At 37.9% G+C, this 141,350-nt stretch overlaps 13 protein-coding genes and 1 long non-coding RNA gene across 33 annotated transcripts in view; 6 read left to right on the forward strand and 8 right to left on the reverse strand.

The window, feature by feature from the left end:
• Window positions 1–5,318: 5,318 nt before the first annotated feature.
• LOC113663869 (galectin-7-like) lies at window positions 5,319–7,202 on the reverse strand. The gene is made up of 6 exons (XM_027179313.2): window positions 7,097–7,202; window positions 6,880–6,981; window positions 6,667–6,755; window positions 6,358–6,547; window positions 6,156–6,269; window positions 5,319–5,894 (listed from the first exon to the last, which is right to left on the reverse strand). Exons 1-6 carry the CDS (start codon window positions 7,166–7,168, stop codon window positions 5,850–5,852), a joined length of 612 nt encoding a protein of 203 aa, XP_027035114.2. The 5' UTR covers window positions 7,169–7,202; the 3' UTR covers window positions 5,319–5,849.
• A 74-nt stretch (window positions 7,203–7,276) lies between these two features.
• On the reverse strand, window positions 7,277–11,679 carry LOC113663861 (cytolytic toxin-alpha-like). The gene is made up of 6 exons (XM_027179306.2): window positions 11,613–11,679; window positions 11,358–11,450; window positions 8,523–10,282; window positions 8,016–8,135; window positions 7,609–7,697; window positions 7,277–7,496 (listed from the first exon to the last, which is right to left on the reverse strand). The coding sequence occupies exons 2-6, from the start codon at window positions 11,446–11,448 to the stop codon at window positions 7,277–7,279; spliced, it is 2,280 nt and encodes a 759-aa protein (XP_027035107.2). The 5' UTR covers window positions 11,449–11,450; window positions 11,613–11,679.
• Window positions 11,680–13,110: 1,431 nt separating this feature from the next.
• Window positions 13,111–14,789, forward strand: LOC125139489. The gene is made up of 3 exons (XR_007138526.1): window positions 13,111–13,256; window positions 13,607–13,629; window positions 14,693–14,789. It is a non-coding gene; the product is annotated as an uncharacterized LOC125139489 (long non-coding RNA).
• A 5,549-nt stretch (window positions 14,790–20,338) lies between these two features.
• Window positions 20,339–23,996, forward strand: LOC113663862 (cytolytic toxin-alpha-like). The gene is made up of 5 exons (XM_027179307.2): window positions 20,339–20,429; window positions 21,489–23,248; window positions 23,490–23,609; window positions 23,814–23,902; window positions 23,978–23,996. Exons 1-5 carry the CDS (start codon window positions 20,339–20,341, stop codon window positions 23,994–23,996), a joined length of 2,079 nt encoding a protein of 692 aa, XP_027035108.2.
• A 458-nt stretch (window positions 23,997–24,454) lies between these two features.
• Window positions 24,455–25,522, forward strand: LOC113663832 (galectin-4-like). The gene is made up of 6 exons (XM_047803677.1): window positions 24,455–24,466; window positions 24,536–24,637; window positions 24,733–24,821; window positions 24,943–25,126; window positions 25,208–25,321; window positions 25,478–25,522. The coding sequence occupies exons 1-6, from the start codon at window positions 24,455–24,457 to the stop codon at window positions 25,520–25,522; spliced, it is 546 nt and encodes a 181-aa protein (XP_047659633.1).
• A 23,073-nt stretch (window positions 25,523–48,595) lies between these two features.
• Window positions 48,596–51,099, reverse strand: inab (internexin neuronal intermediate filament protein, alpha b). The gene is made up of 3 exons (XM_027179250.2): window positions 49,805–51,099; window positions 49,057–49,181; window positions 48,596–48,903 (listed from the first exon to the last, which is right to left on the reverse strand). Exons 1-3 carry the CDS (start codon window positions 50,852–50,854, stop codon window positions 48,663–48,665), a joined length of 1,416 nt encoding a protein of 471 aa, XP_027035051.1. The 5' UTR covers window positions 50,855–51,099; the 3' UTR covers window positions 48,596–48,662.
• Window positions 51,100–53,651: 2,552 nt separating this feature from the next.
• Window positions 53,652–76,078, forward strand: nt5c2b (5'-nucleotidase, cytosolic IIb). 10 transcript variants are annotated; one of them, XR_003445553.2, is made up of 21 exons: window positions 53,652–53,833; window positions 55,317–55,409; window positions 56,283–56,412; window positions 60,533–60,634; window positions 60,742–60,815; window positions 65,018–65,135; window positions 65,284–65,379; window positions 65,522–65,613; window positions 66,517–66,574; window positions 67,174–67,267; window positions 67,433–67,486; window positions 67,584–67,667; window positions 68,158–68,199; window positions 68,432–68,539; window positions 68,795–68,861; window positions 69,605–69,775; window positions 69,857–69,908; window positions 70,275–70,335; window positions 71,369–71,545; window positions 71,697–71,793; window positions 72,519–72,654. XR_003445553.2 is itself a non-coding variant. In XM_027179261.2 (20 exons), exons 3-20 carry the CDS (start codon window positions 56,300–56,302, stop codon window positions 72,744–72,746), a joined length of 1,791 nt encoding a protein of 596 aa, XP_027035062.1. In that variant the 5' UTR covers window positions 53,657–53,837; window positions 55,317–55,409; window positions 56,283–56,299; the 3' UTR covers window positions 72,747–76,078. The 10 variants fall into 10 exon arrangements, 9 of the variants coding, with proteins under 9 accessions (XP_027035062.1, XP_027035060.1, XP_027035064.1 ...); XM_027179261.2 differs by lacking the exon at window positions 71,697–71,793 and having other exon boundaries at window positions 53,657–53,837; window positions 72,519–76,078; XM_027179259.2 differs by lacking the exon at window positions 71,697–71,793 and having other exon boundaries at window positions 53,657–53,833; window positions 72,519–76,078.
• Window positions 76,079–77,214: 1,136 nt separating this feature from the next.
• cnnm2b (cyclin and CBS domain divalent metal cation transport mediator 2b) lies at window positions 77,215–105,418 on the reverse strand. Of its 2 annotated transcripts, XM_047802943.1 has the most exons (8): window positions 103,775–105,418; window positions 89,064–89,207; window positions 88,634–88,771; window positions 86,949–87,118; window positions 84,313–84,406; window positions 82,642–82,698; window positions 81,261–81,439; window positions 77,215–79,375 (listed from the first exon to the last, which is right to left on the reverse strand). In XM_047802943.1, the coding sequence occupies exons 1-8, from the start codon at window positions 105,237–105,239 to the stop codon at window positions 79,163–79,165; spliced, it is 2,460 nt and encodes an 819-aa protein (XP_047658899.1). In that variant the 5' UTR covers window positions 105,240–105,418; the 3' UTR covers window positions 77,215–79,162. The 2 variants fall into 2 exon arrangements, with proteins under 2 accessions (XP_047658899.1, XP_027035041.2); XM_027179240.2 differs by lacking the exon at window positions 82,642–82,698.
• A 1,090-nt stretch (window positions 105,419–106,508) lies between these two features.
• as3mt (arsenite methyltransferase) lies at window positions 106,509–114,764 on the reverse strand. Its single transcript, XM_027179239.2, has 11 exons — window positions 114,547–114,764; window positions 113,659–113,695; window positions 112,493–112,620; window positions 111,693–111,843; window positions 111,303–111,439; window positions 110,709–110,778; window positions 110,473–110,554; window positions 109,165–109,296; window positions 108,743–108,885; window positions 108,465–108,596; window positions 106,509–106,845 (listed from the first exon to the last, which is right to left on the reverse strand). The coding sequence occupies exons 1-11, from the start codon at window positions 114,561–114,563 to the stop codon at window positions 106,741–106,743; spliced, it is 1,134 nt and encodes a 377-aa protein (XP_027035040.1). The 5' UTR covers window positions 114,564–114,764; the 3' UTR covers window positions 106,509–106,740.
• Window positions 114,765–117,245: 2,481 nt separating this feature from the next.
• LOC113663864 (5-hydroxytryptamine receptor 3A-like) lies at window positions 117,246–121,344 on the forward strand. Its single transcript, XM_047803678.1, has 9 exons — window positions 117,246–117,336; window positions 118,149–118,333; window positions 118,840–118,884; window positions 118,967–119,073; window positions 119,249–119,418; window positions 119,584–119,735; window positions 119,855–120,065; window positions 120,194–120,403; window positions 121,060–121,344. The coding sequence occupies exons 1-9, from the start codon at window positions 117,270–117,272 to the stop codon at window positions 121,323–121,325; spliced, it is 1,413 nt and encodes a 470-aa protein (XP_047659634.1). The 5' UTR covers window positions 117,246–117,269; the 3' UTR covers window positions 121,326–121,344.
• Window positions 121,345–121,359: 15 nt separating this feature from the next.
• Window positions 121,360–128,056, reverse strand: wbp1lb (WW domain binding protein 1-like b). 6 transcript variants are annotated; one of them, XM_047803149.1, is made up of 5 exons: window positions 127,814–128,056; window positions 127,626–127,654; window positions 124,660–124,757; window positions 124,139–124,300; window positions 121,360–123,585 (listed from the first exon to the last, which is right to left on the reverse strand). In XM_047803149.1, the coding sequence occupies exons 1-5, from the start codon at window positions 127,871–127,873 to the stop codon at window positions 122,969–122,971; spliced, it is 966 nt and encodes a 321-aa protein (XP_047659105.1). In that variant the 5' UTR covers window positions 127,874–128,056; the 3' UTR covers window positions 121,360–122,968. The 6 variants fall into 6 exon arrangements, with proteins under 6 accessions (XP_047659105.1, XP_047659104.1, XP_047659107.1 ...); XM_047803148.1 differs by having other exon boundaries at window positions 124,660–124,760; XM_047803151.1 differs by lacking the exon at window positions 127,626–127,654 and having other exon boundaries at window positions 124,658–124,757; window positions 127,814–128,051.
• Window positions 128,057–128,326: 270 nt separating this feature from the next.
• poll (polymerase (DNA directed), lambda) lies at window positions 128,327–134,917 on the reverse strand. 4 transcript variants are annotated; one of them, XM_027179269.2, is made up of 9 exons: window positions 134,780–134,917; window positions 134,534–134,668; window positions 133,709–134,006; window positions 133,274–133,388; window positions 132,447–132,755; window positions 131,709–131,882; window positions 130,984–131,112; window positions 129,922–130,090; window positions 128,327–129,085 (listed from the first exon to the last, which is right to left on the reverse strand). In XM_027179269.2, exons 2-9 carry the CDS (start codon window positions 134,640–134,642, stop codon window positions 128,724–128,726), a joined length of 1,665 nt encoding a protein of 554 aa, XP_027035070.1. In that variant the 5' UTR covers window positions 134,643–134,668; window positions 134,780–134,917; the 3' UTR covers window positions 128,327–128,723. The 4 variants fall into 4 exon arrangements, with proteins under 4 accessions (XP_027035070.1, XP_027035071.1, XP_027035073.1 ...); XM_027179270.2 differs by having other exon boundaries at window positions 133,718–134,006; window positions 134,534–134,888; XM_027179272.2 differs by having other exon boundaries at window positions 132,621–132,755; window positions 134,534–134,888.
• A 131-nt stretch (window positions 134,918–135,048) lies between these two features.
• dpcd (deleted in primary ciliary dyskinesia homolog (mouse)) lies at window positions 135,049–138,025 on the forward strand. Of its 2 annotated transcripts, none has more exons than XM_027179273.2 (6): window positions 135,049–135,203; window positions 136,014–136,094; window positions 136,163–136,278; window positions 136,366–136,499; window positions 137,072–137,174; window positions 137,520–138,025. In XM_027179273.2, the coding sequence occupies exons 1-6, from the start codon at window positions 135,140–135,142 to the stop codon at window positions 137,622–137,624; spliced, it is 603 nt and encodes a 200-aa protein (XP_027035074.2). In that variant the 5' UTR covers window positions 135,049–135,139; the 3' UTR covers window positions 137,625–138,025. The 2 variants fall into 2 exon arrangements, with proteins under 2 accessions (XP_027035074.2, XP_047659110.1); XM_047803154.1 differs by lacking the exon at window positions 137,520–138,025 and adding an exon at window positions 137,314–137,501.
• A 2,429-nt stretch (window positions 138,026–140,454) lies between these two features.
• The window catches only part of fgf8b (fibroblast growth factor 8b), a 6,243-nt gene continuing 5,347 nt past the window's right edge, over window positions 140,455–141,350 (reverse strand). Inside the window, exon 5 of the mRNA XM_027179312.2 lies at window positions 140,455–141,319. Coding sequence (XP_027035113.1) covers window positions 141,044–141,319 — 276 coding nt within the window. The 3' untranslated portion in view covers window positions 140,455–141,043. The remainder of the gene's footprint in view (window positions 141,320–141,350) is intronic.

Raw genomic sequence — 141,350 nt, forward strand, 5'->3', positions numbered from 1 at the left:
CATTTGCCTTTCTCTATGCAACCCAGCACTTCACTGGATCACTGATCACTGGATCCTCTTCTTGGGCTTCTCTCAATGTCGTCCAGCTGAATAGTTACTGGACATATCCACGGAGTGTGTTCTTTTGGATACTAAGGGCCTTGGTTACACAGCTTATGTCATCTGGACTCACTTCTTCGGAACACCTCTGCATATATTCCTCCATTTCCAGTGGCATACGAGACAAACCATCTGCATCTGAGTTGGCTTTTCCTAGACGATAGTTAATAACAAAATTAAAATCAGCCAGCTCGGCGACCCAGCGATGTGTGGTAGCATTTAGTTTGGCTGTTGTGAGCACGTTGGTTAATGGATTGTTGTCGGTGTAGACAACAAATGAAGGGGTATAGTATAGGTAGTCCCTGAATCGCTCACATATTGCACACTTCATGGCCAAGAATTCAAGCTTCCCAGAATGACGACGGTCATTTTTCTCTGGAGTTGTTAAATGTCCTTGATCCATAAGCAATGACCCGTAACTTGCCCTCCTGGCTTTGATACAACACCGCCCGAGGCCTTCTTGGGACGCATCACAGTGAAGACTGAATGGTTCTTCAAAATTGGAATAACCCAGAATAGGTGGTTGTGAAAGAAGACCGATCAACTGGGACAGAACCTTCTGATGCTAAGCGCGTACAGATAACAGAATGTTTTGAGGGGAGCTGTCCCTGGCTCTTACTTTACTTTTAGGTTTTGGCTGGCATGGACCCTTTTCCTGGCTCAGAAGGTCATAGAGTGGTGTAGCTGTCCTGGAGAAGTTTGGTATATATGAGCAGAAATATGATACAAATCCTAACAATTTTCTAACATCTCCCACTGTTGTTGGTGTCCTCTCTCGTAACGCCTGTACTGTTGCTACATCGGCAGGGTGCATGGTATATCCATCTTTGGACACCAGTCTTCCCAGGAACCTCACTTAACTCTTAAAGACCTCACATTTCCTTGCTGTCAGCTTGATCCCATGCTGTTGATAGTGACGCAAGATTTTTCTTAGGTCATTGAGATGGTCCTCAGAGGTTTTGCTGTGCACTAGGTTGCCATCAAAGTAGGGTTGACATATTTCATCTCTCAGCCCTACTAAGCACTCCTCCATGCAACGTTGGAATTCTGTGGGTGCCGAAGACAGATCAAATGGAATTCAGATCCATTCGTACAGGCCCCAGGGTGTAATGAATGCAGTCATTGGACGGCTGCTCTCCTCCAAAAACCCTTGGTGGTAGGCTTTTCCTTGGTTTAAGATGGAAAACCAAGCATTTTCACTGAGACTATCAAGCATGTCTTGAATGCGAGGAATTGGATGACAGTCTGGTATGCTTTTCTGATTCAATTCCCGATAATCGCAACACAGTCGCAGACTTCCATCTTTCTTTCTCAGATACACAGACAATCGGCGAAGAATATTCAGATCTTGATTTTTGTGATCCAGCCGCGGTTTAAGAGATCTTCCAGATACTCTTTAACTTCCTTGTGAAGTGGTTTTGGCACAGACATATATGTTTGCCTGACTGGTGTTGTGTCTTTAAGTCTGATTTTCAACTCCAGGGATGGAATACAACCTACATCTTGATCATCTTTGGAGAAAGCAGCACATTCCTCCCTCAGCAGTTTCTTCACTTTTCCTGCTGTTGAGGTGACAAGTGGTTAACTGGAACAGGTGGGTCCCACAGATCTCCATTACACTGGGTCATCGATCCTGAGTTTAATTCTTTGGTTGTTATGGGGTTTTCTACTGCTGGTGATTTCATGCGGTGGTTCACTGAGTCTTCTATCTCCACAGGTTTTGCCGCAGCAGGGTAGACCGCTTTTACACTCTGTACATGGCCTAACATGGTGCGTGGTGGAAGTGTAATGTCATGGCATGTATCATTACATAATGGGATGAGGGCCTTTGGCCAGGAGCCTCTCTGGAGCCTGACTACATTCTCAGTGACTGTTAATCCTTCAGGCCACTCAGGACTCTCAACTGGAACAAACAACATCTTCTGGTTACATGTCAGAGGAACAGTCCACACAGAACACTTTACCATTTTTGGCTCACCAGGTGGTATTTTTGTTCTTTGTCGGCTTCCTCTAACTGTTCCCTCACAAGTGCTGGAATATCCCTGTTTGACCAATCGTATGAGCCTCTCGGCCCTTTTACAATCCACTGAAAAGTTTGATCAACTGCAATTACTTGGTCCACATTAACTGTATGTCTCTGTGCCCTACAACCCTTTGACAAATGTCCCTGCTGACCACATTTAAAACAATGATTACACTGCTCAATGTTCCCACTGTCTTGACATTGGGAACGTGGCTCAGTTTACATATCTTTCTAGAGAATGGACAGCCATAATGGAAGGATGGTTGTGATTCGAACAACTCAGCTTCTCGTTTGGAGGATTATCTGTTGCTTCTACCTGTCTATCCAATCTTTGTAGTGCTTGTACGTCAGCCTGGAGCTCATTTACTTTTGTCACTTTTGCACATGCATTTTTCTTTTGTTTCTGTTGACTCTCTGTTTCAATACCTGCAGCATTATTCATCCTCTCAATGAGCTCTTCATCTGTAATACTTTGGTTTTCCAAGTCAACTTTCAACTGAAATTTTATGTGGTCACTTATGAGACCAATACTGACAGACCGTAAGAACTTCTTTTGGACGAGCTCAACACTATACTGCTCCTCGGCCTCACCGTCTCTGGAGGCAATCAGAAGTCTCTCTTTCAGTTCTATGGCCCTGAACAAGAAGTTCTGAGGTGATTTTACATTTACAGCATTTGGCAGACGCCCTTATCCAGAGCGACGTACATAAGTGTAATCCTGGTAATCCTGTAATCCTGTGTAATCCTGATTCCTGGTAATCCTGTGTGATGTTTACCAATTTGTGGTACAAATCGGTGGGCCCATCTTCTTTGAAATGGCCCTTTAGGATCATTTTTAATTGGGGAAGCGTCAAAATGCTTTTAATTTCATGCATATCTCAAAGGCTTAGGCCGGGAGTGATAGATCTTACAACAGCGTCCACAATTTCTGTCTCAGCATGTCCTTTTTGAACTCCACTGTCTATCTGATGCATCAAATTTGTGTATGATAGTCTATCCTTTTGACCTCTCTCACCTATTTGTCCACAAATTTTAAAATCACGTCTGATGGTTACTTCTGGCACTCTTGATGGCTGAGGCTCGGCATCCCTAAGTATAGCTGAGGCTAACCTGCTCTCTTTTTTCTTTACTTGATCACTAAGCCTTGTAATTTTGCTCTCCAAAGATTTTGTGGAACTCTGAAACATCAGCTGGAGGTCTGCATATTGTTTTTTTAACTTTGCCAGCTCATCTTCGTCCTCGCTTAAACTCTTTTCTGCCTCCCGAGCATTTTCATTTTTCATTCGTTTAATTAATTCCAAAACAACGCCAATAAACTGACGTGCTGCATCCTTATCTTCCTTCTCAATAACTAAATCAATCTCTTCATTTATTAGATGAACGATAACTCCTGGCTGGCTTGCCAGTTTTGTTACACACGAGGTCCACAAGTGTGTTGATATGAAGATAAATGGTTCATTTTATTTCAAAAAACATTAAGCACAATGTGGCTCAGTAAAATAAAAACAAAACAAACAAGAAAATTAAGAACTAGTTTAAGAGTTTCAGGAAGAGGTAGGTCTTCACCTGTCATTCGAATTTAATCAGTAACTCAGCTGTTCAAACATCTAGGGGAAGTTATTTTGTACCCAAAGTCCAAGTCAGTGAGATCAAACTTTTTCCCATTCTGATAAATATACACTGATCTAATACCTTGACCTTTATTCATCTGAACCTCAAGCAACATACCTGCATGTGTCCATGTCTTCAGTAACCTCTGGTTGTTTTGACACCTTTGTGAACTGCTGGTCGTTTCATGCATAGAGCAGAATCTGAAATGATCTGGGATCATGATCTGGAATTACCACCAGATGGCACTGAATTGAGTAGCCTTTAGAACTTAGCATTAGATTTTACATTTTCTAGCATTTACTAGGAAATGCCTTAAAGGAGCAATAACTAATCATTTGGGTCTCATTTCTACAACACAGCACCATTAAATTTCTCAATTCTGATTGGTCAGAATGTATTAAATTACTATTACTGTAGCTCTCTGGATCTATTATCACGTCTCTAGTAACAAGCTCATTAAACCAGGACTTGCTGGAATAGCAGTCTACATAATCTGATGAAACATGTTCGTATGGTGACACATTATATGAGGAGATTTGCAAAAATTCAGTCCGGTGTCTGCAGCTGTATAGTATAAACATGTCTATACAGTATCTAATGAACTAGAGAGTGAAGGAGCGATTACAGAAAATAAAATCTTAAAGGCTCTGAACAATCAGCTAGTCAGAGCGCATATGAGGAAAGGTCTCAAAGAAGGGGGGTTGTTTTCCTGGGCTGAATTAATGAGCCTCACCTGAATAAAACTAAGATTGTTACGGCTATCAGGCATTTTTATTGCTAAAGCTACCACAGCCTTGTTGGATTGCTTTGCATTTGCAGATTAAAAAAGAGCTCTGATATTGTATCTCTAGCTGTCATGAAAACACATTTGGGGACCTAAAGGCATTTCCATATATTAACATCTCACCATCTACAGTGAAGTCTGGAAAAAACCTAGTGATTTATATATGTACATAGGAGACATGTAGTTTGGTGTGTGTGTGTGTGTGTGTGTGTGTGTTAAAACTCTCCTCTCTCTCTCTCTCTCTCTCTCTCTCTCTCTCTCACACACACACACACACACACACACACACACACACACACACACACACACACACACACACACACACACACACACATAGAGACAGTTTAAAATTGAACTGTATTGAGTATTGAGATTGGAAAGCCTCTAGCCTTGAATGCTGATTTTCCAAAAAACCTTTTTTTTTTTTTTAGAAATCATTCGGAAACACGAGCATTCATATGACACATTTTGCTTTTGGTGCACAGCAAAGTTTCAGCTTAGCATCGGTGCACCATTGAAAATAGCATAGCAGTAACAACGACGAGATCCAGGACATATTTTTTTGCAAAATTATCCTCAGTTCATTTGCTCTCTCTCTCTCTCTCTCTCTCTCTCTCTCTCTCTCTCTCTCTCTCTCTCTCTCTCTCTCTCTCTCTCTCTCTCTCTCTCTATTATGATACCTTACAGAAGTCATACACACATTATACCTTCCTTTTATTCAAAGAAATAAAGCACAGATGACAAAAACCATTGTTTTATGAATGTTTATTCAATGATTATGACCAGTACGATGTTGCAATGCTTTATGCAAGAAGTTGCTATTTTTCTAATTCATTACAGCTAAGAAACTGAATCATATAATCACATCATAATACATTTGTCTAATTAAGTAATGTTTAATATTTCACTCACAGCATTTTTTTTAGAAGTGAGCACTTTCTAGAGGTCCAAAATAGCATTTCACCCCTAATTAAGGTGGACATGAAACAGAAAAGATGCTAAATATGTATGAAGAAAGCAAATAAGTTCAACCTCATGTTCTTGTTTGAGGTATGAAGGAACAAGTAAACGTATAAGTGTGGAGTTTTGTTCATTTCAAAGCCAGAATCACACATTGACTTTTGTGATTTTCTTTTCCTAAATGATGGTCAAAAGTAGTCAAAATCATACCTCTATTACACTTAATCTTTATGTAAAACCTTTTTAACATTTAAATCTTATTTAAAGATGACTTGTACCATTTCTTCTGCCAAGTTGTCTGTGTATTTATAGACTAATGCAAACAGTAAAGAATTTCTCATTTTACTGTTCTTCACTGGTGATTTGGAATCCTCAAATATTGGCAGGAACCAGGGCTTTCATGTTAACATTGCCAACCTAGAAGAAAAAACAAAACAAAAATCTCGTTACTTTCCTGTTAGGCATGAGAGTAAAGTCTTTAAACAAAAAAGCTTACTGTATACGGCTTAGTAAGGAACTCAGTATTAGACATTCTGACTCGTTATACACAAGACCAACAATTTTTAGTGGACAATGAATGCTTATATCATACAGAGCATGATCCATGCATAAATATATATATATATATTTTTTTTAAAAATAATGCTTGTTTGCCAACATTATATGAAAATGACTTACTTCAAAAGTTGCAAATGTGTTCATAAAAACATCTCCATTGACCTGAACAGAATTAATCTTTTCTATTGGCATGCGGTAAGTGAACGTGCAGCATGGCATGCCGTTTACAATCACCTGAAAAAAACAAAATGTAAACTTAATGAATCCATTTTTTCTTGAAAAATAAGTTCTGAATTTCTTTCTTTTTTCCATATTATCTCACCTCAAAGCCTTTTGTAGAAGCAAGCAGGAAGAAATCAAAGGCTCCTCCTTTGACAAATGGACTTGCTTTAATTTCAATTTGCTCTTCCCATAAACCACTCCTGCAGGTGTTAAACACCACCAGGTTTGGCATGAGTTTAAAGTGGAGACCAATGTCATTCGTCTGGGAGGACAGCAAATTTACTGCAAAGCTGAAAGAAAATTAAAGGTGTAAATGGCAGCACCAGATTCGAGTCAGACCTTTTAATCATATCTATTCCATATTGTTTTTTATTGAAAGTGTCATGAAGTGAAATGAGATTACACATACCAATCGAAATCTGAAGGAACAACCCCTTTGAAGAACAAAGCCACACCAGGCCTCATTTCTGCTGGGATATTGCCAGCGTAGTTTTTTTTCTGTTGTGATCATAAACATTGTTGGTTTATTCTGTGATGAATCTCCATTATTGCACTTGTATTAGGTGAAATTTCTAGACATTTTAATATCACATGAAATATTCTTTAATTCTCAGTTACTCACAGGGTTGCTGACTGGGTTTGGCACATCAGTCTGGATGTTAGAAGTCTTTGTGCGTGAAGTTCCAGAGGCTAGTTCCTTACCAAATGTAGAATTGCTCCAGTTCTGAAGAGAGCAAACACGTTATACATGCTTCTAAAAATTCTGCTTATGAATGCTTTTAAAAGCACATACACACAAAAGCATACAGTGAAGAGCTTGAGAAGAGTGTATAACTTACTGGAATAGTACCCATGATGTTAATGACAGTGTCTCCATAAATGTGAAGTGTAGTCACTTTCTCCACTGGCATGCGATGCTTGAACAGATAAACTTTCTGCCCATTTAAATATACCTGGAAGTACAGATGTGTGGTTCTTATACACAGATTTGAATTGTTCTTTATATTGTGTGGATCCCCTTATGATTTTAATCTGCATACCTCCCAGCCTTCTTGTTTGACCACAAAAAATACGTCAAAGGCTGATCCTTTGGCAACAGTATACGATGTTATGCGTTCTTGGCTCTCCCAAGTCTGACCCCTTCGGGTGTTGAAGGACAGTGAATCATCAATATTAAAACCCATGTAAAGAGTAACATCGCCAGTTTCCTTTGCCCCGGCTATAAAATCTATTTCAAAGCTGTGTGTATAATAGAAAAAACAAACAATTAATTATCTACAAAAATCCATACAAAATACATAACACAAGATTATGGAAAAAGTCAATGTGAACCCTTAAAATGAAAACATACGATTTTCCTGTTGCAAGAGCACTGCCTTGGAAATACATGGCCATTCCGGTTTTCAGACCTCCAGTAATTGGTCCAGTGTAAGCAATAGTCTGTGGATAGTCGAAGCACAAAACATACATCAATTGGTGATATAATTTTTTTTTTTTTTTTACATTTTTTTTATCTAAACTAGACAACACTGATTTAACTGAAGTAACAACATTTCTACAACTTCTGCTTTCCAAATTTAATAATATAAATTTGTAGCATTTACTGGTCCAGCTTTGGCATACAGTGCACATGAAATCTGAATTATTTATTGATTTTATTGAAAGAAAGAAAGAAAGAAAGAAAGAAAGAAAGAAAGAAAGAAAGAAAGAAAGAAAGAAAGAAAAAAAAGTGAACTTTGATTGAAATTCACTACTTACAGGACTGTTGACAGCATTTTGAATTTCTGATTTGATAATAGAGTTTGACCAGCGTGACATGCCTGTATTGGTCATAATTTTGTTCCTTATTTTATCAATGAGGACTGGCATGGAGGTGCTCTGTGGGAAAAGAAATGATGTGCAACATATGAAAGTATATGTACATATTAATGTACATATTACTGATAAAGGTAACTTTTAATCATTTGACTGATTCTTATTTATACATTTACAGCAATTAGCAGATGACTTCTCTTTTTATCTAATTTTTTTATACAACTGAGCAATTGAGGTTTGAGGGTCCTTGATCAGCAGTGGCAGCCTGGTGGACATGGGATTCAAACTCACAACCTTCTGACTGCTAGTCCAACACCATAACCACTAGGCTACAACATCCCCAAATTTTCACATATATCTTAATTTACCACTGGTTACATTTTTAAAAAATCTGAATGAAAACAAATGTAAGCATGAACAGGAATAATTAGAAGTATAATCTTTACTGACCCATTGACTTATTGCGTAATCGATCTTCCCTGCTATTACGAAGGGGACATAATCGCTGGCTTCACTCACTCCCACTTTACCAATAGCTGAGTATCGGACCCATTGTTGCTCGTCTTGCTTTATTCCAGTCAAGTTAAAGGTGGTCTTTGCATCTGGAGTTGTGATTACTTTCCATGCGGTAGCATCACTTGCAGAATCGGTTGGCTGGGTATTTCTGTACTCAATTTTGAACTGTAGAGTATCTCCGGTTGTGGATTTTGAAAGGTTCAGGGTGACTTTCCCATCACTAGTGTCCACCACAGGTGCAGCAGGCTTGGATACAGGCTGGAAGTTAGCATTAGTCAAAGTGCCGTTCTGATAAAGTCGGATAGAGGATCCTGGATTGCTGGGGTCAGATATGGAGGCAACAATGAATTTGACTTTCTTCACATTTTTATTGGCCTTGTAAAAACTTGTAAAGAGAGAAAGATTCTGCCTCATTTTTGCTGAAATATCAGAAGACATGAACCAAGGCTTTATTGCTTGGAATGTGAAAGCATTTGCACTGTTTTGGTCCAAGTTACTAAACCCTTCAGAGTTCACAAAGTCTTCGATAGCAGTTATGAAGGAGTCTTCATTCATTAAAGATGTAAATGTAAACGAAACCAACACATCAACATCAGCATCAAAGAGGATGGAATTAAATGACCCTGAGGATGTTACAACTGGCATGTCTTTCAGCCCACTGGTATAGGACGTCAGTATATTTAATTCACCTAAGCTGTCATCTAACCACTTGTTCATGTTGGCAGCTGTAAATGGTGACTTGTAATGGTTCTCCAGGATAAGACCCAGTGCACTGTCATCCACGGCCCCACTCCGAATATTTGGCAAAACACTGACCAGTGCCTTCTGGAATGCTACTTTATAATAACCGAGTAGTTCCTGAAAGCTTTTCAATCTTTCCTTTATTTCAGGGAAATCATTTGTAACTGGCATTTTGATCATATCATTGCATCTTCTCTGTACTTCATCAAGCTCCTCCAACAATTTTTCTGTTTTAGCCACCAGGCTCAAACCTATTTCTCTTAGCAGCTTAGCAGCTCTAGCATCCAAAAGTGTGAGAGGATACAGCCACACAGTCAATGGAACACCTTTACTGCTTTTTTTCCTCAGCAGACTGGGCAACGTACTGCAAGCCTTGAGAGCCTCAGCATATGTGGTGGGGTTTTCATCGAGCTCATAGTCACCATAAAAGGTTACATTCAAATTCTCAGATAATTTCTTCTCTTGTTGATTCATAGTTAGGGATGCTTGCCCCTCAATTGAAATAGTAGGGATCTTCTTGACCACAGCTTGAAGGTTTCCTTCAATTTCCTGCTTGTTCTCACTTTCTGAACTTGTATAATCAAACACCATGAAAGCAGTAGCTCCATACAGTACAGCTGTTACTACATGAGTGGCTGATTTCTGGTCAAATACTTGTGGGTAGGTGATATTACCGAGCTCCTTCATAGTGAGCTGTTCAAATTTTGTTGTCTGGCTGTACTGCATAGTAACTCTGGACTGACGTGCTGAGGATTTGGAATCCTGTAGGTACTTGGCAGATCCTCCAACCTCCACCAATCCACAAAAGAAACTAGCTTTTAGGGAAGCGCTCACATCTAGGAGGTTGGCCTTTGAACTGAGGCTGTCAGAGGCAGCAAGCTTGACAAATGTTCTAGTCTGGTCATGAACATCAATATCATTACGCAATGCTTTCTTGTCCCATAAAGTAACACCTGAAACACAAGTGAGGAGATATGACAGCTGTATCACATGTGACCTATCTGACCTATCTGACCATGTTTGTACAACACGATTATATCTGCTTTAGAACTGCTCTCCTCTGTCAGCATTTACCTAGTATATAAGCCATGAAACCAACATTTGACTTATCATGAAATTCAAGTAAAGTTTGTTCCGTGAGACCCTCTTTACGGATGACACAACTATTATTAGTAGTTAATAAACTGTTAATAACTGTTTTAGTAGATACTGTTATGCTCTGAGAAAACCAGTTCTCTGGTGAGATATCTGTACAACAACATCTGGAACAATCTTGTCCAGGTGAAACTTAAGCAAAAGCCATATAGAAACAATGTGGTGTACATGTTAATGTATTAGTATAATGCTGATGCAAAGTATGACCGAAAGAGCTACCAAATTAGACAAAAAATCGCAACATCCAAAAGACACCAAGAATTTGCCATAAATGTTGTTTATGACTGTTATTTTTTTTAAACAGCATTAGCCAATACAACAAAAAGGAACTACTACACTTTATTTGTTGAAACTTTCAAAGTTGCAACTTATATTTAAAAAAAAAATTCTCTTTGGATCAACTTGACCTGATTGATTAACATTTATATAGGAATGAGCACAATTATTGAAGGTGCAACTTAATAAAATGGATTTGTTTCCAATAAGATAAGCCTTCTCCAATGTTCAATGGCTAAAGGTAAATGCAGTCACCAAATCTTTCATACAGCTATGATTATGCCACTCATAGGCACAAAGCTTTTATTGGAATTATGTAGCCACTCAAATGACAAGCTCTCAAGTCAGCATCCTTATTCTTATGCATTTCGTTTTTAAACCAACAACGAAAGCAACCAGAATAAAATCTTTTCTATTTTCTCTTGATCTTTTTATCTAAAGTACACATACCTACTTATAATTCGAACATAGAGTGCTCTCATCATCAACCTGTACACTTTCATAGAAAAGGCATGAATGCAAGTAAAATCGGTCTTGCATTAGCATGGACAATAAACATTACAATCTACAAAATTATACTATAAATGAAAGCTTTACCTGGAATAAAAGAGTCACTGCGGCAGTCGTACAACATGCCAGGATACAGGGCCCTTCCCAGGGCTGCCATCTGAATGATTTTAGGCTCCATGGCTTTCAAGAAAATCACAATATTGTTAATAAGTATTTCTAAATAATCTATGGTTGTTGTTCTCAAGATAAAAGGAATACATCTTTCTCAAAATTTCCAGGCACATAAACCATATACTGTACATATATAATTATAAAGATTAATAGACAGATAGCACTACTTACTTAAATATATGTGGGTATATGAGACCTGTTATTCCCAGTTGTGTTCTTCTCTGCTTCTAATCTGAACCAGGTTCCTCTGAAATTTACCTTGGTTTCAGAGATATTTATAGTCCTAGTTTAAAGTCCTACATTAATTTGAGGCAAATAATCTGGGCACGTGATCAAAAAGATATCTTTCTTTGGCAGCCACCATGTGTTTGGGCTGGTGTGGCTTCTCAGGAAGCTTCAGGGCAAAATTAAGATCACACAGTATGCATAAGTATTGCCAAACATGGAATGCAAATGAACCTAAATGGTGTTTGCTGACATGCTATTTTCATATAATCATATAGACTCCACATACTCGTATATCCTCGAACCTGCTTCATATACAGACACCATGTACATCACATAATATTCTGTTCTTTGTTTTCAGTTTAAGCCAGATATTTTTGTATGCAAGCTCAATTCTGTGTGAGCAACTGTGTCGTTTACATTCATTTAAAATAAGTACTACAGGCAATGATCTGGAATGCTTTAGATCATACCATTCTAAAAAGAACTTGTTGCTAGAAGGATATTGTGCATTGTGTGCCCCAAGGCTAAGTTCTGGGGCATATACACATTACTTAATAACCAAATTATGCTAAAAGTCGTGGGGCACGGTGGCTTAGTGGTTAGCACGTTTGCCTCACACCTCCAGGGTTGGGGGTTTGATTCCCGCCTCCGCCTTATGTGTGTGTGGAGTTTGCATGTTTTCCATGTGCCTCGGGGGTTTCCTCAAGGTACTCCGGTTTCCTCCCTCGGTCCAAAGACATGCATGATATGTTGATTGGCATCGTCAATTGTCCATAGTGTGTGATTGTGTGAGTGACTGAGAGTGTGTGTGTGCTCTGCAATGGGTTAGCACTCTGTCCAGAGTGTATCCTGCCTCGATGCCCGATAATGCCTGTGACCCGTGGTAGACCTTGAATAATGGCCCTAAAACTGTTCATTTAAGTCTTATGTAATATAAATAACTCAGAATGACCAGTCTGCTACCACCACTACCACTACATTACAAAATAAAAAAGACCAAGACCAAGACTCTTAGTGTATCATTTCATTCCAGTCAAGAGATTCTTGAATTGATCTGTACCATTTGTTAACTCAAGAGCCACTAGAAATATTGATTCTAGGACCCAGTCTTTGGCTTTTAATAACATCTTGCCACCTCTCTGATAACTGGGTTTAGAAAATGTGGATGACCAACGTATAATTTACAAGTTGACATGTTGACTTGCCAGAGTCCTTGTTAGTCTAACGTTGAGTTATGTACACTGTAAACCCTAATTCTGTCATTACATAAACAATCAAGTAATCTTGAGTTAACACTTGAAATTTTGTATTTTCTAACCATAACTCAAAAATACAAGTTAGATTAACTTGCTTAGCCGCAAAGTTAAAATTTAAAATTTAGACTGTTACGAACTCAAACTCCTGATTCATAAAAATAGTCACTCTGGTCTCCCTCGATGGTGATTGTTTATTTAAGGAGTTCTGCCTGGCAAAAAGAGACCTAATGCAGTGATTGGTAGAATAATCCTATAGGCGGTCCTTAATGCATGTTGCTGATGCCGGAAAGTTCTGGAATTAATCTTCTCGTCGTTAGCCATTTTAAACTCGGTAAATTATTATGCAGAAATTAACTTGAAAATATTTTATATTTTATAAAATATATATTTTAATTGTCAAATATGTTTGTTTAAAGCCTAATTTTCCATTTATATAACAAAGAACTGCCCAGTCATCATTACAAATCTTTCAGACACGTTGTGTTTCCCGTTCAGACCATCTTCACATTTATCATCAATAATTAATTGTCTAGCTAACCTATTCGTATTTGCTGGTTTAGGCTGGTTTTATTAATAACATAATTTTTTTATATTATTAAGTATAATAAAATATAATTTTCTTTATGATGTTTTGTCAATAACTGTCAATTTTTTATATTTTCAATTGTTTTTATATTGCAGGTGAAACAAGAACATGTGGAAATGTAAGTATTGCATTTTTAACTCTGAAAAAAGAGGAGGACTTCTCAGACATTACCGTTTGAAACCTGGTGGTCATACAAAAACTGTACCCTTTCCATGCCTACACCACAATTGTCTTTGTACGTTCATCTTCATTAGTAGCTTGAAAGTTTGCTTTGTGCTTACTTGTGTGTGGCTAATGTGGTAGTATGTGGCTAATAACAATGTCAATATGTTGAAATGAATTTTCTTTATGGTAATTAATTTTTGTGCTTATTTCATTTTCTTTCCACATTTCTCTTTCTATGTTGAAATGAATGTGCCCCCCCCCCCCCACACACACACACACACACACACTCTGGTCATGCTGACCTGTGATAAGTGTGTACTTGTTTTCTTGTTTTTGTACCCTGTGTTTCTGCAAACATAAGCAGGATGGTAAGGCTTGCTGATAACGTAACCATAATCTTAAGGGAATAGAAAACGAGGATTCTCTGTCATGTAAAATTGTATTTCTGTGTTATATGTTATATGTCATCTTCACCTCTTCTGATTTAATGTTCTTGATTTGAATCTATCCTGTTCCTTTAGTGCTCTTGACCGGATGAAAAGATAAGATAGGTTGACCTGCTTGAGAGATTACTCGCAGGACACTCAGTTTCTCTTTGCTCATGTACAGGCTTTCTGACATTCAATGCTTGGATGAGAGTTGTGAGGAAGCAGCATTCTAGCACACCCCTATCTATGTTGACAAAACTTGGCCTCCGCCTTATCTCATACACCATAGCTTACTGTATTTCATTGCGTATATATTCTGTTCTGTAGCTCAGTTCTTTGAGCAGCTGTTTGGAATAAACCAGATTTGATTTCACTTGTGTGGTTTGTTCTCTCAGTGCTCCGGAGCGCTCCCATTGTTTTGCAGAGGTAAAGAGACGCGGACAAGTGTGAGGAGGAATCTTTCTTACACAATATAAGTGATGTGTTTAGTGATGTGCATATATTTAGTGTGAATTCTGCTAAATATGCATTGATGTTCTACAATAAATGCATGATCACAATATAGATTTATTCTTGTGTCTTCACTAGGTGTCTGATCATCACAATTGGATCCTTGATGTGCCAGTGGGGATCTTATTCAAGCACACCAATCTTCAGCCCCCCAACTCCTTGCATTTGAATTCCTCGGTTGGCATAATACTTGAATGCCAGACCTCACACAAGCAATGTGTCTTCTCTTTGGTCTCATTTATGCATTACCCCAAATCACTTGCAAATAGATTTGATTTCATACAGCGTGTACTGATGTCAATGGGATAGAATGCCCTCAAGCCCAAAGTACTGTCTTTGGCAAACCAGCTTTTTTGTTAATAAAAAATGTTTAGTTGTTTAAGTGCACAAAGTTCTAGCAGTGATGTGCAGCACTTAATGTGGGATATTGTTACCACCTGTACAATGTTGTAAACTGTGGCTGTGACCTAGATGTTTTCTGATACAGTATGTTTTTGAAATTTAAACTGAAATGTAATTTATATAATTTATCTGTACGTTTTTGTACAGTGTGGCTGTGACCAGTTCTGTTTCATTTATTGAAATTTAAATGTTTTATGTTTAAACAATTTTGCACAATAAATACATTCAATATGATGTTCAATGTGTTTTTTGGACTGAATAAAGCTTTAACAGTCAAAAGAACAATGATATTAAAAATTCATTGCCAAATAGGATGCCAAATCACCATTGAAGCATTTTCAACAGTTTTATTTTGGTCTGGTAATTTTCTTGTTGTCAGTTAAATTTTCCTTACACTTATTGCCTCTTGGGGAATTACATGTGCTGTGAAAGTTCCAGGGGATCCTCACAACTTGTATGAGGCTTTGTATTATGATAAAATTCATTGGCAACCTTAGTTTTCCCATGTAAAATATAAATTTTTTTGAAAAAGCAAAAGATTGTTTGTTATATCTTGGTGAATTGATCAGTCAGACATTTTAAAAGTTTTAGATTCTATTCTACCTAAACCACCACATCTAGGTAAGTTTTAAGTAAATATCACAATCTTGGTTTTGGCTAATATGCATATCCCCAAACCTTTTGGGCTAAGGACTCCAAATGGAATGATTTGACCAGACAGCATTTTTGATACATATTAGGGCTGTTGTAACATTTGAACACAGCCAGCAATTGATTTGCTATTGTGTTATCTCAAGCAGAGGTACTGAATCACTTTAAGGCAGGGACCCTTCTAGAATATAAGAACTTAAAATGACCCCCTTTTGAGCACAACATAAATTTAATTTTACGAACAATATGTTATTATCAGGGCTCTCCACAAGCCACTTCAGTCCCTCAGCTCAATTTTTTACTGCCTTGGCAAACCATGTCTTCACTGACCATACATTGTAGATTCCTCAGAAAATGGATTTGATCCATTCAGCTGAAACACATGGAGGAATATTTTCTGGTAGTATAAAAGCATCATTTGAAGAATAGCATGGTCAGGCTTGGGGAGCATGGTCAGTCCCAAAGTAGGTGAAACAGTGGCCAGTGGGGCTGACTCACTATTATCTTAAGTTTGTGCCTGACTACATTGATGTCTCCAGTCTGCTCACTGATATCAGTCTGCTGGTCTATGACCTAGTTTAGCAGCATCAATATATTTATTAATAGAGACCTGACTTCTGTCTTTTTTTGACTAACTGTTACTTGATGAAGATAAAGGACTAGCTGAGGAGTGGTGTAACGATCAATGAAGAGCATGAGAGGAGAGCAATGAGCACCATCTACGGATTTAGGGTTGTTACAGTATATAAGGCTCAAAACAGAGAGTCAGCATAGCATAAAAGATAATTTGTTTATTAGGTAATACAGGTGCATCTCAATAAATTAGAATGTTGTGGAAAAGTTCATTTACTTCAGTAATTCAACTCAAATAGTGAAACTCATGTATTATATAAATTCAGTACAGACTGTAGTTTAAGTCTTTGGTACTTTTAATTGTGATGATTTTGGCCAATGACTCACTATTCACTAAAAAATTAGAATATGGTGACATTCCAATCAGCTAATCAAGTCCAAATACCCACAAAGGTTTCCTGAACCATCACAATGGTCTCTCAATTTGATTCACTAGGCTACACAATCATGGGGAAGACTGTGATCTGACAGTTGTCCAGAAGACAATCATTGACAAAGCATTGACACCCTTCACAAGGAGGGTAGGCCACAAACATTCATTACCAAAGATGCTGGCTGTTCACAGAGTGCTGTATCCGAGCATTTTAACAGAAAGTTGAGTGGAAGGAAAAAGTGTGGAAGAAAAAGATGCACAACCAACCGTGAGAACCAAATTCACAAGGAATGGACTGAGGCTGGGGTCAAGACATCAAGAGCCACCACACACAGACGTGTCAAGGAATTCAACTACAGTTGTCGTATTCCTCTTGTTAAGCCACTCCGGAACCACAATGTCAGAGGTGTCTTAGCTGTGCGAAGTAGAACTAGACTGTTTCCCAGTGGTCCAAAGTCATTTTTTCAAATGAGTAAACTCATTTCAAAACTCCTTTCAAGTTTTGTATTTCATTAGGAAACCAAGGTCCTAGAGTCTGGAGGAAGAATGGAGAAGCTTATAGCCCAAGTTCCTTGAAGTCCAGTGTTAAGTTTCCACAGTCCGTGATGATTTGGGTCATCTGCTGGTGTTGGTCCAGTGTGTTTTTTGAAAACCAAACTCACTGCACCTGTTTACCAAGAAATTTGATAGCACTTCATGCTTCCTTCTGCTGACCAGCTTTTTAAAGATGCTGATTTCATTTTCCAGTAGGATTTGGCACCTGCCCACACTGCCAAAAGCACCAAAAGTTGGTTAAATGACCATGGTGTTGGTGTGCTTGACTGACCAGCAAACCTACCAGACCTGAACCCCACAGAGAATCTGGTATTGTCGAGAGGAAAATGAGAAAGAAGAGACCAAAAAAGGCAGATGAGCTGAAGGCCACAATTCACTAAAAATGTTTTTTTATTGGTCTTATAAATTATTCAAATTTTTTTGAAATAGTGAATTGGTCATTTTTTGTTAAATGTGAGCCAAAATCATCACAATTAAAAGAACCAAAGACTTAAATGTCTTCAGTCTGTGTGTACTGAAATTATATAATATACAAGTTTCACAATTTGAGTTGAATTACTGAAATAAATGAACTTTTCCATGAAATTCTAATTTATTGAGATGCACCTGTATGTGCACTGATCACACATAACATTATGACCACCTTCCTAAAATTGTGTTGGTCCCCCTTTTGCTGCCCCCCTTTTTAGACCACTGAAGGTGTACTGTGTTATCTGGCACCAAGATGTTAGCAGCAGATCCTGTAAGTCCTGTAAGTTGCAAGGTGAGGCCTCCATGGACCAGACTTGTTTCTTCAGCACATGATATCTGGGGAATTTGGAGTACAATATCAACAGAAGTCAACACCTCAAACACATTTTTGTGCTCCTCAAACCATTCCTGAACCATTTTTGCCTTGTGGCAGGGTGCATTATCCTGCTGAAAGAGGCCACAGCCATCAGGGTGTACACGGATTGCAACAATGCATAGGTAGGTGGTCAAATTAACATCCTCATGGATGACAGTACCCAAGGTTTCCCAGCAGAACATTGCCCAAAGAATCATACTGCCTCTTCCCATAGTGCATCCTGGTGCCATGTAATCCCCAGGTGAGCGATGCACAAGCACCCAGCCATCCATGTTATGTGAAAGAAAATGATGTTCACCAGAACAGAACTGAGCCTTTGGGCACACCTTGAGTGACAGGCACAAATTTTATGATCTAAAATTTAAATTTAAATTTAAATTTAAAATTTAGATCATACCATTCCAACAGAACTTGTTGCCAGAGGGTTACTTTTAGATTCTAAATCATTCCATGTCACTGCTGCAGTACAGTTTTTGACTATAGTCAATATATAATTAAATTGAAGCATTTGGTTCAATTTGTTAAGCTACTGTAATTTAAATTCATTAAAAATGACACACGTTAATTTTAAAGTAGTTTCCACAATGTTGATTTTGCATAAAGGACCTGGCTTACATTGAGTTTCTACAAAAAACAGAAGATAATGTGATGTTCCCAGCACATACAGCATGTACCTGGGGTCTGCAGTTAAAGCTATATGGGTATGTGGACAGCAGCACAGGTTCACAAACACCAATTAAGTTCCGTTACATTACATGTTCTGCAATACTTCTGTGTACTGTGCAGTGTTGGGCAGTAACGAGTTACTGTAACGCAGTTACTTTTGACAGTAACTAATTCTCTAACGCATTACTTTTTAAATAAAGTAACTCTGTTACCGTTACCATATGGTGCGATTGTCCGTTAACTATTTTAAATTAATTAATTTTGGCTGAAGTGTTGCCTAAAGCCTAACCTGTTTACAGCAGCGACGCATTGTAGGATTGGTGGATGCCAACCACTGTAAACACGAAGACGCCGCACTGTGGGCCTGTTTCCGTTTATTCATGTATGTGCGGCAGTAATGGCGAGTCAAGGCGAGAGCAAGACGAGTTTCTCAAAGTGGAAATATGCTCTTTTTTTTTTTAAAGGTACTTTTAACAGTAACACATTACTTTTTGTTGTAAGTAATCACTTTTTGTTGTAAGTAATTGAGTTACTTTTTGAATGAAGTAACTAGTAACTGTAACTAGTTACTATTTCTTAGTAACTAGCACAACAATGGTACTGTGTGAACTTTATTTTACTCTAAAGCTTCCTGACAAGAAATATCAGCCCATTTGCAAACATGAGGTGGATCATACAAAGTTTCTCAGATAAAGATATTATCAGATATTATCGTTTGATTGTCCAAAACTGAGTCTTGGGGCACCTTGAGTGACAGGCACAGTGCAAAGTATTCCTCAAGCAACAAGTTATTTTTGAATGGTATTATCTAAAGAGTTATATGTCATTGCCTCCAGTTTTTGACTAAACAGGATAGATAATTAAATTGTAGCATTAGGTTAAATGTTTTAAACTAAAAATGCTCCAAACGTTTTCATTTTGTATAAAATATCTGGTTTAAACTGAATTTAACAAAGAACAGAAAATAATTTTATGTTTCCAGCACATATGTTCCTGGTGTCTGTGTATGAAGCAGGCTTGAGGCTATATGGAAATAGCATTTAAACGAACATCATATACAGTAGGTTCTTTTGCATTCCATGTTCGGCAATACTTATGTATATTGTGTGAACTTAATTTTGCCCTGTAGCTTCCTGACCAGCAACACCAGCCCACTTGCAAATGGTGGATCACACAAAAGCTGCCAAAAGAGATATATTTTTGATCGCATGCCCAGATTATTTGCCTCAACCTGATCTAGGACTTTAAACTAGGACTATAAGTATCTCTGAAACCAAGATAAATTTCAGAGGAACCTGGTTCAGATTAGAAGCAGAGAAGAACACAACTGGGAACAACAGGTCTCATTTACCCACATATATACAATACAAGTAAGTAGTGCTATCTATCTATTAACCTTTATATATATATATATATATATATATATATATATATATATATATATATATATATATATATATATATATATATATATATAATGTTTTATGTATATAAATTGTGAGAAATGATACAGTATGTATATAAATATATCTGGATGGCAATCATCATATATTATTCAGAAATATTTATTAATAATGCTGTGTCTATTTTGACAGCCATGGATACCAAAATCATTGAGATGGCAGCCCTGGGAAGGGCCCTGTATCCTGGCATGCTGTACGACTGCCGCAATGACTCTTTTATTCCAGGTAAAGCTTTCATTTATATTATAATTTATAACCTATTGTAATGTTCATTGTCCATACTAATGCAAGACCGATTTTACTCCCATTCGCGCCTTTTCTATAAACGTGTAGGGGTTTATGATGAAAGTGCTCTATGTACAAATTAGAAGTAGATACACATAGATAAAAGGCTTAAGAGAGAAGCTTCTTACGTTTCATGATATTATAAGATTTCTGTATTAGTGCAATAAAGTAGTTGTATAATATTTTCAGTGAGTACAGAACATTAATTTAGCCATTGGACATTGGAGATGTTTTTGCGTCTGTCATATTGACAATAGATCCGTTATATTAGTTTGCACCTTGAATAATTTTGTTCCTAGATTAATGTCAACCAATCAGGTAAAATTGAAAGTGAATTCTTGTTAGATTTTCACGCAATATCTTTTTCAAGTGTATTTATTACATATTGTTGATAGAAGTTGGCTATGTGAATTAAGTTAAAACAACAAAAATGTATAGTTGTCATTATTGGTTGTCATTATTGGTAAATTAAATCCTTCATCATTATCAACATTTTAGGGAAGTATGAACTAAGATAGAATTTCCTGTTTAAATATCCTACTTTTGTGTAGATGCAGAGAATGAGATCGAGAAGATATTTGAGAACTGTGCTACTGTTAGCATACATGTGAATTGCATTGGCTCGCCGTTAAGACCTCAGACATAAATATAAATATACATAAACAATACTTATTGATCTATTTGACATTTGAAGTATGATGCATAGTGACATTATATGATAACATGACATCTAACACTATTAGATTACCCTATTAGTTATTTTACAGGGCTTTGAAGTAATGTTGATATATTTAATCCATAAAAGACATACTTGTTCACTGTCTCTGAGGTAACATTTGAAATTTGCCAGAAGGGTCACTGATGGGACAAGAGGCATAAACCTACCAATAATTAGTCTTTATTTCATACAGTATATAGTTTGGTAAATGGTATTTTTGACAAATGAATTATAATATTATTTGTGACTCTACTGTCATTTTTCATTGCTCTTTTGTTCAGGTATCACTTTATGGGACAAGAATGCATTGCGTGATGATATTGACGTGCTTGATCAGACTAAAACATTTGTCAAGCTTGCTGCTTCTGACAGTGTCAGCGATAAGGCCAACCTTTTAAATGTGAGCGCTTCCCTAAAAGCTAGTTTCTTAGGTGGATTGGTGGAGGTTGGAGGATCTGCCAAGTACCTGCAAGATACCAAATCCTCAGCACGTCAGTGCAGAGTTACTATGCAGTACAGCCAGACAACAAAATTTGAACAACTCACTATGAAGGAGCTTGGTAATATCACCTATCCAAAAGTATTTGAGCAGAAAACAGCCACTCATGTAGTTACAGCTGTACTGTATGGTGCTTCTGCTTTCATGCTGTTTGATTATTCAAGTTCAGAAAGTGAGAACAAACAGGCTGTTGAAGGAAGCCTTCAAGCAGTGGTCAAGAAGATCCCTACTATTTCAATTGAGGGGCAAGCATCCCTGAAGTTGTCCTCCGAAGAAAAAAAACTAGCTGAAAATATAAATGTCACATTTTATGGTGACTATGAGCTTGATGAAAACCCCACCACCTACACAGAGGCTCTGAGAGCATGCAAGAAGTTGCCTGGTCTGTTGAAGGAAAGAAACAGTAAAGGTGTGCCAGTGACTGTGTGGCTGTATCCTCTCACACTTTTGGATTCTAGGGCTGCTAAGCTGGTGAGAGAAATCAGTTTGAGCCTGGTGTCTAAAACAGAAAGTGTGTTGGAGGATCTCGCTGAAGCAGAAAGAAAATGCAATGATTTACTCAGAAACCCAATTACAGCCAGTTTCCCTGAGCTAAACAAAAGCTTGGAACAGTTTAGGGAATTACACAGTTTTTATAAGATTGCATTACAAAAGTCACTGGTCAGCATTTTGCCAAATATTCGTAGTGGAGCAATGGAGAACAAGGCACTGGGAGATATCCTGACCAACCATGGCATGACACCCTTCACTGCTACCAATATGAGCAAATGGTTAGATGACATTACAACTCAAATAAATGTGCTGACTTCGTATACCAGTGCACTGAAGGATGTCACATTTGTGTCGTCTGAAAGATTATTTAATTCCATTCTCTATGATCCTAATGTTGATTCAGTGGTTAGCTTGACATTTACATCTCTAAAGAGTGAGGACCCCTACCTTGTGGGTGTACGAAGCTTTGTATATTCTGATGCACTGTCCAATTTTGGAAAACCAATTACTAAAGCTTTCTCATACCCAACAACACAGCCTTGGTTCACATCTCTTGATATTTCATCAAGGATGAGGCAGAATCTTACTCTCTTTACAAGTTTTTTCAAGACCAATATAAATAATAGCAGAATCAAGTTCATCGTTGCTTCCATATCTGACCCCAGCAATCCAGGAACCTCCATCCGACTTTATCAGAGCAGCACTCTGATAGATCCTAAGTTCCAGCCTGTATCCAAGCCTGCTGCACCTGTGGTGGGGACCAGTGATGGGAAACCCCTTGTAACGCTTTCAAAATCTCCAACCGGAGAGACTCGACAGTTCATAATTGAGTACAGGGATACTCAGCCAACTGATTCAGCAAGTGATCTCGCCATGTGGAAAGTCATCACGACTCCAGATGCAAATACCAGCTTTGCATTTAGTGATCTTAACCCAGTACAACAATACTGGGTCCGATACAGAGCTGTTGGCACTTTGGGAGTGAGTGAACCCAGTGACTATCTTCAATTCAGTTTTTCTGGGATGGTCGATTTCACAATGAGCCAATGGGTCAGTAAAGATTATAATATATTTCTAATTATTACTGTACATTGAATTTGGTGAAAAAGTAGCCTGTACTGGTAAATTAATAGAATGTTTAAATAAAATTTAATAAGAATAATAATTAAATAAGAATCAATCAAATGTTCTAGAATGATGCATGTCAGCAATATCAAAATCTATATTGTCCATTTAATTTTCATTTATTTTAAATATACATGAAAAAGTACATGATTATTTTTCCACACAGAACCTCTCCATGCCTTCTCTGATTAATCATATAAGGACTAAAATAATGACCAATATGGGCTTGTCTCGATGGTCTTCCTCTACTATCAAGTCAGAGGTTTCAAATATTATCAGCAATCCTGTGAGTAGCAACATTTCAAACTTAAATCTCAAAATCTCCCTAAACATACTGAATAAAAAAGTTATCAGAAAATAATTTCATATGTAATACAATGCTAAAAGTGGACCAGGTGGACTGTGAATTTTAAATGTGAATTTTTATTTGAACAGAAACATTACTGTATATCAAAATTTGATGTATTTTATGTGCTTATACTAACCACAGACTATTGCTTACACTGGTCCGATTACTGGAGGACTGAAAACCGGAATGGCCATGTATTTCCAAGGCACTGCTCTTAAAACAGGAAAATCGTATGTTTTCATTTTAAGGGTTCACATTGACATTTGCCATAATTTTGCCATTATGTTGTTATGTATTTTGTATAGGATTTTTGTAGATAATTAATTGTTTTTTCTATTCTACACACAGCTTTGAAATAGATATTATATCCGGGACATGGGAAACTGGCGATTATCCTTTTCACATGTTTTTTACTTTTGATGAGTCACTGGGCTTCAACACCCGAAGGGGTCAGAACTGGGAGAGCCTAGAACGTATAACATCGTATACTGTTGCCAAAGGATCAGCCTTTGATTTATTTTTTGTGGTCAAACAAGAAGGCTGGGAGGTATGCAGATTAAAATCATAAGTGGATCCACACACTATAAAGAACAATTCAATTCTGTGTATAAGAACCACACATCTGTACTCCCAGGTATATTTAAATGGGCAGAAAGTTTATCTGTTCAAGCATCGCCTGCCAGTGGAGAAAGTGACTACACTTCACATTTATGGAGACACCGTCATTAACATCATGGGTACTATTCCAGTAAGTTATACACTCTTCTCAATCTCTTCACTGTATGCTTTTGTGTGTATGTGATTTTAAAAGAATTCATAAGCAGAATTTTTAGAAGCATTTATAACGTGTTTGCTCATTTCAGAACTGGAACAATTCTACTTTTGGTAAGGAGCTAGCTCCTGGCATTTCACGCACAGTGCTTTCTAACGTCCAGTCTGATGTGCCATATCCAGTCAGCAACCCTGTGAGTAATGTTTCATGTGAAATATGAAGTGACTGAATACATATGTAATAACAGAGATTTGTCATGGAATAAACCAATGTTTATTATCCCAACAGCAAAAAAACTATAATGGCAAACTCCAGGTATCTGTGAAGCCTGGTCTGGTTTTCTTCTTCCAAGGGGTTGTTCCTTCAGATTTCAATTGGTATGTGAATCTATTTCCACTCCATGACACTTTGAATGAAAACCAATATGGAATAGATAAGTTTAAAATGTCTCAGTCATATCTGGTGCAGTCATTTCCTTGTTTAAACAATTTCTTTCAGCTTTGCAATAAATTTCGTGGTGGGGAGCGACATTGCTTTTCACTTCCTAGCACAACCGTCCAGAATGACCTATAACAGCTGCAGGAGTGGGAATTGGGAAAACGCAATACAAATTCAAGGAAGCCCATTTGTCAAAGGATCAGCCTTTGATATCTTGTTCATCATTAATTCAGCAGGATATGAGGTGAGATATTATGTGGAAAAAATAACTAAACTTAAGACTTTATAGAAATAGATTAATAAAGTTTACATGTTGTTTCTTTAGATAATTGTCAATGGCTTGCCATTCTCTACATTCGCCCACCGTATGCCAGTAGAGAAAGTGAATTCCATTCAGATCACTGTAGATGTCTTCATAAACAACTTTTCCATCATTGACGTAAGTCATTTTTATATGATGATAAAATTCTATATTAAGAACATGTCAGACTGTCTAATGTTGAGATTTGTTTTACACTTATATTGTACATTTTTTTGCCAAACAGTTTTCTTGCATAACAGAAAAGTAACAGAGATGTTTTCTTATTCCTTTCAGGTGGACAAGGTTAACATAAAAGCAAAGATTCCTGCAAATGTTTGAGGATTGTGATTGTCCAAGAAGCACTGAGTACATTTTACGAGATTGGTTTTGCTCTGTGCTCAATATATCAGAATTCATTTATCGTTCATTAACACAATTTACCTTTCAGCATTCTTGTGACGGCTTTGTTGCTTTTTATTGTTAGAAATGAACAAGCGACACATTCTTTGCAACAGTTTTACAATTCTATCGTACTGTACCTCTTATTTAAATAATATAGATGGTTTCCATTAGTCTATATATACACAGACACTTAATGCTAAAACATGATGGCAGTAGCTTTTAGATTAATTCGTTTAAACCAAGATTTTCTTAGATTTTAAATAAATATCTGTTGTAATAGAGGTCTGTTAAACATGCATCTTTTACTGTTTATATTCCATCTGAAATGCTGTAATACAATTTCGGACCTGTAGAGGGCACTCAAAGCTCGTCCATTAAAAAGAAATGCTCTATATGGAATATCATAAAACATTATTGGCCATGTGTTTTAGGGTACGAATAGTTTTTGTTTTTGTTATCATGAGTTAGAAAAAAGTTAACTTCTTGATTAAAAGATTGTAACAGGATGCTGGTTATGATCATTAAATAAATAATCATAAAACTAAAGTTTGACACATTGTCTGGGCTTCATTTCTTTATTTAAAAAATAAAGTGGGATATTAAACCTGATGCCTGTAGAGAGAGAGAGAGAGAGAGAGAGAGAGAGAGAGAGAGAGAGAGAGAGAGAGAGTAAATGATAAATTCAAAATTCCCAAAGGAAAAAAAAAATTCCTTTCCAAAGATGTTGGTGCCATCTTCTGGAATTTAGTCGTATTACAAGGTTTATTGTAGGTGTTTAAACAGTTTTAGCATTAATGTAAGACTATACTAATACAGTATGATATACATAACCATACTCACAATTACAACTCATACAGCGTAATCTTTTCCACAAAGGATCCCAAACAAATTATTTGACATTCGAAATTATTTGACATTCGAAGCTTTGAAGTTTCAAGAGAATAACATCTAGGGCATGGGCTAGTACAGAAATCCCCAAACTTTAGAATTTAAAGATTTATAAATGAGGACTGTTGTAACATTTATACACTTTATCATAAATCGGAAATTTAGAGAAATTACCTTTCCACAGAATATAAAGACCTGCTATACAATAATGGGAAAGGAACACATACAGGGTCCCTCGTAAGTGTTCAGGCAAATGTATACTTTTCAATTCAGTTTAATTCAATTCAATTTATTTGTATGGCCCTAACGATACACAATATCTCGAAGCAGCTTTACATAAGTATAGAAACAGGATCAAAATGTAATATCATGCAATAACTTGTCTTGCTTGTCCAAACTAGATCCTGCATACTGTATGCATATTAATGTCCCTGATCGTCATTACATTCTATTTTGATATTATTTTAAAAGGCAAAATTCTTGCGTCCCCAACTTCAATCACTACCTTGTTCACTTAATGCTATGTAACCTTCTTATTTCAATTAAACTAAATTTACATTTATTTTATTCCAGGACAGTACATTTAATTGTCAGGCATGAAAAAGGAAAAGATTTCTTTGGATCATGTGGTATTATGGATATCTACACTAGATGTCGCCTTGCATAGGGCAGTACATTGGAACGAATGCGTCAATAGAGCCGCCATCTTGGTACAGGGGACCCCCTCCTCTTAATGCATCGGCGTCAATGTAAGCAAAGAAATAAAATCACCATAAATCGTCATGAATGCGTTTTTCTATTTTTTTTTTGGCTCGTTCCAAAGGTCAGACATGTATTTATTATTGAGTCCAGAGAAAATTTAAGGTTTTGATATGAAGATAATCTACTTTTTCACAATGTAATGCATAGTGCTAGTAGGTGTAAGTTTATTAGTTACATTCTTCCACTTGAGTAAACTTTAAATGAACAATCACTACTTACTTTATAGCCTACTGCATGCAACACTGCTACAATGGTGTGACTGTGCATGTTCATTTAAACATTTAATATGTATTGGTTTATTAAATATGATACACAAAGCAATTTGCAGGTGGAAGCAAATCACAAATTTGAGAGGAACATAATGATGCCACATTAAATAAGTATGTACTAAAGTCACATAAACCCAAAAAAACAAAGTTTGACTTTGAGGCTGAACTTGCTGAACTTACTGAGACTTTTGCACTGCAGTTGCAGAGTATGAACCATTGCGACATGGTGTTATGGTTGTCTATGCCATCTTGAGTCTCAACAATGTGATCACGAAGACCAAATATGTCATATTATAAAAAAAAATGTTTAATTAATATACGATAAAAAAAATCTAAAACCTTTTCAGCCATAATCTGATTAAATATGTCCTTAAGTGAAGTAACTTGATAAAAGAGCATTCTGCTTGTGTTAAGTCCAGGACAATCTAATAAAATATGTTTGACAGATAAGGAAATCTTTCAAAACATACACAAAGTTGGGTCTTCACCTTTAAGCAAAAAAGCATGGGTCAATTTTTAATGTCCATATTAAGAGTTTCGGAATCTACACACATTGTCGGTTTTCCCAACTGTCAAAAACTAATGAGTAACTAGCATGGATTAGCTGTGGTCCTTAACCAAGGACTGAAACAAAAACCAACGTAACCAGAAATATAATTTCCTAACATGCAATATCATAAAACACATTCTCACCTGTGAAATGTAATCCCTTGCTCTCTGGTTTTTGGATTTCGTTCGTTTGAACAACCAAACGCAACACAAAAGTCTGGCATTGTCCATGAATTTGAAGTCCAAGACATATGTACAAAGATGCCGGTGGTTTTGACGCATTTTTGGGACCCCAAGGCGACATCTAGTATAGATATCTATGATGTGGCATGATCATGTAGCTTCTGAAACAACGATAGCATACAGTGGAGATAATAAGGCCAATCAAGTCACTTTGTGTGTTAATGTAAGAGTAAATTTCCTCGTAGTTCTGTAATTACAGTAACTGAAGTAGACTGAAAATGTGAGAGAAATTTAAAGCGAAAACTTGAAGCCAGTCCACAAGGCAGTCATTGTGAGACGTTTTACACCCTTGGGGTATCTTTATGAGTGTTTAACACTACTGCAGTGTGTTGATGCAAGGTGAATGTTGGCTCCTTTGTACAGCTGTGAGCTGCTTTATTCTCCTCTCTTCTCTTCTTATCCCCTTTTTCTTGGGTGTGGCGTGTTATTTTCAGCAGAGCCTTATTAATTCACACAGCTTCGTCTTCACCACAAGCACAGGCTGCGAATGAATTTGAGTCGTTACTGCTCTCCATTTCTGTACCAAACCTTTGACATCATTATGCTTTTAATACAGCTTGCTGACAAGTATATACTATCTTTTTATATTATATGATGTAATGCATAATTGCCATAGTTATTCCTCTTTCAAGTAGTTATTACATAGCTTATCTTCAGTGATATATATAGCATGTTTTATAAGGCATAATGTACATCCATGGTGCCTGCACAGTTCATACTGTAACAATAACTCATACAGCTGCTGATATTATATTAATGTACTATAGAACATGTACTATAGAATACACAGTATGTACACTGGTTGGTGCTGCTTTCGCTTATTGTCTTTTCTGTAATGTCGTGTTTGTGTGCAATGTCTTTTGTCTTGCACAGGTGCACTTTATGTGGCTAGAACTAACTTAAGTCCTGAGCTCTGTCAATGTTCCATGTAGCTCTCTCTTTGTTCTATGTAGAACCATGGTCCTGGGGAATCTATGCACTGCTTCATCTATACAGTATATGATGAAAATGACAATAAAAGCTTCTTGACTTGTCTTTACTTACAGTAATTACCACAAAGTGGATCAAATGAAATCTCTCATTTGTGACTAAATTGTAAAGGTGGAAGGGATTAACAGAGTGTTGGCAGTTGATAAAGAAAGATAGACCTATACTTCAGAGGATGAATAGAGTGAACTCTTTGACAGGAGAAGAAGCTCTTCTGTTCTGTATCCCATCTATCTCAGGGTTGGATCTGTCTCAACAGGTTGTGCATTCTATGATGCTTTTCTGCTCACCACAGTTGTAAAGAGTGTTTGAGCTACCGTCATCTTCCTGTCAGCCGGAACCAGTCTGATCATTTTTCTTTTTCCTCTCTCATTGACAAGAAATGACACACTGCATGATTGTTGTTTTGGTTGAGGCTTGAGGCTCTGATTCTAAAACTCACCTGAGCAATCAATTCATCTATCTATTAAAGTCCATCTATCAAAATAAAGGGATGCGTTGACAGACATTAAATAATAAAGAAGGGCAAAATGCAGCTTGGTCCAAAATCTGTATCTGTCTTTACTCTCAGGAACAGTTACTGCTTAATTATAAAGAACTAGTCCAATACTATGACAGCTCTAAACTCAATTACTTACATTCTGCTGCCATCATTTTGCTATTGATCTCCTGTCACTATTGCTACTGGTTACATTTACATAAATACTCTTGAAACATCATTCAAGACCCAATTTTTGTCTCCTATCTGTTCGCATATACATAAAACCTTCCACAGATCATATAATCATTCCGGTATCAACTTGCTCAAACTTTCCTAGTAACAATAGTAGCTTTATAAAATTTTACAATTGTGTTCTTTAGCCTCTTTGCATTTTGGCTCAAGGTATAAAGCAATACTGTCTGTGAAAGAGCAGGCCATGCAGAAGAATGAGGCATATGTTAAGGCATCCCTATTTCCAAGCCGATGATGGATCTTCCCACTTCACAATATGGCAGTGTGGCTATGGGCGGAGAGACTGCATTCCGCGTGGGGGCTGGGGTATTTGGTACAATGCTAATAGTGCTGTGGATAGGGATGATATGTGGTAACCATGGCAGGAGCTGGGTGGTCAGGAGAGTGCCATTCTAGCACCATATCAAATCATTACATGCAAATATCGCCAATACACGAAGGATGCTGAAAGGTTAATTAAGGCATTTCTCACATATGGCTAAAAAATCATTAAGCAACAGAATGTCTTATTGACATGTTAGAAAAGAATAAAGCAAACATACAGACATGAAAATCACAACAATATTGTTCACATTATGCTCAATGTTTTCCCAAAGTCTGAATTATGACAAATATAGACAGCCTGGCATTAATGAGTTCACATGGATCACTATAGGTGCCATTACATAACAATCTGGTCTAATCTCAGATTTATAGCCACAGTCATGACTAAGCTGAGAACTGATCATTTGGGAAACATTCAGTTGGAAGTTAAACACATTGCATTCAATGTTAGTCACATTCACTGAAAATATCTAAGGTCTGGAATAGTAAGGTTTAAAGTGTAGAGGAAACATTTTCTATGTGAAGATGCAATAAACCTTAAAATGGTCAGAGACAGAAATGTATTCTAAATATATATAAAAACAAACAGAGAAATGATTGGCTTTGCTTTCATATAACATTGGCAAGTTGGCAATATTTGATTTGATTACTCTGCTAGCAAAGAATATTAAAGTGTGACAGCTATAGACTAAAGATCCCTCTCAACATCTGTTTCTATATCTATTATCAAAGCATAATGTTACCATCTAAACATATTTATCCCATTCAAGTGGTGCTAATTACATTACTTTTCTTCAGACTGTTTAAATGTATTAAATAACTTCACAGAGCTAATGAGATATTGTGCTTTTTCAAACCTGAGTGAAGTTTGTCTTCAAACATCCTTGTCTTGTTTTTTTTATAACCGATAAAGCTAAGCTCTAAATAATATGTTTGTTTGGCAGTAAAGTGTTTAGTGTTTGTTACTCCTCAGTCCACAGATCTGTTCTCGCCCGTGACAAATGAGAATTCCTTTAATTGTATGTCAGCCCTATGTACAGCCACTATGAGTATCTGGACTTGTATCAATGCTTTGCTATGCTATGTGATTCGGGAAATTTCTTTTTTTCTTTTTTTTTTTTTTTCTTTTGTTCATAGGCTGTTGCCACAATGCAGCTTTTTTTTTAAAGGTTGCTGTATTCCCTATACAGATTGATGAGATTATTTTGTATGGTTCCCAATGACGTCAGATGATGAATTTTTTTTCAGCCTTTCGTCCCATATTAAAGATGATAACATGACAATAAATCAGATAGATAGATAGATAGATAGATAGATAGATAGATAGATAGATAGATAGATAGATAGATAGATAGATAGATAAATAGATAGATAGATAGATAGATAGATAGATAGATAGATAGATAGATAGATAGATAGATAGATAGATAGATAGATAGATACCACTACGCATCTAAAGATTGGGCTTTTTGACAGGATGTAACAAGATCTTGTGGTATCTTAATATTTGTATTCTTGAGCCTCTCTTTCTCTGTATCTCTCTCTCAGAGAAAGGAAATGGAGGGTGGATATGAAGACTGGGGTAAATTGAGGTTCTTTTAGCTCAGTGAAGTGTGATAATGGCATGCTGAAGCTTGCTTGAATGCAGACCTGGTTCTTGTGATCCCAGAGAAGGTGTTAGTGTGAATTATTCAAAAGCTTCTTACCAGATGTGTGATGTAATGCAGAGGACCAATCAATGTCTTCACCTAAAGGAGGTTTCTGGGGGAATAAAAAGCTTACACAAAACTATAACAAATATAAATGTAGAACTGTTACTTTTTAAAAAATCTTAATGGATTTCTGAAAAAGAACAGGTGTGAAGGGGAGGCGTGTGTTTATGGGGACTTACCTGCCTCTTAAGTTGAGGGTTATGATATAATACAGTAGGATTCTAATCCATTTAGCCATGTTTTATCTAAATTGGATAAAACCGGAGAGCTATAAGGAAACCAACATGGACACATGGTGAACATGTTGAACTTAAACCACAGTAAACTGGGTTCAGGATCAAAAGTCACAATGATATACAACGATAGCATCAAGCAGTCCATCCAACTTCTATCCATATTTCAAAACAAATGAGAAATCTTTGTACCGTGTTTCATTTGTATGTTAAATAATAATAATAATAACTAATGGACTAATAGACTCCAAGGTGGTATAATTAGGGTTATTGTTTTTAGTCCTGAAGGCATCCTTGCCATAGTATGCCACTACTGAGTTGAAGGTAGAACTTATAGAAGCTGAGAATATCATAACATATCCAGTAATTTTCCTTTTTATTTGGAATTTTAAAGCTTAGCTGAGTATGCTTTTACACAAGTCCATTACTGCAGTGTTTGTGTTACATAACAGCCTTGGGGAATCTCCCTGCCAATAGCAGCTTTTTGTTTTTATTCTAAAATTGCTCCACTGCTGCAAATACCCTGTGATATCTTAGTAGCTATTGCATGGGGCATCACAGTGATGTTATTGGCTATCGATCAAGTCAGCCTCCTGTCCCAGAGGAACCCTTCTGCTGTAATTGCTTTACTTCAGCATACGCTGTTTAAGACATTCTGACTCAATCAGCCTGGGACTGAGGTTTGTATTGAATGTCCAATAGATTAATTCAGATTTCATTCATACTGCATCAGCATATCTGTCATTATGGCATTTTATTTTGTTTCAATTCTTCCCTTCTTGATTGTCTCAAGCTGCTCTTAAGTTGTTAAATGTCATTGTTTTATTATAGAAAACATAAATTGGTTCTATTTAGGAATAAAATACATGCTGTGAATAAGGACATGATGGTATTGGGGGGAAAAAATCAGTGACTGAGTGGTGTGATGTGGCAAAATGTAACACTCTCTGTACTCTATATAACACAAATGTAGATGTTTTTAAGCACCTCATAAATTGTTTAGTCCACCAATAATAAGCAATTTTACAAACAAACAAACAAACAAACAAACAAACAAATAAATAAATAAAAACAACAACTATTTGTTTGTTTGTTTGTTTGTTTGTTTGTTTGTTTTTAAAACATTGTGGAACATCCATAAATCATGTTAATTTATTTTTACTTAGAACTGCTACTAACAGTCATTCCCTCACCAGCCTCTCTCACTTCAAGTTTATCATGTAACATGGTTCTAAGGAAGTACTCGGCCTGAAGAAACTAAAAATTATTGCTTTCCATCTGATTGTGGGGAATCCTTCCATACATGTTTATTAAACATCATCTCATTGGAAACTTATGTTTTCAGATTTATGTCAAGCATCTAGCATACAAGTCACAGACATTGTTACTGTAGACTGATAACATACAGTATTACATAGAACTATTGCTGTTGATAACCATAGGAGAGAATCAAGGCATTTGGACCAATCAGAATGAAGCATTAAACACCAAAGTGGTATAAATAAATAACATGATAATGTCAAGGGAAGTAATATAACAAGGATGAAGTATATGAACTATGACAGTGAGACATTTTATCAGGTGTATTTTCCTGAATTATTTACCAGCCCGGAATCAGCTCTCAAAAGAGATGCTGCCTTTAATTCAAAGGCAGCGAGATGAAATGCGCATACACTCACATCTACACACACTATTTATTACACTATTGATTTTTCACTCCACTGCTGCCACAGAATTGCTGACTGGGTGCTCAGCTTGGGATATTGGGGATGTTGTGTGTGTGTGTGTGTGTGTGTGTGTGTGTGTGTGTGTGTGTGTGTGTGTGTGTGTGTGTGTGTGTGTGTGTGTGTGTGTGTGTGTGTGTGTGTGATGGCGCTGAGAGCTTTATCGCTTTCCAGACCTTGACACGTTCTTGCTAAAGGTGATTGCAGATTGTCTTGATACAAGGCCATCTTTGTGTTTCCAGGCCTTCAGATTGACAATAATATATGCACACACACACACACACACACACACACACACACACACACACACACACACACACACACACACACACACACACACAGTGATGACCATCTAACCTTCACACACAGCAGGGTTGTCCTCTGACGGTAGCAGCCATCAGCACAAGACAAAGACTAAGCCACATAGAAAATCCACCAGCAGCAAGCTTCAGGCAAAATACATTTATCCATCAAATGCTCTTAAACTGTTTTTAGCACTTTTAACAATTGATATTTTACCAAAGCAGCTTTATAGATACATAGAAACAGATATATAAAACATTTAAAGTTTAAAATTAAGTTACTAGTTATCTCTAATATTTTTCCCAATGAGCAAGACTGGGGTGATGGTGGTGAGGGAAAACTGCCTGAGATGATATGAGGAGGAAACCTTGAGAGGAACCAGACTCAGAAATGAACCTCATCCTCCTTTGGGTGACACTGGACAGGACATACTAAACAGTAAATTAGTAAATTAGTGGAGAGTAAGATTTAAAGATTTAATTAGATTTAATTAGATTTAATTAGATTTAATTAGATGCACTTATGTTTATGTCTAATGTCTAACCCAGAACACATTTATGTTTACATTTCTTGTTGTGGAATAAAACATACGTGTATTTATTGCACCTGCAATACAGGGAAACATTTACAGCATTAAATACAAGGTTCTCAAGTGAACAAAGATCCTATTATAAATGTATTACCATGTATAGTATGTCTGCGTGAAACAGGGAATGTGTTAAATAAAGATCAAATCCTGGAACCATGAACTCATGAGAAGCATTACCACAAAGATAAATATGCATGCTTTTGGATGTGCCGTTACAGACTCATTAACATATTATTTGCATAAATCAATGGAGCTGGACAACACTATGCTATGGATAATCAGGAAATTGCTAATGACTCTGTGCACATATCTGAGGGGACTTATATTATTTCTGGCTTTTCTGGTAACTGCTATAACATTTAATATTCAGAGAAGTCTGGCATCTTAACATGGTGGCTCAAGTGGTAAAGGCTCTGGGTTGTTGACCGAAGGTTAGGGTTTCTGCCAAGCTTAACCCTCCCTGCTCCAGGGGCACTGTATCATAGCTGCCCCTGCACTCCTACCCCAACCTCCTCAGTTGGGATATGCGAAGAAAATAATTCCACTTTGTTGTAATGGAAACGTGGCTATAATAAAGTCTTCTATGCCCCATTTTCATTAATTGGCTTCTTCCATATACATAATATAGATAAAGAGTTTTGTCAGATTCAGGGAATGCCTCGACAAGACAGAGGTGATTAAACTTGTTGGCTGTCTTATTAAGCAATACAAGTACATGATAAAACAATACCGTGTGTTCCGGATGTATTCACACCGTTTAAACAGTGTTCATCACCTGGACAAGACTATCATAAGAGTGAAGCATGGTGATGGTAGCATCATGTTCAGAGTTGCTACAGTACTCTTACAAATGCTCACCTTTTTTTGTGGACAGGCTCCTCTGAGCAGAACTGTAGTTTTTGAATATTATTTATATAACATTTTTCCTTGCCTTGTTTGTTAGTTTCTCCAAGGCCTCCTGGAGACAGGTATATTAACAGTTAGATCATGATCATGTGACACTGTTTGCTTACTAAAGTGGACACTTCACACTCCATTCTAAGTATGTGACTTTTCCTGGCAACAGATTTCTCCAAAACTAATTTATAGCTTTCACATTATATAAGTAGATGAATAATTACATAATCTCACTTTGAATATTTTTAGTTCAATGTTTCAGGATTTGACTGATTTGAAACTGTGCTATGTTGGTGTGGTGTTTATGGGATAAGAGTCTTGTATAACTCTACCTGTTACATGAGTTGACTATTTTTATTCCTGGCTTTCTGTTCATCAGCTTTTGCTTGATTAATCCCTAATGGTTGGTCGACAAATATTCTGTTTGGTGAAATCCCATTGTGAAGGTGGACAGATTTACAGTGGCTGGATGCAACCAGCTTGCTTCTTTGCCCTGTTTCACCTCACTTAAATACTAGTGAAATAAAATCTACAACAACAACAACACAAAAAAAAAAAAACATTACCTGGATGTTTTACAATCTCCAATGATTCATGAGTCCACTGTAGCCTAGGATTCCTGTTCTTGACTGACAGGAGCAGAAGTTGATGTGGTTTTCTGCTCTTGTCCATTCACCTCAAGCTTTGACACAATGAGCTACTTTTCTGCTTAACATGGTTGTAAACAGTGTTTATTTGTGTTACAATACATTTACATGTTCATTCACAGCATTCGGCAGAAGCCTTTATCCGCCGCGATGTACAGAGATGTTTTAAAGACTCCATCAATTAATACATTGATACATAAAAACAAACATGAAAACTAAGCACTAGTTTAAGAGTTTTAGGAAGAGGTAGGTCTTCAACTGTCATTGAAAAACAGTCAGTAACTCATCTAGATGCCAAAACAAAAAAGAGTCGTGATGTATACCTCCCTCTTACCCTGAGAGATGGTTTGACCGTAGCCTTCATTTCAACTCAAAACTGCCTGAGTATTCTCCTATACTTTGTTCAACAGCAATGCATTTCTAATTATGCACTATCTGGCACCAAAACTCCAAGTCAATGAGATCGAACGTTTTCCCATTGTGATAACAATACACTGATCTATTGCCTTGACCTTTATTCAACTGAACCTCAAGCAACATACCTGCATGTGTCCTTGTCTTCAGTAACCTCTGGTTGTTTTGTGTGTCTGGTTGTTTTGTTTGAAAAGTGTCCTATTGGAAAGGCTTTTATTTGGCAAGTGGTTATCCCATTGGCTTAAACACCTTTGACACCTTGTGTACTGCTGGTCATTTCATACATCATGTGCAGACACATCCTGACCGTAAAATGTAAGAAGATTTAACTATGAAATTTGGTGTTAACTCATATACAGTACCCAATGCAGTGTGTGAGTGTCAATTCTAACATGATGAAAGTGATAATACAAAAATGCATTAATATTTTAACCAGATTAGATATTTTTTTAACTTTTTAGACTGGGTTAGAAGTGATCAGTAGTATCATTGTGACTAGAAATTGTATTTATCCATGGTTGGGGTGTGTTTGTGCGTGTGTCCACATCAGACTTTTACTGCTGGGACTCATGGTCACACTGTAATCAAGTGCACACTGCCAAAATACCACAGACATGAACACTGATCAACAGCTGAGTGCAAACAAAATTATTAACCAACATGGAAGAATGATGTGTTATTTCATACTACATGTAGAACTGTATACTACATGTATTGTATGTATACTACATAATACATATACAGCATTAATGTATTCAATGTTAGAGATTTAAGCACTTATGTACGTCGCTCTGGATAAGGGCCATTTCCAAATGCTGTAAATGTAAATGTAAATGTAAATATACTTTCAACTGTATTTGACATTTCAGCTGATTTGCCATGGAGGCATTTAAAATTTGCCTTTTCTAAAAAAATAAAATAATAATAAATAAAATTAAAACAATTACAGATTTTTCACCTTTAATGACATTCTGTATATCATCGTGTTTTACCCTTAACCTGAAAAACAGCTTCTCTCAGACGGTTTTTGGTTTCTATTTATTTAGCTGTTTTGTCATCCATTTTGAGTAACAGGGCTGCTGATTCATTTGACTGTGCACCAAGTGACAATTCACAGGGTGCCATCAGAGTATAAAAGGAAGCAGACATGATTATTATTCATTACATTTCCAAGGCACTGAATATTACACAGAGAATAGTTGCACACCATAATGCAATAATCAGGCTTTGGAGAATCCAACATTATTGTGTTCTGTGCAGCAACAGAAACCAAAAGAGAAAAAAATCCACTTGAATGTAATGTCACTGGTGTTGTTATGTTATGTTAACAAATGCATTAGATTAGTGGTTCAAAACCTGAAACCTGTATTGCAGCAAATGGTGTGTGAATTGGGTGAGAATGTGTGTGTGTGTGTGTGTGTGTGTGTGTGTGTGTGTGTGTGTGTGTGTGTGTGTGTGTGTGTGTGTGTGTGTGTGTGTGTGTGTGTGTGTGTGTGTGTGTGTGTGTTGGGGGAGTGCGCATGCGTATCTGTGCACCTAGAGGATATGATACAGGAGTGATAAAGAGCAGTGCAGTACTGCCCCACCCATCCTCTCTGCAGTGAAGTGGTGTGTGTGTGTGTGTGTGTGTGTGTGTGTGTGTGTGTGTGTGTGTGTGTGTGTGTGTGTGTGTGTGTGTGTGTGTGTGTGAGAGAGAGAGTGAGAGAGAGAGAGAGAGAGAGAGAGAGAGACCTGTGACTCAGAGCGCAGGCGCGCCATGAGGTGTGACGCTTTCACACTTTTATCTCTGGCAGAGATTTATTTACTCTTGTTTTATTTCCACTTGAGTCTTCATATGACATGCACTGTTCCTTTTATAACTTATAATAAATCTTTATAGATCTTTTTAAACAATTTGCAGGAATGGCAGTGTACATAATTTGATTAAATTTGGTGAAACATTCAACAAGAAGATTTTTTTTTTATATTTATATATTTTATGTTTATGGAAAGAAGTCTTTAGAGACTGTGTTTTCCATTTGCAAAAATTCAGACTGGTGTCTTCAACTCTATATAAATATACCTATACAGTATCTAATGAACTAGAGAGTGAAGGAGCGATTACAGAAAATAAAATCTTAAAGGCTCTGAGCAATCAGCTAGTCAGAGTGCATATGAGGGAAGGTCTCAAAGGAGGGGGATTGTTTTCCTGGGCTGAATTAATGAGTCTCACCTGAATAGAAATAAGATTGTTACGGCTATCAGGCATTGCTAAAGCTGGTTTGCTTTGTATCTGCAGATTAAAAAGAGCTCTGATATTGTATCTCTATCTGTCATGAAAACACATTTGGGGACCTAAAGGCATTTCCATATATTAACATCTCAACATCTACAGTGAAGTCTGGAAAGAAACCTGGTGGGGTGATTTATACAGGTATATGTACGCAGGAGACATGTTGTTTGGGGGGTGTGTGTGTGTGTGTGTGTGTGTGTGTGTGTGTGTGTGTGTGTGTGTGTGTGTGTGTGTGTGTGTGTGTGTGTGTGTGTGTGTGTGTGTTTCTGTATTGTTCTCCTCTGGTGGATCTTCAACCCAGTGTTCACTTATTTGTTGCATATTGCATCATTTGCGGATCTCCATGCTGTATTGTGTAGATAGCTATACTTCAAATATTGTCATTAACTGGAGCTAAATTGACATTAAAAAATTAGCATAAGCATAAAAAAACACATGTTAAACATAACTTAACAAATCTTTGTTTAATTTAGTATACTAAAATATAATTCTGCTTCAACTGAATTAACCAAATCAATACAATATATCTTAGATAAACATTTTACAGTGGATAACAATTATGTTTCTTCTGTTGGATGGGGTAGCGTTAATACTCTCTCTCTCACACACACACACACACACACATACACACACGCACACACACACACACACACACACACACACACACACACACACACACACACACACACACACACACAGAGAAACAATTACATTTACATTTACAGCATTTGGCAGATGCCCTTATCCAGAGCGACGTACATAAGTGCTTAAATCTCTAACATTGAATACATGCTGGTTCACTAGGTTACATACTTAAGATACCATGAGTTTAAAACATTTGTTCAAAGTTACAATGAAAAAGTGTCAAATGTTTTTTTTTTTAATGCAAAAGAAACAAATAGACTCATTACCTGCATTGTTACCACCAAACCCATAACCATTAGCTTACCTGCTATTACAGGTGCTAAACAAACAAACACGAACAGCTAAGCGCTAACTGTAATTTCTGTTGGATCGATTTAAACAATGTTGTTTTTAACTTTGTTTTTGAGAACCATAATTGTTCTTCCATTCATTTTAATTTTGTAGTTAATGTAAACATTTTAAAAAGAAAAAAGGTTATCTCTGTTTTAGACACTATACACTATGAGAAAAAAAATCTTGAGGTAAAAACTTATCGTGTTGCATGAATGGTACAATCAAGGCATTTTTTGTACCTGCTAGAAATTTGTATATAGTGGAGAATTACAAAAATATTAAGTCTACATAAAATGACATAGTTTTTTAGGATTTAGCTTTAAATGCTATACTAAAGATACAAACAATGTACATAAGAATTTAAAATAATTTCAAGTGTGAAGAAAATTTTTTTTAATTTTAACATATAATTAAAGGGTTGATTTTAGGTCATGTGTTTGTTTGGTCCGTCACAATACTGTAAAGAAACAGGGTTGCTAAAATATTTAGTATTTCTGGAGGTAAAGATGAATGTTGTTAACATGCTAACTAGCCTTTTTATTTACACTGCCAGTTTGCTAGCATGTTTGCTAACAAAAAACAACCACACTGTACAGTGTAGCCCTGTTTTTTTTTTTCTTTTTGCCATTTCTCTTTGAAGTAATGTGTCAACAGATGCTAGATAAAACTTTATTCTTGACTGATAACAAGTCATCTTATTTGCATGTTTGCTAGTTAGCAAGCCAATATTGCTACATAAATTGGCTCTGTGCCTTGTCTGCAAATTATGTTTCTGTTTAAAAAAAGAAAAGAAAAAAAAACACTCCCTGCTTGTGTTTACAACTCACTTAAGGGGAGTTAAAAAGGTATGTTAAAGTGGTTTTATATAGCAGTACAGCTCTTTTACTTCTAATTTAACAGTACACTAGCGAGAGAGAGGTTAATCCAGATTATATCTATGTAGCTAATCACAACTTTATACAAACAGCACTCAGTAAAAGAGCAAAAGTATGATGTTCTTTTTATACAACAATTCTATATACAAGAAATTCATATGGAGTAACTGATATTTTAGAGATAATATAGACAAATGTTCTGTTTATTTTGGCTAGCGGAAATAGATCCCGATGAAGCCACGATCAGTTTATAGCATGTCAGCTTGCTGGCTAGCTCATGTCAGTTTCTATGTTCCTGTTAAAGGGTATTAGTTCTTCAATGCACTTGACATTCCTGTCAATGCATTTCTTCTTCATATTCCTCCTCATGTTTCCTATATTTTAGGTCAGTAATTAGATTTATGACTAGTACTGTAATTTGCTGTGTCCACCAATCAGATTAATGGACCCGAGGTCACTGTTGACATTGGTCAATATTCATCTGAGGTGCCCATGATGGATTCAGTAATAATAAAAGTATATAGAAGATTTAATAATGGATGCTTCTTTTTCTCAGTCATCTTTTCTTCAACGCTATTTAGCTTATGGATCTCTACTGAAGAACACCTTAAAAGTAAATCAATTATTTTTATTATTAATATATATATATATATATATATAATATATAAGAAATACCTTACAGCAAACGTTATACAAATTTGTGTGTGTGTGTGTGTGTGTGTGTGTGTGTGTGTGTGTGTGTGTGTGTGTGTGTGTGTGTGTGTGTGTGTGTGTTCCCTCACGACTAACAGGGCACTAAAATGGGCTTGGCAACAGTATCCTTGGTAACAGTGCCTCGAACTCAGTGAACTTTGCTGGCTGCTTGAGAGAAATTCTTCTAAGAGCCGACATCTTTTCTGAGACCTCTTTGTCGTACCTCCCTGCTCAAGGCCTCATAGAATCTAAGACAAATTTGGATCACTAGAAGTTTTTTAAAGATTAGATCATCAGGTGAGGAAGTAAACTCACAATATTACTTATTTTTAATTTTATTTAATTAATTTTTACATCATTTAGCCCAAATGTTATCTGTATCTTGTTCTGGCTAAAAGAATTCATATAATATTTTTACCTTTGAACAAACATGTGAAATGTGTGGTTGACCTTCATCATGGTGGTGGGTGGTGAGGGTGTTGGGTGATTGGTTGGGAGAACAAATCTAAGAATGTGAAGATCTTCTGTAAGTGTATTTAACATTATTAGATATTACAAGTTGTGGTTCTTGTATTGTGTCACTAGACTTCACTTCTAGGAGTATAATATTGCTATGTCACAGCTCCAGAGTTCCTGGTTTGTTCTAAAGCTTGGGTTACCATTTTTTCATGCCATGTTTGCATGGGTTTTACTCGGGGTCTTTGGTTTCCTCCCATCTCACAAAAACATGCTGTCACATCCACCGCCATATAAATTTAAACTCCAAACATACCTCAGCTTCCAAACATGATGACCGTGAACTACAGTACACTACAAACACACACAAACAAACAAGTACAATCACTCTCTCACTCACCCACTCACTCAAAATTTCTGCTCAATAGTTTGCTTACTCTGAAATAAATTGTTAAACATTGACTTTTTTTGGAAAATATGACTGATAATGCAAAATAATTCTCTCTTATTTAAGGATAGTTGTCATGACGTGAGAATAAAACGGACCCAAACGCAGGATGGTAAAAATAACAGGGTTTAATTACGAAAAACATAAAACATGAAACATAACACAGACTAGACCAGACAAAGACAACAGTTGATTCCGCGCTGCACGAGGCAACGCAGCACAGTTAAATACAAAAGACAATGAGACACGATTAGTAACAGGTGTGGAGACAGGGAGGGGCAGATGAAGGCGGGGCAAACACGTGACAAGGAACGTAAACAAAGGCACATGGCCAAAAGTCTGGGCTGACTTTTTCCAATTAATTATCACATAATTGTTTGACTCCTTTTTAAATCTAATGATAACTGAAATCACCTAAACAACCCTGTTCAAAAGATTACATATCCTTGAATGTTTGGCCACATTATAAACACACAGGCTGATGTTAAGATGTTCTGTTGATACTAAGACACAGTCAGGTAGAAGAAAGATTTCACCCACTACTTCAAGAAGAATTGTTCGGGACACAAAGAAAAACCCACAAAGGCCCACCTTTAGTATGCCAGACAGCACCTAGACAAGACTCACAGCTTCTGGAGAAGAGTCATTTAGAGTGATGAGACCAAAACTGAACTTTATAGTCACAACCATAAATTCTATGTTTGGAGAGTAGTTAACAAGGATTACAATGGAAAGTACACCATCATCACTGTTATGTTTTGGGGCTGTGTGTGCTCCAGTGGCACAGAGAAGTTAGTAAAAACTAATGGGAAGATGAATGCAGCATGGTATCAGAAAATACTTGCAGACAATTTGCATTCTACAGCATGAAAACCAACATAGGATGCTTTCAGATGTTCCAGCATGATAATGATCCAAAGCACAAGGCAAGTTTATATTCAATTGGGTCCTATATGACATAAAATAAATTTGTTTTTCAAAAATGTTTTCTTTAAAAAACGGTACACACCTTACAAATTCTTCACCCAAGCTATGCAATCTGTACATATATATATATATATATATATATATATATGGAGACAGTCACCATTGATGAAATGTCTGTGTTGCACGTTCATCTGCATATTCTTGTAGCACATGCCAGTACATTTACTGACTACTCTAAATTGCTGTAAAGGTGTGAATGGGAGCTGGGAGATGCACAGGAATCTTTTGCAAGGTGTAGAGTCTACTGTCATATCATCATACCTATTGATCCTGGAACAGGTTTGAGATTCATCATGACCCTGACTTAGACAAAGCGTTTACTGAAGATGAAGAAACAAACACAATTTTGCTTGCTTATATTTTTGCTTGTAGAAAGGAGTTAATCACTGAATAAAAACAGTTTTGTTCTGTTGAGAGATGAGATGCAGCTTTGTTAATCTCCCATAGGGGAAATTCAAGATATTGACATTTAAAGTGTTTTTCTCATAGCACTGCTGATATGTGTTTCCTGCAGTGTGTTGGTAAAAATACATACAACTACATATGAATAAAACACTAGCATGTACAAACCATGTACCATTTTGCCTAACTATCATCTCCAAACCAATATATTTTGTCCAGTGCCTGTCTGTTAGTTTTGTTCTGTATGAAGAATGAATCACTAGATTGTGTCTAGATTGTGAATTCACAGGACGTTTTCCACATTACCCATCAGTTTGAAAAGATTTTTCAAATCTGTTAGATGATATCAGGTAGGAGGAAAGCACACACACACACACACACACACACACACACACACACACACACACACACACACACACACACACACACACACACACACATCAAAGAGGAAAAACATTTCATTGCCATGCTAAGCAGCTCAGTGTGTGTGTGTGTGTGTGTGTGTGTGTGTGTGTGTGTGTGTGTGTGTGTGTGTGTGTGTGTTTTGTGTGTACATGGAACACGCCCTGCTGCCTAGGAGCACTGCAGGGGTATAAATCTTTGACAAACTGCGGCATGCGCCACAACCCCAGCACTCCCACTGGACGACGTGTGTGTGTGGTGTGTGTGATACGTGTTCAAGCCAGTACGTGCCATCATTGGTATAGACTACAAGGGCGCGGTTGAGGGTGTGTGTGTGTGTGTGTGTGTGTGTGTGTGTGTGTGTGTGTGTGTGTGTGTGTGTGTGTGTGTGTGTGTGTGTGTGTGTGTGTCAGAAGGTTTTTAAAGCTAAGAGAGAAAAGGAGGTCAGCATATACATTGCACTGTGTATCTTTTTATTAATATAGGCATTATTCTCCAGCCGAGAAGTGTCAGAGAATCAAGTCAAAAGCAAATGTTTACTGTCTATTATCTATTTCATTTTATCTGTCGATCTAAGATGATATTACAGATGGATGACATGTTTAAAGCCTGATGGCTTTGCTGTGCTCTAGGTATTTTGCTTTTGTTCATGTTCACTTGTCCTTTAGAGGAAAGAATCACTGAAAATCAATATAAATTTTCCCTGACTGATAAACTTTATTCTGTGTTGAAATGTTTCTTTCAGGATGAACCCATCTGACCCTATCAGCAGGGTACGAGGGCTTGCCGAATGGTTTGATAAGGATGAAAATTATTACCATTTTCAATGGATTAATGGATTCACATTTCTATTTTTAAAACCATTTTCCACTGGAATCATCACCCAACATTTGGTTGATGTTCTGCTCTCATAAAAAGTTTTATTTAAAATGTTCTGTCCCTAAACAATGTTGTTACAGACGAATTTCCCCAAAGTGGATTAAATGTTTACTTAAAATGACATATAATTTCGATTTATTTTGAAATGGTGTTCGTTCTTTTAAAACGGCTTCAAGACTAACTAAATAAATAATTTTGATTGGTTTCATTTCTGGTGAGATGATGCAGGTTTATGCAGATTTAATTGGATTAATATATGTTATACACAGCTCTGATGCAAAAGTATTTCTTAAAGAATATTAGCTGAAAAAGCCATTATTTTATGTATTATTTTATTAAAAACTTACTATGTAAATGATAAGCTAAATACAGCTAAATACAGATTTGATTTAATTTAATAGCCAAGTTTTATATATGCATGTATCTTTGTATGTAACACAATTATACCATTTGGTATAATTTTTGGTGGAATTGAAAATGATGCGTAATAAACACTTTGTGAAGGAAACAATGCAGAGAAACAGTAGCATGGACTTCATAATGCTGAGTCTTTATTGGTCATTGGTGATACAGCAGTAGGATAAAGGATAAAGACTAGAGTGCATAATCTACATTCATTTCCTACAGACATCATTTTATAGGTTATTCATTGTAGCATTGTAGTATCTAGAGAGACAACGATCAACAGAGCACATTCTTAGCAGAAACAACACACAAACCCACACACTGATAGCTTCAGCAATCTGCTGGTGATTTAAGGCAATTTGATAATCTAAAGCGTAAAATAATGTTGGCTTGTGCCTTTTGTATTTGTTAACAGTTGCTCATTGGATTTTTGTTGGCTGTGTTTTTCATCTGAAGCGTCTTGCAAAGCTTTCGAAATAGCAACATTTCATCTTCCAGCATAGCATTTTATTATTTGCTTAGACACCCCAAAGGTGAAAAGTGTTTCTAGAAAGTTTTCAGAACCCAATATTTCTATTATGCAGGTTTGGGGACCCACAAATAATACATTTGTGTTTTTCCCTTGTGCTAGCTTACTTGTTCTAACTTGTCAGCTCATTGTCAGATGCTTAATTAGTTGAAGATAGCACAGGAAACACTTAAAACATTAGATGACAATGGGTCCCCAAACATTAATATTTGCTAGAACTTTCCTTAAAATCTTTTTACCTGTTTAATTGGGAACCGTTTGAATGATTTTGAATACACAATCTACTGGATTTACCGTCACGGTTTTCTCTACAGGCTATCCAGCATAAACCTCTATAACATGCTGCAGTACAGTTGATTGATCACAGTGAAGAGTGCAGTAAGTCAGGCCTATAGTGCCTTTAGGCAAGTGGTGTCAAGACCTGGCAGTGATCAAGTAGAATTAGAAAATTCACGCTAGCACTGATTATTAGTTAATTAATGCAAAATGATATTTAAGGGAAGCTTTGCTTTGTGCATCAATGATAATTTCTTTTCTTGTGCATTTTTGCTCTGGGTCGAGATTATGGATGACAGTATGTTTGTGCATACGTGTAGCATTCTTCATTAATTAAAGTCTTTCGGTTTGTTAGACCATGCTACATTTGTGCTAATATTTGTCATTAAACTGAAAAGCAAGACCCTTATATTCACAATTACTACTCATATTTTCTCCCAAGTCGGTCACCTGCCAGTTCTCACCCACCTACCAGCTTTCTAGTCAGGGAGTATAAAGGCTACCACATACTTCCACTGAGACATGTGAAGTCAACCAACTATGTCTCTATCCAAACTGCTGAGTCACAGGGCAGTGTAACACACTCAGAACAAAGTGCTATCTGCCCTCTTCCTCATACATGAGCTCAAAGATGCCTATGACTATCACTGTGATTGACAGAAGGTGGGGGAATGCCGTTCCTCCTAGCAAGGGAGCACAGCCTTAATAAAATCCCCACTGACAGAAGGTGGTGTGTCGTTAAACTTCTAACAAATTTTTGTCTTTATTTCCCAAACCTAGTTTTACATAGCATCCTACAACATTCATATCTTGAACAATCATGAGTAAAATGTTTTACTATCACACATACCAAGCAGCATTGTGCACTTTTTAGCTGACACAGTCTACTGTGATGTGATTCAATGCATGAGTGACATAGCAGGATGAATGACTGGGGAAAAGAAATGCATGGCAATAATGGAGTGGTGTATAACCCACATACCCTTGACATGCAAACAGGGAATAAATATCATGCATTAATTTCAGCTGCTGCTTGCACTCAAACAGGGGAGAGTCAGATTGGCACCATGATTAGTCTTGGAGAGGAATTTCGTGTTTTGGCAATATGTTTGGAGAAAATGAGCTGGAATGTGATGTTACCATGCCCAAATGTGTGAACGCAGATCAAGAATCAAATACAGATAATGATAGGACTCGTAGTAAAACTAAATTTTTGGATGAAACCAACTACACAAGACTAGAGAGAGAGTTAGCAACTAACATTATTGCCATACTGTACAGCAGAGGTTGTCAACTTGGACCAAGTTGGATCAGCATAGCTTCTGAATGAAATCCTTTGTTTCAACTCGCCCAGTCACACACACTCATATTAATTGTTTAGCTGAAGCTTATTGACCAAAGGAAGGCTTTTGACAAACTGGACAGAGAAGATGTGTGTTTAGAACTGAAGCATCTTATCTGTCTTGTCTGTGCCTCTTGTTAAAAGTGATAACGTGAAGCACCATTGGGAACCAAAACATTTTTGTGTTTCATTTATACTCATGAAGAAATCATAAATGGTTAATCATTAAAAGATTTTAGTAACCAATTATGTTCGTGACTTTAATTAGACCTTTATAAGCAAGGAATTTTCACAAATATAAGTTGAATACCAATGAAATAAATAAATAAAATAGATAGATAGATAGATAGATAGATAGATAGATAGATAGATAGATAGATAGATAGATAGATAGATAGATAGATAAATAAATAAATAAATAAATAAATAAATAAATAAGTAGTGTGCTGTTTTTTTTTTCTTAAATAAATATTGAGGATTTGTGAACTGATTAAGATTTTATCCTGAACACACTGTGCATGTGCACACAAACACACACATACACGCATATAAGCTTTCTGGAATGTGATGAGTGTAGCCTGTGTTAGTGCACTTAAGGTTTTTTAAGACAACACCTATGCAGAACAATGAAGACCTGATCAGCTAACAAGTAAGAGTAGCAGAGAGAAAGAGTTGACTGTGCCTAAATAGTGTGCAGTCTATCTTAAGGGGACAGACACCCTGTTGCTAGTTGTAAAGTGGAGATTGAACAAGAAAGCTGATACACTGGATTCCTCTCTGAGACATTCCTAGTGGAGGAAAATTGTTGGGGTGGGGGTGGAGGGGGAAGTGAGGTGTGAAATAAGGAGGAAAATAAGACTTAATTCTTTGAGGTGACAGCTTCAACATCTGCAATATCATGCTTTTCAGCCTTCTTGGAAACGGAGTTGTCTGACCCGCCACTCGGTTTGTCCTCGTCTTCTCTCTCCTTCTTGATGTTCTTGGTAGAGCTGGTGTAGATACGGCTCTGGTAGTTGTAGCTCGGGGTGCTGGAGATGGAACCTGGAATAGGGTAGGTCATGCCTGTGCTTAGACGGGTCTCCTCTCCTTCCAGCAGTTTCCTGGAAAACGTATGACAAACAAAAGGAAGGGGTTGTATTGAGGGAGGAAGGATGTTGAATGAATAAAAGGGGGTTAAGTGTAAGAGAGGTGAGAATTCACAATGATCACATTTCTATTAAAAAGCATATTTACTATAAAGCTTCTTTACTTACCTGTAAGCAGCAATCTCAATATCCAGGGCCATCTTAACATTCAAAAGATCCTGGTATTCCCTCAAGTGACGAGCCATCTCACTCTTAGTGGTCCTTAGCTCATTCTCCATCTCACCAATTGTGTCCTGGTAGAGGACAAATTGAAACAAATTAAAAAAATAAAAAAATAAAAAAAGGCTGTATCACATTTATTTACATTTGTACAGTTTTGACACACTGACAAAACCCTTTCACACACCAGAGAGATTACTATTTTAATTTGGGTGGGGCACATTAACCCCTCACACTCCCAGAACCCAGAAACAGGTCTAGACAGATGCATTTTCACTCCCATAACCACATTTTGGAGTTACAAATAATGTGCTTTAGGATTAATAAATATAATCAAAAGATTAATCACTAGGTTACTGTACTAATTCATGTCGATACTAAAATAGGTACCATTTTCACCAGCATTACATAAGTCATTACAATGCATACTTCAATATTACATGTAAAAGTTCAAAATCGAAAATAGCTAGAATTAAATAACAATTGTACTAGTTGTGAATACAATATTAGAATAAAAATATTTTAATAATAAAGATGGTAAATTTAGTCAATGTTGATTTCAGGACCATGGACAGAGATAGTTTTCAAGTCTTTAAGTCAAAGACAAATGATTTAAAAAACGTATAGATGTGTTTTAGACCTAAAAAGGCCTCCATCTCGTATTATCCTACAAAATAGTCATAAAATCATAACGAACCTGAAGGCCCATGACCTCGACGTTGTGCCGGTCCTCCATCTCGCGGATCTGCCTGTCCAGGGACTCGTTGGTGCCCCGCAGGCTCTCGATCTCGATTGTCCTGGACTGCAGCTGACGCCTGAACTCATTGACCTCTTCACGGCTGGCGCGGATCGCCTCGCTGCTGCGGCTCGCCTGCTCGTTCAGGTCGGCGAACTTTGAGCGGTACCACTCTTCGGCTGACTGCAGATTTTTAGAGGCGAGCGACTCATACTGCGCGCGAATCTCTTTCAGTGCGGAGGTAAGTTCAGGCTTGGCGACCTCCATCTCCACTGACACCTGCGATGCCTGGATGACGCTGGTCAGCTCGGCCACCTCTTCGTCGTGCACCTTGCGCAGGAAGCCGATCTCATCCAGCAGTGACTCTACCTTCCTCTCCAAGTCAAGGCGCGCCAGAGACGCGTCGTCTACATCCTTGCGGAAAGCCTGCAGTGTGCGCTCGGCTTCGTCGCGCCGGCGTGCCTCCTCCTCGCAGCGTTCTTGCACCTTGTGCAGCTCCTCTTCGGCGGCGTCACGCTCCAGCGCAGCGCGCTCCCGCTCGGCGCACACCTGCTCCAGCTGCGCACGCAACTCCCGGATCTCCTGTTGGTAGAGGTCAGCGAGACGCGAGGGTTCCGTGTGACGCTGACGCAGCGCCCCCAGCTCGGCCTCCAGCGCCTTGTTTTGCTGCTCTACGTATCGCACTTTCTCGATGAACGTGGCAAAGCGGTCGTTCAAGCCCTGCATCTGCTCCTTCTCATTTGTGCGAATGATTTTCAGCTCGTTGCTCATCGCGGTGCTTTGCGCAAAGTCAAACGTGTCCATCCCCATCGGAGAGGTTGATGATGGGTAGCCGGTGCGCCCAATGCGCTTATAGGAGCCTAGACCTGAGCTGGTGGTCCTGGACTGAGACACGGACCGGTAGCCGCTTCGGGGTGCACTCATTCTGGACGGGGATGTCGAGAAACGCGGAGAATCCCCGAAAATCTTCCGGTAGGATGAAGAGGAATAGACTTCGGATCCGTAGCTCATTTTGGCGTTTGAGGATGAAAGGAACGGAGCTCAAGTGTCTCCCTTTTATAGCAGCAGCAGGACCGTCCCAATCGATGTCACCCTGCTTATAGGCTATATCTTCACACCCAGATTTCCGGCTAAAAGTGTTTCAATGGGGAAACACGCCAAAAAAAATGAACAAGCGTCCTTAACTTTTTAGGAGACTTTCTGCTCCTCAGTATAGCGCTTTTGAGTCGCTTTATGAAGAATGAGAAGGGGAGGCAGGATGGAACTGTCCGTTTTGCCGCAGTGCTGATGTAAGCAAGAAAGCAAAAAAAAAAAAATCCTCATAATTTCTCTGTCTCTGTGGTGTCCATGAGGAACACCCATGCAATGCCACCACCACAAGAGACATTTTATTACAAGAAAAACTGCTGCGGACTAACCAAATATGTTTCTCCAGACCTAAAAACTAGCCTACCGTGCAAAAATGCGTAATATAGTCTGTTTGCAAATGTAGTTATTAAACCGTAATTAAAATATTAATTATTAGACTATTATTAAAATATTAGTCTTATTTGGCGCATATTTGTGTCTTGTAAGCATTTATAGGCTAACTGTTGAGTTTTTCTTAATCATAATTATGAACGATACACAGTTATAATGTAGTACAGTCGATAAATTTAGCCATTAATACGCCAAAACTGTGACGTCATCGTCTTGGCTGGAGAAAATGGGACTGCAGTACACTGCTGCCCTCTGTCGGAGTCCCGGTGCAATCAGTGGTGTAGTCTAGTTTTTTGTAGTGAGTATACTGTGACACCCCCCCCCCCAGCCGCATACGCACCCATCCTAGAGCGACACCCCATAGGCACCACCAGACTCACTAATGCATAAAATATGCATCTACATGTAATTGAGAGCATTATTAAAGACTGCTTATGTGTTATCAACATTCCAATTTATTTTAAGCAACAAAAGACAGTCAGCTGATAAAACCTGTGCTCCAGGTCCCATATTCATATAACATTTAAGGCTAAATGTAGCTCTTAAAGGTATAGTTCAAAGTTATTTCCTCAACCTCAATTTGTTCCAAAACTGTATGAGTTTCTTTCTTCTGTTTAACACAAAAGATGATATTTTGAGAAATAACACAATTTTCATTTTTGAGTGAACTTTATACCTTTAAGAGCTACATTTAGCCTTAAATGTTATATGCATATGGGACCCGGAGCTCCGGTTTTATCAGCTGTCAATTTTCAATGTATATTTAAGAGTGAACAGTAAACATTTGTTCAGTTTTATCACCAACACTCTTTCATTGCAGAATATTATGAACTGAATGAACTGGTAGTTTACAAAGCTTTCCCAATACATTTGTACTCGGGCTGTGGGTGAAGTGTCATACGAAGCTGCTGTAGCTTTAGGCGCAGGCTTCCGAAAACACTCAGAGTGTAGTTTGGGTCTGCTTTCATTTCATATCTTCTTTTATATTAGTTAAGTAATTTCAAATTTGCGCCAAAAAACACCAAGCAACTCATTTTCCTCCTTGGTAGGTGACATCAGATCAGGTCACAGGCCAAGGAAGCCCAAATGGTCCAAAAACGTTAGTGATTCGCAATCGCAACCACAGTCTGTGTTCGCAACACAGACGGGGTGAATTTATGAATGAAATTATTGTCACAAAACGATATTGTTACGTATCCTCACGCTTTTTAAGTGGTTATACGGAAATCCTTGGCATTTCCTAGTGGGTATACGGCGTATACCTGCGTATCACGTAGACTACACCACTGGGTGCAATGCACATGCTGATTCTGAACAGATTCCCAGATTTTAAAACTTTAACACAGGTTTTAAGATATTATTTATAACATTTACATTTATTTTAACTTAAAATGTGTCCAATTTGACCTCACATATTGGCATTCCCCTAATGTCAAAGCCACGACCATCAGGTCAATGTAACCTTCCCTCTCATTTCAATTATTGTTGCTCTTGGTCACTCTGTGTCTTTAAAGTCGCTGTGAAAGATATGACAGAAAGAATACACATAAAATAATAGAATTTAAAAATAAAATAACATTTGAACAAGTTTTTTTTATATTATTTAATTAAATGTAATCTAAACTCGAATCCAAACCATATATCTATGTATCTATATGCTTTGTAATTCATACAGCTCGCCTGACTACATCATATACTTTTTTATCTATTAAATTTGTAAAATTAAAACTTTGTCCTGACGTCATGCCACGTGTTTACTCCCTTCACTTCTATTAGTAAGTCTTCACTCTTTCCTCAGTTGTTGATTTAATTACTCACTCTACGTTTATGAAGATGACTTAAAGCTTAAATAATTCAACAGACACTCTATTCAGTTTCAATTCTTTTTCATTTTATCATTATACAGTACATGTCTAGACTAAGGTGCATATAACCACGCCCCAATGTAGCCACGACCCAATGTAGCCACGCCCCAGTGTAGCCACCCTCTACCCTTAAATGCAATATAATCTAATCCACGCCCACGTTTGAATCTATTTTTTACTCTTCTAATAAGTTTTTTTATTGATCACTCGTAGTCTAAGCGAATTTGCTAATAATTAATGTATAAATATAATGTTTAATGTGTTCTAATATGTTAATCATTATTTTTTTCCTATTCCACTAAACGTAAAAATCCCCTTTACAGTCATTGGTGTGTCCTGAAGGCTCATATACATAACCACGCCCCCCCCAGATGCGATCTAGTCCCCGCCCACGAGTGCCGGGTATTTCCACCCCTCCTCTCTCTTTTCGTCAGTTATTGTGAAAGTAAAAAAGAGGAGGAGGAGGAGGAGGAGGAGGAGGAGAAGTCGGTTATATTCACTGTACAGAAGCGACAGAGTACACAAGGTTGCGCGCGCTCGCTCTCTGTTTTTTCGTGCCTCTCTCCCGGTTCACTGCTGCTGGTGCGCTACTGCGCATGCTCAGATCTCCAGCCTGCGCAGCTGCTTCTTTCTGCTTCACTGAAAGGTTGGTGAGTGAAAATGGCGAGTTGGATTACATACAGTTAAGCCATTTTGTACACGTATGACTTTTACCTTACCTTACTTAACCGTGTGTTTACATCACTGCGGTGTAAAGGTGTCCAAATCGACCTGCTTCCGTGTGTGTGTGTGTGTGTGTGTGTGTGTGTGTGTGTGTGTGTGTGTGTGTGTGTGAGTGAGTGTGTGTTTAAGCCTTAAATAACAATAATAATAAAGTCATGTCTCTGATGTGATGTTTGACATAAACATAAAGATGCTAGCACGTTTATCCGTAGGCCAGTAGAACTGTACAGAACTTATATAACACTCCTATATAATTTCTACCTATAGACATTTAAAGCTTTAACGTTTGACTAATGATAAGTTTGTAACGAAGAAACTATTCCTGAAAGCTAGCTTAAAAGCTAAGCTAAGCATGTCATTGTTCTGCAGCTGTTAACGCTGTTATTACTAAACAGTCCATTAGGGCTAAAAACTTAAATCCTGTTAACCTTTAATCCATAGATAAATTTCAAACCCTAAATAAAAGCACTGTTTATCTATATCTGGTTATCTGTAGTCTTATCTCCTGGCTGGGAGGTTAGTTATTTTGCAGGTTAGACATGAATCTGACTTCTGTTACATATTCTGCTGGAACTGGACACAAAAACTTGATCAAGACTCGAAATTGAAGTTGATTTTAAGTTGATTTATAGTTGATCTTTGTGTGTCTATACATTTGCCACAGGATAAAGGTTTCTCAAAATCTTACCCTTTTTGTATAATATACGATCTCTGAAAAATATTCGGATCTTCGGTGCATTCCCAGACCTCTAAATATAGAATAAAGGGATTTTAATAAAGAACAAAAATTTTGTTTATTTATTAATAATTTACTATCATATCAAATTATATTTGGATTGTTTCTATTTATTGATTTATAGCCATGTAGTTTTGAATTTCTTCTCATTCTTCTTTTTCTTCTTCTTCTTATTATCATTATATTGCTAGTCAGGAGACAATGTGGTTTTAATACGATTAAAAAAAAAAGAAAAAAGGTTTACTTTATTTACTCAAACCAAAATATTACAGTTATTGTTATATAATAACATATAATCATGGATTATTCCTTATTCCTTTGATCCCTTAGACAAAAAGGGTACTAAACTGTACCTTTACCATTATGTGTCTTTAATACGTATCTTGGCTGGAAATTAAGGATTTAGGTAAATTAGACTTGGATAAGATTACAGAGTAAAGCTTTCAGATGATACTGGGTGAAGAATATACATTAAATGTACAAATTAGATACGCTTGAGTGAACCACCATTCAGTGACAAGGAATGGCCACAGTTTTTCTGTGAGCGAGATACACTTTAAGCAGGTAAGTAGCCGTAAATATGCGAAGAACCCGATTTTCTAAGAGTGTACCACTTCTAGCAGCAACATTGCCAGCAGGCGTCCTTTGACCCATTTATTTTCTGTTCTAGCAACAAAAGCTGCCAGCCTGTTAAGTTGCAGCCTATTTTTTGGAGAAGAGGATTTGTTTTATCCCCATTGTTCCAGTCTGGGCTCCAAAAATTGTAAGCAAGCAAAAAACGACTAAAAAAAAAAAAAAATATATATATATATATATATATATATATATATATATATATATATATATATATATATATATATATATAGGTTTGCTCTGTCGTGAGTGAAATGATGTCATGGCTTTAGTGTCCATTTCAGACAGCCTTGTCTTGCAGTCTCCTCAGTTCACATGCTCAGAGAAATCTCTGTCTTTTAGCCCTTAGTCCTCCAGCATGTTTGTACAAGTCAGCATTCATGCATTACAGGGTCAGAGAAGTGCTTAGCTTAGCTGTTACAATGCCCACCAGTCATCTTGCATCAGTAGTTTCTGAAGAAACTTCCTGTGAAATGCAGACTTTGGTTAAAATATCATGACATCCCTATGGTGGTGGTACCAGGTGACATCCAACCTTTAGATTATACGCATACTCTGTTGTATTCAGGTAATGAATTTAGCTTGCAGCTTTAGACTCATACAATGAAGTAGCTTAGAGTTACAGAACCGGACAAATGAATACGAGAACCCAGTTGTAGCACTGGTCATGGTATGAATGGGGTTTCACCTGAAAATAATTAGATTTTGTTTGAGTCTAATCAGCCTGATTGACTTTACTTAAAGAGATGAATAGACCGGGTCTAGACTAGACCGGGTCTTCTTCAGCATGTCCTGACCTTTTTCCATTTCAAATCATTTAGATCAGGACATTAATCAGCACTTCTTTATTCCTTCTTTCATCAGTAATGTAATCATGTTTAAATGTGGATTCACCAAAACCAACAACTTCAACAGCTTGCTTTTGCTAAATTGGCTGTTAACGGCCTTCTTTTCAGTCTCCCTCCACAAGCTAGAACATCTGTCTTTATTTGTTTCATACCAGATTAAAATTCGAACCTAATGGATGTAAAGGTGACTACGTCATGGAGCGACCGCCTTCAGCATTACGCCGACCTCCCAGCGAACATGGACCGGTTGGCAATGAAGAAATACAGACGCGAGGCATATCATAGGTACGCATGATGGACCAACTTTTATCACAAGAAGCCAGAGGTGTACATGGCTGGATTAGTTGTACTTTATACTTTTGGCTATTCAAACAAGTGTAACTGAAATTGAATACGATTGTTTTTTAATGTGTGGCATTTTAATTTGATCTTTTCCTCCTGGTCCTACCTGAATAAAATGTTCCAGCATGCTTGATAATATGGGGCGTCTCTGTTACCTCCCTAAAAGGCACGACTTGTTAATGTGGAAGTCACCATCTAATTAGAAAAAAATGTTAAATTATTTAATGTAACTCAAGGAGAAACACTAAACTGAGGTCCGGTGGTTCAGCAGAAACGCTGGTGTACGCAGAACTGATAGATCATGAATAGGGGTACACAGTGTTCCAGTTATACTGTGGTTTTTTTTTTGTCCTCCAGTAGCTGCATGGTAAACATTTTTAGTTATTAGTTCAGTCGGAATAATATATTGCATACATGTTTACATTTCTTCATATGGTAGACCTTTTTTATCCTTTGTGCACAAGTTTCTAGTCAAATTTCCACCAAGTTTGTTTTCTTCCTGAGGGAAAGTAATAAGCTTCGGGTTTATGGTGATGTTATTATTATGTAGTCAATCTTAATGCATGTTGTTCAGTAATCTGAAACAAACGTGAAGCTCATAGGAAAGATATTTTATTTATTTGTGTGACATCTGTCTCAACCTAGCTTGATGGATTATATATATATATATATATATATATATATCTTGCATTATAGGCAAAGCTGGGAGAGCATTAGTGGCATCAGCCTTGGTGGCAGTTATATTTCTCAGGAGCTCTGTTAGTAGGGCAACACCAGCGGTTGTTTTTGTAATCCAGTCTTGTTAATCTGGATCCATTCCAGTAAGTGAATCCAGTTCTGTCAGGTTTTGCACAAAGTGGGATTCTTTCCAAGCCTCAGATCAGAAGTCAATAGGGAAAATATTCAGAAATATTCAAAATAGAGATTTGATGATACATTGAGCTTTTTATAATGTGCAGAAATGCTGCAGCTTTTGTTTTTTGATCATACACTACACAACCAGAGAAAAGGCTCACTTTATGTTTAGGTTTGAAACAATATTTACATTTATACTGTATCCATTCATATTTTTCCATAATGGTGTTATATGTATAAATAGAATAAATATTGACTTCTAAGCAAGCAGTCCGTAGATCAGATGTCCAGGACAAGCTGATTTCACGTCCAGGCTACTTTCATTAACCACTGCACTGGGGTACAATATAATCTTTGAGTTCAGTCAGTTAGGTTTATGAGCAACCAGAACATCCGATGGACTGAAGCTTTTACTATCCTGTAGGGCTAACTAAGGAATTTCTGATTCATCCATCCTGACCTTTATTACTATCGTTATATCCCTTAAGCACTTCAGACTCTATACAGAATAATCCTCCAGCAGCACCCCAGAGTTTTCCATATGAAAGGGTTGAAGCCTATGGAAAGAATTTATATTGTTGGATCTTATGCAAAGGACATAGCAGGCTTGGCATGACTCCAATTCAAGAGACCCTGTTCTCCAATTTCATTGATGATGCTTTATTAGATTTTTATGACATACTGTGCATAATTGTGTAGGTGTTAATGAAGAAACGATCATTCACACACCATCATTCCACATCCACAATGTTGTCAGTTGTCCAAAGCCTAGGAAATTCTTTCAGTCTCTGAAATAGAAGTTTCAGGTCCTGGTTATAGTTTGGTGTTTGGATGCTTGCCGTGTTGTGTCTCTTTAAATGTCAGTCCCATGGAAAGGATGCTGAATTTACAATTCTAGTAAAATATTTTACAGCTGTGTTCTTTTTTCTTTTTCTTAATATTTTTTTTATGAACGATTGGAAACAAAATCGATTTTGCATTTGACTTTGTAAATTTAAAGTAAAAAGAGGGATGCGGTTTTGAGGTGGACCAAATTCCTTTCTCAACACTAAAATAGACACCCAAATGTCTAATTATAGGAGTTTTCCAGCCACACTGGATAAAATACAGAGAGGAAGTAGAGTCTGGCAGAAAAACTAGTCTCCTGTGTCTAAACTGGACACCATCAACCTAAAATACATGCGAGAATTTAACAGCACTGAAGATAAAGAAGTATGTAGAAGAAAAGGAGTCTGTGGGAATTGTTCAGATTCCATTGGTATTGTGCAATCCTATTTTAGATTAGCCTAGCAGAGCCAGCTGAGCTATCACTTCAACGCCTGGGATGTTTATTCCACTGGACAAGGTCCTTGTCTGTCTACATTTACAACTTGTTGAATTGTAACTCAGTATTTGAACAAAATGGAAATAAGAAAGTCCTCAGAACTTTCATAATGCAGTCAGTTCAAACAGTCGTTGAAGTGGAAATGTTCAGATATTTAAAAGCAGGTGAACTTTTTTACGTGTCACGGACAGTTCCCCTTCAGATTCTGTGTTCGGAGTCATTTCCTCGCCCTGATTAGAATACTATAATATATAAGCTCTGTATTTCTTCCCCCTTGTTGCTAATCATAGTTTTATTTTGTTCAATATCACGTGTTTCTGTTATAATTGCATTGTACTGACTTTTTGTTTTGTCATGTCTTGTCTTAGTCACTTGGTTTTTGGAAACAGTTCAAATAAAGCATGTCCACACGTCCATCTGCCTCCTGGGGATATCATGACACTTATTATGCAGGGAATTATTTACACTGAGATTATGATTGGAAAAATAATCAAAGGAAGTTCAAAACACAGGTTTATATCGATTTGCTTGTTTTAGTCAATTATTGTTCTTATATGTAAAAAAAAAAACCCATGAGTCAGCAAATCCATGCCAAGAGCTAGCTTCCTGTTTTACACCTGATAATGTTGGAAGTTAAAACATTAGAGTCACATACTTCTGGTTCAGATCCTAGTGGTTGTACTGTCAATTTAAGGTCCAAAGGTGGTTCTCTTATCTGAATTGTCCTACGTTATACCCTGGTATTTGTACATTCAGGTCACCCATGTGATGCAATACAGTAACGTCAGCTCAGATCCATTCAACCATGTTCACAGCCAACTGGGTGAATTCGTTAAAGATAGCAGTAACGCCGCTTTACAGTTACTATGTGATAATTATACAGTATATGGATAGTGAACTCTGAGAAAGAAGGAATTAAATATACTTTTTGGTGCGTTTGTTTATCAGCCAAACCCTTTCAGCAGTGCCCTCTGCTGTGGGATCAGATAGTTCTTCTCTCCCGTTTGACTGTTCTAGATGTCTTTGAGTGAAAGTAAACAACCTCTAACCCAACAAAGACCCAACAACAGAGAATGTAGCAGAACAGACATAATAGTTTTTAGATAAACTGAGTGCCAAAGGAAGCAAAAAAAGCAGCTATTGTTGTTAGCAGTGTGGACAGACAGTTTGGATAAGCGGTAGTAATGACATCTGCACTCAAAATGTGCTGCACGTTTCCTGTCTATGAAAGTGAGCCAATGGAGGGGGTCCAAGAGTGTGCTTTTATGAGGTACACTTGAATCTACATAATGTTATAAAAATAGATTTTTTTTTTCACTTTCATGCACTGTGAAAGGCTATTCCATGTTTTTTAAGCTAGTAATAAAAACAAAGACTAGACAATGTTTTTCAAGTCTTCATCTGCCTTGTGCCACTGCAAACACAGATTCTTGTTCTTTGTTGACAGGAGTTAAGCTGATAAGGTTTTCAGCTGTTGTAGCCTGTTTAGGGGTGTGTGCGCTTTGAGATGCTTTTCTGCTTAACACGGTTGGAACAAGTTCCACTTCAGTCTTCTGGACGCATTTATTCCCCGCATTTTTTGCACGGCTTCAATGGCTGATTAGACAAGTGCATTAATGTGCTGGCACAGAGGTGTTCCGAATTGAACGTGGATTCCAAAATAAATAGTTAAATTGGTTTAGATTTTTCAATTACAATTGAAATCGATTTTTCAATGGATAGCATCAGCTCAAGCACGACAGGTTTATTTGAAATCAGACTCAGTCTGGAAAACACCGTTGCATTGGGGGTTTTTATTTAATACCCAGAAAGCCTTAGCTGTTTCTTAGAGCACATTCTGTATGCTGGTCAGGGGAATCTGGAAATCTTGTCTTTTCCAAACAGTGCTTTATTCCGGATTTGGCTCAGCAACATCAAAAGCTGGGAACTGAGAGAAAACCGTGGGAAAAGGACATCCTCTTTGGCATCCGGAGCTCTTTTTCATGCGTAAATAATATTTGTCTAAAAATGTTGCCACTTGTATTTTGCAGCCTTTAAAGTTTTCCAACTATTCGGTGTGTTAAGGTATTCTTGTTTTTACTGATTTGTTTCAGAGTATTCGTGAACAGAAGTTTGGCAATGGAGAAGATCAAATGCTTTGGTTTTGACATGGATTACACTTTAGCAGGTAAGAAAATGTTTGCAATAAAGAAATTTAACACGTGCGAGCTGTTTCTTGTTAAACTGTGAGCGGACCACTATTCTTTGCTGCTCTGATTTGTTTTTTCAAACGTGCTACTGGGATGAAGCAACTTTCTTCACCTTAAAAATAGCCAACAGCACAGATACTCTGAAACTCAGAGCAAATAGGATACATAGGATATATTTAAATCTTCGTCGTTGGTGTTCAGGAACTTAGAAAGAAAACACAAACGTCTCATTGTGTACTGTTGTGTTTAAATTTTATCCTTAAAATCCTTAAAACGTGTTTGTTACTGGAGAAAAAAAATACTGTCCTGAAGTAAGGTATGACATATGTCATCAGCAAATTAATCCGTCTTATGTATTACCTCATTTTATGTTGGTCAACAAGGAACCTAATACTGACATTTTAAACATGCATTGAGTTTCCTGTGCTTTCTGACCTCAGTGACTCCGCCACTAACAGCAGCCACTAGTTGCTAAATCTGGACTGCTTGCTTTAGGAAAGCAGATCAGCTCTGTGACGTGCCAGGACTGATAGCCCTGCATTCTCCACAGACTGCCTGCCTGCATTGTAGGCTCAAGGGAGATATCACGGGCATTTGGCTGTTGACATCTTCAGCTTTATCGCTCGCCATAAAGTGTTTACAAGATGAAGGGCTATCATGTTGTCTTGTGCTGGAATAACGCTGCAACCACAAACCTCATCAAGTTCTCAAAGATCACTTCCACTGCAAACATTACAGAACGGATATGAGCGGTAGTAGGAAGAACTATCTATGTACGCCATGGCTAATCTTGTCCCAAGAACCCTTTTTCTCTCATTTCACCAAACCTTAAAATCCCACATGCGAACAGTCTCACTTTCTAAACTTAGATTAATATGTCCTCTTGACTTGTTGCCTGTATGACAAATCATCCTTCAGCATGTGTTTTAGGGCTATCATTGGCCTCTGTAACCAAGGGAAAGTTCAAAGGTCAGGATTCTCCACATCAGCTTAGTGTTGATAGCTCTGAACCATGATGGGCCACTAAATCACTTTAAATTGGTGACATCTACATTTATCATGCAATAATAGTTGCACTTATACTGACTTAAACTGGCATGAATGTAAGGCTTATGAGCAAACTACAGTTTACCTTTAAAATCTATATACTTTATAGTCTTTCTCGAGCATTTTAAAATCTATATACTTTATAGCACTTTCTCAACCAGATCAGGTTGATTTTGACTAATGGGGGTATATGTCATTCTCCAGTTAAACTGGCACTAGCCGTTTGACAACATTCCTATTGGGCAACATACACGGATGCTTATGAGGTATAATTATCTGCCAACGGAGGAGATAACAGATTCCAAGGGGCCAGGCCATGCCAGAGAGAGTGCTCGCTTGTATTTGAAAAGAGCTTTTTGTGCTAGCCCATGTCAGATATTATATATAAAATTCATATTTTAAGTAGTCAATATCACCTTTACTATAATCACTATAAATGTAATTGTCCTCGAAAAGGGTGGGTCTCAAATCTGTCCCTGGAACACTGGGTGTGAGTCTGGCACCCTTGATACCAGTTTGGTGTTCATGGGTCGAGTGAGAGCTTTTTACATGAGATCACCTGAAATGAACCCCAGGTGGAGTTTATGCTATATATGAAAGTGATCCCTTCCCAGGGCCGGAATCAGTTAACATTATTCTTATTAGTTGAATGTGTCATACAGGCATGTTGCGATCTGCTGAGAAAATGGAATGCTTTCTACCAAGAAGTAGAACATATAACATAGGTGACTAATCAACAAATCCACTTCTTACCTGCACAAACCTACATCCTCCTGTAAACATTATTAGTACTCATGCCCCTTCAAAAAATTCCTTCTATTTGTACCATCATGCCAGATTATGTAAACAAGTAAGTTATTTTGTAATGCTAATTTTTATATGTCATTATCTATAGCTTTTATTTGTGGTTGCTTAATAGTAGCACGCATAATAGAAAAAATGGCATTTGCATTTTGACTTTTTCTTCGCTTCCCATGAGTCCGTCAAGATCCTTCAAGAGCAATGTCTAGAAACATAAATTAAACAAATTATCCTGTGGTTATAGAAACATTGATTAGAAAAACACGTCTGCTGTATTCCATTATGGAAAATGGCTTGCACCCCCAGAAGTGATGTGAAAACAAACATCCAATGATGACACCATACACAAACAAGCCCAGAATGGATGTTGGGTTCAGGCTTGAGTATTGGAGACAAGAATGAAGACGGAGTTTGTCAATTGCAACATCTCATTAATGTTTGTTTTTGCATTCTTCATTGCTCGAAGAAGGACAAGATCTCTGAGCGGTTAAGTCGATGGACTGCAAATCCGTAGTGCTTTGCCTGTATGGGTTTTGAATCCCATCGTTGTTGGAAGCCATGTTTTAAAGTTTTTTTTAGTCAGGGTTCAACCCCAACTCTGCTCCCAAGAAAGGCAGGGAAGAAAGGTTATTATCCATGTCTAGTACAAGGGTGCTGTATCATGGCTCACGCTGTACAATTTCTAGTGTGGTCAGCTTGAGGCACTGGACAAGAGAATGCTGACCAGAGTTATGGTTCAAACAGTTTTAAAGATAGGTGTCTTTGAAGAAGCATAGATGCTCTGAGGATATACTAAACAGGAATGAAGAGAAAGGTTGGGTATACGTAGGACTCCTGTTTGTAAAGAAGGATCCGGCCTCAGTTTCAGATTCTGTAGTTTCACTGGAAACCTGCCTTGTTTACCTTCCTTCCCCCAGCCCACACTATAGAGCTGTAGGTCCCAAATTCTTTGGATGAATGTATATCACATACCATCATGTTTGATATGGCTCTTAAATGCAACCCTGTTTGGCATGTCGTAGCCAAACTGAACCCTGACATGAATTAGCAGAATTCTTGCTCAGCTGCATGTCTTGCAAATGAGGATTTCCAATGGCTCCAGTACTACTCCTTGAGGCATTCCTAACTGTTTTTTTTTTTTTCAAATGATTTGTCTGTCTTGCGATCTCACGACCTGAAGCAGGGTCAGCAACCTTCTTTCGTCAAACACAAACACAGCAACCTTATTTCTTTTCAACAGAAAATGGCTATATATGGATGCCCATAGATGACTATGTTTATTCCTTGTTTATAGCCTTGTTTTTGTTTTTTTTATTCCCTTGTGTTTTGGTCTTGGCTCGAAATAATGGATTAAAGACTCAAAATTCTCAGCTGGTTTGTTCTCTGAAATGTTACAAAGATCTCCATCCATGAAAGCTCTGGGCCTTAATTGGGTTTAAATGTGAAAGGGTGAATGGATCTGCTTTCGATCCAAATGAGATCACAGGACATTCAGGGAGTTCTCTAAGCCATTGTGAATGCAGTCCCTCATGCTGTTGGACACTCATCTCAGATACTGTCCCTGGTGAGGTTCCAACACGCTTACCGATTTATTTCTGGTAACAAAGCTTGGGTTTTGAAAACGAGGACCAAATATAATCTTTCTCAGCCAGTGTGGTTTAATTTTGGCTCTTTAAACTCTGTGGAATTGTGTGGTAGGCATCCTACCTGGAAATACTGCTTACATCACTATGCCTGGAATCTAAGCCAAAAATAACATGTGATTCATCACGTACTGTTTAAAATGTTAAATAAAAGTATGCGCACATTATTATTACTAATAACCCCTTATTGCACACTGACAGATACTTGAAACTATGATGTCACAAACTTGTTTGAACAAAATCAACCCAGTTTGGTCCGGAGTCACTTTAAAGTACTTCATGTCAGTCTTTGTTATGAGTCTCTTTGCCTCTGGAGCGTGCGTATGTTGATAAAGGCGAATCCTCTAAAGTGCGAATCCACAACAGAATGAAAACAACAAAAATGACTACTAATCTTCCAATAACGCAGCTCAGCACCATACACTAACTTTTTCTCTTTTATAGGCTGCAAGTTCTATTGGCTATTGCCTGTTCTTTGCATTAATTTATGGACTAGGTTTGGATTTCTTTCATTCATGTCAATGAGATGAAGTTTAAATTAAATTTGACAACGTAATCAGTATGTCAAATTTTAAAAAACCCTCATCAACAATTCTATGTAAATTTACATACAATCATATGTGTTTTCCAGAATACTCAATTCTTCTGTGATAAATGAGGCATAACATGTTGCTTTTGTTCGGTTTCAGTGTACAAATCTCCAGAATACGAGTCCCTGGGTTTTGACCTGACTGTCGAGCGACTGGTTTCTATTGGCTACCCACAGGAACTGCTCGGCTTTGTATACGATCGATCCTTCCCCACAAGGTAAGCACGTCTCGGTGGTGTTACCAGATCAAAGACGGTGTCCGTGATTAACATGATGGCTGTGATTTGCAAAAAATTATTTAATCCGTACATTAGCTGACTCATTAATAGACTTAACTGATAAAAATCTTTGTCCTCTTTACTCCAGAGGTTTGGTCTTTGACACTTTATACGGCAACCTCTTAAAGGTGGATGCCTATGGAAACATCCTGGTGTGTGTCCATGGCTTTAACTTCCTGCGTGGGTAAGATTAGGGTTATTTCTCTGTTTGTTGTTCTTTATATATGTATATATATCCTGAGGTTAAAAACCTCAGTAGTTTCTATGAGCCGTGAACATGAGCTTCCAGTAATAAGTTTCTTTATTTTTCCTCTACCTAATGCCAGACCTGACATTCGAGAGCTCTACCCCAACAAATTCATCCAGCGTGATGACACTGAACGCTTCTACATCCTTAACACTCTCTTCAATCTGCCAGGTGGGTGCTTAATAACTGCCATCCGTCAAGATTAGACTGGACCTGCTTAGGTTCAGGTATTTATATGCTTTCTGTTTAACAGAAAAGCCTGTTTTTTTTGTTTATTTTTAAGCAAACCCTGGTGCTTGTACCATCACTGGGTTGTTTATTTGGACAGATGAGACCAAAGCAATCGAATTCGGGTGTGGATCAGAGCATGCCGATCATAATCAGGAAGCGATTCAACTCTGAATCAAACAATGAAGTGAATCAAATGTGGTTAGCATGTTCGCCTCACACCGGCAGGGTCAGGGTTCGATTCCCGCCTCCGCCTTGTGTGTGCGGAGTTTGCATGTTCTCCCCGTGCTCCGGTTTCCTCCCCCGGTCCAAAGACATGCATGGTAGTTTGATTGGCATCTCTGGAAAATTGTCCGTAGTGTGTGTGAGTGAATGAGAGTGTGTGTGTGCCCTGTGATGGGTTGGCACTCCATCCAGGGTGTATCCTGCCTTGATGCCCGATGAAGCCTAAGATAGGCACAGGCTCCCCGTGACCCAAGGTAGTTCGGATAAAGCGGTCGAAAATGAGTGAGTGAGAGTGATTTCTTCTCCATAAGTCTGATCTAAAACGAGTCAGGACTCTGTTGGCTTTCAGTGTGATATGTGTGTTTTTCCCTCTGTTGATAACCTTACACAGAGTTTTAGTGGTTGATGATAAGCACCTTCAAATTTGAGATGGAGAGCAGAAACGGGGTTTGATATCATCATTTACTTTGAACCTTCACTTTCCCTGTGACGTGGTGCTTTAAACCGTGTATTTGTAATAAACCGGTTTGGTTTTCAGAGTCGATACAAAAATAAAAGGCAATCACATGGCTCTACAATTTCTCTCTCACACTCACCACTTTTTTTTTCTTCTCCACGCAGAAACCTACCTCTACGCCTGCCTCGTCGACTTCTTCTCAACCTGCGACCGGTACTCAAGGTGAGAATTTCACCAATTGTGCCTGCCGTCACACGCTCACTTTGGACACTGCATCCGCATATCAACTGAGGCAGTATCTCTCTCGCACACACTGTGAGAGGCTTATCAGCACACATGCAAGGCCGATAAGCAAATGATAGTGTGGCAAAAATCGGTTTACAGCATGCTTTATTTACCGTCGACACAGTTGTAGCACACTGAACTGTGTACAGGCATGGCATCATCTGAAAAAGTCATGGATATTAACTAATCTTCTAGCATGTAACTTATAGAGAAAATCATTTTTTGATGGACACAAATAAAATACATATAATCATTAATTGATTAATTCATTTGTTTGATAATACTTATAAACACTCTGGTGTATAGCCTTAAGCCTATACAGACGTAATTGAGTGTGTGATTTGTTCTGGTATGGATGCATGTCCTCTGAAACAATTGTTGGTCCTTTTAGGGGGAGAGGGCTTTCCTGTTTGGCTCGGAACGACCTCAAACAAGGGAAGACTGTCCCATTTAAACCATGTCTGACTGTCGATAGTGTGTATTGAGTACCCGGTTGCAGAGCCTTTAGCCTTTTGTCCCTTTTTCAAACTCTCTAGCTGTGAGACGGGCTTCAAAGACGGAGACCTCTTCATGTCCTTCAAGAGCATGTTCCAGGACGTGCGAGACGCCGTCGACTGGGTCCACTTTAAGGTACCAGGACACTTAAGGTCTGAACAGAGCGCATTATTGTAATACATATATTTTCAAAAGGCAAGAAGTGCGAGTTGGAGTTTTTACCTTTTTAGGATGATGGACTGCCTGAAGGCATATTCGTGTATTTTAATATAATCTGAAATAGGGTCCTTGTGTCCATAGGGAACTCTGAAGGAAAAAACTGTGGAGAATCTGGAGAAATACGTGGTGAAAGATGTAAGTGTGCCCTGCTTCTGTGTTCTCCTTGCCTGGCTTTGGTTTCATACTGAGATGTTTGGTGTGAGTCATTTCTCTCTGTGAATCTCGTCTAAAGCCCAAGCTGCCTCTGCTGCTCAGCCGCATGAACGAAGTCAGCAAAGTGTTCCTGGCCACCAACAGTGACTACAAATACACAGATGTGAGTTTACAGACAGCGCACAGCTGTCTTAACAGACTTACACACACACCTATGTAAACACGAGGACGAATTCACATGTATGGAATTTTAACCACTATAAAAAAAAGGAAACAATTTCGATGACAAAGTGACACGACATTCTGTTCTAATTTAATTCTACGTAAATCAGGGGCGACCTAGTAAAGCGCAGACAATTGTTGTGAGTAAGTATTTTAACTCCGCACTTTACACCTTAAAACAATTACGTTTGGAAGGAGGGAGTAGAAATCTCTGTAGACGTGCCTGCAGAGCTGAAGAAGACATTGGGAATTTGGAGGTGAATTGAAGTTGATATGACAAATTGAAGCTAGTATGAAGTAAAGTGTAGATCCAACAACTAGTTTCCATATCGGTCAGCATGATAATAGTTAACTTTAGAGCTTTAGCTACTGCTGTTTCTCATTAAATAAAAATGAAATAACTAAATGTATTAATATGTATTTACTTGCAGAAAATCATGACCTACCTGTTTGATTTCCCTTACGGTCCGAAGGTGAGCGTTTTATTTCACACCCCTATTTGTTTAATCATGAATCAGTACAAACGGTAACACTGACACTATTAGTATTTTAAATGGCTTCAAAAACAACTTTATTGACAAAACTGGAACAAGAGGCATTTAGATTGTGGATTTAAGGAAGTTACATAACAGAAGTGTGAAGCAAAAATGGACTAAAACCTAAGTAACATTCACTGCTGAATCGAATCGTGTGTTCTGCTCATAGCAAGGTCTTCCGCATCGTCCGTGGCAGTCTTACTTCGATCTGATCCTGGTGGACGCACGGAAGCCACTGTTCTTTGGCGAGGGAACTGTGCTGAGACAGGTCGATACGGTGAGTTATACATATGCTTTCAGGAACATTTTGCTCTGCTGGAAAGCACAGATTCTCTGGAACGGGCTATTGGTCAGGCAGCACATGGCTGAGATTTTTCTAAGTACTCTGAGTACAGAACAAACCTGCAGGTCCGTGTGAGGACTCGCAGAGTGTTTCTATTTTTCCATCACAAAAAAAATGTAAAAATAGCAGATGAATGCTGTGTAGAATAACGGAACTGAAAGGGAAGCTGATAAATGTGCTCTGTTGTAGACCACCGGGAGACTCAAGATCGGAACATATACCGGCCCTCTGCAGCATGGCATAGTCTACTCTGGAGGTGAAACACACACACACACACACACACAAAATCACACACACCTGCTACACATAAGTTGTGCTCACCCTTCACACATATACCACATACTCACTACATCTGGTGTGTCCAGCTCCAGTCGTGGAGCTCAACTGGCCTGATCCTGTGAAAACAGGCTTAAATAAATGGATCATGATTTCATTGAGGTGTGCAGAGACCTAATCATCCTAATCTCTGTCTACTGTCACATTTAATCTCGATTCGAGGCACACTGATCATTTTAGTCAAAGGGCAGCTGTAAAATTTCATCAGTCAAAGCTACTAATAATAAAGAGGGACAAAAAAGGGACAGACATAAATTCGCTTATTGGTCTCCTGAAAAAAGAAAAAAGCAGGAACTTGTAAGTTACGGACTAGCGGACGCTCCGCATACTGTAAATGGACCAGTGTGTGACTGTTGAAATTTTCTGGGTGGATATGTTTATTGACTATTTTCGGAAGTCGTGTCAACACAGGAAAGCTTTGTGGTTTCTTGGTAATATGTCAAACTGTATTTTTGTCTCAGAGAAAATAAAGCAGGCTGATGAGAGTTTAACTGGTTTCTCAAACATTCAACACAAACATTCACAATAACCGCTTCTGAGTGGTAACAGTAATTCTGCCCTGTGTCAGGTTGATTGATTATTGATTATTTTCCAATAGCAGCAGGTTTTGTTGTGTCTTTTTGTTGTTGTTGTTGACATGCTCTCGTTTTCTTTGGTGTATAGGTTCCTCAGACATCCTGTGTGATCTGTTAGGTGCTAAAGGGAAAGACATACTCTACATTGGGGACCACATCTTTGGAGATATTTTGAAATCCAAAAAGCGCCAAGGTTGGAGGACGTTCCTGGTGATCCCCGAACTCGCCCAGGAGTTGCACGTCTGGACCGACAAGAGCTGTGAGTCCTTTGTTTAACTAAGATCAAAAAACGTGGCTCTTGTGTGGTGCTCATGGTTGTTACTGTGTTTGTCTTTCACAGCGCTGTTTGAAGAACTTCAGGGTCTGGACATTTTTTTGGCAGAGCTGTACAAGTGAGTTCATTGTACACCTTTGAATATCCAAGTGTCCTCCCTGCGTGTGTGTGTGTGTGTGTGTGTGTGTGTGTGTGTGTGTGTGTGTGTGTGTGTGTGTGTGTGTGTGTGTGTGTGTGTGTGTGTGTGTGTGTGTGTGTGTGTGTGAATGTGTGAGTGTGTGAACTTTGCACTAGGCAAAGGGGTCAGCCTTACTCAACTTCCTCTTTCTCAAAATGCAGACATGACCTCAGACATGACCTAGATATCTAGAGATATCTTAGATAAAATTATCCTCAGTTCATTTGCTCTCTCTCTCTCTCTCTCTCTCTCTCTCTCTCTCTCTCTCTCTCTCTCTCTCTTTTCCTCCGTTTTTCTTATTCTCAGGCATCTGGACAGCAGCAGCAACGAGAGACCGGACATTAGTGCCATCCAGAGGCGAGTGAAGGTACACACATGCATTGAATCTCCTACCATTGTGTCCTCTATGGTTGCAGTTTAAAACAAAAAAGATGTAAATCTGTTTATCGACAAACACTTCACAACAGTCCTATTCCTAAATACAATAAAATTAAGAAAATAGCTTAACGCCAAGTCTTAGCTTTTCCATGACCCTCTTCCTGATCTGAAAAGGTTAGCGTCAGAACTCTGGTGTTATAACCAATGTGTACAGAAGTGCAATCTTGGCAGTCAAGAAAAAAATCCCCACCAGCATCCTGTTATTATTAGAAACTGTCTTGTTTTGTTGTGAGACAAATACCTTTTTAACCCTAGATGTTTTCTAGTAACAAGAAGATATATTTCTGTTCTAACTCTAATATGAGCAGGTATGTATAAACTGATAGATATACTATATGTTTATTTTTTTGCATAACTAAAAGCACCAAACCCTAAAAATATATATTTTTTTAAATTGCTATTTTTTTTAAATTGCCGGCAAATTTAATTTTATCCGGAGGGTGTACAAACTTTTGCACTTAACTATATATGTAACAATGAAGTCACACTGGATATTACTGGATTATTTTCCTGTACAAGGACTGGTTTTAATTCTTTTATACCACCACAATTTGCCAATGATAACATTTATTTGTAATGAATGACACTTTTTATCCGTTTACAGTTACTTTACATTTATGGCTGTGGAACGTCCATGAAACAAGTGAATTACGTCATACAGTCGTTCCCACAATGTCTTTTTTTTTCCATGTTTGACATTAATAAGGCATAAAAAGAGAAACCTCAAAGTCTTTTGCATTGAAGACTTTGCCTTGTATGGACTCTGGAGTCTCATTCTAACAATGTTAATTGGTTATACTGTACATCTGACAGAAACCGTCATCATATCAACAACGAGCCTGCGTTAGTTTCTATGGTAACATGTTCGAACGAGCCTCTGAGCTGCAGTTATAGAAAATGAATCAACACCTTCTGAAGAGTATATTAAGAGAATGATATAGGACTCTCTTGTTGCCCTCTAGAAAGTGACCCACGACATGGACATGTGCTATGGCATGATGGGTAGTCTGTTCCGCAGTGGCTCTCGCCAGACCCTGTTCGCCTCGCAGGTGATGCGCTACGCCGATCTGTACGCTGCTTCCTTCATCAACCTGCTCTACTACCCATTCAGTTACCTGTTCAGAGCTGCACACATACTGGTGAGAGAAACACACACACATCTTTATGGCCTGTTATGATATGAAAGTATGTAAGTCATATTGACAATCACAGAATAACTATTATTTAGTATCAAGGATTAAAGGGTAATGGATGTTTCTAGTGATTGTATGTTGTATAACATCTGTAAAGCTATCAGAGTGACGGTTCGACTGCTTTGCTGATACACAAAGGTTCACTCGCAAGAATTTTAAAATCACTGCGTGGTATTTCTGCTACATTGTGTTAGGTAAGTAATATTAAATGTACGGAATCCATTTACATTCTGCTGGAAACTTACTGACATACTGACTGTCTTACTGACTTACTTACTGACTTATATACATACTCAATTACTGACTTACACATTTACATACAGACTGAATTACTGACTTACTGATTTACATACTGACTGATATACCTACTATGTTATTTACTGACTTACAGATTTACTTACTGACTTACATATTGACTTACTGACTTACAGATTTACTTACTGACTTACATATTGACTTACTGAATTACAGATTTACTTACTGACTTACAGATTTACTTACATACTGAATTACTGACTTACTTACTAACTAACTAACAAGCTAACTTACTGAATTACTGACACAGATTTTTACATACTGCCTGAATTACTGATTTACTAACTTATTCCCTGACACCCTTGTTGACATACTGACTGACTACTGACTGATGTACTGACTGACGTACTGGTTTACTTACTGACAGACTTTCTATGCAATTTCGAATACTATAAAGAATAGTTTATTGCTATGTTGTTATTATGAGCCATGTTATGTATCTATTGTTATTGTTATTAGAACATATTCGTGGGCTTGTGCAGGATTGTCAGTGGACATTTTATTTCTTATGTGCTTTACACCAGACGTCAGATTTTTCCACTAAAAGCATGACTTAGTTACTGATGCTGAAAAATTTTTTTGCTTGTTTTTTTTATTTTCCCAGATGCCCCACGAGTCGACGGTGGAGCACACGCACGTGGACGCTGACACAGAGTCGCCTTTGGCCACACGCAACCGTCACTGCATGGACTGCAAGGAAATAGACTGCAAACGCAGCCAGCTGACACGCTCCCTGAGCGAAATCAAACCCCCTAAACTATTCCCCCAGGTTCCACAAGAGATCACGCACTGCCACGACGAAGACGACGACGAGGAGGAAGAGGAGGAATAGACGACTCTCATTTAGTCAGGCCTGAACTTTTCTTCAATTCCCAAAGGGAAAAGTTTAACTTTAGTAAAGGGAACAATAGTAAGGGATTTTAAGACAAAGAGGATTCTTAGCGTTAAGTTTAAGTATATAGATTTTTTTCTAACTATATGACGTGTAGCATGTGAGAGCTAAAACGGTTAAGAGTTAAGTTAAGAATCTTAGAAAAGGTCTCTGCTGACCTGTTTGTTTTTTTTTGCAGAGTTTTACAGTTAACAAATAGTTAGCAGAAAAAACAGCGAAGCACATATTTCAGTTACGGTAAGCTACAGAAACTCAGGCTTATATAAGACGTGTATGCTAATGAGTTTACAGGAGATGCACAACTCATCTTTAAAGGTCAGTCATATATAAAACGACCACACAAGCAGCTATGCTTCATGTTAGTTCATTTCCAGCCTGTTATTGATGAATTGTTTAAACATCTATATATCTAACATGATACTCATTATGCATCACGCTGTAATTTAGCTGGAAATGCGTCATGTTTAATCTGATTATTTTACACCTAATAACTGTGTATAGGCAGAAAAGTAACCCCACTGGGTTCACGCTGTTCATGTTTTAATATTTTTTTTTGTTTGTTTCATTTGAACATCATTTGTCTGTACAGCAGATTTTGGCTAAACGCTGCCTCATACAGGACTTAGGGGGAAGAGCAAAGCATTTGTGTTGGCACGATGTGCCTCTTATTAGAGAGCTGCTCATGATGGGAATGTAAATGAAGTCCTGAGGGGGGCTGCAGCACGCCGTGACGGCCAAAGTGACGGCTACGAAAGAATGCCACTTACACAAGCGCCCCTGTTACTTGGCAACCGCTGTGCCAGGCAAACCACATATGGCTAGTTAGATGTCGTTTTTTTGTTTTGGTTCGTTTTTTGTTCGTTGTTTCTTTTTAATGGCAGTGATATCAAGTTGCCAAGTATAGTGCTATGCAGCAAAGCAAGCTTTTCTCATTCACACAAAAACTCTTTAAAGTATCGTCATATTTTTATACTCGACATCTCCGTTCATGGAGATAACCTACCAAAATTTGAATCTTTCCAGTGCCATGATACTAACAGACATTTCTAGCCATACCATTTGCCACGCTGTGCATAAAAGTGACCTTGATATGCAAAAAAAAAAAACCACAAAAAAATTAATAAAATAATCCTCTTGTATATAGTGTACTTTATAGCTGGTGTGAGTAGAGAGTGTCCAGAAATAAAATATATGTGGATATATAAAATATATATGAGCATCGGATTTGGAGAGCGTTTAGCTTGGCAGATTGCAGTCTGAGTAGTTACGCTTAGCGTATGATATCACTGGAGAGTTTACCTCCAGAGGACCAATAACATTAAGAGCACTCTGACCAGTGATCTTCACAACACAGCAAGGTCCCTATAGCAGAGGTGCCAACATTTACAGTAAAACTGGTGCATTTACTGGTTTTGACTCTTAGTCAATGTGATACGAGAGACATAATAGCTTTTTTAATGTCGTTTAATTTTTTTTATTTTTTTTATCTTGGAGCACTTTGTACATTTTCTTGCCAGTCAATAGAAAACTAGCAGGCAGAACTGATCTGTTTGGTCGGTAAAAAAAAGAAGGAGCTGAATTATTTATTCCTGCTGTTTGACACATCTGAAAAAAGTAACCTTATCGTCCACCATCTTGCTCGACGCCTGGGGTCCAGTTAGGTGATTGACTTACATGATTAAAAGGTGATAAAATTTAACTACTGGCAACCACTGTGTGTAAATAAAAGAAACCAGAATAGATATGCAATGTTGGTGCCTCTGCTGTAGTGTTAAACTGGAAGCAATAGATACAATAGATTTGTAGTGTTTTTTTTTTTTTTTTTGAATGAATGAATATTATATTTGATGGAAGGGAAATGATTCAATTGCTGAAAACACAGAGCTGTGAATTGAGTCTAATTATCTCTTACAGGAGTTACTCACATGCTAACTATCAAGACATAAGATAACAGCCCTCGGTTTGCGTTATAGAGCTAATCAGGGCTTATTAAACTTTTGTCAGTATTTTGATCAAACAGTTTCCGTTCCAAAGAGTTTTTAATATGTAAATGGCACCGATTCAAACAAGCTGTTTAACACTTGATAAGATTAAGCTACATTTTTATCCAGCACAACGTACAGATTACTGTATTTACAGTCTGTTGTTACTGTACATGGTTTTTATTATTATTATTATTATTATTATTTTTTAAATAGTTAGTCATAGTTTAGAGGCAGTCGCTGAAAATGAAGGGGGGAAGCAGGTATTACTTTCTAAAGATAAGGCTAATTAGGTTAGACTGTTTCAGGCGAACATGCAACTATGCGAACTTCATATGCAGATTATTTTACTGTCCTGTTTTAAAACTGGAAATCAACATAATCCACAGTGAACCGTCCAAACTCGAAACCGGATGTCATCATGTATTTCCGATGAAGATAAAAGTTTTACACAAAAAAAAAAAAAATCAACAGAAAACACAAACAGACACCATCCCGACCTTGTAGCATTTGCGCCAGAACACTGTTTAGACTATTTTGATGATGATTAAAAGGCAGTATTTTGTATCATTGGGTGACATGAGCGATGTTACAGCAGTTTTTTTTTGCAGGCTTTGTACAGAGTAAAGACTATATAATCACTCAGGTGACATGCTGGTTGTTGTTTATTAAAGTGCGACCACATAAATTGATGCATTTTATTTTACACGCATTTCCGTTAAAAAATTAGCCCGAAGTCACGTATTAAGTGACATTTTTTTAACTCAGCTAACTCATGGTCTCGATACATTATGGACGCACCCTATTAAAAATAACCAGTGTCACCTTTGAAAGGGATAATATGAAGAACTTGGGTATATTTGAGAATGGCACAGTATCCATGTGTGCCTTTATAACAATGTTGCAGACTGTTTCTCATGCATTGTTTACAGATATGTATAAAGTGATAATACATACTGTACTTTTGTTCTTTTCGGTTTTTTTTTTTTTCCCCTCTGTCGATTACAGAAACCTGCATTTGTGTCGTTTATTTTCGAGGCATTTTGGAAGGACAGGAACTGTCCTGTATGCATATGTACCTACCATTACAGATTCCTCCTTGTCAATTTATTTTCACAGTGTTGAGTAGAAACATAGACAAAACAAAAAGCTGCTGTGTAAAGTGCAAGGTGTGGGGAAAAGGTTTGCTGTGTTATGATTCCTAGTGTTCGTTTCTCTTGTATGTCTCTGTTCAGCTTGTACGTTTAGGGAGGCTGCACTGAAATGTGAAATAAAGATCATCTGACATAACGTCTGTCTGTTCTGGTATTTTATTAGTACATAATGCTGCTTTTCTGTGCTACTGCATTTATCATAGAAATACTTGTTTCCACTCGGAATTTGCACACGACAGGACATTATTCATAAAAACGCTCTTTGGTGTTTATATCAGTTTATAATCACACCCTTCAGTGCCACCTAAATGAAGATGAGGTTCCCTTTTGAGTCTGGTTCCTCTCAAGGTTTCTTCCTCCTCCATCTAAGGGAGTTTTTCCTCACCACAGTCACCTCGGTCACCTGAGGTTTGTTCATTAGGGATAAATACAAGCACATTTAAATTTAAGTCTAATATTAATCTTGAACTTTGGTATGATATTAAACTTGTATTATGTTTCTCATGTTTCTTCTGTTCTGTAAAGCTGCTTTGAAACAACTTCCTTTGTCTAAAGCACTAAACAAATAAATTTGAATTTGAATGATCCATCAGGTCGTAATTACGAGTTGGAAACAAATAATCTTGAAGCCTGTCTTGTCCTGCACTATTTGCTCCAGGTTGCACAGTTGCACTTTATGTGGCTAGGACTAACTTACTTAGTCCTCAGCTCTGTCTTTGTTTTATGTAGCACCAGGTCCTGGAGAAACATTGTCTCTTTTCTCTGTGTACTGCAAAAGCTATATATGGTTGAAATGACAATAAAAGCTTCTTGACTTGACTCGTTTAAGAAATACTATAGATTTTCAGAGCAGAAGGGCCAGATTTAAATCTGAAAGGAAGGCTACGATTACTAAAAATCACTCATTCTAATAACTGTCGACAGCCGCAGTTCGCAGTAAAGCATCTCCAAAAGCACAGCACATTTCTACAAGAACAGGGCAGCTACGAAGATCTAGCACAATAACTGGACAGTCACCAAACATTTTGCCTAAAAACTGTCAAAAAGGCACTTAGAGTTAAATTATAAAAAAATGGACTAAAAACTAACAAACAGAAAGTTAAACAACAAAACGGTTAGAGGGGAAAAAAATAACTTAAATCTAATGTATACACCAATATTTTTCACTTCACTTTGGAAAAACAGGCTTCTTCTTCATTGTGATGCAAATGCAGTACCTGGACAGAGAATATACATGACCACACAATAGTAATAGTAAAAAATATTGTTTTTATTATGAGGCACATTGCAAGTTACCTGGTCATTTGTTTAAGATTTTGGGAGAAATTTGAAAAAAACTTGAATTGACTTGAACATTTTTTTTTAAATATCCATTCTCTACTTCGAAAGAAGAATAGCCAATAAATGAGGGTCTTATCAGCCCTAACGTTTTCCATTAACAAAGCTGTTAGCACAGTGTAAAAATTTAAATGGCTAGATAACATCAAGATACGAGTCTTCACTGTGTGTAATTATCAAAGCAATTCGGAATCACCTGCTTTAAAAACTGGGCCTTATTCAAAGTTGGCAACTAAAGTCATCAATAGATCTCAATATTTATGCAGAGAAAGTGTGAGACTCACACTCAGAGAATGGCTATGCAAGAAAATATTTCTTAAGTAAAAACACTGGAGACAGGGTTTTTCAGTAGCTTTTATACCAGCACATTTAAACACAAGCCCACAAAAAAAATCAGGGATAGAAAATGCGGACTGTAGAAGGAAATAGCATTTTTTCTAGAATTTTTCTGTTGTAGTCCAGTGTAAAACGTGAAATTAAGACAACTAATGATAAACACCTCAAACTGGTTTGATTTAACGATATGGCCTCATTCCACCCTCATTATATAGCAGCTTAGAATATAAAATAGCACTTGATCCAGCACATCCTATTAGGTTGCATACAGAGCAAGAAGAATAACTCATTCGAGTTCAAGTTCAGAATCGCAAGTAATTAATTTAGACATGCACAACTCTTACGTAAATTCTGAATAGCTCTTAAGTTGTGTCTGAGGTTGGAATACCAGTGTGTGCAATTTCAGTATTAATTCCCTAATACATGCTTAACTCGACTCCGAGTGCAGCCCGTATGCACAGCAGTACAAAGTCTTGTCTCTTTGTATATATATATATATATATATATTCATATGAGAGATGGAATGATTTGCTTATTCAAACCTGAATTTTGTCATTAGTAGGCCACATTAAAGAGACTCGGATCGTCTAAAGTTACGTTTTTAAGGCAAGCAGGTAGTCATTGAGTGTTTACAGGTGACCCATGCAAATTTTAGCAACACAGTGAATGCATACAAATATAGCTACTGTTTACAATAAAGTGATTTTAATCAATAAATCATCTTTTTAAATAGAAATATGGTTCATTGCACTTGTTAAAAATTAATATGATTCTTTTAAGGCAATACTGTGATTTTTTTTTTAAAAAGGTGTAAAATGTACTGTACCATATGCCTGATTTAGAATAGTAAAAATAACAATATCTGTAATATACATACATGTAAAAGACCCTCACCAATACATATACAGTAATGTATTTGCAACTATGTATATACTAGAGCATGTGCATGGCATCACATTCACACTCATAAAGGCACAAAATTTACAGTACACACATTTCACTGAATTTTACAAAGGTGTGTTCTTGGCATGTGCCTGTATTACATGCACACATACGTATATACAGTAGACGTGTATAAAATAAATAAATACAGGAGGACAATGTTATTGGTAAGCGGTTCATGGTTTCCTTCAAATTGGTATTTGGCACAGTCTTTGACTCACCATATTACAACACCAGCCTGTTGAAGTTGTAGAAAGTAATCCATTTGACTTGTGGTTCTCGTCTATCCCAGAAATCCCTCTTGGCACCTTAAAGGGGACAGTCGAGGAGAATGTTCAGGGCCTAGTGACAGATGGGGAAGGGTGTCCAAACTCCAAACTCTTTGGTCTGGTGGACAGGCACACGGCAGGGTGTGTGGAACGGAACTGGCTGTTCAAGTCCTGTTATTGCGTCCAGAAAACCCAGACGCTGTTTTAGCAGTCATTTGCAGTTTTGTGTCCAGTTGTTACAGGGGGTGGTGGAGACAACTCAGAAGGTGAAAAGAAAACAGAAGCAGCTTCGTTTTTCACCCATTTTTGTAAACTCCCAACCACCCCACTGGGGGCTAGACGGTACCCTCGTTGTGCACCATGTGGTTCGCCTTTTTGTGAGCAACGCAGTTCTGCGTCTGGTTGAGCAGAATGTCTGTCTCGTCGACCATGCCGTCGTGGAGCTCACTGAGAGTCAGTTCAATTTTGGTGTACTCGCTGTCCGATGGCTGCGGTGTCTTTTCCATGTGCGATGCCATCACGGCATTCTGGTACTGCTGACGGGTGACCTGAGGTGTTGTGGCAAAGACATAACAGGCACAAGCATCACTGATTATAGCTAGCATACAGTATTGTGAGTACTAAGTGTGGACTGATACTCCACTGTTTAACCAGACATGCTGGAGATGCTTTGGACAATCTTGCACAATTATACACATATTTGCAGTAAACAAGCAATACACTGAGCCCATGAGGGACTATGAGGTATTCATAAACTTATCACTTTCTGTTAAAGCTTATATTTAAGTAAGTGTTCAGTAGAGTTCAAATTAGTTGAACAGCGCTTTTAACAATTGACATGGTCTCAAAGCAGCTTTACAGAAGTATAGAAAGAGAATACAATTTTAAAAATTTCTAATTTATTTTCTATATATCTCCAACAATAATGTCTAATAGGCAAGCCTGAAGTGACGGTGGTGAGGAAATGATGATGAACTGAGATGATATGATGAAGAGAACTTGAGAAGAACCGGACTCAGAAGGTAACCTCATCCTCATTTGGGTGACACTGGACAGGAAAAAAATGCAAATAATGTCCTTTTTTACAATGGCTTATAGTCGAGTGGAATTGTGTCACCAAGAGCTCCTGAGGAACTAACAGGACAAGTTCATTACAGACTGAACACTAATTCCTTCCTTCCAAAGTATTTAAATGTTCACTGATGAAGACCCGAGCACAAAGCTGACCAAAACAATGGCAGTTTAAAGAAGTTATTAGAGTTTCCAAGTGGTTCTTTTCACAGCAGCCCTATTGACATAGGCTGTCCATGCAGATCTACCCCAGCAGAGTGCACCACCAAGAGATGAGACTCCAACCAGAGGTAGGGCGTCACGATGGATCAGGTAGGTCCGGAAAAAGGAGGAGGTGGTCACACTGGAACCTCAGAACACTAGGACTTCTTCACTTTATCTAAGCAATCTTGTATAGAGGTATGCTGATGCCATGTGGGGGTACTAATAGAACAGGTGTGACACTGTAGATCTGATTGTCTGATTGCAAAAGTCCTCTTTTCTTGACTTTAAGGGTGGAGTGATGCACTCAGGTCAGGACAAAACAGAATGGTCAAGACAGTGTGGGGAAAATCCCTCCATTCCTTCTAGGACGGATTTTCCCCACACTGTCTTGTTACTGGTGGTCAGCTGGTTAATACCTCATGGCAGCTGCCAAAAATAATTGTATCTTGACCTTAGACAGCAAGTTGGTTACCTGCTTTATTACTCCAGGTTACCAGATCTGTAACGAAGCAATGGTGCTGCAGCTAAAATGGCTTCATCATCACCTTGCTTCATATAATCCTCTTCCTTATCTGCTGCTTGCCCTATGTGGGCAGATAGGTGTAAGTGTCTTAAACGAAATGATTCCACCTTCATACTTCATAATTCTGATCATTCAGAGAAAGTCTTTGACAAGAGACTTACAAGAATGTGCAGCCATTCTGGTTTGTAGGCTTGGATGTTGAAAGACATGTGGAAACATACATATGGGATGGTTATTCCTGCTACAAAAATTCTGTTTGTGTGTGGGCTGGGGTTCAAAAAAAAGTCGAACCTCAACACCAAAGTGCCTTGATCTGCCTTGAGCTCCTGAACATCAAAGTATCGTCTCTTTGTGACGCAGAAACAAAGCTAATGAAGAAATAAACGTTTCACCTTGACATGGCCTTCATTTTCATGGTTAGGAAAATTTCAAAATCCTGCCTCACATGTAGGTTACAAAGATACTCGCTCCATCTCTACCCTATAAACATTTAACTGTCATCTTATTCTTGAAGAAAAAACAAAATCATGGGTGGATGGACAGACAGAATGACAACCTTCAATAATAATCCCTTTCACTCCTAGAGATAAAAAAAAAAGTTGAAAATATAAATGTATTCTTTTTAATCTATTCACCTTGACATAAAGAAGGTCTGTAATGGCTCGAACTGTGTAGTCTGGTACGTAGATCTGCAGAAAGGAGTTGAGCTGGTTGTTGCTGCTGCCCAGTGGGGGATTAATAGCTTCGTTGCGGTCACTCCGGTTCAGCGAGTCAGAGTGGTTCAGTCCATATGGCCTAGGTGGAGACTTGTTCTCTGAAAGAATAAAAAGTATAGATAACATAGAACTTAAATTAGAGCTGAGCTGAATTACAAAGCATCTAGATTTACACCACAGCTAGATTTTACTCCAAGATGCAGGACAGGTATAGAAACTTGAGTTTGAAGACATGCTCTACAATTCAGCATGCAGTGGTAAGCAATTTCCACATAAGCCACACAGAAGTTTTTTTTTTGTGTGTGTGTTTGTGTGTGTGTGTGTGTGTGTGTGTGTGTGTGTGTGTGTGTGTGTGTGTGTGTGTGTGTGTGTGTGTGTGTGTGTGTAAACGATGACCAAACATTGCAAAGTAATGTAAAGAAATGTCTTAATGGCAGTCACAGAAGGGGTTGGTGAGGAGGTCAGTGTTTTAAAGTGGCGGCAACAGCTGGATAAAGACTGATAAAAAAAAGACCTTACAACCCTGAAAGAGAGCACTAGTCCTGTTTTAATTAAACACAGCTTATTTTTTCCACTTCTTAAAGGGGGCCGGCCTACAAACACACACGCACACACTTTTCTCTGCTTCTTGTTCTCCAACACACACACACAGACACACACACACACACACATACACATGCTCTATCACTGGTAGTGTTAATGCCACAGTTTGATTGGAATGTATGTAATCCGCGTTTAGATGTCTGAGTACTGCGTCCGTCCCCAGTCTGAGGGGCCCCACGTGCTACACATTGGGTCAGTGTGTGTGTATGGGGTCAGACTCTCTGTTTGTGTACGTGAGTGTGTGTGTATGTGTGTGTGATGGAATCAGTGTATGTGTGTGAATGGGGGGGAGGTCATGGTTATTTTTCCAAGTCTGGTAAAATCAGTAGGAGGGATACTACGAATTTATGGTATGAGTCCATGGAAGTACAGAAAGGAGGTGGGGGCATTCAACTGGGTCATTCTTCCCTCTTGTTAAAAAGCAACAAAGATTAAATCTGATACGAACAAACTACATTCTGAAATAGAATATTCAAAATAGATATTAAAGCTGCTCATACTTGCGATTCATTGGGTTTTTCTTGTCTCTCATTTAACAGTATTTGTTTGTATGTTACTCTCTTATACATCAGCATGCAGCGGGTAACATGCGTTATCTTCTTTACTCTCACATATTTTTGCCAACAGTTCATGCCATGCAACCAAAATGAAGCCAGGGATCTAACAGGTCACGGTGAAACATTACCGATACCAGTACCTGGAGGTACTCTGATTGACCTCTTGACCAAACAATTGCGATAAAGGGAAAGAGAAACTAAACACAGAGAGAAAAATAATGAGAGAATGAAAGCAAGAAAATCAGAAGAGAAAACACACCAGGACATCATTACAGTGAGGTGAAAAGACCAGATGGTTACTGATCATCAGATGAGTCTGGATCCAAACCATTGGGAAAAAAGTTCTGCATCAATATCTGGTATGTTATGCAAAACTCATGTTGTACATACATAATTAAAATGTAGTTCCAACATTCAACCAACAGAGGTCACATAACTCCTGCACCATATTTCTCCCTCTCAGTGGCCCAGTCCCAAAGCCCACCCCTGTGGTTTTGTGTGCGTTTTCATGTGACTTCCGGTAAGTGTTTAATTATGTCCCATTTCTCAAAGCCCTATAAAACAAGAGCAAATGTACACTAAGTACACTCAAATTACACTAAGTATATATCCCAAGGATTCAGCGTGTGTAAAATGTGATTCCTAGAAACCTAGAAAAGAAATTCTAAAGATGGATAAGTAGCAAGAAGCTGGTTGAATAATTACAGTGAGGCTTAAATGTATGTCAAGCTTTTAGAATCATTAGGATCATTTTCCTCGATAAATAAATGAGCAAGTGTAATATTTTTATGCAGAGATCTAGAAAATTCTAAAGGGTGCACAAACTTTCAGGCACTACTGTATATCCAAACACTTTTGTCATGGGGAACTATTAAAGGATCTGTTTAGTCTTTCTAGTATATCTACTGGGGTAGATACTGTGAATAGGATACTTACGATTGTTGAATTAAAAACGTGTTCAGAATTCTCCAGTCTGATTGGTCAGAAAGTCTGGATTATTTTTTGCTAACAGCAGCTAAGACATTCGTTTCGGCTGCAAGGCAACGGACAGGATTTTTATTGATCTCACTTTAATTCAATCACTTCTGTGCCCATACATTGACTAGAATGGAGGATGCTCCATATAATCAATTAAAAATGGCATTAGTTATGGTTTTTATGGTGAAACATTTTCTTTAAGGAGATGCTTGTGCAAGGCTATGATTTATAGAACATTTTGTAAAGATCAGTAGGTATTTTCACCCTGTAGGTTTTTTTGTACCATGGATGGAACCTACAAAAGAACAATTCCCTATCAGAAAGAGTTGCTTTAGTGGAAGCTAAGAACTTCTATTTATCCAGTGTACCTTCATAGAACCCATGACAATCCCATTTATGATAAGACTGTTCCAATAAACAACGATCTTTGTGCTTCAATGCCTGTGGAAAATTCAGCCCAGATGAATTATGATTCCTTGTAGCGACACAGCCTCAAGAACAGCCATCTCACCTGTCACTGATTGTGACAAATTTCCACCTTTGAGTGGGTTCCAATATCAGAAATCACAGGTGTAAGCTTTTTTTAGAAGGAGCCCATGTTTACTGTGAATGAAGCTACACTGTTAAGACCACAGGTTCCAACACTGGTCCTGAATTACACCCTGTCTTACAAATGTAAGTGCTTTCCCTAACACAGCTAATCCGTTATGACTAATATAAGATTTCATTGTTTTACTTATTACACCAAATATTTAAAAAGATTCTCTGGCTTTCGTTTATGTAGAATGAAAAATGTTGAGGTAATAGCAGGAAAGATTAGATGTGTTATTTACCTGGAGAAGCAGTGAGGGACATCATTCCGTATGATGAAAACCCTCCAGATTCAAACTTCATCCCATCCTTCCCTGCCTCCACTTCAACTTTTCCCTGAGGGGAGCAGAAAAAGTCAAACAATTGTGAAGGCCTACAAACACTATGGACTTTTGAATATTTAATTTTTAATATACATCATGATTATACAAGTTAATTTTTATATCCATAAATGTTTCTTTTGGTTTGTCCATCTAGGAGAGTTCCTATTTACTATTCACTGAACCCATTTTTCCCAGTGTGTGTATAGACTGTAATCCCTGTGTATGCTCTCTGGTCTAAAACTAGTAGCATAACAAAGCAACGCTGCACTGCAAGCTTTCACAGACACTTTCTTCACACTGTGTCATCCAAAAGCTTCCCACTCAAGCCATCTGAAAAGCTAAGCTTGTTTCCATCACAGTTTACTTACTTGCCATATCCTACACTGTCTTCTATGGGTTAAAACTGTCTTTGACAACTTTTACGGGTTGTCAAGAAAAAGAGAGAAAAGTTTCATCCGTTAATATGTTCCCCCGTATTCTTCTACCCAATTAGGACTTCCCACCAGCCAGCTCTTGGATTCATGGCCACACATGTGGCATCATCTGGTTTAAAATTTATGACAATTTTCTGAGTCACTGCTTTGTAAAATCTTATTAAATCTTATTATGCTGTATGCTGCTACTGGATGCTTGAATTTCCTCCGAGATCAGTAAAGTATCTGTCTATCTACCTTTGTGTGAACTACAGTGCCTTGCAAAAGTATTCATACCCACTGACCTTTTTCACATTTTGACACGTTACAACCACAAAGAAAAATTTATTTTTTTGGGATTTTATGAAATAGACCGGAAGGAAAATTATAATTGGTGTCCAATTTTTTTTTTTTTTACAAATAAATATCTGAGTGTCATGTGCATTTGTATTCAGCCTCCTTTACTCTGATACCCCTAAATAAAATCCAGTGAAACCAACTGCCTTCAGCAGTCACCTAATTAATAAATAGAGTACACCTGTGTTTAATTTAATCTCAGTATAAATACAGCTGTTCTGTGAAGCCCTCAGAAGTGTTGGAGAACATTAGTGAACAAACAGCATCACGAAGACCAAAGAACACACCAGACAGGTCGGGGATAAAGTTGTGGAGAAGTTTAAAGCAGGGTCAGGTTATAAATTAATATCCCAAGCCTTGAACATCTCGCGGAGCACGGTACAGTTCATCATCCTTAAATGGAAAGAGCATGGTACAACTGCAAGCCTACCAAGACATGGCCGTCCACCTAAACTGATAGGTCGTGCAGGGAGAGCATTAATCAGAGAAGCAGCCAAGAGGCCCATGATAACTCTGGAGGAGCTCAGGTGGAAGAATCTGTCCAGATTGTGGAGTGCACGACTAGTAGTTGTTCTGTGGACAGCTCAGGTGGAAGAATCTGTCCACAGGACGACTATTAGTCGTGCACTCCACAAATCTGGTCTTTATGGAAGAGTGGCAAGAAGAAAGCCATAAGAAATCCCGTGTGCAGTTTGCGACAAGCCATGTGGAGGACACTGCAAGCACGTGGAAGAAGGTGCTCTGGTCAGATGAGACATAAAATTTACTTTTTGGCAAAAATTCAAAATGTTATGTGTGGCGGAAACCTAACACTGCACATCACCCTGAACACACCATCCCCACCGTGAAACATGGTGGTGGCAGCATCATGTTGTGGGGATGCTTTTCTTCAGCAGGGACAGGAAAGCTGGTCAGAGTTGATGGGAAGATGGATGGAGCCAAATACAGGGTAATCTTAGATGAAAAACTAGCCATTCAATCTGATTGAGCTTGTGCTATTTTGCAAAGAAGAATGGGCAAAATTTTCACTCTCTAGATGTGCAAAGCTGGTAGAGACATACTGTACCCCAAAAGACTTGCAGCTGTAATTGCAGCAAAAGGTGGTTCTACAAAATATTGACTCAGTGGGGCTGAATACAAATGCATGACACACTTTTCAGATATTTATTTGCAAAAAAAATTGGGTCATCATTTATCATTTTCCTTCCACTTCACAATTATGTGCCACTTTGTGTTGGTCTGTCACATAAAATCCTAATAAAATACATTTTTGTTTGTGGTTGTAACGTGTCAAAATGTGAAAAAGTTCAGTGGGTATGAATACTTTTGCAAGGCACTGTAAAAGACAACAGATGTCTTTCAGTGCTAATTCTGCTACAACACCCATCAAATACTTGTGTAATACTTGCTGCTCAGCAGTTTAAGGATCACAATCACACATAATAATCTTCTTGTGTACCCCAGACTACCATTCATCTTAAGGCTGACCAACAATCATGCCAATCAACCTGGCACTGCCATCAGTTTCCCGCATGAATGAAACTGAATGTAAGAAGTGTTTAAACAATTATTATAGACTAAGAATACATGTTTATTTACGTGTTACATCCAAGCAGACCAGGACTGGCCAAAAATTAACCAATACCAGTGTCTACCCAGCAATGGAGGGCTAAGGATTGCCCAATAATCACCACATCATCCGTTTTAGATATCTTTAAATCTTAATCATCCAAAAACCCTTAAAGTACTCTTTGTCTAAAAGTGCACACCAGTAAACCAACTGACCTGCAGGATGAGGATGAAGTAGTCTGAGGGTCTGTTGCGGACATAAAGGTAATGTTCTGGTGCTTTTTTGTTCTTCTCATTGAACTTAAGTTCCTGGATTACATTAGGGTGCTTCAACAACCTCAGCAAGATCTTCTCAGACATCTGATTCAGGCCAAAGGTTTCCACCTCTGTAAAGGAGAAAAACACATTTGTGAGAAATGTCGATACCAAGACAGGACATACACCAACTTTTCCAGCTTTAAAACTACATATTTGACATGCAAGAGTATTTGAAATTTTCATTTGGTCTGAAGTACATTTAATACACATTGTAGTGTGTGTTAAAGTAAAGTAAAAGTAAAATCCACATTTTCAGTAATTTCGTCTTTATGACCTGCTTCAAAGGATCCTTAAATTATAGGAGTTCTTTAATAGCATCTAGCAAATAAAGCCATTGCTCAAGAGTTCAGAAAAATCCATTCGTACAAATCTATTAGCCAGGACACACTGACTCACCAGGTGTCTTCTTTATTTTAAAAGGGCACTCCTTTCTTTTATTTTAAAGTCAAGCAGCTGCATTAAATTATTTGACTTGCTAAATGTTGCCGTTAACAACATGAGGATTGCCTCTAAAGGATTGCCTCTCTGGACCTCTAATATCGTATCACGATGATCAATAAGACAAGTTCATACCTTGAACTTTCACAATTTCACAGTGTCACAAAAACAGTTCCTCTCAGAGTGAGCCTTAAACTTCAAGTCTCAGGGATATTTGATTAAAGGAAAACTAGGAAATGTGTTCATTCTAATTTCATATTTTCATTCAATTTTCAGTTTATATATGTGTTCTAGCTTTTAGAGGGGGGGGGGCACCATTTGTTTTAGGGATCTCAATAGAACCTGTACACCTTAAAATAAATAATAAATGTACATTTTATCCTTTATGCATTTAATGTGGACAGTTATTACTTATATTATAACAGCCTAAAAACAGCTTTACTGCTGAATGTTACATAGAGATTGGAGCCTCTGTCCAAAAAACACTACATAAACACTATTATATTCCATGATTTAACGGTCTCTTGAATAACCTTTAATTAACTGTGATGGCTTTGTAGTTATATGAAATGAATCAACATTATTTTAAGAAAAATCCAGCTGAATATATTTACAATCACTCTGCAAATAGCCATGCCGTAATTTCTTCATGTAACTTATTTTCATGTAACTCCAGAGTTCTCAATAAATTTCATTAATCCTCATCAATGCTAACTGACCGGCACTGACATGAACACCAGCATACAACCTTTCTTCCATTTACTTGAGATCATCTGTAGTCATGGAAGTTTGACTACTTTAAAATAATAATTAAAACAAAGAAACAATGAATATTGACCCTTATATTTTTTTTTATTTCTTTTCTCCTTCTTCGCTTGTTCATAATCTTCTTAGTCAAAGTGTTAAAATTAAAATGAATCTATAATAGGTTAAAAAATTGGAAAGAACTCTCAAATAAATTTGCACAGTTGTTAAACAATATTGTGACAAGCCAGGAATTGAGCAGGCATTGTATGGATATGTGGATATGTATGTCACCAGGGTAAACAGCACCTACCAGGCCTCACTCCTCACTCCTCTGCAGGGATAGCATGCTAACAAAATAGTCACAAGGCACACTGGGGAAAATCAAGCAGCACACTTGCCTGTTGCTAGGAAACGCAGAGTAGCCAGTAGAAGCTGAGGTGATATTTTAACCTTCATTTCATTGTCCATGGGCTTGAAGGCCGAAAAATCCTGCTTCCTCTCCCGATGGGTGATTTTCTTTTTTGTTTTGTTGTCGGCTAATGGGGAAGTCAGGGTGAGAGGAAAGAAGGGAGGTGTTTTTTAGTGAAATTCCTTGATACAGAAGATCTTGATATTGATATAGGTGATTAAAACATCCTGAACATAAAAAGAAGAATGAGGACTGACTTAACCTTGCAGAGTAATTTTTTAAAAACAACCCAGTAAAAAGTAACCAACTCATTTTACTTAACAATTTAAAACATAGCAATATAAAAAAGTATAATTTCAACAGAAGAAAAAAAATTCAATAGGACAAATTATATCAAGATGGCAGGAAGATGCACTTACTGTATAAATCTGTTTCATCCAGGATTTCAGACTTGATTATTTCTTCAATCACATCCTCCAGGGTGATGATCCCGAGCACCTCATAAAAGGGATCCCCTTCCCCCTCATTGTTGACCCTCTGAACTATCGCCAGGTGTGACTTCCCTGAGAAGAGACAAAACAAACTATGTTTGTTGTGACAAACGAAGATCACAGTACATTTATCGCTAAGTTTTATCTGTCTTGTAATCAATTAGTGACACACGTGAATCGGTTAGTAGTTAGATGATTTGGACCACTTTCAGACAAGATTGTAGACGAATCTTCTCAGATATGCTAGAGTTTAAAAAGTTTTGTTTTCTATATTCATATTTTTGTAAAAAGTTGCTATCAAATCAAAACTTTAACAGACATGTTCCAGACATCGAGAATGACACTTAACCATCACTGTGAGCTGTCAGCAAGCTATAAGCATTCAGCTAGTGTGCATTATCACTGTTATAATCATGCTAGCTAACATCTAACATGTTCAGAATTTAGCTGTTAATATTATGGTGTCTGCTAGCTCTTAGCATTCAGCAAGTTTTTAATCATCGGTTTTGTTATCATGGTATATAACATTTAAAAGATTTGGAATTAAGCTCTTGATAGTTAGCATGGTGTGTGTTAGATATTAGCATGCAGCTAGTTTTTAACCCACAGTGTTTTTTTTATCATGCTAGCTAACATGTAAAAGCTTTGGGAATAAAGCTGTTGCGAGTTTGCATCACCGGTGTTATTATAATACAAGCTACCATTTAGGAGATTTGGAATGGAGCTGTTGGTAGCTAGCATGGTGTCTGCTAGCACTTAGCTCAAAGCTAGTTTTTATAATCAGTTTTAATATCATGGGATATAACATTTTAAAGTTTTGGAATAAAGCTGTTGTTAGTTAGTATGGATTATAATTAGAGATATCATGTCTGATAACAAGTGTGTGAGTGAATGAGAGTGTGTCTGTGTGCCCTGCGATGGGTTGACACTCCGTCCAGGGTGTATCCTGCCTCGATGCCTGATGACGCCTGAGATAGGCACAGGCTCCCCGTGACCCGAGAAGTTCGGATAAGCGGTAGAAAATGAATGAATGAATGAATGTCTGATAACATTTGAGAGATTGGGGGAGTCTTTATTAGCCTTAGCTAATGTTTGGCAAACAGGGCACTAACTTATTTATTTATTTTTAAATCAGTGTGTAGAATTTCTTCTGTCAAACTTTCTTGTACTTTTACTTTCATACATTTTCATTATTAGAAATATCACAACATTTGAGAAATTGGGCATAAAGCTGATGTTAGTTAGCATGATGTCAATTAGTTATTAGCATTCAGCTAGATTTTAATTATTAGAGAAAACATGCTTGATAACAGCTTTAGCTAATGTTTAGTTGAATGGAGACTATTTTATCAGCATCTAAACTCAGTATGTAAGTAGACACTTTTCCTGAACCTTTTTTGTTTTTTTTACAATCATACTTTTAAGTATATACTTGTTTTTTGAACCTATATATAAGCTATAACTTCTGACAAATGGTAATATAATAGGAAGCATCTGATACACAGCAGCTCCATTTTCCAAATAAAAATCATTCTTTCAGTTTCCCAAGAACTACCTAAAAATCAAAAGGGGGAAAAAAAGAACTATTTACAAATACAGTTAAAGCAAAAAACACTAAACAAATACTTTGCCTTTTCTCAGCTTGTGATCATTTAAAAGGAATTTTCCGGAGGGCCAGGCTAATATTAGCCCTGAAATGAAGTTTCCATTCCACTTGGGCAGTATTCTCACCAAAGCCACTGCTGGCTGACGTGAGCTGTCTCAGAGCTGGCCGTTTACATGCAGATGGCTGTTTGCTGCAGTAGTAGGAAGTAGGAAGCACTTGGAGCAAATGCAGTAACAACAAACCCACATTGAGGTGCGTGCCTCGCTACTCATTCTCTGGTATCCCAGCATTTACCTCGGCCAACAACAAGTCACAATGTTGCATAATCAGTACTGCTGTGTTAAACAGTGGTTCGGCAGATGCAAAAAACTGCTTTCTACTTGAGATTTCAATGATTCCTGCGATTCATACTGCACACTGGGTCTTGTACAGTGTGCAGGAAAATTCCAAAAAAAAAAAAAAATGACAAAAAACAAACAAAAAACACTAAGGTTTCTAGTTACATTCCCTGAGTAATTAGGATGATCTGTCACGTCATTTGGTGCCAAAGGTTAACGCTGTTTGTAAACAATGTCCAGGTCATACATTCTTATAAGATCAGTCAGCTAACAGCCACATCCAAGTTATTCAGATTGGTCCCTATGGAAAAGATTAAGGGTCAAATATGAGGGTTAGCTGTAAATCACACGACTAAATAACTAAAGCATGAACATATAAAGTGACGGGGGAGGTGGGTCTGGGCCGTAGTGGAATAAAAACATGTTTGCTTAACGTAAGCCAAGGTTCCCTGGAGTACGGCTCGAAACGGCAGAGATCTCAAGCGAGCGGAGAAATCAGCTTATCCAAAAGCACAGTGTTCTCAGTGGGTTTCGTTTGAACCTCAATAGATTTTAAATTGAGAGAATGTGATGTTGCTTATTAATGCAATATACTCAGCATGAAGCTTAAGCTGAAATCAACATAGCTGCATACAGCATGAAAAGACAGCCACACAGACCCATGCCCTTATTGGACTTAACACTGCATCCCTCATAATGCTCACATTCTTTCCATTTTCTCAGCAAAAGAGAAACTGCATCGGCTGAGGAACAGTCAGAAGGAACAGACACTGACATCTTCCATGCTTATTCATAGTTTCGGCTGTTCTATAATTATCCCAATATCTTTTTTTAAGGAAGACAGAGGGGTTCTAAGGGGTGACCCTTCATGACCTCCGGGACATTAATGGATAGTGGGCAGCCTTAAAGAGACAAGGCAATGGGTAAAGTCTAAACAGAGATTTTCCATGATGCATGCTTCAAACCCTAAGCCGAAACCTGAGGCTGTGTAAACCTTCTCAGGGTCGTGGTTTAAGATCAGATTTTGCCATTCACACCAAGGGATACAAGGGTGGTGGGGGGCCTTTATAAACTGTTTATGTACTCTATATAGACTCCTGTTTTAAACTGAGTCCAAAAATTTGTTGAGTTGGTTGTTTCCCACTAATATCACATCCAAATGGTTTTCTTCCTCAGAAATGTACTCAAATTCAAAACAGTGTCCAAATACCTAATCCAGAAAACAGGTGGTAAGCAAACGTCAACAACAAGGTGAAATCATGAAACCCCTGTGTTATGTGAAAAATACATTTGTTGTGGATGCGAGAGTTGACCTGAAAATACAGACAGGTTCATCTTATCTCTTGCTTTCTAGCAGCTATAAACGTTCATTAACTCAACAACCTCTTGTTCTATCTTTAAGTTAATAATAATAATAATAATAATAATAATAATAATAATAATCTAATAAGCCAAAAAACAAACAAATAAAAAGAAAAAAAACGGTAGTGCAAAAAAAGTCCAAAAGACCACTGTCCTGAAGAATTTCTCAAGTTACAGCTTACATTCTGATGGTTTAAAAACGATGACCCTTGAGCAAAGAAAATTTCCAAATTTAAGATCCTTAATATGTAAGTATCAACGGAGCTCTGATGACTCATAGCACCGAAACTTAAAATAAACAAGATATCATAGTTTACTGTTTGTAGTGTATCAGGGGACTCACTATGTAATCACATTACCTCAAGACCATCATATCCTGCTTGTTCTCTCTTACAGAAAATCAATAGCTCTCAGAGAATCCCCATATGTTTCCTTTTGCGTTTGTCTGTTCGTCATCCTCGTCATCAGACTGAACTATCAACATACAAATGACGCTGATGTAATTACTTTTAAGTGATAAAAAGTACATAGGAATATGTAGCGATAGCAACACTCCTGTCTGAAAGAGAGTAAGAGGAAGCCAGATAACACAAACAATGTTAGATAGCACCTCAGTGCTGATAATGTATCCATCTCTCCCACATCTCTTCTGAGACTCTTGCTCTTTTCCACCATTCCCAGCTTTATTTCTGGAAGGCACGTTGTCATTTTCCATAGTCCAACTGCAACTATAAATACACATGTTAGGCTGATGACAGGGTCGCTGTCTGAGACACACGATGATCAGCCCTTATCAATATTTTAGCTAGGGGAAATACTGAGACGTTGTGAAAGTATGATGAGAATTCTTTGAGAAAATATACTTTACTTTACAGACAACTTTATTAGGCACACTATGTTAATACTTGGGTAGCACGTCCATTTGTTCTCAAAATAGCCTTGATTCTTTGGTGCATGGACTATACAAGAGATTCAAACAATACTTTTTGAGATTACTTGAGATGTTAACATTCTAATTCCAAGAGCATTTCCATGCTCTGACTCTCCCATTGACTGGGAAGGACAATGAAGTACCCTGACCTTTTCGTGTTAATGAAACCAGTTTGAGATGAGTTTGGTGCATTATCATGCTGTAAGTATCAATGCATTAAAACATGAGGGATGCCCATGATCAGCAACAATAATTAAATACAGTGTGCCAAGAAAACATTCCACACACCCTTACACCACCTCCAGGTTGAAGCCATGGATTCATGTTGTTGGTACCAAATTCTGACCCTACCATCAGTATTCCTCAGTATAAATCAAAAGTCATGGGTCCAGACTACAAATATTCAGCCTTCAGGTGTCCGGTTTAAATGATTCTGCTTCCACTGCAGCCTCTGCTTTCTGTTTTTGTCTGAAAGAGGAGGAACCTGACATGATCTTCTGCTTCTGTTGCTCACCTGCCTCAAGGTTCAACGTATTGTGCATTCTGAGACACTTTACTTTATTGCACCATTCAGAGTAAACTCTGAGACTGTTGTGTGTGAAACTCCCAGGAGATCAGCAGATCAAACACTCAAACCAGTCCATCAGATATAGAATACCCAGTAGTGCTATGGGGTTTCAAATAAAGTGGCCATTAAGTGTTTCTTAATCAAATGTATTCTTAGGGCAAGTGGTTAAGGCTTTGGGCTGATGATCAGAAAGTTGGGGTTCAAGCCCCAGAACTGACAAGCTGCCACTGTTTGGTCCTTGAGCAAGGCCCTTAAATCTCTCTGCACCGGGGTAATGAATATGTGACAAAAAAAAAGGCTGATTCTTTTTTCTAAAGATTAATGTCTCAAAGTAATAATCATAAACCTGTTTCCTCTGTTAATGTACTACCAAGGATGTCCTGATATTCTGATCTCTATCCTGATACTGAATAATGATACAGTGATATAAAATGCAGTCACACACACACACACACACACACACACACACACACACACACACACACACACACACACACACACACACACACACATTTACATACTTTAGGCCAGTGGTTCTCAAAATGAGATCTGGGGAACCTCCAGGGTCTTTGAAATATATCCAGGGGATCTGTGAACCCAGTGTTACCATAGTTTTTAGTGAGTTTTACTGGTTTAACAAACTATTGTTTAACGAACTATTGTTCTGTTATTTCCCTGCCCTCTCTGCAGTTCGGTCCATCCCAGAATCTGGAATAACACTGAACTGCAATTAGTTTTATTACTCTAGCATTTTATAAGACAGTTGAAAGAACAAGATATAGCTGATGAACATTATCAGTAAGACATAAACCTAATAAAAATAAAAAAGAGCTAGTTCTGAAGGTCAATTATCAATATTCCAAACATCTAATAAATGTAATAGTAAATAGTAAAAATGTAATAATGCCATTGTTGTTCAGTCTGATTCAGCTTTAACTTTATAAGACACTTCATCTTTCTAGGCTAACAGATATGTCTTTAACTTTAAAAATAAACAGTCTTACAAACAATCAGACAGTTAAGTTAAACCATATCTTCAGTCAACTCTGTTTAAGTGTAGAGATTCAGAACTGCCTCAGAGCGTGTGTGTGTGTGTGTGTGTGTGTGTGTGTGTGTGTGTGTGTGTGTGTGTGTGTGTGTGTGTGTGTGTGTGTGTGTGTGTGTGTGTGTGTGTGTGTGTGTGTGTGTGTGTGTGTGTGTGTGTGTGTGTGTGTGTGTGTGTGTGTGTGTGTGTGTGTGTGTGTGTGTTTTGGGGTGGTGGGGTATACCAATCGCCGCTGCTCCCCTCACCTCTCTCTCTCTCTCTCGCTCTACTGCCGTCATCTCTCTCATCGTCGTCTCTCTCTCCTCTCTATCGCTATATAGTATATATCATATACCTAATTACGCCATAGCATAACCCATATATAGATCTAGATCTCTCTCTCTCTCTCCTCTCTCGATCTCTCCATTTCCCTCTCCCTCCAATCGTCTCTCTCGCTCTCTATTCTCTTCTCTCTACTCTCTCTACTCTATCTCTCTCTCTCTCCCTTCCCTCGCCTCCCCATCGATCTATCTCTATCTCTCTCTCTCTCTCTATAGAGATAGAGAGAAGCTCTAGCTATATATATACATCCTACTACCTAGAGATTATTTTTTTTGTGTTTTTGTTTTTTGTGTTCTATATGTTTTGGTGTTTAATTGAGTGTAAAATATATAGATTATAGAGAGAAGATATCTTATAATATAGATATATCATTAGCGATTCTGCTGCCTGACCATAATCAATGTTGCCAGCCCACAGCCTGTCTGAAAAAAAGGTTCTGGTTGGAAGATTTCCATGCCAGGGCATTAGGCAAGGGTTTGTGTCGCCTGTAATTTACAACACTGAGGGAAACGGCCAGAAGGACAATGTGGGTTTGGGTGTGTGTGTGTGTGTGTGTGTGTGTGTGTGTGTGTGTGTGTGTGTGTGTGTGTGTGTGTGTGTGTGTGTGTGTGTGTGTGTGGGAGGTGATGGAGGAAAGATGGTACTGGGGCGCAGGGCCTTGGGAATGCCAAGGGGGCAGTTCAGAAATCCAAGTGGGCTTTTCTGCCCCTAAATGTGCTGTCAAAGAGAAGTAGTATTACCAGATAGATAGATAGACAGACAGACAGACAGACAGACAGACAGACAGACAGACAGACAGACAGACAGACAGACAGACAGACAGATAGATAGATAGATAGATAGATAGATAGATAGATAGATAGATAGATAGATAGATAGATAGATAGATAGATAGATAACAGCCTGAGAAGAAAGTGAAATCATTTTAGCCATTTTTCTTAACTGAATTTTATTTTCTCTGAATTTTGTTTTTCTCAGTATCCTAGTTCATATTAGTTCACTTGTGGAAAAAGATACTTTTTTATATATTTTATATAGATACATATTTTTGCAAATCTTCATTAACGTATCTCTAGAACCTTATAGAGTACATTGCACTTCCAGAGACAGCAGTTGCTCTACAGTAGCAGCGCATTTAACAGCAAACTTGGATTATTGGTGCGCTTTTGGCTGAACATGTTCCTAATAGTATTCCCTTTTCCATCCTTCTCTTGGTTGATGAAAATGTATTTTTTGAAGAGGGTAGAATTGGTACAAACTGGAGTTTATGTGGCAGGTTATGTTAGACCTGTTTTTAATGCTTGAATATGAGGCTTCCTAAGACTCAACTTAAGAGCTTCTCCATCAGGAAGTTAGCTATCTCTCTGAGTGAACGTCAAGTTTGGTTATAGATTCAGGGGTGTGGCATATCTCAAATGTTACTGGCTTTTGTTTAAGTGAGACAAACACTTCAACACGGCATCAGCATTAAACACCAAATCACACCTCAAAAGCAATAAATAATTTTACTTCCTATAAAGTGGCAAGTGATGTCCTCTAGTTAGAAACAGATTTGAGGTTGAGGTTAATGAGGTAGCCTTTAATGTTAATGTAATTAATGCTATAAATAAAGGATTTACATACCACTGACTACGTTTGAAAAGTTCAACATGCCAAGGTCTCACATTACGTTATCATATCTGATTCTCATCCAGTTCCGCCTCTCTTTATTACGTAATATAATTCTAACAGCACCTACCCAAGATCAATGTACAGATACATCAGAGATCTTAAAATGCATGTAATAATACCAGTCACCCTAAAGTTGAGATAATAGACAGAAATTACTACAATAAATAAAGCAAGATTTAGCCAATAGCAATGACTGGGACCATCTGCACTTGTTCCCAATGAGGTTTATACCAAATCTGAAGGCTCAGTTTTGCCTCTGAACCTGAAGCTTATTTCTTAAAATTTGGTAATTTTGCTGAAAATATGGACCAAATCTGGAGTCAATACATAAAACCTTTCGAAGAAATGGCTTCACATCCTGTACGGTTTAATTGTTTGTGCACTAATAGACTAATGGAACCTGCAAAATTCTATCCAATATGGCATCTTCCTGGTAGCCATTGAACATAGCATGGCTCAGTCACTGTGAAAGTGGACTTGTGTTTCTGACATTGTTGACTGTGGTTTTAGGGCATTTTGGGAGTGTAAACTTCACACCCAAACTGCTGTGTAGATAGCTGGTAATGTCCTCCATCACTGGGCCAAATTTCATAAAATGTGTGCACAGTGTTCTACAGGCTGTCATACATTGTCTTATAGAAGAAGAAGAAGAAGAAGAAGAAGAAGAAGAAGAAGAAGAAGAAGAAGAAGAAGAAGAAGAACAAGAACAAGAACAAGAACAAGAAGAAGAAGAAGAAGAAGAAGAAGAAGAAGAAGAAGAACAACAACAACAACAACAAATTTCTTAGAAAAAAACAGATATTGAAAAATACAGTTTATGTAACTGTATGATTATTAAATCTGATTTGGGTGAATTGTATCGTTTCACTGATATTTTATACAAAGATGATTGTCCCTTTAATAGACCCATGTTCATGCTGGATGAGTGGACAGATGTGCTAGGAATGACAGTTCACAGAGACAGACTAGAGATTATCTTCAAGATGCTTAACAGACAGAAAATACAGAATTGCCAGGAGGCAAGTCTTTAATCCAGGGGTTCTCATGTCTGGTCCTGGTGAGCTTGAGAATACTTCCTACACACAAGGCTTCAACGCTCAGGTCCTCCTTAAAGCACTGATGTGCTGAGATCAGCTGTGTTAACTTAAGGACACAAACTACATGAAGGTAGAGATCCAGGATTAGAGTCAAACAAATCCATGATGTGGTTCACCTTGACATGATCACAGACCTAAAATCCTGTAAAGCCACTCTGATCTTGCCTAATTTCAGCTTAATATCCCACATTAGTCGCAATGGTTTAAAGCATAATTGAGAACATGACAATCCTAGGCTGTACTTATGACTCCATTCCAAATAGGTAACAAAGCTAAGCATATGTTTAAATCTTTTAAATGTTTTAATACTAATGTGTTCATTCTAGTATTTCTGCTCATGCAATATTGTTGAACATACAGTATTTACACTGGTCAGTGCTGTTTTTGTGTATTGTCTTTTGTGTAATGTCTTGTGTAATGTCTTTTTGTCTTGTGCCTTGCACCAGGTTGCACAGATGCACTTTATGTGGCTAGGACTCACTTACTTAAGTCTTTAGCTCTGTCTTTGTTCTATGTAGCACCATGGTCCTGCTACACGTTGCACGTTGCCTCAACAGCTATATACGGTTGAAATGACAATAAAAGCTTCTTGACTTGACTTGAAGCTTCTTGAAATCTGTTTTTTCCTGCCAATTAACCAAATCTGCAGAAGATTTGATTTCCTTATGTATTAATATGTCCTAGTTGGCATAACAAACAGTAAGGATGTTAAGGGATGGCTGGATATTAAAAAATAATCTAATATACAAGACTAACTATATTATTTAGTGCATTAAAAAAATCTATAAATTAATTTAATAATTAGAAGATAAATACCAAGGTTTCAAAATGCATGTATAAAAGATATAAGAATTAAAAACATATGACACAAATCAGAAAGAAAAAGGAAGAAAGCAAGGGTAGATCTGACACACTTTCTAAGGGCACTCAGGCTGCATTCGTACTTTTTACTAATCGGTTTTACGGCCATTTCATGTTGCCAGAGTCTGAGGAATGTAGGCCATTCAAAAAAAAAAAAAAAAAAAAAACCCAATGCCTTAGTATAGGGCAATGAACTATGGGGGTTATAGACAAAAAGAACAAGAAGGTTATGACTTTTTGTGGCACATGAAAAGCTAAAACCAAGCCTTGCTATGTATCAATTTACCAAAAAGACACAGAAATGTCCAAAGCCTACATATTGTCTCACTTTTTCTGTAGCATAAAGGATTGAAGATCTACACAAGTGTAGGTGAGGGCAGAAAGTCTGAGTGTGGAGTCGTGCAGCGTTCAAAGGGGGGATCCCGCTCTAGGTGCTCGGCCCTGTTCCTGCCAACATGACGCCACATAATCCTCACGCTTATTCCTGCACAAGCAAGGGTTACCAAGCGAACACTCAAACAAATCCTAGCTATTAGAATTGCTTGAAAACAGCACAGATAAAAAAAAGGCCCGCAAATCGAACAAGAAACAACGTAACAATATGTAAAATTAGATAAAAGATGAAAAGTCATCAGATAATGTAGGAGTCATTGACATTCAGGTGAAGCTGATATTATAGGATTAAAGGAAAAAGATGAATGAAAGAACAAGCAAATGGATGTATGCACTACAAGCGCTGATGTAATAATAATAATTCATTCATTCATTCATTCATTTTCTACCGCTTATCCGAACTTCTCGGGTCACGGGGAGCCTGTGCCTATCTCAGGCATCATCGGGTATCGAGGCAGGATACACCCTGGACGGAGTGCCAACCCTTCGCAGGGCACACACACGCTCTCATTCACTCACACACTCACACACTACAGACAATTTTCCAGAGATGCCGATCAACCTACCATGCATGTCTTTGGACCGGGGGAGGAAACCGGAGTACCTGGAGGAAACCCCCGAGGCACGGGGAGAACATGCAAACTCCACACACACACAAGGCGGAGGCGGGAATCGAACCACCAACCCTGGAGGTGTGAGGCAGACGTGCTAATGACTAAGCCACCGTGTCCCCCTGATAATACTAATATTAATAATAATTATCATGACAACAATCTCTTAGCTCATGGTGTTCCTCAGGGGCCAATGTTGCCTTCTCCTTTATCATTATTTACATGCTGCATATTATGTACCATGTGATCCAACAGCTCCTCTGTTGTACTGTGTTCTTGAATCTGATTGGTCAAAAGGTGAAAAAATATATATATATAATATATTATATATATATACCCTCTAGTACAGTGTCCTAAATCATTCTTGCACCATGTCGACATTTACACCTGTTTTGTTTTCCCCCCATTTATGTGAAGCAACAGCCATTCAAGTTCCTGTGTATGTTGTTACTATAGAAACACGATTTGAATTCGAGCCAGCACACAACACATTCTGACCAACACGACAACAAAACAAAAATTCTAACCTGAGAGAGAATCGGGCACTGTGTGTGATTATAAAGACGAAGAGACGAGTGAAAAGACAGACAGAGCGACTCTCTCTTTAAAAAGAAGACACATGCTGAGGTTTTAGAGTACGAGTTTGAGTTCATTGCCTTACTTGAGGTGATAACGAATCGTCTCACCTGGCACAAATTCACACAGAGCAGCCTCCGCAAATCAATAATAATAACAATACTGGCAGGGAACCAGATTGGGTTGAAAGGTCACTGGGTTCACAGGAGAGGACATCAATCCACTGACGAAGGGAAAAAGAAGGTTTAAAGCACTCTGTCGTCACACACTTCATTCTGAATCCAAGTCTCTTTGTTTTAATGTACTCTGTCTTGGCGCAGTTCAAGAACCTGTAGAACTGGGAAATGGATAGAAGTGTCTTATACTCTTTTTTTTATGAATGTGAGTTCTATTTGGCTGTATTACAGATTATACAGCATGAGACAGAATTAATGTATAGATAATATATAACATATAATATATACAGAAAGATATATGTTAAGTGGAAATGCATTTCCAACACACTGGACCTACAACAGCAGAAAACCACACTGGGTTCTTGAGCAATCATATTACGAAAACTGGACAGTTAAAGATTAAGAAAACATCTCAGATCTTTTTTTCCAAATTTAACCCTAACCCAAATGTCAAGTTTTGCCGATCTGGTGCGCAATGCCGAAACCATTCCTGTGTATTATGCATTCTGAGATACTTTTCTGTTCACCACGATTGTAAAGATTATTTTAGTTACTTTATACTTCATGTCAGTTTCCACCAGTTTGTCCAGTCTTCACTGAGCGTTCTTAGCATCAAGGTGTTTCCATTGACCGACCCGCCACTCAGAAAGTGATGTCTCTAGAAACGTCTGTGTGTGAAAATCCCAGCAGATCATCTGCTTTCTCGCACATCAACCATACCGTGGTCACAAAATCACATTACGCATATACTCTCACTTACGTAGGCAGAAATGAGCCTCGGAAATCTGCCTGCTTGTGTGTTTTTATAAAAGGAAACTGCAGAACCCAGAGGAAGTCTATGTCAACACAAGGAAAGTATTTAAAACTCCATAAAGTCACTGACTGATCTGGGAACCCAGGAGCTTTAAGACAGTAACGTTACTCACTGCACAACTGCACAGCCATTAGTATATTTAATAATTAAGTTACAGTATAAATCTGTGTTAAATTTAGTACATTTAGTAAAGCTCATATAATATTCTGCATTTTCCTTAAAAAAAAAAAAAAGGTATTTTTTGGTAATCAATTGCTGTCAGTAACCTCAACAGTATCAGTGTTTAAGAGTGTTCCTTGATTATAAAGTCTGAAGCAATACCAAATGACAATGTTTGATTAAGAAGAACAGTGAGCTTTGGTTCACAGAGCAATGTAGGTTCTTGTCAAATTATGCTTCAGTGCATCTCTCAGCCTTGGGCTAGGTCCAGAAATTTGCCTCTGACTTACTAACTAAGAGCACAACTAACTGATAGGTGATCATTTCCTGTGTATCACACTCACCCATAACCTCCATAAAGGGATCATTTTTTGCACTATTAATTTAACTTATGAACTGACATCGAGTTTTCATATTCGCACACTTTCCGTCTTATTTTTATTTCAAAAGCGTTTTCACGTTAAATGATGACCATCTTAACTGGAAATGCTACGTGAAAGTGGAAGCAGATTTGGAACAAGCACGCTTGGTGGGAAGAGGTGTTTTGTTCCCGCACTGCTCCACAAGAGTCGATAGATTAATTAACAGTGACTTACCATACAAAGCGCTTTGAACCGAGTGTGTGTGTGTGCTGACCATAGCCACCGTGACGTGAAGACTTTGACCCCCACCCCCTTAAGCAGTCATTAGAATACGAGTTCTTGCTGGTGACAGGCCAAAATTGCAAAAAAGCTGCACGCACACACACACAACCCCAGGTTACTAACATTCTTCTAATGGACCCATGTTCTAGTCACTAAGTCACAGGGCACATTCTCAAGGCTAAGCAACGTAATGTTTCGACATAACTGCACATATACACGACTGAAAGGAGTTTATAGTAACTGTGGAAAGTTGAATGTGAAATGCTTGATAAATGATTATTAATTATTATCACATCTGTGTAAAGGAAAAAACATCATCTTTCTTTCAAAACAGAATTGAATGGGTTTTGGGTGGAATTTGATACCTTTACTCTTTAACTCCACATCCCGTCCATCACAATGCCCCACCTCCTAGAATCTAAATGAGCAGCTAACTAACCTTCCATCATCATCACATCATCATCATCATAATCATCATGCTACATGGCCAGTTATGACAAGTATGCAAGAATAAACCATGAATAATGAATAATGTACTGATTTATTGATTGTAGATTTATTGGAGGATTATTCAATTACTGTTATTATTATTATTATTATTATTATTATTATTATTATTATTATTATTATTATTATTATTACATGGTGATGGATTGGCTTTCCCCAGGATGCACTCTGCATCCACAACAACCCTGAAATCTCTTCCCCATTACCAGGGCTCTCCATCACTAAAATGTAGCTCACAGATTTTATGCCATCTAATTTTATCATATTTTTCAAATGTTCTGGTGTCCAGATAAAGATAACTGTGTGTTTGTAACTTGTCTTGCATGTAAAAACAACCAATCAGTCTGTTTTTCATCCTCAGGTATGTAACTGTCTTTGAAGACATGATGTAAACGACAGTGCATCCTTGTTCTCTCTCATCTCAATAAGGTTATATTTTTTATCTTTATCTTTGTTGCTGACAGAAAAATCAGGCCGGAAACCACAACAGTTTAAAGCCAGCTTGAACAGTCATTTTTATCAGTTAGTACTTTAACACACTAAGGTGTTCTAATGAGTGTGTTAAAGCCTGGAGGCACACATGGGGGTCATGAAATGCTGTGACTTAATGAGGAGTGTGAGGAAAGGAGCACATGCATACAACTGCACATACAATCCCTACTTCTCTCAATTTCCCTTTTTTTTAAATGAGCACAGATTACTAGACAAGCAAAAACATGACTGTGTGCAAAAAATAAAACAGGAGGCTTTTATTATTATTATTATTATTATTATTATTATTATTATTATTATTATTATTATTTACTAAAATGTTAAAATCCTTTAGACTGAAAAATGTTCATTGTCTTTTCTTCACAGCGCACCACGCGTAAAGGCGCACGAGCGTTACACGAACACGCTTTGGAATATGCGGGAATACTTGTAAAAGGCGCTTATGGTGATTGAGAAAATTGACCCACCTTTTTTAAACTCCTCGAGCATGGCGTCTAGCTTGGTATCGTTGAAGACAAAGTGCAGCGGATGGCTGTAGAACTTGGTGACAGTCTTAAGCGGCGTGCAGTCGTCCGGGTCCACAAAAGCCAGGTCCTTTACCAAGAGCATGTCAATGATGTTGGAGCGCTCCACCTCGTACACGGGGATGCGCGTGTAGCCGCTCTCCATGATCTCGCTCACCGTAGCGAAGTCGAGCACGGCATCAGCCGCCAGCATGAAGCAGTCACGCAGCGGCGTCATCACGTCCTCCACGGTCTTGGTGCGCAGCTCGAGCGCGCCCTGGATGATGTTCAATTCCTCCTTGACCAGGTCGTTGTAGGGGTCTGTGACGCGCAGCATCTCGAGCAGCTTCTCACGGTTGTACACGGTGCCGATCTCCTGACCGAGGAGGTAGTCGAGCAGCTTGCTGACAGGGTACGAGGCGGGAAACGTGAGCAGCATGAAGAACTTGGTGAGAAAGATGGTGTTGGCGCCTACGGCGAGCCCGTGGCGCGAGCATATGGCCTGAGGCACTATCTCTCCGAAAATCACGATACCGATTGTGGACATGACCACGGCGATCAGGCCGTTTCCGGCGATGTCATCCAGCAGGATGGTGAGAGTGGTGTTCACGAGCACGTTCCCTAACAGCAGCGAGCACAACAGGTAGTTCCCCTGGCTGCGCACCGGTTCTATTTTGCGCGCGTAGTTCTTCTCGCGCTCGGTGCCGCAGTTCTGCACGATCTGCAGCTCCATCGGGTCAAGCGCCATAAGTCCCAGGTTTAAGCCACTGAACATACCGGAAAGGCAGAGCAGCATGGAGATGAAGATCACCTGGAGCCAAAAGGGGAGCAGAAACTTCCTTTCCTCCACCACGATCACTTTGGTGTCATCACCTTCATGATATATCCACGTGCTTTCTGTCCACGGGTCATGCGTGCCAGCAGGCGTAGATGTGGCGATGCACAAGTAGTACGCTTTGCTCCTTTCAGTCTTCCTCAAAGGCTTAACATCGATCTCCACGACCCCGGACGTCTTGCGACTCAACACGATGTTCGGTAAGATCAAAATGTCCGATGTCCTGATGCCGCACGGGTGCAAACCTGATGTTTCCTCGTGGCTCTTGTTATCGCCGTTGGAGAGGTCGAGGCTGGCGACGGCGCGACTCCGCTCATGCTCCGTGAACGCGATCTTGGACCACGTCTCGTTGTTGATGTTGTGCCCGTACACGCGCAACTTGACCCGTGAGCGCTCGCTCACCCGTAGATAGCCCCGGTCCATGAACGAAATGTCGTCTGTGTCCTCCAGGCGCAAGCCGATGATGACGGTCTCCTCTCCCCCGCCTTCTTTGGCGCGCGTCGGCGCAATTAAGCAGACGGTTAGGAGAATCAGAGTCGCGGTCCGGACCGGGACAAGTGACGCCATTTTTGCAACCACCGACGGCTCTGCCATGTTGACAAACCGCTTGAATGAAAATGGCTTTTAAAAAAAAAGCAAAATAAAAAGTCAGAGCCAATCGGAGTGCGGCTTCATCTCAGCTGCACATTAGCCTCGGCTCAGCAGCTGCTTGGCTCCACAACTCGGTAAAAACTGAGTCCACTTCAGCGCAAACTCGTGCCTCTTCTCCAAGTCCCGGTTACAGGCGACTCAGACCACCAGTCAGTGCTGAGGGGTGGAGAGTTGACGGTTGGAACGACCTATCAAAAGCCGACAATCAGGACCGCTACATGCAAATGAGCTCGGGCTGAAGTTTCCGCGTGACTTTATTTGTCGTTAATTAACAGGTTCGTGACAGCATCCTGAGATTGTTAAGGCATTTATAAGGTGCTTTATAAGGTGCACAATTAAGGAACAGCGGAATTTTATCAACACAAAGCCGTGTTTAACTAGTTCATATTCTAATATTCAATCAGAAATAAGTCATACTTTTATTATCTATCTATCTATCTATCTATCTATCTATCTATCTATCTATCTATCTATCTATCTATCTATCTATCTATCTATCTATCTATCTATCTACCCTGGTTTGCCATCATTAACCAGTTTCACTGTATGATATACTGGTGATTTACTGATATGCTGGTGATATACTGGTGATTTGCTGATATACTGGTGATATACTTTTGATTCGCTGATATACTGGTGATATACTTTTGTTCGCTGATATACTGATACTGTCTCCCTTTTCTTTGACTTCTGAGTGCTGAAAAGTAATGCATACCTTCACGACAAAAACTATATCTCTCACCTACCCTGTGATACACACCAAATCAACCAACAGTCCTTTTTTTGCACCATATGTTACAGATAACTTCTACAGGAAACTACCACAGGTTATAAAATGCCTTAAAATGAATGACCTGTAAAAGTAGAAGTGACCTGTTTCACATAAAAACGTGAGGCTGATAAGTTATAGAATAACCCCTTTAACAATCAATAACATTTAAACGTCTGCATTAATAGCCAGAAATCTTTCTATACCCGACCTCTGAACCAACTCTGGGTAAATTATTCATAAGCCCAGATTTTAGAGTTATTAATGTTTGTGATTAAACACGTTCAAGGGGTTTGTCATACAGACTAATAGCTATTAAAACTCTATAATATAGAGATCATTGCTATAATAGTTTGTCACTACAATAAATAAACAAACAAACAAACAAACAAATAAATAAATGAATTAGAATTAAATGAAGTTTATACTGTACATTTGCACTATGTGTGTATCATTTTATTTTATTTAGATTAATATAATGTTGCTTACAGCATTGTTTGAAATGTTGTGACACATTACATGAATGCGCATTACATGATCACACGTTACTGCATGCGTTATTATATTATTACATATGCATTATTTTCTTAATCCTTTTCCTTATATGAATCGTTTGATTCATGTTATTTTATTCAACAATTTACAGATTAATACTTTGATTAATTTGCTGTTCTTTCACTTGCAACATGACTCCTGAGGGCCACAGCACAGCCCTGTGGATGAAGCCACACTCGCACTTCCCAGCTGCTCTGCTAGTTCAAATGGGCTCACAGGCATAACCTGAGGGAAGAAGAGGAGTCATAACTCAGTGGAACAATTGCATATATAAAGTCATAGCTTCCTTAGGAGTTCAACAAACTCAGTAGTTTAACAGTAGTGCAATAAACAGTACTTTGCAGCTCTGGAAAAGTACAGAGAGAGTACTGAATGAGTACTCATTAACGCTGTGTCCTTGGTTTGATTGGTTGGGGGTGTGTTTATGATTCCTCTTGTAGAATGTTATAGGTGATCAAGCACAAACATAGGTACAGTTTTAAGGTTTACTAATGATGATAAGTCTTACAATTGTACATTGTGAAAATGTGTGTGTGTGTGTGTGTGTGTGTGTGTGTGTGTGTGTGTGTGTGTGTGTGTGTGTGTGTGTGTGTGTGTGTGTTTCTGAAGATGCCATAGACAGTACTCACTAATAAAACATGCATGATAAGAGCTCAGAGATTATGTAGCTGTTTATCTGATGTTTATCTTATCAGTGTGACCTGGGAACACAAATTCTACAAGGACCAAATAGCCATAAAACAATGCTGCAGCATTTGAGTGACGTTCTTTAATGGTACGTAAGCCCATCAGCATCAACAACTTCATTGTCTTAGCACCACAGATCTTGATGTTGAGCGCAGTGTATCACTTTAATGTTCTCGATAGTCTGTGAGCTGTTTTGGTGTAACTGCACAAGATGACGATGTGATAAAAAAACAACATAATTTTAATTTGGATTATAAGCAATTCTATTCATGTTTATATTGTTTAAATTAAAATATTTCTCAGGTGCCAAGTGAATATGGTGTTTGTTGGTTGGTTGTGGACTTTTATTTACACGAGTAGACTGCCTCATTGGAGTCCTTAAAAATAAAAAGTTAAAAATAGTGACGCTTTAAGAATTGTGGTTAAGGTGTCGGCCTACTGATAAGAAGGTTGCAAGTTCGAAACCCAGGTGTACTAAGCCGTCTCTGCTGGGCCCCTGAGCAAGGCCCTTAACCCTCAATTACTCAGTCATATAAAATGAAACGCTCTAGATAAGGGCACTGGCCAAATGCCGTAAATGTAAATAGTGACATGTGAGTCATTCTGGGTGGAGTTCTTCTTCAATGTTATTTGAGACACCTGCTACATCATATCTCTGATGCTAAAACTGAGGGAATGATACTCTGTCTGTCATAGAACAGGAAAAAAGTTTTGTTTATGTGTTGCTATAAATAGGCCCAGAATCCAAATGCTGGTTTCTTATGTCTAAATGAGCGTAGTGGCCATGAGCCATTCCGATAAGGTGGCACTCCTTGATTAGAAGGTTATTAATGCATCTGTAGTGTTAAGCAGTGAGGCAGCTGTTTGGCCTTGGAGAGTATGTGGTGCTTTTTGGGTCACCAGTAAAGAAACAATGGACATAACAAATACGTGCATGTGAAAGGACAGACATAACAGTCTAAAGTGATTTTTACATTGCCATCAGGACACGATCATGTTTTACTAAGCGACAGGACAGACGCATGGGTGTGTTTTTGGTATTACTTAGCAAATTCAGCCCACTGTAACATAATCATTAAATTTAATTTGTAACATACTCGTATTAAAGTAATTTATGCTTTTTTTTCTTTTTCTGTTACTCACTCATCTGTACAAACCTTGGGTTTGGCCAAGCATGATCCTGATTTTGTGCTGCTCTGTGCTGGAGTCTGGAAAGTGAATTCTTCAGCAAACCTGGAGTTCTTCAAGATGTTGGCCACATCTCCGTCCACCTCCATCACCTCATTCACCTGCGCAGCATATTATTCTGTAACTACAATTCTGTATGCGCCTGCACGATACTCTAGTGAAACTTGCATGTTCATACAATATTAGATATGCATGATGAATCAGGATGTATAATGTGTATCTTTTCACTTTTTCAAGTATTTCATACCTTAAATGTAAACTGAGCGTCAAATTCAAATTTCTCTTCTAATCCTGCAATGTTTCCATCGTACATTACAAGACAGCGATCCTTCTCAGAACTCTTTGGTAACTTGAAGAGACGGTACGTAGCAGAGACAAACTTGTAGTCAGCTAGATTCAAAACAAACACAGTGATAGTGTTGTAAATATGAGCTTCAAGGAAAGTGATTCTGTTGATACAGAGAACATGATTAAATGAGTACATGAAGATAATTGGTGTGAGAGTGCAGGATGCAGAGGATAGAGTTAGGTGGAAACAGATGATTCAATGTGGTAACCCTTAACGGGTAAAGCCGAAAGTAGAAGAAGAAAAAATTTCAATGAATAAAGCACAATATCTTAGAATAAAAAAGGCCAGTTTATATATAAACTTATATAAAACCCCTTTACCTAGAAGTTTCTCGAGCTTCTCGTTGCCTACAGAAATGACACTAGCTGTGACCAGTCGGGGTTTACAGAACCCGACTTCCTCTGCCAGTCGCACTAGATCCTCCCACCAAAGAGCTCCACTCAGACACTCACCTGAGGCAGGTAAAAAAAAAAAAAAAAAAAACAACTCATCAAATCTCTCCTACAGGAAAAACTGAATGTATTTGAATGGTACAAAAAGTAGTCAATGCTAGAACAATCAATCAAATATGCATATGCAAATTAGGCTAACAAAGCTAGATCTTTGTAATTCCATAAACTGTTAAATAGTATTTTTTACAAACAACACCACACATTCTACATGACATTATGAAATGCACAGAAATCTATTCCTCTTACCAAGAACAACATATTCTTCTAGAATGAATTTCAGTTCTTTGTCAAACATTAAATTGCCATAAATCCAAAAATGTCATTTAGGTTTGAACGACAACAGCTTTAAAAATGTCCCGATTGAGATGTAACTTCTGCTTTCCCTGTATTCATAATGACACCTTTGTTGTTTCTACAATGACAAATAAATCTTGAACCATAAATTAATACCATAATAATTTACATTAATGTTACCGAAATGAATTAGCGTGAACATATGTATTTCAACTTTAATACACAAGAAATGTTTATTCATTGGTTGTATTGAATAATAAACTGAATAAACCAAAGAAGTCATTTTGTTTTAACACATTAAACCTTGTTTATACCAACACTAAGTAGAAACGGCAATAAAAAATAACAAACGGACTAAAATACAGAAATGTATGCATTTGTGCTGTATCTAGACTCTTAAGATCAAAGATTACATCAATATTTCTGTGGAGAAAGTTTCTCAATTTTAGTGTCGCAGCTGCTTAACTTGTTAGAATAGATGATTAGCAGCCTGAGAAGGGTTTTTCAATACTTTCTGAACCAGTGCTTTTAAACACAAGCCCTTGCCTTTATGTGGAAGCATACACGCTAGCAAAATCCAGACCCGAGACTGAAAAGCAGGTTTTAATATTTACACCAGAACACCAGAGTTTAGTGAACTATCAGTCAATGCAGATATATTTCATTAAAAAACACATAATTTAATACATTTGATATCTTATTTTTTTATAAATTGATTCATGGTACGTTTAACATACGATATTGTGATGCTTGCACATGCAGTAAACTGTTATGTACAGGAATATTAATGTAATTACAATTCAGGGTCCATAAACTTCTCAATACGTGAAGGTGCTATACTGTATCCGACATGAAATAATGAGATTTGATCAATTCTCTCACCCCACAAGACTCTGTTGGCTCTAAGAGATTCTGAAATCGGGGCATCGCTGTAAACATCACTGAAATACAGCTCTCCCCCTTCCTGAAACGCAAACAAAAAAAAAGTACATTTTACAAGATTCACATTTCAGATCTCTCTGGAGAAAACAGAAAGCGGCTGGAACTCTACTGCACATGACCACATAAAAAGTATTATATTTATTCATGTTTTTGATGTTATGCTTGAGCGAACGTACCTTCAAGACCTGGTGAGCCTCTCTCAGAACTCTAGCCTTGTCAGGTGAAAGGTTCACAACACAATTTGATCTGGCAAAGAAATCCCAATGTCATGGCTTTATAGTAGCTAGTAATAACAGACCATTTATTATTATGTACATTTTCCTGAAAGTTTTTGCTCAGATGACAAAAAAGTAGAAATATTTCCCAGGTAAAACAATTTTTCCTAGTTAAACAATACTTTTAAATGTATAATAAATGAAATACTTATTTATTTATTTGTTTGTTTGTTTGTTTATTTAGTGTCTGAACGAAAAAAAAATCAACTGACTATCAAAATCTACACATCGCTGAGGTAAATCCGGTTCATCACTTACTCGAAAAAAACAAACAAACAAAAAAAAAACATGTCAATTAAAGTTAAAAATATTTTCTCTGTGTATTCTTCACATTCAGCTCCAGAATTATTGGCACCCTTGATAACGGTTCAGTGTATAAATATGATTTAATTCCACACAATTTATTTCACCGGCATTAAAGCATGCGCAACGTGACTCTGTGACATAATATATTGCAGTTGACACAAATAAAATAGATGTATGTAAATGTCTTACATGATTATGTCATAAGAGTTCTCCTCCAGCCCTGCTTCCCTCAGTTCCTCGATGTATCCTTGGACAAAGTCAACATTTGGCTTCTTATACCCAAACTTCTCCATGTGATAGTCTATATATTTCCTAGCAACCTCAAGCTATAAAACAGTATAAAAGTCTAATGTTAGTGCCGTCTGTTCAAACAGAACTGGATGTTCCACAACTGTCATGTATTCTTTATTTCTACCACATCGTTGTTAAATTCTGTTCAAATCGTTGGTCAGAACATGATTAATTTTTGATAGCATCAGCTCTGACAGTAGTTGCAAGACAAATCAGTTTGTTGTTCAGCCATGTGGTTGAGTGCTAAAACACCACACTCTGCCCTTTGATATCATCAACCAGACCCACCTGATCATCTGTCATATCGAGTCCAGTGATGTGTCCGCTCTTGCCCACCAACTGACTGAGCACGTAGCAGTCACGTCCACTTCCGCAACCGAGATCCAAAATCCTGCAGCCCTCCACACACTCAGGAACGACCAAACCACAGCCATAGAACCTGAGAGAAAAGAGACAGAGTCACTTAGTTTACCAGCAGGGGGATCCCAAAGACTGCTCATAAGTCAGTATGTTTACAACATAGTCATATGGAGAGTACAATACAATACAAAGATACATAGCCTTCATGAGCCAACCTTTGATATAAAGTAGACACTATATACATCATTTCTACCAAGAAAACTCTAGAACGCTAGAGAGAAAAAAGAAACTGATCATAAAACTCATCAGTGGATAAAAAATGCAACAGAAAGTAAAAACTAACAAAGACACCACAATCCCATCAAGTTGGCTTTAAGTGGCTTACAAGACTGAGTCAAAATCCTCTGATAAAGCAAAAGGAAAAGTAATCGCGATGACAAGGAAATGTGCATTCTCTTTAAAGAATTATGTTCAAGATAAAAAAAAAAGCAATCAAAAGTCATACAAATTAAATGCTATAGTTAATTATATACTGTAGATGATAGCAGCTCTGTACAGTATTTAATATTTACAGTTAGGCTTATTTAAAGTCAGGCTTTAATTACATACTATATATACTTATTATATATACCTACTACATATAAAATGCATCATCTTTAAATCTATAACACAAGTTCAGCTTAATATGTTAAGAATAGGGTCTATGAGTATACAGAGATTGCTGTTACTTTGCTAAGACATCTGGGTGAACCTCAGTCAGAGCTTTCCTAATGAAGTCAGGGATGGGTTTGGCAGACGGGACACAAGCATTGCTCTTCAAATCAGAACTCTGCTTCAGAATTTTCCCATAGTATTCCTGCAACACAAATTCAACATGAAAAACAATTACAATATTTGGATATAATACAAATATTTGTTGTATAATACAAATATTTGTTGTAAGTCCCCCAAAACAGTTAACTTACTTATTTTATTATTATAAGCTACACTGGAATATATTATATGATGATACCTGTTTTCAAGAAATGCAATATTTAAAAAATATATATTATTTTTATCAGTTCCGAATTTTTTTAAATATATATATATATATATAGCACACGTTATACAACAGACGTTGCCCAAGGTGTTTCACAAGCAGTCATATAAAACACTTAATTTAAAAATTACATGCAACCAACAATGCAGTATAAGAAAAATAAAAAAACAAGCAGACATTAAAACAAAAGAAAGCTACCCTATCACTAGCAAAAACACATCAGCCAAGCCACCTCAGACCACCCCGCATGCTACACCTAATAAATGGGTTTTTAACAAGGCATTAAACACGACCAACGACTTTGCCGATCTGACGGAATGAGGAAAAACATTCCACAGTGTAGGACCAACACACGAGAATGCACTGTCACCTTTACGTATATAATTTGTTCTCACAGTCACAAAGAGATTTCGGTTCTCTGATCTCAACGCCCTAGACGGGGTGTATACCGACAACAAATCAGAAAGGCATGGAGGCCCCAAATTATGTAGTGCTTTAAAAAACCAGAAGAATAATCTTGTAATGTACTCTATACTGGACTGGCATCCAATTCAAGGATCTCAATAAAGGTGTAACATGGTCTGTTTTCTTGGCTGACGTAATCATTCTGCCCGCAGCATTTTGTATGTTTTGCAAGCGTGCCAGAGCTTTTTTATCAATCCCAACATACAGAGAATTACAATAGTCCATTTTAACACTCAATGACAAGCTGCATTGTTACAGGTTCAGGTCCATGGATATTATTTATGACAAAAAAGGTTCTAATTGGTTTTGCTGTCCCCCCCCCCCCCCCCCCCCCCCCCCCCCCTAGGCCTTTAGAAATGAATGAATGAATGCCTTTAGACCCAGACATACCTTAACATTGTCATGAATATGTTCAGCAGCTGGTTGACTGTAAAAACAAAACACGTTACAGGCATTAATCAATTAAACGGTTATATTGTCAGCTAAACTTTTCACACACACATATAAATCTAATAAAATTATATTAATATTAAAATATTTTTCTTCTGGCTTCACGATACTCTAAACTGTTCATCCATACATTTGTATATCATAGATTTATATTTAATTATTACACAAACTGATCAAATAATGATGAACACAGCGGTCAGGAAAGGTGGTGTTGATAAAAGTAGCATGTAACAGAAAAGCATGATAGGATAAAGGCTTTCAATAGTTAATGTCTGTGACTAACAGTGTACCAATAGGTTAATTATTGCCTTGTAATTCTTATGTAACAGGACAGGTTATGACCTGAAACAAGAACAAATAATACACACAATAATATGTAATTAAACCATTTCTACAAAATTCAATTCAGTTTAATTAGCTTTACTGATTAAAGTTAACAACAGTTACAGTATTGTTAATAAAATGTAGCCTTTTAGGAAACTAATGCCAGACTTTAGTGGGTCTCAGTTTCTCTTTTTATTTAGCAGGCGTTATTTAAGCTTCCTTCCTACTACACAACCAGCTGTCTTTAAAGAACCAAAATACAAAATTCTGACCTAAAATTTATATCTAAACGTCCCTTGAATTGACAATTAATAACCTTGTGCTTTGGATATAATTGTATTCAGTGTTTCCGACTTGATTTAGTTAGTCTTAAAGTATCTTTTACAATATAATACATTTATTTTACTGTCTCATACAGTACCTTGTATGTATCTCTAACTTAAAAGAGTATCTTTAGTTGTACACATGCTATATTAAAGCTTAAATTAGCTTATATGAACCTACCTGTGTGCTCCTTCCATTTTCTCCACCTGAGTCGACTCTCAAACCGAACTGATACCTAAACCGAACCCATTCTGCTGCGTAATCTAATTCCCTGATTCAATGAACCGATTCTCACAATCCTCGTTCACGCAATGTCCAGAAATCCCACTTATGTAGTACTGCTAAAGAGACAGAATTTCCTTTACTGGAACCGGAAGTAAAATTCACGAAAACATTTACCGCAGGAAACAGAAAGATGGCGCAAATCTGCCTGCATTAGCCCTTAATGTAATAGAGAGAGAGAGAGAGAGAGAGAGAGAGAGAGAGAGAGAGAGAGAGAGAGAGAGAGAGAGAGAGAGAGAGAGAGAAATAGTTCATTCATTCATTCATTCATTTATTTTCTACCTTATCCGAACTTCTCGGGTCACGGGGAGCCTGTGCCTATCTCAGGCATCATCGGGCATTGAGGCAGGATACACCTTGGACTGAGTGCCAACCCATCACAGGGCACACACACACTCTCATTCACTCACACACTACGGACAATTTTCCAGAGATGCCAATCAACCTACCATGCATGTCTTTGGACCGGGGGAGGAAACCGGAGTACCCGGAGGAAACCCCCGAGGCACGGGGAGAACATGCAAACTCCGCACACACAAGGCGGAGACGGGAATCGAACCCACTAAGCCACCGTGCCCCCCATAAATAGTTATTAATAGTAATTAATTCGAGCTCACACGTGAAAAAGATGAACACTTTATCTCCTGAAACCGCACGTGGTCACTTACATGTCAGCATGTTCATGTCAACAATGAATGAATGAATGAATAAATAAATAAATAAATAGATAGATAGATAGATAGATAGATAGATAGATAGATAGATAGATAGATAGATAGATAGATAGATAGATAGATAGATAGATAGATAGATAGATAGATAGATAGATAGATAGATAGTGAGAAAACAATGCAGAAACATAATCCCCATCTGTCTGAAAAAAGAGTAAATAAATAAATCAATCAATAAAATCAAGAAATATCCAAAATTATTATATATAATATTATAATTAGATAATATTATAAGAAATAATATTATAATTAGATAATATTATAAGAATACCACTTCTGCCATACAAGACCCTTTTAAGTTGTTACTACAGAAATTATATATAACGAAGATGTGAGAATGGTGGGTAGAATGGATGATGAAGGAAATGAATGGTTAACTTCATGCTCATTAGATAAACCTTATCAGTGCTATCCAACTTCAAAACTCTCATATTCCCATATAATATATTGCTCCCATACATAAGAAAAGTGAGATTAAGGCTACAAATACCAGAAAACGGAGAAAAAGACAAAGAGAAGCAAAAAAGAAGAGAATAGAAAAAGCAGCAGAAGAAATAAAACAACTGTTGAATAGAATAAAGAATATGAAGCTTAATGAATGAAGAAATCAATGGATGAAAGAGGAGCAGACGCTGAACCTAGACAGCTGGAAGAAGATTCCAAAAGTTCGGAAGATTATTATGAATTATGTTTTATTATGTTTTATTTTCAAAAGTTAAGGAGAACTCTGAATTGGTTTTCTTTTTCTTATGTTCATGTATTCTCCTATAATATAATTGATAAGATAAATATTGCTTGAGAAATTGAGACATTGAGAAATGTTTGGGAGATGAGATTTTGGCTGTTGAGAAAGCCCAAGGGGGGCCACACCCGACAACAAAAATCCAACTGGCAGCAGTAATAATACAGAATGTATAAAAGCTTGTCTTGAATTACATTGTGTTTGCATTCTAGTGTATACAGCCTCAGTGCATGTCATACTTTGTGTGCATCATACTTGGAAAGTGTTTCTTGGTTTGTTATAATCTTTGCATCTTAATTACTTTTACTTATTCTAATACTGTTTGATTATTTGAAGGAGTTTTTATTTGTAATTTTCTTTTTATTTTACATATATTACACACATGTATTACACTACCTTTAATAAAAACAAGGTCTGCCATTGTGAGGATCCTGAAAAGACAAAAATGTCTAAGTCTGCCTCCTTCATTTAAAGATTCAAACAATAGATTAGGTAGAAAAACTTGAAGAGGATTCTTTGTTAGAACACCGTGGGACTTCGATGGACACCTGCTTTCAAGGTAAGACCCGTGCAAACTAGGACACATTTCTTAGTGGGGGTGCAGAAGGGTTTTCTACGCAATCCAAAAACGTGTGACCAAGGGACTCATACATCAGTATAAATTACTTCTATATACTGTATATGTATATAGATTTTATTTTTTTTTAAATAACAAATGCATTAATAAGGAATTTGTTTTGCGGTTGAAATAAATCAACCCTTCTAATCAATCTGAATGGAGAAATCAGAGGAGAGATTTGAGTCCTTTGAGTCATAACGCTGTCATTACAGTATGTACTAGACTGTATACTTTATGAGTATATGCCTGCTCAATTTAAATAATAGCATTCATATTTGTCTAAGTTAAGCCTTTACAAAACAAGGCATATCTTCTTTTACTTATTTATCTTTTTTAGGTTTTTCCCTACGGATGTTTGCATTAATCAGGTGCTATTAGGACATGTTTACACTATGAAGTGTTTTATTTGTGTTGCATGTTCTAATCAGACACCTTTTTCTACTTCCTTAAAGTAGCTGTTTTTGTGCTGAATGTTGTTTATTCTCCACAGACAGATAATCAGATGTTGGATACACAACCTGACTCTGACATGGCACAGCAAAGAGGATCCACGCTGTTCAGGAGATGGCTGTTTGTCTTACTTATTAAAAGTCATGGTAAGAGCTGTACATTTATTAATTAGTTAATTGAATGATTTTTTATTCTATTTATTTAATTATTTATAACTTATTGGTCTTATTCACTGCAAGAGAAAGAAAATAATATTGATAGCTGTTTATAGCTCTAACATTAGATTTGCAGTATCTTTTAAGTATTGTACATTTCTAGACTCTAGTGCATGACTTAGCATTTTTAAATGATTTAAAGATCATTTTATTTTGTTCTTTAACCTCAGAATTGAAAAATCAGCTGCACCGTGAAAAAGTTCTGTGCTATTATATATGTGACAAAAATATGTGTTCCTTCTTCTTTTTCCATATTGTATACATTTTTGCATGTCATATACATTTTTTGTTTATCAAAATCATTATCATTTTGGTCATTACATATTTAAGACATGAATACTAACAACTGACATTTAAAAAAATTATATTTAAAAAATGTAAAAAAAAAATAAATAAATCTTACAACATGCAATGACTAGCTAAAAACTCTGTTTATGTCTTAAATAATTTATGCATGAAAGGTTTAAGGAAATCAGTACAGTGAGTTCCTATTAAGTAATAAGGAAAAAAAGACGGTGCTGTTATAGTAAACATTGACATTTGTATTATTCTTTACCTGTCTTGGAATATTTTCCTTTAACAGCAAGTCTTTCATTCTATACATAATAAGTAGTCTGTTGACTGTATTTAAGTAACGATCAAAATGTATACATTGATTTTTATATCTTTCAACAGTTAAACTTTTATAGATAAAGTATTTACCATCAAGCAAACAGTCAGTGATTTTTTAAAAATATTTCTAGTTCCCTCTGTTGGATGCCAGAAGACTTCAGATGTACCATCAGTTAATTGCACTAATAATAATACCCAATCCCTTTATGCTGAAATTAACACCGCTCTCTGGAGTAATAAAATGCGACCTGTTACACACCCAAGTGAGGTTCTAACTGTTAAACTGGGGTTAAGTGTTGCTGGTATCCTGGGCGTGGTGAGCACTTTATCTCTTTTCATTATACTATGTTAAGACATTATATGACCAAAACGATGTAGGCACCTGTGCAACACACCCATATGTGGTTCTTCCCCAAACCACTGCTACAAAATAGGAAGCATAAAATTGTATAGTGGAATTGTATATATAGGAAAGCCGTCCCAGAAGCATGGAGCTTATTATAACAGCAAACAAGGAACAAATCAATTGAGGAGTGGTGGCTAAAGTGTTTAAAGCTCTGGGATGTGGATCGGAAGCTCATGGTTCAAGCACCAGCACTACCAAGCTGCCATTATTGGCCAATTGACCCTCCCTGCTCCCGACCTCCTCAGTCGGGATACGTGAAGAAACTAATTCTATTGTCCTGTAATGTAGACCCATTTTCATTCATTAATGATTTTGGAATTGTGTGTTGAATACTCAGGTGTCCACAAAATTTTTGGCCATATAATATATATTTTCTTAATATTGACTTCATTTTCCTTGTCATTTCCTTTTTGCAGGATGAAAAGAAGCAGGTCACGACAGCATTTATTATAATAACAATGGTAAGTTTCACCGCATTTTTGTCATGTCATTGTTCTGTTCCTCGCTTGTTCTCCAACGTTTTTGAACAACACATTATACAAGGACTGGATGGTGCCATTTCTGAGCTGGAACAAGGCTGAATGTGGATTTGAAAATATATCATACCCAGCATCTGAGCTGTGGCTGCCGAGTATACAAATAGCTGAGCAGTGAGTCTACTTCCCTTTCTGAATAATGTATTCATACAGGATAAAAAAGGTGGCAGAAAGAACCTGAATAAAAAGATTATATTACACAAATGACGCCAGTTAAGATGTTTCTTTAAGATGTAAAATAAACTCCATGGACTTGGAGTCTGATATATACTCTTTAATGACATTGCAGCATGGATGAAGAAATAAACATTGACATCCCCTACCTTCAGCTCAATTACACTGGCGGGGTTCATCTCGTTCAACTTAAAAGAGTTGTTGCCTCGTGTCAAATGGACATCTACAAGTTTCCTTTTGATGCCCAGAACTGCTCACTTACTTTCCATTCCTACTTGCATGAAGGTGACATTGTAGAAGTTTTCTTTAGTGAAATTTTCTTTAAATATGGCACTTCTTTATGGTGACTATAAAATATCACTAGTGATGAAGAACTGGCATGCTTACAGAAAATGAATGACTAATTAAATGAATATATAATTCATAATATTTTAAATGATGGTCTTTCAGAAAATGAACTGAAGCTGATGTCTAAATCGGCCACGTTTATTTTTGACTCATCCGTTCACTCTGACTCGGGATGGAGATTTGTTAACATAACAGACCTTGTATCTGCTACTACATTTACCAGCAAAAGGGCTTTTTCTGCTGTTAAATACGGTGTAAGTGAATACACCAGTGTGCCTTTTTTCATCACTTCTGTTTTTAATTCACTTGCCTTCATACAAGAAAAATGGACTAAAGCAATGCCTCTCCTTTGTTGTTTGTGTTAATGGGACAGATATTCCTTAAACGTGAGGCCAGTCTCTACATATTGAACCTTCTGGTCCCGAGTTGCTTCCTGAGTCTGTTGGACCTATTCAGCTTCTTCCTGTCTCCTCAAAACGTTGATCGCTCTGCATTCAAAATGACTCTTATCCTGGGCTATACTGTCTTTCTTCTCATCACTAATGACCTCCTGCCTGATAGCTCCTCACACACGGCCCTTATAAGTATGTTAATGTTGCACAATGATAAATTATAATATATAAAAATATGTAGCTTACTATTAGTTGTCTGACAGAATTCTAACCAATAATTGGCTTAAAGTCTTATAGCCCACGATTCTTTTCCTTCGTAGATGTATTTTTCTCTCTCAGCTTGGCGCTCATGGTGGCCAGCCTTTTGGAAGCGATGCTCATTGTTAACCTAAGTAACACCTCAAAACATTACCCCAAAGTACCCCGGTGGCTCCGCGTCCTCGTACTGGACTTCCTTGCTCACCTCCTGTTCATGTCCCCTAAACTTCCTGCTGCTCCGGTCACAGTGACTTTTAACCCACATGCGAAGGGTAAGAGCAGTTCACAGCATATATAATCAGCAACACATGTGATGAAGATATACGTTACATTTAATCTGAAAAATAAATAGTCCATGCTATCACTAACAGTAGCTTCAAACACTCTTTCCCTTACTAGCCTCTCTGTTTTGAACTTATTTTGAGATTAATTAAGACTTACAAGGCTTTCATTTTGACTGCGATAAGATATTGATGATCTTCCATAAAAATAAAGTTCATGTGACCACAGCGACTTTACATTAAAAAAATATTTTATCTTTGCTAAAGAGCTACACAAATGTTTATTCTTTGGTTTCGATTCCACAATTCCATCCAAATTAGCTATTACTATAGAACCGATAAGATGAGAGTAAACACATCAATATAGTCGAAAATAAACATTTCCAGGTAAATTAGAGATGAGAATCAAATAGCACTGGGGTATAAAGTAAATTGTGCGAGAGTGCTGTTAAATGCTTGAACATAATTGACTTATGCACCATTTAATTACTATATACATGGCATTAATATATTATCTTTCTAAATGAATGATTCTAGAATTTGTTAACTGATTTACCATAATGTAACTTAGCTCCAGAGTAAAACACTTGCTAACATGTTAGAACTTTCATAGCTCTACTGATGTATCGTACTCTTTATGTCACCAGTGAGGCAGGACATGTCAGGTGAAGCAACGACACCTGCTGAGGCTGAAGAAAGGGAGAAGATTGAGGGTGCAGCCATGGTGGATGAGCTGAAGAAAGTGGCCCGAGACGTACAGGCCATACGACTAAGATTGGAAGAACATCTGAGCCCCAAAGAGAACGAATGGAAGCTGATTGCGGACGTTATCGATCGCCTCCTGTTTCGTATTTACCTCCTCTTTGTGATTGTGACCTACATTACCATACTAGCTATGTGGCTCAAACACTGAATGTAACACTGCAAAAAATGCAAACACAACAAACTGTCTTTATGTTGTTTCAATAGAACAATGTCAAAGGTGCCACTTTATATTCAATGGAATTTTCAGCATTCATACAACATCAGTGACGTGAACAAAGAACACTTTAGTAGGTTTTCAATTCTTCATATTATTTTTAGTTAAAAAGTAATTAAACATTAGTTATTGCAGGTATAGTTAACGTTTAAATAAATGTCAAATGATACAAAAATTATTTGATTCAAAAAATTATTTGATAATTAATTAATTTGGGGAACTGAAAATAATGCAGACTTACTTACACAAATCTTAATCTAAAGAACACACACACACACACACACACACACACACACACACACACACACACACACACACACACACACACACACACACACACACACACACACACGGACAAAATTACATACTTCCAAATATAAATAGTGTAAGTACTAAAAATCACAAGATTTTAGAAAAAAGACTTAAAAATTATTATTTCTTTGACCTTTCTTTTTTGCTGTTTAATTGTGTAAACAAGTCTAAACAGCATGTCTATGCTCTTATCCACATAGTCCAAACAACCAAAGGTCCAGAGATAACATTGCTCCAATACAATGCACTCGAGTGTGAAATTAACAGAATTTAAAATCATCACTATAATAACTGTGTTTTTCTTTGGAACAAAATGAAAGAAGGGTCTTCTGCTGTTGTTTCCCAGCCTTGGCTAATAAAGAGATTATAGTATTGAATTTTAGAATATATTAAACTTTTTGTTGTAAATATTTGAGGATATTTTTCAAGACTACAATTTTTAACTTATGTAATATACGAGTAGGACTGGACCTAGGCTTAGAAAATCAGAACTACTCATGTGGCCCTCCTGTGGAAATTAATGTAATAAAATATTTTGGTAAAAGATATTAAAAAAAAAGTGCAAAGCACTGACCATTTTAGCTGTAAATTAAGTTACAGTTCACATATTTTATTTTATGACAGTAGATCATTGTTAACTCTGTGAACTGCCAGCTGAAACCCAACTGGCTAAGGCCATGTCCACACTAATCCGGATATATTTTAAAACAGAGCTTACGTCTAAAAACGCTCCACGTACACATTATCATTTTCAAACGTTTTCCAAAAGTTGCTCATCCACACAGAAATGTATGAAAATGCTCACATCTCCCTAAGCCTCCATCTTCACAGTGCACACTAAGATGCAAAGGCGGCGTTTTCAAATTTATCCGCTTTGGAGAGCGTCCCCCAACAGCTAATTTTTCGTTGATTTAAAAATGCTGTCTCAGTGTGAAGGCCAAAACGGAGAGAAAAATATACGTTTTCAAATAAAAACATATTAGTGTGGACATGGCCTAAATAAACCAAACAATTCTATTGAACTTGTGTGTGAACTGAACACTGTTCATAGCTCTAAAACATGCCAGACAGTGAATTGGTGTGAATGAGTGCACAAATGTGTGTTGGATGCCTGGTGCCCCATCCAGGATGTATTCCCACCATAAACCAGTGTTTCTAGGATAAACACCACAAACACAAAAATCACTTTGTGTATACACTATCCACAGAACAAGGTAGGTACTCTTGTGTCTCTGTTTTCCCTTTATGTTTGCTATCAAAACCCCTTAGCTCTGGCCCTCCTGTGGCCCCTCCTGCTCATTGATGGTATGCAAACACAGGCAGAGAGGATGGAGCTGTGGTGGTGTTGGTGGTGATGCGTCAAGCTCTGTCCCCTGCTCGCCGTCTTTGTCGTCTCTAGCTCCGCAACTGTCGCAAAACTCCATCGAGCTGCCATGGCCTTCATTGTTGAACAGCATCTCAAGCTCTTTAGGTCTGTGGCTCCCGGTTCCTCGGCTGCACAAACACACTTCGATGCCAGAGTCGCCTGTAAAGTGGCGCCGTCTTTCCATGAGCCCATCCTTCTCCTCTTCAGGTAATTCCACAACCGTTTCTTGGTCCTCGGGATCCATGTCCTCCTTCAACATGGTCTCTGTGTCTTTTCCATCATCTCTGAGCTGGTTCTCCCTGGAGGTCTCAAGCCCCCCTATGTCAGGATTGGAGCACAGTGCGGTTGATGATGTGGTCATGGGAGTTGTCTGTCTGGGTGGACATTGCTCCTCCTCCTGGTCATTTCTGGTGCAATCTGGTGGTTCGGAGTTTGAGTTACAGTAAGGAGGAGGTGGGGCGAGAGGATGATTTGTTACATCCTCATAATCAGGAAGGAAAGAGCTTGGGAGAAACCCTGAAAAGCACCAAATAGGGAGAATGTAGGAAAAGGAATATGGGGCCAATGTATTATGCAAACACCAAACATTTAATAACAAGTTATTATATGTATAGTTCATCTACAGTTCACACCTTTTTATAGTGGATAATTATCTCTTCCAGCAGACACCAATCAGTCTTTGCCTATTAACTTTTTTATATTGACACCTCATGGCTGGCGCTTGGGGGCAGGGGCTTATTTGAAGGTGTGAAAACTAGAAGCATTTGTCGGAGTTTTGTGACAGACCAATGAAACTTGATAAAATAAGTCTTGTCTGCAAAGGGCACTGTGTTGCAAAGGCATAGTAAGTCATTTAAGGTATGAGCAATACATAAACTAGCTCAAAGTGTCAATATTGACAGAATCTCAAATTGCCCTGTATATTTTGCTTTTGGCTTTGTAAAAGGTTCCCTGATGCTTCGCCAGTGGTATCAGGTGAAAGCATACATGGTCACAGTGGGCTGGACATCTCTCAGCTGATCTAAATACAGACTCACTAGAAGCAAAAGGTTTTGGTTGTGAGGCTTACTGAAGTTGAATGGAGTTGAGGTGTAGTTGCTAGCCTCTCTGTAGGCAATAAGGTTGATCTCTTGCTGTCGCTGCTGCTGCTGCAGCCTGTGTTTGACTCGGCGGTGATGACCCACACAGCAACAGGTCAGGAAGAAGAAAATGGCACACACCAGCCAGAACCCTATTTAATAAATAAATAATCACAAAGACACTGGTACTGATATAAATGTAAACGACAGAACTAAGAAATCCGGTGTAAAAAAGCTTAATGCAATACAGTAGATTAACAAAGATCGACACAAATGGCATAAGATCTTTTCCAGCTTATAGAAATAGGATTAGAATATAAATTTTAAATCTGTTTTAATATATGTCTATATGAGAAATATGAGGTAAATGAACTATTTTTATTGTTTTTCATCTTCGATAGACATTTTTAAAAGGGACGGGATGGATAGTCGAACCTTTAATAAAATTGGCTGGTTGATTTCTTTCCCTAATGAGAGACAGCGTAGTGCCAGTGTACAGGGGTACTCACACCATAACTCAAAGAAGTAGTCGCAGCACACCTGGTCTTCACAGCAGTGTCCTGACTCACAAATGTAGCTCCGGTTATTCTTCCCAACACATCGCTGTGCCTGCTAACAGAACACATAAGCGGTCATCCAGACCAAATGCTCAGTTACATGCTAGAGTGTAAATTTACACTACAAAAAAAATTACAAATGAGCAAACGTATCTGGATGAATCAGATACAGAAAAATGTGTATATAGTGTAAATATCTGCACTACAAAGCTGTTCCATTAGTTTTGTCTCTGTTCAAAATACTGTACTGTTCTACAGTCCTGTTGCATCAGAACCCTCCCTGGTGACATGAAGATGTTCTAGTGACTTGTGTTGTTGTGCATGAAACTAATGGATGAAACTAACGGATACGCTGAAAAATACTCAACCAGCCAATACGCAACCTACAACCAGGCCACAATCATAGAAGTCACATTCTGAAATTTGAGGTAAATATTAACTAAAGCTCTTCACCTCTATCTGTATGTTTTTTTTTGCTCTGATCTGCAGCTGCTTGAATAGCTTTAACGAGTAAAATGCCCAAAGAGATATATAGCAGATTTCATAATACTGTAGCTCCCTCACCTAGATTTAGTGTCTTGATGCTACATTCAAATTAATGATGTGCAATCAAACTGAAGACAGATTTACGGAGAAGAGAATGATGAGTCAATATCGACATTTTGTCCTGGTTGATAGATACTAGTCCATGGATGGTCCTGAGAGAGCAGGTTTTGATCCATAGACTCAAAGATAGAAACAGAAAGAACCACTTACACAAACCCATGCTTTATCTTACACACACACACACTAAAGATGAGCTTGTTTTCTGGAAATGAATGGAGCATAGAGAGAAAATAGGCTATATTTTCTGAAAAGGATACTGTGTGTCTAATACTGTGTGTGTGCCCTAAAATCTCCAGTCTGTCCTTTCCTTCAGGCAACCGATTAAAAATTTCACAGCAAATGCTGGTCTTTAATTAAGAGGTTTTTTTGTGGGTTTGTCGGGTCATAACGTGCCACTCACATTACAGATACAAACCCAGACATAAATGTGCTTGAATTCTTAAATAAAAACAGAAATCCAGAAAGTCCTCTGTCTTACTGAGTTCATCCTTAAACACCACCTGATCCTCGAAGCTGGATTAAGAACAATCTCTTTGTTCCACTCTACAACATAACTTTCCCCCCTGGGGAAAAGAAATACACCAGTCACATTCACATGACCTAACACTATGAACACCATGAGAGCAAGCAAAGTGAGAGCTGATAATTTTCTATCTATGAGAATAAATCTTGTCCCTAATAATAATATAATTATTATTTATGAATTATTATTTATGACAGTGTTGAAATATGATCCTGGCTTAATTGTATTATGTAAGCCTCATTTAAATCAGAATCAGAATCAGGTTTATTGGCCAAGTGTGTTGACACACATAGGGAATTTGGTTCCAGCTGTTTGTGCCTCTCAAAATACAGACACAAAAAACACTATACTATACAAGATAATACAGACTATACAAGACAATGCAGATGTGATACAAACGACTTTATGAGTACATTATGACATTAAATATGAATACAGAATATATGACTGATCAGTTATGTACATAAAGTGCGGGGAGCGCAAATAACATTATTGTGCAATATTATGCTTTTTGTACAATATACAGCAGCAGTAGTGTGTGTAACATATACGGATGATGTGATGACTGACAGTTCTGATAATGCAGTACTTATGCTATGAAGCAGGGTTAGTTGTTTGTTTTCATAAGTATGGTGAGTTGTTAATCAGGGTGATTTCCTGGGGGAAGAAACTGTTCCCGTGTCTGGCAGTTCTAGTACGCAAAGTTCTGTAGCGCCTGCCAGAAGGGAGGAGCCGAAAGAGGTTGTGTCCAGGGTGCGAAGGGTCAGTGGTGATTTTTCCTGCCTGGTTTCATGTTTAATCTAAGTTTAATAACTCTGGTGCTTTAATAGAAAATGGAACAGACAGACAGACAGACAGACAGACAGACAGAAAGAAAGAAAGAAAAGCCTAAAGCTACAAAGAGATTTGAGATTTCATAGTGAAATAGATGGAATTGTTGCTGCTGCTTTTCTGAGTGTGTGGATCATAATTTGTAAGACACTGTACATGCATTTACATGCAATTGTAAACAGTAATACACGGTTTGCATTTATTCATATTTTGAATTATGTGACAATATTTATGCATACACAAACAGACATGTTAGAAAAGTAAATTCTTTTGATGTATGATGCATTTATTCTTCTGACTTCTGTAAATATAACTTTAACGAATGAAAATGTAAAGAATATGCAATGTCGTCTATGACGTAATCTGGAGACTTCTAATGATATTTCGTGCACGGATTATCTACTTACCCCTGAAAAGATTTGTGTCATGTCAGACACACGTATAGCACCATTACTCACAGCAGGCAGGGTCTAGCTAAGGCTCGCGCGCAAGCGCATGCACACAAGCTCACGTTACAGAACTTTAAAACTTCTGGGGTTACATTTAAGGTTATTTTACAAAAACAAACAAACTAACTAACCAGCTAACTAACTAACACGTATGACGGCGTATTTAACCTAATAAAATGACTTTTGTGCCGTTTAAACGTCAGTCTGAAAAGAAACAATTCACATAAACCGATATGTCATTGTATTCACCGGGATTTGGATTTAAATGAAATAACATTAATAAATAAGGCTTTACTGCTCACGAAGTGCTACATATGCAGACATCAGCTATCAATTTTTAACCCATTTACATATACGATAAACTTTAAACATTACGATTTAAAATAACCGTCGTGATTTGAAAGCTACACCCGTATTCCGACAAACTCCACCTCCTTCTCTCACTATTGGTCAGACCTACAACCAATCCACCAATCGTATCGCTGAAAAGTGACCTAAACGCCAATCATACCTCGAGAGGCGTGGTTCTGTTAGCCAATCCTGAAAAGAGACGGGTGAGCTTGTAGAATACGGGTAGGAAAACAACAATCGCTTCTGTTTACGCCCCTCGTTTGCTAGTCAGCTTAAAAAAAAAAAAAAACAACACACAACTTTTTATCATTATTCATATTTTTTTAATTAATAAAAAACGTTTCTCACCCGGTCGAGAGTCGCCTCTGTGGTACTGACAGGCCCAACTGTGTACAAAAACAAACCCATTCCTGTACACACGAGCTACAACATCCAGCTTTCAACAACACACAGAGTTAGGTTTTGTTCATTGCGCTGACTTCGTTCCTCACAGCTCATATCTGCTCTGTCTCAGGAGGAACAGTGTGCTTCTCGAAGCAGAGCTTCCAGCTGTTGCACAACATCTGCACTTCCAGCGCCACGTGCGCAACCAGATAGGACAATGATACGATTGGCCACGCCCACTAAACGCGCACTGATCCAGGATTGGTTAAAAACCTTGACACAAAGGTTCAGAAAACTTTACATACAAAATAAAAAAAAATATTTTAAAAACTTACCTATTATGGTCCTATTCTAGTTAAGAGTTGCTACTGAGTTATAACAGAGACTTGCTTCTGGTCTAACGTTAATTTGACAGAGAGCATATATTTTGTTCACAGAAAAACAAACAAACAAACAAAAAAAAAAAACATCCAAAGACATATTGCAATATTTTTATTAAACAATTCACTGGACACCTTTATACATCCAATATGTCTGTTACAATCTGATTATATAAAAAAATCAACATTGAGCATCATGACAAATACATATAATATATGGGAGATGATCAAGATCAGTCACCATTATCATCTATACAGTTTAGTTTAGAGTTTTGATTAAATAATAATAATAAAAAAAAGAAGCTAAAAATATATTCCTACCTAGACATTCGGATGGTGGATAATTGATGATTATGTAATCTTGAAACAAAGCATTAAAGCTGCAGCTGTCCTACCAGAGTCAGGGGAAGCGTCAGACTTTATTTATTTCATAAATAAAACAGATTTAAAAAAAAATAATAAAAAAATTGGGAAAAAAATGTAAACATGTCCTGTTACCAATCTCTTTCATGAGCCTCTCTGTATGGGATTCCCAGGTGCTCAAAGACTGCCCTCTCAGTAGGTGTGCTCAGCGGCAAACCTGGTACCACCTTCACGCCACGTTCGCGCACAACGCCGGCGGTCAGCGAGTGTTCTGACAGACTCATGGACTTAGTCTTGGCAAGTGCGCGCATGGATCGATTGAAGTGGGCTGAGCCGGTGAAGTAAAGTAAAGCACATGCAAATTCATCATGTGGCACCACAATGATGTCGAGTCGCCGATGGCGCTGACCCGAGCCTGGGAGGACGCATACGCCCATGTACTTCTTCTGCTCGCCGTTGTCCTCGTGGCTCACCAAGTCATCAGTCAAGAAGCCTGGTGAACACAAACGAGCAGCTAAGAGTCATAATTCTTGACTTGATATTTGTGTAAAAAGGTTTCAGTGTATCAAGTGCTTACATTTTCAATCCTTACAAGCAGAATTGATGAAGCCAAGTAATGAAACATTTGAGACCGTAGTGTAAGCAGAGTCACCTTGAACAACTCTTACTGCACATTAACGGTACAATCAGAGATTTTAGCAGTTTTGAAACTCAAAATCCAACTAATACAGAAGCACACAAAGGCCAGAATGCTAATCTAAGGGGCAATTGCGTAGCAATCAGCAAGATTTACAGGCAAGTTTTTTCTGTCTTAACTTTACAGGAACTTTGACACCACAGTTTCTCTCGGAACATACATTTTATTTTTAATACGAAAAGAAATTTCACAATCTTAATATCCCAATGTTTCGAGAAGCATGATTTGATTTTCTGCGTTGAAATATTTACTTTTAAAACAGGAAGTCAGGTCAACCACATTCAAAGGGTTTTTCCACAGACGTTTTCTTGTAAGGATTTGTTGACAAAAACAAACAGAAACAGCTCTAATTAATTATAAATCGATTTAATGACTCCTTTTTGGATTTCTTCGACATACTAAATATAGTGTGTGTTTAGCTTGTATTAGTTTCCATACTACAAAAAAAAAATAAAAAAACCACCACATTTTGACTGCTGGAACACTTTAAATTTGCTGACTAAACCTTTAAATCTCGTCAATACGGTCAGTTTCTTTAACCACAATTAAATCCTAGAGCATGTAGATGAAGTGGATGATTTACAGCTGTCCACATATCTCCAATTGAATGTACTAATGTAGCGTATTCATACCACTCTGATGGAGGACCTGGAGCACTTTACTAAAGACGCCCTTGTGTGATTGGCCGTCAGGGTGAGTGATGAGCACGTCCACATCTCCACAGGTGGGCTTCCCGCGTCGGTACGAGCCGCACGCCACCACCAGCAGCTCTGGGTTCACGCTGTGTGCTGCCTCTCTCACCTGTCAATCACAAACGCTGTTTAACCGGCACATGGCCATATGCAGTAATGTTCAACAACACTGATGGTGGGTTAACGATTAATGCTTATAGTACACCAGCTGCCTGGGTTAAAGACTCATAAATACATTTATGCAACATCGTGCCAGAGGGAACATCCAGGTGATGATAACTACAAGTAATATATGTGAAGGTTCACACGTATAATGCGAGTCCAATAACAACTAAGGGAAATATATGTGAAAGTCAATAATTTAAGGCTGATTTAAGCTCCATCACTGGAGATACAGACCATTACATGGTCTTTTCTCTCTATTCTGTGTTTGCTCTTTGCCTCCCAGCATTTGGGCTTTGAGCTTGCTCGAGGAGAGGTTACATGCTCTACATATCATCCTGTCAAGTGCAAGACGGCACATGCTATCCTCATCTTCTTCATCTGTACTTTCTATCTGGCTTAGGAGGGAAAACCAAGCAATACCTTAAGAAAAACAACTGGCTTCAGGCCTCGGCTCAGCCGGAGAGCAAAGGGAGTTTCTGACTTATGATGCGCCAACTTTCTGAAGCTCCTCAGGGACAACAGACACGCTCGCCACCTCTGCTTTCACCATCAAGCCGCCAAAAAAGTCTGACTGTCCTCTCTTAGCCAATTTTTTTTTTTTTTTTATCTTATTGCACTCACATTACTCTGAGAGATGTGGCAGTAGTTTAGAATAGCTCAGCGTGTATTGGTAATATAGAGCTGAACACTGCCTCATGAAATGTTGGTTTGACAGGATGACGATGGTCATTTCCTTTACAGTACAGTGAGCAGTACTCCCTGCTATAATCGTGCCTCATGGCACGCTTATAGTTATGAGAAGTTGTGAATCAGGCCACCAGGAAGTCTGTTACTGACCGTTTTCTCGATGGCGGCTGCCTCGCTCCTTGGCATCCGATCGAGGAAGTCGTCGTAGTGCTTCAGGCCAATTCTCAGCGTGTGAGTCAAAGTGGCCTTGGTGCGAATATCCTCCAGTGTACGGAACCCCTTTAAATGATAAGAACACATATTTTGTCAGGCAAAGTTTACAACATGTGACCTTGCTTTCCTTCATGAGGTGATAATGAAATTTTATATCAGTAATAACAGATTGAGGAAGTTGTTTTGTTTCATTTCAGTCGTTTCGTGCATGTCTCAGTGAGTTCATGTAAATCTTGTGAAGAAACGTTTATTTAGCAGTCAGTAAGAGTCGCGAGTGTCACTGTCAGAAATCAAGCTGTATGTTTTTTGACAAAGGAAAGTCTTCAGCTAGGACTTTCTCTGTAACATGACAAGCTGCTCAGGAGTCAAACTTGTTTTACTGCTGTTCCTCTGCTCTTAAAGGTAACTATTAAAAAATAAAAGTTACAAAATGTGGCTCTTTAAAAAATAAAACCTAATTGTAAACTTGTAACCGCTGACGTGTTGTTATAGGAACATAACACCACTTTGTCGACGATTTGTTTCCTATAACAAAATGCTCCATTTACATTGCAATAAAAATTGCATTATATCACTTTCCATAATTTGTCATAAGCTCTTATGATCACTAAAAGGTTCTTCACAAAAGAAGAACCTGAGCTCTTTCTTCCAGCCCTCCTTACCTGTTGGTACCAAAGCTTGGCGGTCTTTGCGCCAACACCCCAGATGTTGGTGAATGTCTCCAAGACAGGCATGGCCTCTCCGAACTGGTCCAACTTCCTCAAGTGCCCGCTCTCCATGATCTCAACAATCTTATTGGCCATGCTCTTGCCGATGCCTTGGATCTTGTAGGCTTCCTGGTACCAAACAGGACAGGGCTGTATATTACTTGCATTTCTTACTGTATCAATCACTTAGTTGTTTAAAAAAAAAAAAGCGTAGTGGTTCGGTGAGCAAATAGGGATGCAGTTAAGAAAAATAAAATAAAAAAGTATTGGTAGTATACTAATGGCAATGTATGTAGTAGGAATAGTTTAAGGGGCAAATACTTATGCAAGGCACTTATATAAAAATACCAGATGATGCTGTTATCCGTGTATTGATATTTTCTGTTTCACTCCACAGATGTATTTTTATATATACACTACCTTGCATAAATATTTGCCCCTTGAACATTTTATACCTGTCATCGCAAGGCGCTAAACTACAAATCTTGATGAGTTGACTATTTAATGGGATTTCACAACCTGACTGGCATCATTTGGTGGTGCAAAAGAAAGCATGGTTTAAACATTTCTGACTGCATATGTATTCAACTCTTCTTAAACCACCACTGTTTATATTTATATCTCCATGTCATCTGAGATATGTCTCAAATTTGTGACATCACCATCATGCTGCCATACTGTCCTACCACCGACCTCATATGAAGTGATCGCCTTGGGATGGCTCTTGAGCGCGTTAATGGCTTTGGAGTAGCTCAGCGCTCTCCACTTGTCACCCATGTGTGTATATGCTTTGGCTAGCTGCTCGAGCTTGTCAGTGATGTGATCGTTGTGGTTCTTGCTCTTGGTTCGAGACGACTGGGCACACACCCACTTTCCCAACACCTCTGTTTTTTCGGATGCTTCTGAGGTGCCGGGATCATGTTTAACCCCGCTGATCAAAGCCTCCAAGTCATTTTGTGAGACAGCGTCTTCCTCTAGGGGTTCTTCCTGAGTCTCAGGCACCTGTGGAGAATGAAAAGAAAAGAACAAGGGATATGTCTGTGTATCAGATTTTGGCTTTTGTTTTCATCTCTCTCACACACACACACACACACACACAGTGATTTGACTGTTCATGTCATTGTACAACAACTTTGCTATTATGAGGATTATCAATATTTCCCTTTCATCCATGGATTATCGTTTCTTTATGAAAGAGTGAGTTAAAATCATTTGGTAAGATCAGAGTTGCCAAATTGGATTCATTATTTAAACCGTTCTGTTTAAAACCAACTCAAATGTTTCCAAATGACATTTAAACTTAATTAAATCTATCATGATGAGGTTATGTGTTTCCACACTAATAGGATTAAAGATATCTGGACTTGGCAATCTTTGCTTTTAACGATTAAATTCTATTCCATGACATGATGATTTGAACAGGAGTTTAACCTTGATCAGCAGTTCTGCTTTGAGACACCGGATAAATTAAATAGGCAAACAAACAAACAATATTCTGATGGATTCTGCAGAGGCTTTACCATGTCAGCTGGATCATCTTGAGCTGATTTGTGATCCGGTGGCTGTTTCTCCTCAGGAACAGGGATGCAGCTGACAACGCTCAGCTTTGGCTTCTCAGCTGGAGCATCCTGAGGACTACGGAAAAAGAGGACATAATTAGTCAAATGTCAAAATATCTTTTTTTTAACCAAAGCATCGGTATATTTATATTATATAACCAGTGTGTTTGTGTATTTTAATTTTACGAACAGCAATATCATTTGTTTTTTACAGACAGTTACATTTCAAAGCAAGTGGCAAATAAATTACTGAATTATACTGCATAAATCTGTGACACTGTGCGACTTGTATATCGGTGTTTAAGGTATTTTAAGGTATATACGGTGATGCCAGATATTAGTACACTCATTTATAATAATAATAATAATAATAATAATAATAATAATGAGCAATACCGGTCGCACTTTTGCAGACTGTAGTCTTCCGTGCTCACAAGCTTCTTCTCAGTGATGCAAGCACTGAGCCAAGTGCATTTTACCAGCTGCACAGCAGGGGGAAAGGTTTCCATCTTCAGGAGCCTGGACGCTCGCTCCCTGTCCACCGACTCATCCACGACCACATGTGTGCAGCTGGGACCATAAGCAGCTTCCACCTGGCCTCCATTCTGCACAATCTGCTGCTGAAATATGTCACGACGGGCATTACCTATGCCAACAGGGACTATGTGGATGCAGACACCCTGAAATATGTTTCCTAAAAGCGAAAAACAGATGTTGAATTACAGCAAGCAACCAGATGGACACACATAGTCATTACAAAAAGCTCTAGAAGTACATGTAGTAACATTCAACACAAACCATCACTATGTAGCCTATGAAAAGGTTTCCTTTTACATCACAAAACAACGATCTATCTGCCTAGATGTATAAATAATATTAGGATAGTAGGATTTATAACACAGTGCTATTAAGCGCTCAAATCTGATTGGTTAGAAGGTGTTGATTGATTTTTTTTTTCTAACAGCACAGAACAGACAATGAACCAAGGTACAAGGTTTGTCTTAACATGCTTGATTTAATAGTGTTATTTTTTCATGTTGAAGCTTCCTGTGCCATGATGTTTATTTAGTATTTGAGTTGTCTCCACTTTCCTTTCTTTGAAAAAACAACTTTATGAGTGACTTAAACTCATCCAAAGTGTATTGACCAGGATTGAATGGTTAGTAAACATGATTTTAACCACAGCTGCACACATCTGATAAATGTATTGGATTGCATTACCAGTAATAGGTAGACCTGAGGGTTTCTTAACTGCTGGGGCATCTTTAGTTTCATTTGACCGATGCCTTTTCACTTTTGGGAAGGCTTTCATAATACCATGAGTTTCCATTTCGAGTAGATGACAGCTGAGAACCCCTAAAAAAAGGAAATAAACATCTTCATAGCAATGACAGTAGACACCAATAATTATCCAAGTAAAAATCTACATCAACAGGACGTGTAAAATCAGGGAAGGAGGTTTATTACGGTTTGCTACTGCTACACAACGCCATATTAGCTAAGCATGCTATTATTAGCAAGCTGGCTAGCTGCTAGTTGCTAACGCACAACACCAACAGTCGAACTACCCACAACAAGCGTTTAAAAAACGAACCACTTCCGGGTCATCGTCACTTTAAAAATATTTATTTAAACGTTTTATGTCGGTATAAACCGTTAAAATGCGTTTACGTTCATAAAATTGTATAGGGGTATATCATGAGGGGGAAGAGAAAAGCTTTCTTTTTATTTATTTATTTTTTTTATTATTATTTATTATCCTCGTTATCGTTTCTATGGAAACTGTGCGCGTGGCTCTACTACAGGTAGTTTTTTTTTTATATCAACATGGCTGTTCAGTGCTGGTTAGATCTTCTGAAGGCTGCTAAGAAAACGGCGTTGATCTCAGATGGTATTTTTGTTTTTTAATTCTTGCTATTTTGCTGTAAAATGATTTTAAACATACTGTTATTATAATATGAGGGATAGCAGACACGAAACGTGACGTAAAGGCTTAGCTTAAACTGCTAGCATCGCGTGCTAACTACTTATTTTTTTTAATAACCCAGTATGTTAACTATGTATGTTAAATATATATTCGTTTTAGAAATACTGCACTTAAAGATTAACCAACAAAAAACAACAACAACTTTTTTTACGTAATATCGTAAGTAATACAGCGACATTGTAGAATATCGCGATATTTCGTCGAGGGAACGATATTAGTTAAGTCCACAAGCTTTTATTGTCATTTTTACAATATAAAATACATAGTGAAATGAAAATAAAACGATAATTATATATATATATATATATATATATATATATATATATATATATATATATATATATATATATATATATACACACACACACACACACACACACACACACACAAAGCATGTCACATGCATTATTCATGTGGGAGTCATAGAACAAAATAAATGTTTGAAGATATACTTGTTAAGTTTGTTACAACTTCACAAACAGAAACATAAGTAAAATGTATGACCAAAAATTTGTGCTTACCTGACGTTCACTCCTACAGTATACTTGGTTCTTCTCCAAACTTGTGTCACCGATTCTATAGTGTACGTTCCTCATGTTTATGTATTTACACAGATGATATGTCTGACATGTTCAGTGGAAAAAAGTTAATTTTATTTCCAGAAGGAATGACATATTAATATTAATAATTAATAATAATATCTTTCTTTTACAGGAAAAAGGAAAGTGCACTACTTGTTTACAGATGGTAACGAGATGGCTGAAGAATATGACCTGAAGACAGACGAGCTTCTTTGTAAGTAAAGTTCAAACCTTTGTTTTGGTTTAAAACACCGTTCCTTAATATAAGTTCTAATTTTCCAGCACGTAGGCTGCGCTCGAAGACCACACTTGGAGGACAAGGAGCATGGCAAGTTGAAATAGGTGATGCAGTCCCGAGCCTGACAGAGACGGGAGATATAAAAGAAAACAGCTCAAATGTATGTCGATGTCAAGTTACATCATGTTGTTTGTGTATGGATTCCACCCACAAAATATGTATTTTTAAAGTTGTTTTGCTTCTGTAGCCAGTGTTTCTGCGCAAGGACACCAAGACCAGTTTCCAGTGGAGGGTTCGTAACATCCCGTACCTCATAGACACTTACAAGGTCACAGTAGAACCTCTGGAACGTTGCTGTATTATCCGGACCACGAACAAAAAGTAACTCGATTGTTTATTCATCCTCAGTAACTACTTTATCCTGGTCAGGGTCACGGGTGGATCTGGAATGAAGTCCATCTCAGGGCACCAGAAATACACACTGACACACTCATTTACACAGGGGTATTTTAGATTGTAAGATTAGGGTAATATATATTCATTTGTTGTATCTGAGAGTAATTACATAAGCTTGACATAGACATACAGATGCTCTGTCCTCCTTTGTATTCTTTAGTTTCTTTCTAACTTCCTAAAACATCTTAGCATCTACAATATTGATGTTAAACTGCCCCTACGTGTGAATGATTGTGTATAAGTGTGTGTGCATCGTGTTTTGCAATAGACTGGCTTCACATTCAGGGTTTATTACCGATTCCCATCCTGTTCATGACCTAGACCTGGGATCCACCTTACCTTAATCAGGATAAAAGCAGTTGCCGAAAGTATTTCAGTGCTTGGACACGTGTAGAGGTCATGTAATGACGCTAATAATCCTATAGGTGGTGCTGCTGTGAAAGCTTGTGTGCTTCTTATTATTAAAAAATCCTTCTACTTGTTCCTTCCTTTCCCAGGTATTATAAGAAGTTCAATATTCCAGATCTTGACCGTTGCCAGCTGCCTCTAGAGATCTCAGCATTGAGCTTCAGCCATGCCAACAACACTTTAATCATCAGTGTAAGTTATAATCCTGTTATAATCCTTTACCTGCACTTTCACTTGTCTGTGCTCTATTTTTTCTAAATAAAAAGTGGAACCACGGTAATTTAAATTCCTCTTATTCTTTTTTCCTTATTTCTCTTAAAATGCTATATAGGTAGTCCATTTAGCTTCATAAAGCAATGACCTGTGTCATAGGAAATAGAAAAAAAGATGATAAAGAATCCACTTGGGCTGTGTGAAAGCAAGTTTCGGACAAGCACGAGAAGAAAAACCCTATTTTATTCTCCGTCTAGATCGGCTTACGCTTCTTTTGTATTGTGTTTGCTACCCTTATAAGCATTTCTTTCACATCTGTCGTAGTATAAGAAGCCCAGAGAGATTTTAGCCCTGGAACAGGAGCTGATGAGGGAGCTGAAGAAACTGAAGGGGACAAATGAAGGAGACGTGGACTGTAAAACTCAGTGAACTGTTGTGGACGCTCTGTAGCATTATGTAGATCTGTATCTATCTTTTTTTTTTTTTTTGCACAAAGCATAGAATCACCTTGTTGTAATAGATGTTTAGATTATTTCTTGTTTATTTTGAAGTGTATGTGAATTTCTTCAATAAAATACAGGATGTTACAGAAATGGAAGTTCTTCATACCATGTTTGATTAATGTTACTCCTCCATCATAGCTGCCACGATAAAAATCTGTGCATGGCAATGTCACTGAGGTCACATTAGCTAAATTTATTCCAAACACAAGGACTAGAAGGATGGACATTGTAGGATTCTTGTAGAAAAATGTATTATTGAAATTATCTTTATTGGGATTTATGAACTATTTTATAAAAATAAAATATTTTTGTTTATCTTTGTCGAAACTTTGTTTACTTTGCCTAAAAATTTTACATTACCCACAATGCCTTTTCACTACATGCTAATATTGGTGCAGATGGCTGTCACCCCGTTGTTTTGTCTCTGCATACATTTTTTATTACTATGATATTGAAAGTTGCTGGAAAATTACCAGAGCAAGAAATTATGCTCTTGATCTTTTCTTACGTGAGCAATAAAATAATAATACGACACCAACCTACAAACTAGCACCAGAATTGTTTAGTACATCACAAATATTATATAATTATATATAATAATTATATATAATAAAACATTTCATCATTTAATATATAATCATATTGATACCAGTTTTAATAAGGGAGTGAGTTTTCCTTCAAGCAGGATGATTCATGGTGCAAGTTTGGATTAAAATAGTTTCAGACATGTTCATCTAATTCCATGCCAGTGTCAGATAAATAGCTGTAGCTGACTAACACTGTTCTTTAATTAAAAAAAGTGCTATTTGTAAAAGTCCTATTTAGGTAAATAAGCCATAATCTTTATCAAACTGACTATCAGCTTTACTCTTAAGAGTCCACGTTCTTTATGCTTGATTGGAAGAATGCAGGAATGTGGCACCGAATCAAAAGTTCTCACGTTCAAGCGACTGTTTTGTCCATGGAAAAACAGAGCCCGCTGTGCATTATTATCCCTACGGTGTTGACAATCATTCTAGCGTCCAAACATTTGCACACACCATTGGAGCTTTCCAGGAACAGAGCAGCTCCTGGCTCGGACCTCATCTCTGTGTACTCCCTCTGCACTAAAAGGTGGTACGCCCTAGCTTCCAGCTGCTGTATTTTCCAGAAAGAACCAATTCCTAATGTCCAAGGGAAATCCTTGGCTTGACTGAGTATTCTGAAATTTCTGCAGGCAAATGTTCAGATTGAGAAGGTCTACGAGTTAACGGTCACCTAGAGAGAGGCTCTTCTAGATCCTCCAGTCAGTGTCGAACACAGGAAATTTCAGCCAATAGCTTTCTTCCGTTACAATGTGCGGACAAGAAGTCTGGCCTGCTGGCTGCGTTTAACGCTCATCTCCAGTTCTGGGTGGATGCAGAACGTTTATAGTCTCCATGCTTGTGTGGGCCTGTTATGCAGAAAAGCTCGATTTCTGCTTTTAGTATCACTTGGTGCAAATCTTAGACATTTCCTTTTGCATTTTAAACCTATGTCTTATGAAGCATAGGAAAATTTGACCCAAATGTCCATTTTAAGCATGAATGATCTGCCTTTCTGAAAGGAATGGGCACAGTGTTGGTGCTCAGTCCCAGTTTCACCAGTTTTCAATGATTCTGACAATCAGGCTGTGCACATGGAGAGATTCCAGGGCTGGTTGATAAATTGGAAGTCGTGGGAAGATTTAAAGAAAAAAAGAGCAAATAGGCAGTAGGGTGATGTGATGTGGGTGATTTTTGTCCAGTGTCTCTTGTTCCTTTCCCTCTCTCTCTGTTCCTCCCTGTCTCGAGGCCCCAGCAGTCATGCTCGGCTGCCTCACCAGAGACACTCGTTCTTTTGCCCCTTTTCAACCTCATGCATCCCTCTTTGCCTCTTCCCAGCCATTCCCCCATCTTTCAGAGCCTTTTGCCTCATCTCACCCCTGAATCTCTCTCTCTCTCTCTCTCGCTCTCTCTCTCTCTCTCTCTCTCTCTCTCTCTCTCTCTCTCTCTCTCTCTCTCTCTCTCTCTCTTTCTCTCCCCCCTTATGCAATGCCACTCTCCTTTTTCCTATGATGACTGACCCCTTCTTGTGTCATTATTCGAGCCCTGCTATTGTACAACATGTTCCTTTTCTCTCTGGCCGACAAAGGGGGCATTTGATCAGAGGGTTACGGTGTGCGGCTCACAGAAATGCGACTACGTGGTGGTAACCTTTGTTCGGTGCCTGCAACGCTGCGTTGACCTCATCGCTCCTGAAGCGAAATGCCCAAAACCATTCAAAAGCCAGTCTCACTTGCTGAGCACATTCAATCAGTCCTAGCCAGTCACAGATATTGGTTCCTGGTTATCTGGGGCTCACAGGCGTCTTGTTTTTCAGCAGTAGCTGAGGTTGGCAGGGCCTAAAAAAAAAAAAACCCAAACAACAACAGCTATACTACCCTGGTGGTAAACGTATTGAATAGTCTCGAGTATGTCTCTTGGGTGTTTTTTTCTCCCTCGGAACACTGCAGTTGTATACCTTGTCTCTAAAGGAATCTGTGCCCTAATTTGCCCGAGGAGAGCTTTTCAACTTTAACCTCTACTACACATCTACTGCTTGCTGTTCTCTTGTTATTAGTGGTGCCCTCACACATGCAGCACATCAGCGAAAAGATGCTAGAAAAAACACGAATCAGGCATAAATTCAATACATTCAGACTCTGAGTCAATTGGTGATATTTTAAAAACACATAGCAGAGAATTAATTTAATTAAAATCTATATTTTATATACATTTAAACATATGACATTTATTATAAATGAAAAGGAAAACAGACATATAATACGCACTCTATAATAAATATTTCTGTCCTCTGATAAAAATATATATTCAAACATAGACAATGGAAAGGAGATGGACGTGTCTCAAGAGACTCCACTGACGAATCTGCATAAGTGCACCAGAGACGTTGTTGTATTTTGTTGAATGGGATTGTTTAAAAAAAACATAGCTGCCATGTGTGAGTGTATTTGTTGTGTGTGTCTCATTCCCAGAGATAAACTGCACATTACTTGCACAACGAATGGCTTCTGGAGGCTTTCCCTATTAAGCTGATTTGAGAACAGTCTCTGATTTTTTTGTTTTATTATCATTATTATTATTATAACTAAGAAACAGTCCAAGCTCAGTCTCTTTAGAAGTCAATTAAAGTCTCATAACTCTGCTTTTATATAAGACACACAAATTAAATCCAGTTTGATTGTTCAAGCTACTTTACAAGAGATTCGATTTTAAAGATGTGTGTTGTTGCTTAGCTCTATATGTGCATGTGCGTGTGTAAATAAATGTGTGTGTGTGTAAATCTTTAGTTGACGGCAGGCCGGTGGCTGTGTTTAGTCCTCTTGTTGAGCTGATAAGGGACAATATCGAAGGGCTTATGCTCAGTAAGCAGGTGTCCTCGTGGAAAGCGTTTCATGAAATGAGCTTCTCTCTGGTGCTGTTGCGTGCGTGTCGCCTTCCGTGGTCGGCCCTTACGTGTAAACGCCATGTACCAGCCTTTGTACTTGGCGTTCTGCAGTGCTGTGTAGTTGTTCTCCAGGACGATTTCAGTGAAAATGCAGTCCTTGCCATGACCCTTTCTCTGGAACAGGGACAGAAACACAGTTAGAGGA

This window comes from Tachysurus fulvidraco, chromosome 18, assembly GCF_022655615.1.
Source record: "Tachysurus fulvidraco isolate hzauxx_2018 chromosome 18, HZAU_PFXX_2.0, whole genome shotgun sequence".
Taxonomy (NCBI): domain Eukaryota; kingdom Metazoa; phylum Chordata; class Actinopteri; order Siluriformes; family Bagridae; genus Tachysurus; species Tachysurus fulvidraco.

Excerpts from the sequence above, each read along its gene's own strand:
- LOC113663869 (XM_027179313.2), bottom strand. The coding sequence starts at position 7,168 with ATGCCAGTGGAGAAAGTGACTACACTTCACATTTATGGAGACACTGTC. Across the intron at positions 6,270-6,357 it reads CTTCTACAAAAGGCTTTGAG|GTGATTGTAAACGGCATGCC; the intron begins GTGAGATAATAT and ends TGTTTTTTTCAG. Across the intron at positions 5,895-6,155 it reads ACACATTTGCAACTTTTGAA|GTTGGCAATGTTAACATGAA; the intron begins GTAAGTCATTTT and ends TTTTTCTTCTAG.
- cnnm2b (XM_047802943.1), bottom strand. The coding sequence starts at position 105,239 with ATGGCAGAGCCGTCGGTGGTTGCAAAAATGGCGTCACTTGTCCCGGTC. Across the intron at positions 84,407-86,948 it reads ACTTCATCCTCATCCTGCAG|GGAAAAGTTGAAGTGGAGGC; the intron begins GTCAGTTGGTTT and ends TGCTCCCCTCAG. Across the intron at positions 79,376-81,260 it reads CAGACCTTCTTTATGTCAAG|GTCACCCGTCAGCAGTACCA; the intron begins GTGAATAGATTA and ends ACAACACCTCAG.
- wbp1lb (XM_047803148.1), bottom strand. The coding sequence starts at position 127,873 with ATGGGTTTGTTTTTGTACACAGTTGGGCCTGTCAGTACCACAGAGGCG. Across the intron at positions 124,761-127,625 it reads ACAGAACCACGCCTCTCGAG|CAGGCACAGCGATGTGTTGG; the intron begins GTATGATTGGCG and ends GTGTTCTGTTAG. Across the intron at positions 124,301-124,659 it reads GACTACTTCTTTGAGTTATG|GGTTCTGGCTGGTGTGTGCC; the intron begins GTGTGAGTACCC and ends TTTATTAAATAG.
- LOC113663862 (XM_027179307.2), top strand. The coding sequence starts at position 20,339 with ATGGATACCAAAATCATTGAGATGGCAGCCCTGGGAAGGGCCCTGTAT. Across the intron at positions 20,430-21,488 it reads CAATGACTCTTTTATTCCAG|GTATCACTTTATGGGACAAG; the intron begins GTAAAGCTTTCA and ends TCTTTTGTTCAG. Across the intron at positions 23,249-23,489 it reads ATTTCACAATGAGCCAATGG|AACCTCTCCATGCCTTCTCT; the intron begins GTCAGTAAAGAT and ends TTTTCCACACAG.
- inab (XM_027179250.2), bottom strand. The coding sequence starts at position 50,854 with ATGAGCTACGGATCCGAAGTCTATTCCTCTTCATCCTACCGGAAGATT. Across the intron at positions 49,182-49,804 it reads TCGAGGTCATGGGCCTTCAG|GACACAATTGGTGAGATGGA; the intron begins GTTCGTTATGAT and ends GTCCTCTACCAG. Across the intron at positions 48,904-49,056 it reads ATTGAGATTGCTGCTTACAG|GAAACTGCTGGAAGGAGAGG; the intron begins GTAAGTAAAGAA and ends TACGTTTTCCAG.
- poll (XM_027179269.2), bottom strand. The coding sequence starts at position 134,642 with ATGGAAACTCATGGTATTATGAAAGCCTTCCCAAAAGTGAAAAGGCAT. Across the intron at positions 132,756-133,273 it reads AAGATGATCCAGCTGACATG|GTGCCTGAGACTCAGGAAGA; the intron begins GTAAAGCCTCTG and ends CATTCTCCACAG. Across the intron at positions 131,883-132,446 it reads AGGCGATCACTTCATATGAG|GAAGCCTACAAGATCCAAGG; the intron begins GTCGGTGGTAGG and ends GTTTGGTACCAG.
- LOC113663861 (XM_027179306.2), bottom strand. The coding sequence starts at position 11,448 with ATGGAGCCTAAAATCATTCAGATGGCAGCCCTGGGAAGGGCCCTGTAT. Across the intron at positions 10,283-11,357 it reads CAGTGACTCTTTTATTCCAG|GTGTTACTTTATGGGACAAG; the intron begins GTAAAGCTTTCA and ends CTTGTGTTTCAG. Across the intron at positions 8,136-8,522 it reads ATTACGCAATAAGTCAATGG|AGCACCTCCATGCCAGTCCT; the intron begins GTCAGTAAAGAT and ends CTTTTCCCACAG.
- as3mt (XM_027179239.2), bottom strand. Across the intron at positions 108,886-109,164 it reads GAAGCTCGAGAAACTTCTAG|CTGACTACAAGTTTGTCTCT; the intron begins GTAAAGGGGTTT and ends TTTTGAATCTAG. Across the intron at positions 106,846-108,464 it reads CATGCTTGGCCAAACCCAAG|GTTATGCCTGTGAGCCCATT; the intron begins GTTTGTACAGAT and ends TTCTTCCCTCAG.
- dpcd (XM_027179273.2), top strand. The coding sequence starts at position 135,140 with ATGGCTGTTCAGTGCTGGTTAGATCTTCTGAAGGCTGCTAAGAAAACG. Across the intron at positions 135,204-136,013 it reads AACGGCGTTGATCTCAGATG|GAAAAAGGAAAGTGCACTAC; the intron begins GTATTTTTGTTT and ends TTTCTTTTACAG. Across the intron at positions 137,175-137,519 it reads ACAACACTTTAATCATCAGT|TATAAGAAGCCCAGAGAGAT; the intron begins GTAAGTTATAAT and ends CATCTGTCGTAG.
- LOC113663832 (XM_047803677.1), top strand. Across the intron at positions 24,638-24,732 it reads CATATCCAGTCAGCAACCCT|CAAAAAAACTATAATGGCAA; the intron begins GTGAGTAATGTT and ends TTATCCCAACAG. Across the intron at positions 24,822-24,942 it reads GTTCCTTCAGATTTCAATTG|CTTTGCAATAAATTTCGTGG; the intron begins GTATGTGAATCT and ends AATTTCTTTCAG.
- nt5c2b (XM_027179261.2), top strand. The coding sequence starts at position 56,300 with ATGGATGTAAAGGTGACTACGTCATGGAGCGACCGCCTTCAGCATTAC. Across the intron at positions 68,540-68,794 it reads TGCTGAGACAGGTCGATACG|ACCACCGGGAGACTCAAGAT; the intron begins GTGAGTTATACA and ends GCTCTGTTGTAG. Across the intron at positions 69,909-70,274 it reads TTTTTGGCAGAGCTGTACAA|GCATCTGGACAGCAGCAGCA; the intron begins GTGAGTTCATTG and ends TCTTATTCTCAG.
- LOC113663864 (XM_047803678.1), top strand. The coding sequence starts at position 117,270 with ATGGCACAGCAAAGAGGATCCACGCTGTTCAGGAGATGGCTGTTTGTC. Across the intron at positions 118,334-118,839 it reads TTGCTGGTATCCTGGGCGTG|GATGAAAAGAAGCAGGTCAC; the intron begins GTGAGCACTTTA and ends TCCTTTTTGCAG. Across the intron at positions 119,419-119,583 it reads CCATTCCTACTTGCATGAAG|AAAATGAACTGAAGCTGATG; the intron begins GTGACATTGTAG and ends ATGGTCTTTCAG.